The following is a 144,179-nucleotide window of genomic DNA, read 5'->3' on the forward strand; positions in this document are numbered from 1 at the left end:
ATCTCAAAAAATTGTCAAAACATGTTTTCGCTTTGTCATTAGGGGGTATTGTGTGTAGATTGCTGAAAAAAAAATATTTTATCAATTTTAGAATAAGGCTGTAGCCTAACAAAATGTGGAAAAAGTAAAGGGGTCTGAATATTTTCCAAAGGCACTGTATATGTGCATGCGCATGGAAGCCATTGTGACCTAGAGGGTGGTGTGTCAGTGCATACCGATTCAAGGGCTTGTGGCTGATAAGATGTGTCAGTGACTTAAATCACTGGTACATCAGAAGTTAGGAAGAAGGCTTCTTCCCTATGCATGCTAAGCAAACACCCCTATCCATGGCTTACTCACTGCAATGCAGATGTGAATCTACCCACAATCTACATTTAATCCAAAGTGGCACAATTTCTCTCATATTATCTAGGCCTCTTATTTTAAATTCAACCTACCATAGTCTAAAGACAATTTAGGCTGTTCAAGAAATAACCCTCAATGTGTCTTTCAAATCGGTGTGCTTATACAGCCTTCCTATGCTAGTGAGTCTACAAAAACCGGCCAACCTACCACACAGATATTTTTTCACTGAAACAGTATATTATTATTTTGACCTCTAACACCACAAGTGAATTCCACTGTATCAAAAATAATAGATTAGGTTACATATCCTATATTAATGCAATTGACAAATTAATACACTTTGCTTTTAGCAATCATTACAGAATTCAAATGTAATTTCACCTTTGTAAAGATTTTAATATAGCTAATACATGTTTAATGAATGATATTTTAATAAAATGCCATGGTGTTGTAGCGAACGGAGGGCGCAGGAAGCGAACTGGGTCTCTGGAAAGGCACACCACGTATGCATCGTACCAATAGGGTTAACTCACTTTGTGGAATTGTAATGTGGCTCATATAACGAGGGCTACACTGCCCCATCCGAGGAGGAAGGTACGTCCCCATGCTTCGACTAACTTAAGTCTCACGATGCAATCCGATGGCCCCACGGCCCCCATCCCACTTCTGACACCGATATAGCTAACGAGGGGCGTGGGAAGCGAACCCGGGCCTCTGTGAAAGGCATACAACCTACGCATCGTGCCAATATGTTAACTCGATTGGAATTGTAACTTGGCTCATATAGCGTGGGTCGCTACAGTATATTACTTATAATTACCTAAGCCAATTAGAAGTTAGGGTAGTTCAACTAGGCTATTTGTTTTGGATGTATCTGATTCCTCTGTCTGTAACCGCATGCATTCCAAACGGCTGTTGTCTATGACGTCCGTAAGCAGGTTTGAGAACCTGTCTGAATTGAATCCAAATGGTAACACATTGATACTCAATATTTTGGCGAATATACAAGTGTTGGGCCGACATGTCATGTCGTCGTGTATGTCAACCGAATACTTTATTTAGTATAGTATCACGAACTTTGTGCTGATGGAGACAATAGTAAATAGTTCATTTAATGCGGGAGAGACCATCCACAGCACTGAAAGGTGATTCTGTGAAACGATCGAGGCGCAAACGTCTTGGTTTTGCTCATAATGTAACACAGTCCAGGAAATAGGCTATACTTAGGAGTTAAAGAAGCAATTGGAGGCTTTGCTTATCGTCATTGCTCGAGAGGAATCAAGCTCTTAGTGCATTGAATGCTTGGAGACCGATGACTATCCCTATGTCACAGTGGTTTCGACTCACTCAATCATATGCACTTCAACATACAGCGCATGCTTTCACCTTTGCTTTCGCCTATTCTTTGGGAGTGCTTCCAGGATATTTTTTTGGATCACACACTTGCACACAGGTACGTAACTATATTAGATTACATTGATGTTTCGCTTCCGTGTGTTTGCTGAGGGTTTTGAATGGCAGCCGAGTCGAGGAGTTTGAGTAGGAATATGAGCAAATACGAACCTATTAACCTACTCGAGACTATATCAAACAAACATAATAAACGTTCCATTATCAATAGTCTGTATCAATAACGACATTAGTACGTGGTTATATCGTATGGGTTTGATAGAGCTGCCCTAATACAGGCTACCTCTGCTTTGTCATATTCTTGAAAATGTGAAGTTGAAAAGGTTGCTCTGTTATCATGCAACATCAAAACCCACGGGATTAATCCGTTTGGAGGAACGATATTGGAAGAGCTTGGTTGACTAGATTCATGATTGTTGTTTTATAATCATAGGCAATTATTAAATGGCTATTTAATAGACTTTGATGTTTGTTTCTTAAAACAGGCAGAGACAGAGGAAAGCACATCCATATTAGGAAGTCAAATGTCCCACATATAGGCCTAATAGACATGCCATAGCTGTCATTTAGTTAGAAGAACATGGCACAAATGTCATGCGTTCATAAGAGCTGATTTTGAGATCGCTGACTCAAAAGTCCCCAACAACTTAAATAGCCTACCATCAAAATTAGTTGGAGCTCATTAACATGTGGCGGGGGTGGGGAGTCGAAAGATGCGGGCTGGGTGGGGGTGTCGGAGTCAGCACAACTTTTGAACCACATGGTATTCATGTTTTATTGTCCTTCATAAACTTCAATAAACTATTGTGGACGTATGTCCTATGCTCTACATGGGGAAGCCTAAATCTCCTATACATGGAGATGTGTGTGACATTGTGGAAGGAAGAAAAGCAGGAGGGCTGTGCCTTAACAATCACAAAGTAGTGTCCACGTAGCGCAAGGGAGCATATCACAAGTCTGCGCACATATTTCCGGCAATTAGGCTACGCGTAGCCTATTCAAACCTATTCAAACCTACTGTGCCTATAGCCTTTACCGAATTCTGCCAGTAAATAAAACCAGTCAAATATGTAAATCCATGTTTAATTTTTTTTGTATATATATATATATATATATATATATACTATTTTTTTAAACATGGATTTACATATTTGACTGGTTTTATTTACTGGCAGAATTCGGTAAAGGCTATAGGCACAGTACCCAAATCTATTGCCGTATAGGCTAACAATGAAACATGAAGGCCTCAACAATTTAAGCCAGCTGTGGGTTAGTATGCAATGCATCATTTTGATACAACTTTTCTGTTTCCCTTTTTTCAATCGAGCTGCCTGTCCTCGGTTCTAGTTGCAGGGACGTCACCCGCGGGTGCTCTACATTCTTAGCGCAAGTGACACGAGAGAGAGAGAGAGAGAGAGAGCGGGTGACAGACAGGGCGACAGACAGACAGGGAGAGAGAGAGAGAGAGAGAGAGCGGGTGACAGACAGGGAGACAGACAGACAGGGAGAGAGAGAGGGAGAGAGAGAGAGAGAGAGAGAGCGGGTGACAGACAGACAGGGAGAGAGAGAGAGAGAGAGAGAGAGAGAGCATGGAACCTGTACAGTCCTACGGCAACAAAAGAGCAGCGCGAGGAAAGTACGCGAGAAACGTGTCATGCAATGGAACTAATAATTCATAGAATAAAAATATGATAGCGGAACCGGCACTCTCGAAATAGTGCCCCAAGTAGTCTAGGCTAGGCCTATCTGGAGTAATTCTCTCATATTGCATAACCATACCTCTCCTAAGGGAAAACGGTTGTCCACTGTCTTACTGGGAAGGAAGTCGCTAAATACATATTATTGTTCCTGGTTGCAGGTCGGAATGGTATTATAGCCTCAGACAGACTTCTTCGACTGGCCAAAGACTCAAAGCATTCATTTCCTTGCCCCGTGAATACAGTGTTACTTGATGAGGAATGGTCATTAAATTAGGCTACTATTTAGTTTTATTTGCTTGTGCCCTGATTTGAAGAATGTCATAACATCAAAACATGGCTGTTTTGTTTCGAGGACATTGCGACAATGTATCAGTATAGCAGTGTACTTGTCTGGCTACATTTCGGCAACAATGTAGTGTACAATCAGTAAGTGTTTTGAATGACCCTGCACGCTGAAAAAAGTTATGATGTAGTCCTACAACAAGACAAAACTTGAAAGATGGAAAATAACTTGACATGTTTGATACAAAGCAGACTTTAGCAGGCTAATAGCAATGCAGTGGTCAGCGTTGGGGGCAGTTTCCTTAGCCTTGCACACCTGTTTTACAGGATGTAGTTGTCATCTCTGGCGGAGTCAGGTTTCAGACGTATAGGACAATTGTATTCACCTTTCAAAAATCCGCTGATGAAAACAGTTTTTTGAGATCCACAATCTCTTCCGTGACATTTGGACATGATGGTAACACATGACGTAGCCTAATTTCATTCTTCAGAATTGAGTAGCCAATGAAATTAGAATGATCATCCACTGGAGCGCCACCTGACGTAATAGGACTACATATTATCTTCAAATACATTACAGTAAAAAGGTATCCATCCAACCTTTTTATCGGAGTAAATTACATGTCGCATAAAAAAATGTCATGACAGGCCTGATGGAAACATCATATTTGTTGGTAAACTTTCCAAATGTCAACTAAACAAATACTCTAGGCAAGGTGGGATCTTTTTGTGTTGGTAAAAATGTTTGTGCGTAAAACCCTTTTGTGCGCAAATATTGATATAATAACCTGTATATCGAAGTCAATTTGGAGTCACGAAATGAGATGTTATTTAGTCCTCCCACTACGACTCGGGAAAGCATGCAGTTTAGTAAAATACAGATGAAATAACAGGTTGGTGAAAGTGCAAGGTGGCAAGCAACATCCAACAACAACAACATCCACCTTTTCAATAAATATTGAGCGTCTTATTCCGGTGACATGATGATCAATGCTTGGCTGCAGTTTGACAAATAAACATAATCTCGCTCTTTTGTCCGTAATAATCTCATCATGTAGGCTATACCTGCACTGTATACGCAATCTGTTGGCTAGAGCGCATGTGCATGTGCACGTGCTAATACCGGAGTGGACACATTAGCTAAATAAATCAACACATTTTTCTTTTGTGACAAAACCATTAGTAGAGTTGAAAATGCGATGGAAACCCTTTTCATTTGCATTTTTTATTAGGTACATGGGAATTTAACCTTCTATGGCATGATTTTTTTTGAGGGGAGGGGGGAACAATGTGCTACGAGGGTACTGAAACACCAAGGTTTTCTATAATACATATAAGTGGAATAAGGAAAACAAGCAATATATGCATTAGAAAAAGTTTTATTTTGACAAACATAAATCCACAAATGGTTCCAACCAATCACAATTAGAAGCTTTAAAGTCAAAACATCAAACAATCAAATGAACAAACTACTACTAATTACAACTAACACCTCATGTATAAATGATTCTCACATTTCATATGAACATATAAACCAACATCCAAATGACTGTGTGTGTTTGTGATGTGTGGAGGGGTTAGCCTGTGTGTGCGGGTATATGTGCGAGTGTGTGCGTGTGTTTCAGTGTGTCTGTGATACGTGGGTTATTGTTTGAATCAGTGTTACTCTTTTTGACAAAGCATACTTTGATTTCCTATTCTGTGTGGAACCTCAGGAAGCAGTTGCTGGTGGATGTGAAACAGAGGTGGACATCTCATTTCCTCCACTTGGCTTTTGGTGTACATGTGCGCCCTGGTACCTTGCATCTCCCCTTCTTTTCAGCTATAATCATCCAGTAGGCTGTGGCATCCAGGCACACATCAGGGACTGGAATTGGAGCAGCGGGTCCTTTTCTCCTCTTCTCCCCATACTCACCAGCAATTGTGGAACCTCGACGACCTTTCTTGCGCTCCCGACTCTTTCCACTTTTGCATAGGCCTTCAGCGATGTATGGCTTGAAGGTATGCAGCTTAATTTGTTCCTTCTTTCTCATGCCAGTGCCTTCACAATCTCTTCGGTAGAGCAGCCAGGTGGTCACGATGATCATATCCAGGAAGTGGAACACCATGCCGGTGGTACCACTTCTTTGATCTGATTTTGTTCCGGTACAGTGCAATCACTGAGTCAAGCTGATCCACCCCACCCATATTCTCGTTGTATTCTTTCACCACAGCGGGGCAGGGGACTTTGGTGATCATCTTTCGCTTGCGATCCCACCTGTCAACCTCGGTGACTGGGTGGGCTCCAGTGTAATCACTCAGAAGGGTCACTGAGGGGTTATCGTACCACTTCACAACGGGCAAGGTGGTTTCTCCAACCATGGCCATCTTCTGTTCAAAAGATCCACGTCCTGCTCTCTTCAGCTCAGCATCGCACATCAAGTCGATGCCTGGTAGTCTGTTGCCATGAACAGTACCAGTGCAGTGGATTCCCTGCTGAGCCAGTGTGAGCACGAGGGACACTCGTAAACCAGTTGTCGAAGAAGAGCTTGTAGTTCTCTTGCTTGGGTATAGGCTGGGCCAGGCAGAGGACAACGTTGCCACTTGCTCCCACATCTGCTAGCTCGGGGTTGTACAACTCTCCCTTAGATTTCTAAGTTGTGTGGGACACCATCAGAGCCAGCCAAGATGAGTATCTTGTAGCTTCAATCTATTTCTTCCCTTGAATGGGACCATCTGCTCATCAACAGCCAGCTTCTCACCCATTGGGGTTGACGTCAGTTTTGAGGTTAGATGAGTGACCAGTGGTTGGTTCTTGTGGAGTGGATCATCATTTTCCTCCTGTCTCTCTTAATTGTTACTGAATTGCAGGGATTTTTTGATGGCCTCCCATCTATTCATTATCATGGTGCCAGCTACTTGGGACACTGGGCAGGCTTTGTTCCAAAACACGCGGGTGCCTGGTAAACCAAACACTGACATGTACACCACAATACCCAGAAACTGCTCCAATTATTATGTTGTGAGGTTAAGGGGCTTGTTTGCGTTACATTATATCACATTTGACTGCCCTACAATAACTTCCAGTATGTCTTCAGAGAAAAACTGCTTGATGTACATATATCATCAGATCTTGAAAGCAGTTCCTGCCATTCTGAGTAATCATTGAAGTATGCATTGTGGGGTGTTCTCCACCAGGATAGTCGTGGAAGATCAACCTCTGCTACATCTTCATCCTCAGACTCAGTCTCATTGTCAACAGACATATACCCATCTTCATCCACTGGCATGCGCGCACACACACACACACACACACACACACACACACACACACACACACACACACACACACACACACACACACACACACACACACACACACACACACACACACACACACACACACACACACACACACACGTTACTTTGCTGACTGACCCCTAACTGACCCCTGACCTCCTAACTGTCTCTCAAACCTGATTCGGGGATCCACTCTTCCTGACTCTCCTCAAGCTCACTGTCCTCACTGTCAGAGGGAATGACCTTAACTGCTTGATCATGTTCCTTCCGCCTATAAAATGTTCTTGTGTCCATTTCCTGTAAGTATCAGTAGATAGTAAAGTAAATACATTGACTATGGTCATAATTATGCATTCAAGCACATCTCCACACTTTAGCATGATATTGCCCGAACAAAAGTGGTCTAACTGCACAATGATGCCCAGAGGCAACGAACCAAAAAACAGTTTTGGTATATAAATAAAAATGAAATAAGTCTTTAAACAATCAAATATACTTCTTTACATACTCATGCACATGTATATATATATTTTATATAATGTTATTTCAATTTAAACACGTTAAAAAGTGATTTTATCTTACCAATTGGTGGCTCTGTGTCCCATGCGGCTTTGCTTCCTGAAAGGACTGCTCCACCCCCAGACAAAAGGCCACACCCACTTCAGCCCCTTATTTCGTTGGACACAGACATGTCAGGTGATATATATATATACACATATACATATATGTAGATTTTAGAATATAAACTGTAGCGAATTGGATGGAAACCTAGCTACTAACCACGCTTCCATCCACAGTTGTTTTTCAAGTAAAGTCATACCATATGAACAAAAAAAATATTGACAGCTGTGATTTCCTAAATGTCGACAGATCATTTTTCGTTTCAAATTGGTGGTGGAAAAGCCTTTATGCGAAATTTTGATATGATAACCATCATATTCGATGTAAACTTGAAGTCACGTGATGATATGGTGTCTGGTCCTCCCACTATGATTTGAGAAACCATTCAGTTTATTAGGCTACAGATTAAATAAGTTATTATGCACTTCACAGGGTGGTGAAAGTGCACAGTGATTTTGATGCTTTCCTATAAATATCGAGGGTCTTATTCTGGTGACATGATGATTGAGGCTTGACTGCCATTTGACAAATACAAATATTCTCGCTCTTATCCATAATAATCTCAACATGTAGACTAGCCTACCCGCACAAACCACCCACATTGTATCTGCGAGCTGTCTGCTAAAGTGCATGTGCCAAGACCACACACATTTGCTATTTAACTCAACAGCTTTTGTGACAAAACTCTCAGTAGAGTTGAAAATGCAATGGAAACACATTGAACTTTCAATTTGTTTTCGGTACATGAAAACGTAAGTGAAAAAGTACATTTTGTGTGCACTATGTCATCATTGACTGACTATTTTCTGCAACAAGTCCGTTTGGTAGAAACACGTCAATGGTGTTCTTTATGTGGAATTTAGAATATTCACATGAAAATCTGTCACCAATTGAATGGAAATCGAGCTTGTGACTCAATGCGATAGATTTTTGTATGGCTTTGTGAGAATGACACTTGACAGGCACATTTACTAGTCTTTCTGTAAGTTTACAATTTTACAAGAGTAGGGGATGTTATTGTTGTTGTTTCAGTTGAATTAAAGTCTGACATGAATTTAAATATTATTATCTTAATAGTCTAAAGCTAAAGTACAGTACCAGTCAGAAGTTTGGACACACCTACTCATTCAAGGGTTTTTCTTCATTTTTACTATTTTCTACATTGTAGAATATTAGTGAAAACATCAAAACTATGAAATAACACGTGATGGTGCTTTGCTGGTGACACTGTCTTTGATTTATTTAGAATTCAAGGCACACTTAACCAGCATGGCTACCACAGCATTCTGCAGCGATACGCCATCCCATCTGATTTGTGCTTTCATTTGTTTTTTTATTTCCCCTTTATTTAACCACGTAGGCTAGTTGAGAACAAGTTCTCATTTAAAACTGAGACCTGGCCAAGATAAAGCAAAGCAGTGTGACACAAACAACAACACAGAGTTACACAAGGAATAAACAAACATACAGTCAATAATACAATAGAAAAAGTCTATATACAGTGTGTGCAAATGAGGTAGGATAAAAGAGGTAAGGCAATACATAGGCTATAGTGGTGAAATAGTTACCATATAGCAATTAAACACTGGAGTGATAGATGTGCAGAAGATGAGTGTGCAAGTAGAGATACTGGGGTACAAAGGAGCAAAATAAATAAAATAAATAATAAAGTATGGGGATGAGGTAGTTAGATGGGCTATTTACAGATGGGCTATGTACAGATGCAGTGGTCTGTGAGCTGCTCTGACAGCTGGTGCTTAAAGTTAGTGAGGGAGCTATGAGTCTCCAACTTCAGTGATTTTTGCAGTTCGTTCCAGTCATTGGCAGCAGAGAACTGGAAGAAAAGGCGGCCAAAGGAGGAATTGGCTTTGGGGGTAACGAGTGAAATATACCTGTTGGAGCGCGTGCTACGGGTGGGTGCTGCTATGGTGACCAGTGAGCTGAGATAAGGCGGGGCTTTACCTAGCAAAGACTTATAGATGACCTGGAGCCAGTGGGTTTGGTGACGACTATGAAGCGAGGGCCAGCCAACGAGAGCACACAGGTCGCAGTGGTGGGTAGTATATGGGGCTTTGGTGACAAAACGGATGGCACTCTGATAGACTGCATCCAATTTGCTGAGTAGAGTGTTGGAGGCTATTTTGTAAATGAAGAGTGTTGGAGGCAACGTAAGGAGAGTTGTATAGCATTGAAACTTATCTGGAGGTTAGTTAACACAGTGTCCAAAGAAGGGCCAGAAGTATACAGAATGGTGTCTTCTGCGTAGAGGTGGATCAGAGAATCACCAGCAGCAGGAGCGACATCATTGATGTATACAGAGAAGAGAGTCGGCCCGAGAATTAAACCATGTGGCACCCCCATAGAGACTGCCAGAGGTCCGGATAACAGGCCCTCCGATTTGACACCCTGAACTCTGTCTGAGAAGTAGTTGGTGAACCAGGCGAGGCAGTCATTTGGAAACCAAGGCTGTTGAGTCTGCCGATAAGAATGTGGTGTCGAAGAGTGTTGACTGAGTCGAAAGCCTTGGCCAGGTTGATGAATACAGCTGCACAGTATTGTCTCTTATTGATGGCGGTTATGATATCGTTTAGGACCTTGAGCGTGGCTGAGGTGCACCCATGACCAGCTTGGAAACCAGATTGCATAGCAGCGAAGGTACGGTGGGATTTGAAATGGTCGGTGATCTGTTTGTTAACTTGGCTTTCAAATACCTTAGGTCTTTGAAAGGGTAGGATGGATATAGGTCTGTAGCAGTTTGGGTCTAGATTGTCTCCCCCTTTGAAGAGATGGATGACCGTGGCAGCTTTGCAATCTTTGGGGATCTCAGACGATACGAAAGAGAGGTTGAACATGCTAGTAATAGGGGTTGCAACAATTTCGGCAGATCATTTTAGGAAGAGAGGGTCCAGATTGTCTAGCCCGGCTGATTTGTAGGGGTCCAGATTTTGCTGCTCTTTCAGAACATCAGCTATCTGGATTTGGGTGAAGGAGAAATGGGGGAGGCATGGGCAAGTTGCTGTGGGAGGTGCAGGGCTGTTGACCGGGGTTGGGGTAGCCAGGTGGAAAGCATGGCCAGCCATAGAAAAATGCTTATTGAAATTCTCAATTATCGTGGATTTATCGGTGGTGACAGTGTTTCCTAGCCTCAGTGCAGTGGGCAGCTGGGAGGAGGTGCTGTTATTCTCCATGGACTTTACAGTGTCCCAGAACTTTTTTGAGTTTGTGCTACAGGATGCAAATTTCTGTTTGAAAAAGCTAGTCTTTGCTTTCCTAACTGCCTGTGTATATTCGTTCCTAACTTCCCAGAATAAGTTGTATACTGCTTGGGCTATTCGATGCCAATGCAGTACGCCACAGGATGTTTTTGTGCTGGTCACGGGCAGTCAGGTCTGGAGTGAACCAAGGGCTATATCTGTTCCTGGTTCTACATTTTTTGAATGGGGCATGCTTATTTAAGATGGTGAGGAAAGCACTTTTAAAGAATAACCAGGCATCCTCTACTGACGGAATGAGGTCAATATCCTCCCAGGTCGATTAGAAATGCCTGCTCGCTGAAGTGTTTTAGGGAGCGTTTGACAGTGATGAGGGGTGGTTGTTTGACCGCAGACCCATTACAGACGCAGGCAATGAGGCAGTGATCGCTGAGATCCTGGTTGAAGACAGCAGAGGTGTATTTGGAGCGAAGGTTGGTTAGGATGATATCTATGAGGGTGCCCGTGTTTACGGATTTGGGGTTGTACCTGGTAGGTTCATTGATCATTTGTGTGAGATTGAGGGCATCAAGCTTAGATTGTAGGATGGCCGAGTTGTTAAGCATGTCCCAGTTTAGGTCACCTAACAGCACGAGCTCTGAAGATAGATGTGGGGCAATCAATTCACATATGGTGTCCAGGGCACAGCTGGGGGCAGAAGGTGGTCTATAGGAAGCGGCAATGGTGAGAGACTTGTTTCTGGAAAGGTGGATTTTTAAAAGTAGAAGGTCATTGTTTGGGCACAGACCTGGATAGTAAGACAGAACTCTGCAGGCTATCTCTGCTGTAGATTGCAACTCCGCCCCCTTTGGCAGTTCTATCTTGTCGGACAATGTTATATTTAGGGATGGATATTTCAGGGTTTTTGGTGGTCTTCCTAAGCCAGGATTCAGACACGGCTAGGACATCCAGGTTGGCAGAGTGTGCTAAAGCAGTGAATAAAACAAACTTAGGGCGGAGGCTTCTAATGTTAACATGCATGAAACCAAGGCTTTTACGGTTACAGAAGTCAACAAATGAGAGCGCCTGGGGAATGGGAGTGGAGCTAGGCACTGCAGGGCCTGGATTAACCTCTACATCACCAGATGAGCAGAGGAGGAGTAGGATAAGGGTGTGGCTAAAGGCTATAAGAACTGGTCGTCTAGTACGTTCGGAACAGAGAGTAAAAGGAGCAGGTTTCTGGGAACGGTAGAATAGATTCAAGGCATAATGTACAGACAAATGTATGATAGGATGTGAATACAGTGGAGGTTAACCTATGCATTGAGTGACGATGAGAGAGATATTGTCTCTAGAAACATCATATTAAACAGGTGAGGTCCCCGCATGTGTTGGAGGTGGAACTAAAGGGTTAGCTAAGACATATTGAGCAGGGCTAGAGGCTCTACAGTGAAATAAGGCAATAATCACTAACCAAAACAGCATTGGACAAGGCATATTGACATTAGGGAGAGGCATGCGTAGCCGAGTGATCATACTATACCTATTTTGCCAATTGGCCTGGACCCTTTTACTACACAGAGTCCTGCTGATCCATAACGACTGGTCTGCCGACGTAACCACACGAGGGGGCTACAACAGACTTCTTCCGTTGCGACGTCCCCCTAAGGCCCTTCTGCTAGCTTGCTTTCCCCGGCCCGCTAGCTGTCTAAATCGCTACTCACTGGCCCAAGAAATTGGCCGATGGGCCTCTTCAGCTAACAGTCCGATATGCTCTAGACAGCTAGCGGGCCGCGGCTAGCAGGCTAAAAGATGGGCATTCAGGGGACGTCACGACGGAGGAGTCTGTTGAAAAACCCCCTTGGGCAGATTACGTCGGTAGTCCAGTCATGATGGATTGTCGGGGCTCCGTATCGGCAGTAAAAGGGGTCAAGGCCAATTGGCAAAATAGGTATTGCAGCCCAAGGAGTGGCTGATGGACCTCTTCAGCTAGCCGGGGGATGGGCCTAGCATAGGCTAGCTCCAGGCTAATTGGTGCTTGCTTCGGGACAGAGATGTTAGCCAGGAGTGGCCACTCGGATATCAGCTAGCTAGCAGCAATGATCCATGTGAAAAGGTTCAGAGCTTGCGATAGGAATCCAGAGATATGGAGAAAAATAAGTCCGATATGCTCTGGTTGGAATCGCGCTGTGCAGACTGGCAAGAGTTTTCCGGGCTAAAGTTTAGCTGATGACCGCTAGCTGTGGCTAGCTGACTACTAGTTAGTAGCTAGTTAGCTGGCTAGCTTCTGTTTGGGGTTCCGGTTATAAAGTAAAGAAAATAGCAGATCCATACCACATTGGGTTAGGCGGATTGCAGGAGAGTATGTTGAAGTTGAGGTTAAGAGAAATATAAAAAAATATATACACGGGACACGACAAGATGAAGACAAAGACGTCTGACTGCTACGCCATCTTGGAAATCCAAATCCATTTAAGGATCAACTTTGTAGCAACATACCACGATCCACAGCTGATCCTGTTGGAGCTCCAACAATGCAGAGCTTCACAAAAGAATGCCACTGGTGGAAAAGCCTGTTGCAATGTTTTATATTCATGAATTCACACAGTGGCTCATACAGTACATGACCGAACAGAGATTTTATTTGATTGGGAAAGGGGGATACCTAGTCAGTTGCTCAACTGAATGCATTCAACCAAAATGTGTCTTCCGCGTTTAACCCAACCCCTCTGAATCAGAGATATGCGGGGGGCTGCCTTAATAAACATCCAAGTCATCGGCACCCAGGAAGCAGTTGTTGTTTGGGGTCAATTGCCTTGCTCAAGGGCGGAATGGCCGATTTTTCCACCTTGCTGGCTCAGAGATTCGAACCAGCGACCGTTCAGTTACTGGCCCAACGCTTTTAACCACCAGGCTACCTGCCTTTTACCATCATGCATTTTTTGACTCCAAATGAATGATGAATAAAATAAATAAATTGAAACATTCATTTTTCTGTACAACTTTACTTTCCATCTCTTGGCTTATCACACTTAAACTTTACACACTGTACCATGAAATGTCTTTCAAAGACGTTTTGTCATAGTTCCCCCTCCCTTTCTCTATCTGTAGGAGTCAAATTAGCGATTTCATTTTTTTTTGACCCGAACGTGTTTTATCGGCCTATGTGAAACAATGAGGACAAGGGAGGCCTTTGTGGTGGCTGCAATGCATTTTTAACTCATGTGAATGGTGCCTCACATTCCACAGCAGCAGGCCCTAGCTGAATGGCACCAGTAACTCCCTCTGCTGTTTTCATTACTGATTACTCTGTTGGGCTTTTTGAACAACACACACACACCACACACCACACACACACCACACACACACACACACACACACACACACACACACACACACACACACACACACACACACACACACACACACACACAGGAGCCATACACATCTTAATATATCTTATATCATGTCATTATGGAAAATCCATAGAACCATATTTGGAGATACTGGTTATGCATCTTAATTTCCTGTGTATCCAGTCTCTTTGTCCGGATAAAGACACAGAGTTGTGTGTCTTTTGTTTCCTCAATTTGTGTCTACCATGGCGACACCTTTATGGGCTAGTCTGATGTGGTTAACACACCACACCTCTACTACAGTCTAGGATATATAAGATACGTAATGTTGTTGCATAACCTGTATCCAGAGTAGAAAATACTTCCTATAGTCTTTTATCCATACACACAGTGTTGACTCATTTCTTTGTGGCTCACTTGGCTTGGGTAAAACAGCTAAAACAGCTATTTGTTTTTATGAAATGAATTTACTGTAATGGAATCTCTACCTGATGCCTATCTACAGACAATCCCATAATTAGTTTATCGTCAGACTGACAGGAAGTGGTACCGGGCTGTGTTAGTTTGTGGCCATGGCATTGATTTCAGCTGCACAGTGGGACTCCTCCTGTGAAAGGGCAGTCTCTCTCTGCCAGCTCGGAAAGACTGTGGCTCCTGGATTAAATTATAAATGAGCCCCTCCATAGGAAACTCATTGCTTATGTCCTCAGTATAATCAAAAGGAATGTATTTGGCAAAAGACTGACTGCAGTCCCTTTAAGGCACTGCTGTATCTCCTCTCATCATCACTCCACACAAAAACACACACACACACACACGTGTGTTTTCTCCACATTCTGAGCAGGGGGTAACAGCTGGGTGTGTAATCCCCATATTTGGGTCACACCTGTAACCCCATGGCTGGATCAATAAAATGCCATGCTACGTAAGCATGGGCTTGATAGTAAGCTATCTAGCAAGATATCTGGCCAAATTAGACCCGAAGAAAATGATTTAGACATCGGGGGATTAGGGGTTAGAGGAGAGGGGTTGGAATGAGGTTGGGGGGAGGCTGTGGCCGAGGGATTTAACATGGCACATTTGAGACTGCATGGTTAGGTAGTGAGGCTGTGCTGTTGTGATGGGAGCACATGTTGTGATGGGGGCACATTTAATATGGTGTATTGGTCACACTCGATAACACACATTCATGAATAAGCATTAAAAATAAAAATGTCATTATTTGTGAACATTAGAAGCATTATAAAAAAAAAAGTGTTACTGTTGTTTTTCAGGGACTGTTGTAGTGAGACTGATTTTGGAATGCTGAATCTGAGATTGAATGAGGAGTTTCAATGGAAGATTTGATTGGGGGATTTCGAGACTGCCTGGTGTGTGTTCGATTTTATTTTCTTACACATATAAATGCTTCCTTTCCAATTAACACATCATGCCTATTATTGGCCATTCATCTCACACGAGAGAGCGAGAGAGAATGATTGGACAACACCATGTTGATTATGCATCTGTCCCACTCCCGGTGAGTCAATATCTTACCCCCACAGCAGATCACAAATACATTCTCAAAACACTACTTTGATTAATACTTACAGTAATTATTTGAGTCCCCGTCGGTTGTGGTATGCTATAATAAAATAACATATATCTAATAGATTTTTGCCTGCTCTGTGAACCAATGGTGGCATTGTTGCTCTGATTGCTAAGGGATTAAAGAAGAGAAATAAGATTAGGGAGAAGTAGCCCTGAGCCACGTGGATGCAATCAGGGATTGGAAAGAGACTCTGTGTGTGTGTGTGTGTGTGTGTGCTCGCGGGCTCTGGGGCGAGCTCATTGTCCAGCCCAGATGTCACTAGCGACTAGCTCACTGGTATTATTGATCCCCTTTTTATAGACCCACTGCTCAATAGAATAATGACATTATAAGCAGACCATGTGTTGAATAAGGCCAACATGATACAGTAAAAATGACTGGTAAAACGCTCGCTAATATAATCATATTTTGCCTTTTGATCAGTTACCTTCTTCTGTTGCCTTTTTATTCAAATGACAAAGGTCATCAAATGAAATTGATTCAATTAGGTCTTTCGCTTTTTGAACGTGACTTTTCCATAAACAAAGGAAACCTTTTGGTGAAATGTACCAGTCGATCAAATGATGATCATTAAATCAATAAAAAGTGGGACTTGAAGCTATTCTGTTGCGCTTTCCATCCTTGTCCACGACAGCTCCATTCAGATTAACAACAGCCTACCTGATGGTTGCTCATTGAAGCCTACTCCTTCTCATTTAACTTAATTCTGTCATTTTAACTCCATTTTGCATTGATTAGAGATCTCTCACGTTGGTTGTTACACATGGAGCCACTGACAGTGCCACATTGATTTGCCAACAATAGCAACAAGCGCGTGAAACCTGTGGTAGGTTTCGCAAGTATTGAAACACTAACATCCGTTCGGGTATTCGAATAACCGTGCCCATCCCTACCTAACACTACTGGTGCCCTAACACTATTCCCCTCAACACTGTGCCTTCTACTGGCCATGCCTCTGTGTCTGTCTCTGCTGTGTGACTGAGGCTGTGGCCTCCCTCACGACCTTGTTCATATTTGATGAGCCACCGCGAGTCGCTAAGCCCCAGCGAGCTCTAAACACCCACCGTAAGGCCTGAAGAGAGGTGAGGTGGAGGGTGGGAGGGGTGCAGGGGTAGAGAGGTGGAGGGATTGGGGTGAAGGGGTGGAGAGATGACGACACTTACAAACTTAATCCAAACTCTGTGTTCTAAAGAGCAACAAAGTGGGGTGGGGGTTGGGGCAACGATTCTCAAAGGAGACTCCTCTGTCCATGGCTTTGGCCTATATCTCATTTAAATCTCGAGAGGTGACCACATTTTTAATGACAATGCTGGTTTAAAAATACATACTACTGTTTTTCTGCCACGAAAGTGGTGCTTCGAATTCCTTTCAATCCCAGGCGGATACAGAGCTCTTATACTTGTAAACAAACACGTCATTTAGCTGAAATTTATGTACAGTGAGACAACTAGCTGGCATGTTATTTTTACTGGTCCATGAAATGAACAACAGGAGATGTGGTCCTGCTGTGAGTGAGGCTGCTTCATGGTGGTTAGTGAATGTTCTTATTAGATGAGATTAGCACAACATCGTAGGCTGGACAGGCTCACACAAAGACCACACCCAACAGTCACAGTCATACATACAAATAGCACAGCAGACTCATTGAAGCACATTTAAAGTGGCTATACAGAACTTTTGCCTCTGGGTTGCTCTTGAGCCAAAAGGGGTCCCATAAATTAGACTGAAATATTGTCAAGAAAATACCTAATTGGAAAGAAAGGGGCATATATTTCCACACCCGTGAGCCAAAACATATATTGTTTACCCAAAACAAAGGATCTGCTTGTCATCCCTAATATTTGTGGATGACAAATGTATTTCATTTATTTTATTTAAATTTTATTTAACTAGGCAAGTCAGTTAAGAACAAATTCTTATTTACAATGACGGCCTACCAAAAAGCAAAAGGCCTCCTGCGGGGACGGGGGCCTGGGATTAAAAATAAAAAGTAAATACAATATAAATATAGGACAAAACACACATCACCACAAGAGAGACAACACTACATAAAGAGAGACCTATGACAACAACATAGCAAGGCAGCAACACATGGCAACACAGCATGGTAGCAACACAACACAACAACAACATGGTAGCAACACAACATGGTAGCAGCGCAAAACATGGTACAAACATTATTGGGCACAGACAACAGCACAAAGAGCAAGAAGGTAGAGACAACAATACATCACATAAAGCAGCCACAAATGTCAGTAAGAGTGTCCATGATTGAGTCTTTGAATGAAGAGATTGAGATAAAACTGACCAGTTTGAGTGTTTTGTTGCAGCTCGTTCCAGTCGCTAGCTGCAGCGAACTGAAAAGAGGAGCGACCCAGGGATGTGTGTGCTTTGGGGACCTTTAACAGAATGTGACTGGCAGAACGGGTGTTGTATGTGGAGGATGAGGGCTGCAGTACATCTCAGATAGGGGGGAGTGAGGCCTAAGAAGGTTTTATAAATAAGCATCAACCAGTGGGTCTTGCGACGGGTATACATAGATGACCAGTTTACAGAGGAGTATGGAGTGCAGTAATGTGTCCTATTAGGAGCATTGGTGGCAAATCTGATGGCCGAATGGTAAAGAACATCTAGCCGCTCGAGAGCACCCTTACCTGCCGATCTATAAATGACGTCTCCGTAATCTAGCATGGGTAGGATGGTCATCTGAATCAGGGTTAGTTTGGCAGCTGTGGTGAAAGAGGAGCGATTACGATAGAGGAAACCAAGTCTCGATGTAACTTTAGCCTGCAGCTTTGATATGTGCTGAGAGAAGGACAGTGCACCGTCTAGCCATACTCCCAAGTACTTGTATGAGGTGACTACCTGTAATAACACCTGTGGTAAGAGGGGCATTTTTCTTACCAAACCACATGACCTTTGCTTTGGAGGTGTTCAGAACAAGGTTAAGGGCAGAGAAAGTTTGTTGGACACAAAAAAGCTTTGTTGTAGAGCATTTAACACAAAATCCGGGGAGGGGCCAGCTGAGTATAAGACTGTATCATCTGCATATAAATGGATGAGAGAGCTTCCCACTGCCTGATCTATGTTGTTGATGTACATTGAGAAGAGGATAGGATCGAGCCTTGGGGTACGCCCTTGGTGACAGACAGTGGCTGAGAGCAGATTTTCTGACTTTATACACTGCACTCTTTGAGAGAGGTAATTAGCAAACCAGGCCAAAGACCCCTCAGAGACACCAATACTCCTTAGCCGGCCCACAAGAATGGAATTGTCTACCATATCAAAAGCTTTGGCCAAGTCAATAAAAATAGCAGAACAACATTGCTTAGAATCAAGGGCAATGGTGACATCATTGAGGACCTTTAAGGTTGCAGTGACACATCCATAACCTGAGCGGAAACCAGATTGCATACCAGAGAGAATACTACAGACATCAAGAAAGCCAGTCAGTTGATTATTGATAAGTTTTTCCAACGCTTTCGATAAACAGGGCAAAATAGAAATAGGCCTATAACAGTTAGGATCAGCTTGATCTCCCCCTTTAAATAAAGGATGGACCGTGGCTGCCTTCCAAGCAATGGGAACCTCCCCAGAAAGGAGAGACAGGTTAAAACAGTTGGAGATAGGCTTGGCGATGATAGGGGGCAGCAACCTTAAAGAAGAAAGGGTCTAAACCATCTGACCCAGATGTTTTTCTGGGGTTAAGTTTAAGGAGCTCCTTTAGCACCTCGGACTCAGTGGACTGCCTGCAGGGAGAAACTTTGTAGAATAACTCGAAAACAAAATAGAACAGAAGTTATGTTTCTGCTTTCCACTTAACTTGAATTCTATGACGATGATCTTGTTTCTAGATAAGGACACTGAGTAGATGTGGGCTTTGAGAGTGGAACAGGATGGATGTAGGCCTAGTTATTGTGCTCTTTGAAGCCTGGTGATGTTAGATGTCTGAATGACTTAGGGAAACAAGCTGGAAATGTCTCTGGGCTAGAGCTAATCATTCACCACAGAGGAACTGATCGTTAGCCACTGATGCAAACCTAACCTTGCCATGATGGAGGGGGATATTTCTGTTCCTATTTGTATGGGTGCGTATTGGGTTGTGTGTGTGTAAATGCGCGTGTGTGTGTGTGTGTGTGTGTGCATTCGTGCTTGCGTGTGTGTGCGTGTGTGGGTGTGTGAGGGAGGGGCCCCCCCAGTAGCCAGGCCCAGCTGTTGTTAAACACACTACTTCACTAGAAGTGTGTTTCTGTGTGTGAGTGTGCCTACGCACGTACATGTGTGTCCCAGTAGTACAGAACAGTAGTTCTGCTTTTACTTGTCCTGTAATAAAGCGCTTTCATGCACATTATAGTATTCCCCCCCCCCCCCAAAAAAAACCTGAAATGTTTATTGTGGTTGTGTTCTCTCTTAGTTAGCATCTCTCTCACAAAGCTACTCATGTGGAAAGCCAGACGGAGGGAGAGATAGTCTAGGATGGTTATTTGATTCTTCTGTTTCTGTCAGTAGCTGTGTCTGCATTCTCAGAATGAGGGAGAGAGATGGAGACAGAGAAAGGGAGAAGGAGGGAGTGGGAGTGAGAGAGGGAGAGAGAGAATCCATATTTATGTTTACTTAGGTTGTACTTTGAACTTTTTCTACATCGTTACAACACTGTATATAGACATAATATGACATTTGAACATATGTTTCCCATGCCAATAAAGCCCCTTAAATTGAAATTCAGAGAGAGAGAGAGAGAGAGAGAGCTGTGGAAAAGGGAGACAGCGGCAGACTGGCTTTGAGGTCACTGAGGATGGGGGTGAGGATGATGACTGCCAGGGGCTAATGAACTTGCCCCATAGCCACGTGTGGAGCTGAATGTAAAGCTGGACAGAGGTAGCTACCACATTATCCACTGACTATGCTGGCCTCTCTCCGCTACATCAGCCAAGGCAATGAAACATCACTGCTTCCTGAGTGGCATTTCTCTCTTTCACCCACCCCCCATCCTCGCTCTTTGCTGAAAGGCTCCACTTTTTTAAATTTAATTTTCATATTTTTTTTACAATTTAACTAGGCAAGTCAGTTAAGAACAAATTCTTATTTACAATGATGGCCTACCGGGGAACTGTGAGTTAACTGCCTTGTTCAGGGGCAGAACAACAGATTGTTACCTTGTCAGCTCGGGGATTCAATCCAGCAACCTTAGTTACTGGCCCAACGCTCTAACCACTAGGCTACCTGCCGCCCCTGCTGCTACCTACCGCACTAGGCTTAATCTGAGTCTGGGAACCCGACTCTCTATGTTTTCCACCTTCCTCTAGTCCAGATTCTGTTTTCTACCTTCTGTCTTCCATGGGCTACTGCTGCCAGCGACCAGTGTTTTCCACTGGGGTCGCACGTTTCCCAGCTGCCTCTGTACCTCTCTGTGGCTTGGTGGTGTAGTAGCGGTTCAGAGAGGGGAAACCAAAGTCAGAGAGCTCTTAGCAATGACCCCCGACCCCCCACTCGCCCCTCCTCATTGGTCCATTGGTATTTTTTAAAGACCTAGATCTCCTTACACTCCCCCGTACCCTCCCCTACCCCGCTGACCTCGGTGTCCCGTTCCCACATTATATCCAGATGTGTGTGTGTGTGTGTGTCCTGTATATGTATGTGTGTGTGTGAGGGAGGGGCCCCCCAGTAGCCAGGCCCAGACTCAGATTATCTGAAGCTGCTGTTGAACACACTCATTCACTAGACTCTGTTTACCCTACTACTGAGAGAAAGGAAGTCAGATTTCATCATGATGAACTGACTACCATGCCCTCTTACAACTCTTTCAATTTACATGTATTTCCACATAAATGTGTATCCTGTACATACGACTACTATTTTTCTTTAAAAAGCATGCTTCCTTCCTCCCTTCATTGAAGCAATCACTTATCTGGCATGACAATAGGTGAATGGAACTCTTGCTGTCACAATTAATGTCAGAACACTGATAACTTCAAGGATGGTAGAAAGGGTATCTTTTTTAAAGTTTTCAAACAAGGCCCTGGAGATATCTAAACTAGCTTCTCTTAGCTCTACTGGGTTATAACACTTTAGGAATCACAATAAACTCTTTGTCGTGATCTTGTTTTGTTTCCGTGATTCACTGTAACTCAACTAATTTCAAATAACATTTTATTTGTCACATGCCTTGTAAACAGCAAGTGTAGACTAACAGTGAAATGCTTACTTACGACCATTCCCAACAATGCAAAAAAGAATAAAAACAATAAAATAATATAATGTTTAAAAAATATATTTTATAAACGAGGTATAAATAGAAGTATAATAACACAAGGAATAAATACAATGAGTAACGATAACTTGGCTCCTTTGTCTTACTGATGTTGAAAGAGAGGTTGTTGTCCTGGCACCACACTGCCGGGTATCTGACGTCCGCCCTGTAGAGTGTCTCCTCGCAGTTGGTGATCAGGCCTACCACCGTTGTGTCTTCTGCGATCTTAATGATAAGAATAGTTTGCAAGCCCTGTCACATTCGACGAGTGTTGGAGTCGGTGTAGTATGACTCAATCTTTGTCCTGTATTGACACTTTGCCTTTTTGATGGTTTGTTGGAGGGCGTAGCGGGATTTATTCTAAGTGTCCGGATTAGTATCGCCCTCATTGAAAGCGGCAGCTCTAGCCTTTAGCTCAGTGCGGATGTTGCCTGTAATCCATGGCTTCTGGTTGGGATATGTTCTATATCTACGGTCACTGTGGGGACAACGTCGTCAATGCAGTTATTAATGAAGCCGGTGACTGATGTGGTAAACTCCTTAATGCTATCGGATGAATCCCGGAACATGTTCCAGTCTGTGCTAGCGAAACAGTCCTGTAGTTTAGCATCCGCTTCATCAGACCACTTCCGTATTGAGCGGGTCACTGGTACTTCATGAATCAGGAGGATAGAGTTATGATCATATTTGCCAAAAGGGAGGGCGAGGGAGAGCTTGTGTGTGTCTTTGTGTGTACAGTAAAGGTGATCTAGAGTTTTTTCGCCTGTAGTTGCACATGTCACGTGCTGGATGAAAATTATGTAAAACAGATTTCAGTTTTCCTGCATTAAAGTCACCGGCCACTTGGAGCGCCGCCTCTGGGTGAGGATTTTCTTGTTTGCTTATGGCCCTATACAGCTCGTTGAGTGCGGTCTTAGTGCCAGCATTGGTTTGTGGTGGTAAATAGACAGGTGCGCAAAATATTTCCATGAGAATTGTGGAAATTCAGTTGTTTGGTCTCTAGCATTGCTTCAAGTTTGACCTGTGTCACCATAGGAAAACCTTGCCATTAAAAAAACGACACTTGTTTTTGCTGAGCCCACATATGAATGGTAATCGAATAGACCTCGGAGATTCAGAGCTCATTGTCAGAATATTATTGATTAGAGGTGACACACACACGGAGACTCTCTCGAATACCATTATCTTGCTCGGAATGATTGTTGTCATGGTATTCCCATAACAAAGTCAGCGAGACAGAGGCTCTTTTGATCTTGAGGCTCCTGGCCGTGATAATCTAATCTATTTAAAGAGCAAACTAATCTCATTAGATTATACCTGGCCGACTACCACAAAATTACCCAATTCGTGCCCCATGGCCATGGGTGGAAAATTCTGTCCGCCGCTGTAACCAATGGAATATACAGGAGGGCCGTGTTCATTTGAGCATGACACATAAAATGTTTTAAAACATTTAGTAACAGAAAACAAAAATGTCTGTTCCTTATTGGGCAAGTCGAGGTAGTCCCTCCATGGTTCAGTCTGTTTTCTCCTGTTTGGTGCCTAATGAACACGACCCTTGCTATTAAGGCAGAAAGGGAGTCAGTTTACAGGGGGCTGCAGGCAGGTGTCATTGGCCCAGATAATGCTAGCGGACAATTGTGAAGTGAACACTTGTGTTGTCTGCAGCCTGTTCTGTTGTGCTGCTATGTTACAGTGGTCCTTTGTCTCTGTGGCTCTTTACAGTCAGTGTATCACCACTACCTTATACTGTATGTCTTCAACTGTCTTCAGCTGTGCCAATATGTTATTCTCTCCTCTCCTCGGTGCTCGTCTATTCTGGTCTAAATCACTCATTCTGTGCAGTGCAGACATCACTGACATGAGTCCTATGTAGGCTAGTGTATTGCTCTGTGCAGGGCGCTGTAGCACTGAGCTGCTGTGTGTGTTTGTGTTCCACTGTGCTGTTCCATGCTGCTGATTTACACAGAATACACACCCATATCTATGTCTGCTATTATATGCTGCTCTCTACAGTCATGACGCCCTTCTCTGTGCTTATAGACACATACGTGTACATAAGACAAACAGATGTCGTATCTTAATTTGACCAGTTTCTCACAGCAGAAAAATAATCCTGCAGCAACAGGCAATGTGAATTATTGTGTGGATTATAATAAATTGCCATTTTTGTAGGGGTTAATACATTTTTTGTTAGGGGAAATCAAATCTGACATTATATATCTTTTATTTTGTATATATATATATATATATATATTTCTGTATCTTACACCCTTTTTTCCTTCCCAATTCATGATATCCAATTGCGATCCAATTACAATCTTGTCTCATAACTGCAACTCCCCAACGGGCTCAGGAGAGGCGCAGGTCGAGTCATACGTCCTCCATGCCGCCATACCGTGCTCTAGCGACAAGGAGTTGCCAAGTAAAGCTACCCTGGCCAAACCCTCCCCTAACCCGGATGACGCAGGGCCAATTGTGCACTGCCCTATGGGACTCCGGTCACGGCCGGTTGTGGAAATTGCAAACTTTAGAAACTTTTTTAAACCTTGCATAAACCTACACCCTTCAAATGCAAATATGGACGTCGAAGCCAGTGCCATTGCGTTTTTTCATTATTCCATTGTAATCAGGGATTGATTTAGACCTGAGACACCAGGTGGATGCAATTAATTATCAGATACAACAGAAAACCAGAATTCTCCGGACCTCATAGGGTAAGAGTTGAATACCCCTGCACTAAATGGTTGCATTTCCTGCAACAACCGGGGGATCAAATTAAGAACGTACACCTGTACAGGTCTTGTTGATGTTTCCATCAGTAATGCATCCTCACACAGCTACAGTATATACAAGAAACCATCTAGCCTAAATGCTGCAAAAGCACACTCACACACACATATACACACAGACAAAGTGTGTTGTGTAAGGAAGGGCAGTAGCTCGGCCTGATGTGAAAAAAACAAAATGAGTAGTAATCCTTTGCTTATTTGTTGTGTAACAGGGCTGAGGGTTTAGCATCGCTTGGGCAGACAGAGAGAGACGCGCACAGCCCACGTCTCTGTCGTCACGGCAACCTGGCGGCCCGCCTGGCAGGTGAATCCCGTTGGAATCATTGAGCTCCGTCACTGACTGTCCTGAGTTCTGCAGAGACCTGTAGACGTGCTGTAATCCCTACTGTTTACAGTATGGTTATGTTCATCTGTATGTGTTCAGCTTAGCTGTGCATATTAGTCCGCTCAACCCTCTGATGACATCATTGTCTAGGTTACCTTACCTTACTCGTCGTTTACCACACATTACCGTACTATCTAAAACCAGTGCAGAAATCTCATTATCTCACCCCAGGTTAATATACACCACCAGGACACTAACATTCTGTTATAGGTGACTGGTACACTGTTAAAATTAAGTGTTTTGTAACACTAAAACTAGTAGCAACTAAGCTGCCACCATCGTTAAGGAGACGAAACCTTAACTTTCCTCGAGTTTTAAAACACATGGGTGTAAGGGGTTATGATACAGATTGAAGGTGTACTGAAACATTCATCCTGAGGTGTTCTGTAACATGAAATAGTGTGTTGTAACACCACTTAATCAAGAGTTGGGCAACACCTTGCAAGAGACTGGGAGTGCTAACCCGGAAAAGGTTGAGTACGCTATTATGGCATTTCGAGTCCTGTCTAGTGCAGAATTTGACCTCTTATTTTTTGGTGCCGTTTCCTCTCTCTTAAGCTCCTAAACACTGTTATGGTGTGTCGAACCCTGTCTAGTGCAAAAAAAGATTCCTTCTTCTGGAGTTTCCAAATACTACTGTAAATGGGAGTCCCTCCTCGTGTTGTATATTCCTTGCTCTTATATGGTGTGCTGATAAACGCCTCATTGGTCATTCCCAAATGTCAAATATACAGTATTATGCTCAAACAAAGGGTAAAAGAAAATATCATTTTGTTTAAGTACAAATGAATACGTTTGTCCAGGATAATAATTCATGATTTTGAAGCTTCAAATGCTTTCTTTTCTTTGCAAATGTATTTGTTCTGTTACCTCATTTTACCTCTGCTGCTATAACTTACATAGCCCTAAATATTTTGATTGTAACAATTTATAATCTCACAATGGGCTTGGCAACTGTAGCCTGTAATTAGTGCCATTGCCTACCCTAGGAAAGTATTCAATTCCCACTGTCTTCTGTAAAATGTTAATCAATATGTACACTACAAAGCATTGGCATTTCAAAACCATTTGATTGTATGAGAGGCACAGTTTGCCAAAATCAGCTTTTTGTGTTTTGATGTTGCCTTTTACATGCACTGAAACACCAACAATGGTTTTCACAAGACTCTCTTAAAAACATGAATATTTCTGTGTTTCTGTAACGGAGTGGACCAAAATGCAGCGGAGTTAGTGTTCATCATATATTTAATGATCAAACGGACACTATACAATACAATACAAAACAAGAAACCGACAACCACAACAGTCCTGTCACGTTTAACACAGTAACAAAAATTACCCACAAAACCCAAAGGAAAAACATGCTCCTTATGTGTGACTCCCAATCAGCAACAACGAGCTTCAGCTGTGCCTGATTGGGAGCCACACACGGCCCAAAACAAAGAAATACAAAAACATAGAAAAAGGAACATAGAACGCCCACCCAATGTAACACCCTGGCCTAACCAAAATAAAGAACAAAAAACCCCTCTCTATGGCCAGGGCGTTACAGTTTCAGAGTACTTCCATTCTGTTTTTTAAATACATTCAGTGTATTATAACACTTACATTGGGTTTACATTCAAACACCGCCCATAGATTTACAGCCATGTGCCTTATCTCAAATCGACCCCTTGCACCTACGTCAGCGTTTCGCAAACTCGGTCCTGGGGTCCCCAAGGGGTACACGTTTAATTTTTTGCCCTAGCACTACGCAGCCGATTCCTTTAATTAACTAATCATCAAGCTTGGATTATTTGAATAGTGCTAGAGCAAAAAACCAAAACGTGCTTCTCTTGGGGTCCCCAGGACCCAAGTTTGGGAAATGCTGACGTATGTCTAAGCAATGTAGTGAACGTTTCACCTAGCTTATCAAAGGGCAAGATAGATTTAGAACCATATCACTCACGTCAATCAAATTCTCTCCGATCGTCACAGTTAATTGTACCTTTAATTCTACAGGGAGTCCCATTGAGTCCAAGGTCTTTTTCACAAGGGAGCCCAACATTTTACAATTTCACACATTTGACAAAATAAAAAAGAATAAAAAAAATACAAGTGCATAGGGCATAGGACATAAGGTCTAGGGGTCAATTTTGGATTGGGCGACGGTATTTCAGAGGCACTGGTAGTCATTGTAGGAGATGCTATGGCTGTAGTGTTCTCTGACGCTGGCAGGTTGTGGCTCCCGACTCAAGTCAATCCTGGTCAACAGTAACTAATAAACAGACCAGCCCAGGTTCCTCTCTCTCTCAGAGAACAAAGCAGAGTGGAGACCTCGAGGAACTTGAGGCAGACCAACGTATTGTGCTGGTCCTTCTGGATAAGACACGTCCATTGAAACCACCTGTGACAGACAGACTTCACTACGTTCTTACTTCTACTTGTTTTTAACCTCATGTATCTGAACTTTGACCTTTTAGCATTTCAAATGGAAGGGGACTCTAAATCAGACCATTTGAATGTATCTGTATTAACAAATCCCATGCAACATGAGGAAACATTTCGGTAGATGCAGTATGAATCTATGTCGAGTCATGATGCTATGCTAACACACAGTGACTGTGGCGTTATACTGTGTTGCCTTTGGGATGCAGAAAGAGACTCCTGTCTTCAACATGGATGTAGCATCCATAAGCCATAAACTGACAGAAAGAGGAAGCCTCTGAAATACTAATCCTATCAGATTTTCCCCCATAGGAGCTTTCTTGGCTAGGAGTGTTTGGAGATTGGAGAGCATGTAGCATTTCCTTGCTGTGGTTTGTGCCTGCGGTTTACCCTCTCTCTCTCTGTATCTCTCTCTCAATCATTCACACAATCTCTTTTGTTTTCTCTTTATCTTGCTTTCTCATACTCTATCTCTCTCTCTCTCTCGCTCTCTCTCTCAACCCTCCACCCCTCTCCCTCCGCCATGCTCTTTTCAGAGGGAGCTTTCACTACTTTATACTTTCCACTTGGTGAGATAACAAGCAAGGCTGATGTTCACCAGCGGGAATCAGTCAGCCCTGTAAAGACATGACCCAGATGTCCATGGTTCTTCTATCAATCACATCATTATGCTCATTGTAATGTCTAGGAGGCAGTTTGAAGGAACTATTTTACATGTAGCTTCCTTGTAAACAGACCTGGGTTCAAATACTATTTTAAATCATGTCAAATACTTTATCTGAGATTGATTGATCTTGCCTGGCTCAATAAACCAATATAATAGATCCAAAACACCAAACCTTGCCATTCTGGCACTCCTGGCTGGCTAGAGCAAACTCTCATGGTATTCGAAAGTTTTCAAGTACTATTTGAACCCAGGTCTGCTTGTGAACTCCTTGTAAAGTCCTGTGTGAAACTGTGAAATATCAAACACCTAAAGTAGTGGTTTTCCTGTGTGCTGGTTCTGACTTATTGTTGTTGGCTCCGAGGCCTCGAGCAGATGTTTCTTTCTGTTCCCAGTCCAATAGTGAAGTGGACTCCGTGACACAATAACAAAGTGTTTGTGGCGAAGAAATTGGATTTCACCCACTGGTTATTTTATTTAGGTTGCACCTTTGTGTTATTGTATTTGTTTTGAACGGTTTGAGCCAAGTTAGTGTTTGAGCATCCACAGTCTCCATTGAGCCGAGGAGTTCTCTGTGAAAACACATATCCTTGAGAGAGAGAGAGAGGGAGAGAGAGATATTTTCTCTGTATCAATTCCTCCATTCTCTCCATCCCTGTTTGTCGTATCTCTTCATCTCATCCTCCTATGCACTTCATTTTCTATAATGTACACATGCTATGTTATCATTAGTTTATACCTCAAGTTAGACGGCAAGATTAAAAACGATTAAAATGGAATAGACACAGAAGAAAAGACAGAGGAGAAACCCTGGCACAGCTATACATTGATAATGTCCTTCTTTCATCCATTATTTTTGTTCCTGATTTGTTTGTGGCCACGTGTGTGTGTGTTGCTGTGGGGCTGGCTGGAAGTGTCTCTCGTGGGCCTGCTCTGCAGAGGGGGAATGCACGGGGAGTTCAGTGGCCTAATTGCATTCCAGAGAGGCTCATTTACGTTGCTGTTCCAGGGGTTATTCTGGGCTGCCTACACAGGTGGGCTTAGCGAGAGAAGACCCTGGGACAGACCCTGGGATGGAGGTTCCATATGGGAGTCTCATCGCAGCCTACTACTCTCTCCCTCGCCTCAGTCACAGCCAGTCCATAAGAAACCTGTTAGAACTGGTTTGGTAAAGAACTCAACATGAAATGACCAAAACAAACAAATGCATCTTATCACTGTCCAAGTGTGTTTATAGTTCCAACATCCACTATTTTTGTTTTAATTTTTCTGTGAAACCAGATGTCTTGTCTTGGGAGCTTTAACCGGATTTCTTATTCTATTAGTAAGACAAATCCTACATTCACACTAGCTCTTTAGCGGTCTCTCATTTAGGGCTGGGAATTGCCAGGGACCTCACAATATGATATTATCACGATACATAGGTGCTGATATGATATGAATTGCTAGTCTCACGATTGAGACTCGATATTGTGATTTTATTGCGATCCGATGTTGCGAACATATTGTTCACTCTATCTGCTGCATAGAGACGAGATAGAATGATAACTAGTTTTGATCAATCAGGGAAATAGAAGTGCTGAAAACATGTTGGCTCACTATTTATAAGGAAGATGGAGAACAAGCTGTAGGATGGATCAGAGTTTGGTGCAAGTGCAGTCGACTAGCGCTAGCTAACAATAGCAAAAACTAAAAAAATGGCCGCAGTCTCCATACTAACCATGCGATTAGCAAAAAAAAAAAATGTTTCTCCTGACTGCATGTGCTGCCATTCAAGTCCATGATGGCGTAATGGGTGGACTGGCGGCCATTGTGAGTGTATCCATAGGGGCAAAGCAGGAAATAAAAGCAGGAAGTGTACCCATCAATATTTGCTGTGATTTGTTAATTCAACTAAACTGACATTACAAAAAATACATTCCATTGCGTGAGCCACATCAGTTTACGGGCGCATTCGTAAATTTGCTCTGGCTATCTACTCCGATTTCAGAGCACTCTCATCTGAGTGAGGTGTTCTCTCATTTGTGTCTGGAAGTAGCTAGCAAGCTAGCCAACGTTAGCCAGTTAGCTGGGGTGCTTGACTACCATTGTGAGGTCAGAACACTCTGATCAACCCTACTCCTCGACCAGTGTCCAGTGTGCGCTCTTAACGCTCTGAGATCTGACAACTCTGAATTTACAAACACCCAGAGCGCACTCTGGTACTCCAGAGTGAGAGAGCGTGAGAGAGAGAACGCACCCTACATCATTTGAATGAACATTCTAAATTATTGCACCACAATACCAGGCAGCTATTGCAAGTGTACCCATGGGTTTACCATTCTAGATTACCATGGAAATTATTGCATCACGATACCAGACAGCTATAGTGAGTGTACCCATGGTTTTACCATTAAAATGTCCACAGTTATGGGTTCCAAGTCTGTTCTATTTATTCTAATTCTATATGTGCTGCTGCTGCATTGTGGATGTCGTTGCCTAGGCAACCAAAGACTTGTTTGCTCCAGCGCCTTGCTTGTTTCAGCAAGGAACAACTAAGTTTTATCACATTGCTAAGAGTCCATGTTACTGCAAAAACTGACTAAATTGCCCCGCCGTCCTTTTTTCAGTCAGCTGTTAGTTGATGCACTAATTTCCATGGTAATGTAGAAGTTTCATTCAAAGGATGTGAACTGATGTGGCCATACCAAGTGCCAAACAAATCAACTTAAAACAACAGTAGTGTATACTTGTTTTCTGTATGTTGGTCTGTCGAATCCAAATGTGAGAAGGACATGAAAAAAAGGGAAGCATACTAAGGCAGTCCGCTTATGAAAGACACTCTTAACTGGCCCTCACATCTGCAGGGTTAACTCCAGAGGGCCTTGTTTGTGTGTCTGTGTGTGCTTTCCTCTCCCTCCCTCCCTCTCTCCCTCCCCCCACCACCCCTGTCTGTTTTTCTCACACCACTCGTTAACCCCGAGATGCTCTCAAAAAAAATAATATATATATATATGTGTATATATATATATATATACAGTTGAAGTCGGAAGTTTACATACACCTGAGCCAAATACATTTAAACTCAGTTTTTCACAATTCCTGACATTTAATCCTAGAAAAAATTCCCTGTCTTAGGTCAGTTAGGATCACCACTTTATTTTAAGAATGTGAAATGTCAGAATAATAGCAGAGAGAATGTTTTATTTCAGCTTTTATTTTTTTCATCACATTCCCAGTGGGATTAAAGTTTATATACACTTAATTAGTATTTGGTAGCATTGCCTTTAGCCTTCCACAAGCTTCCCACAATAAGGTGGGTCAATTTTGGGCCTTTCCTCCTGACAGAGCTGTAAGTGAGTCAGGTTTGTAGGCCTCCTTGCTCGCACACACTTTTTCAGTTCTGCCCACAAATTGTCTATAGGATTGAGGTCAGGGCTTTGTGATGGCCACTCCAATACCTTGACTTTCTTGTCCTTAAGCCATTTTGCCACAACTTTGGAAGTATGCTTGGAGTCATTGTCCACTTGGAAGACCCATTTGCGACCAAGCTTTAACTTCCTGACTGATGTCTTGAGATGTTGCTTCATTACAGTGGGGGAAAAAAGTATTGGATCCCCTGCTGATTTTGTACGTTTTCCCACTTACAAAGAAATGATCAGTCTATAATTTTAATGGTAGGTTTATTTGAACAGTGAGAGACAGAATAAAAAAATCCAGAAAAACGCACGTGAAAAATGTTATAAAATGATTTGCATTTTAATGAGGGAAATAAGTATCAGTCTATTCTTGTTCAAGAGAAATGAAGGCTAACACATGCGAGAAATTACCAAGAAACTGAAGATCTCGTACAACGCTGTGTACTACTCCCTTCACAGAACAGCGCAAACTGGCCCTAACTAGAATAGAAATAGGAGTGGGAGGCCCCCACTCAGCAGTAAAGAGGCAACTCCGAGATGCTGGCATTCTAGGCAGAGTTGCAAAGAAAAAGCCATATCTCAGCCCGGCCAATAAAAAGAAAAGATTAAGATGGGCAAAAGAACACAGACACTGGACAGAGGAACTCTGCCTAGAAGGCCAGCATCCCGGAGTCGCCTCTTCACTGTTGATGTTGAGACTGGTGTTTTGCGGGTACTATTTAATGAAGCTGCCTGTTGAGGACTTGTGACTTTCTCAAACTAGACACGCTAATGTACTTGTCCTCTGGCTTAATTGTGCACCGGGGCCTCCCACTCCTATTTCCATTCTGGTTAGAGCCATTAATAATGTCTACACTGTATTTCTGATCAATTTTATGTTTTTTAATGGACATTAATATGTGATTTTCTTTCTAAAACAAGGACATTTCTAAGTGACCCCAAACTTTTGAACTGTAGTGTGTGTATATATGTATATATATATTATATGTATGTATGTATGTATGTATGTATGTATGTATGTATGTATATGTTGTTTTTTATCTAACAGCTGACTGAAGAAGGGACGGCCGGGTGTTCATGTGATTTAGGTAGTTTATGCGGACTCTTCACGTGATAAAACTTTGCTGATCCTTGTTACAACAAGCAAGGTGTTGTAGCAAACTAGTCTTCAGTTGCCTAGGCAATGCCCCCCACAATGCAGCAGCATACATTAAAATATAATTATTACAACAGACTTGGAACCTCTAACCCTGGAAATTTCAATTTTATTTTCATCCATAACTGTCAGTTACGCGGTTATATGTTAATTGTGCCATCCCTAATCACTACTTTCAATGTAAAGCCACTGCTGTATCTCTCAATCTCTTTGGGTGGTTTAGCTCAGTAGAAGTTAGTCACTGGTTAAGTTGAGTGGCCAACTCTGCATCTTTGTGTGGAATGCTATCATGAGTAGAAGAGGTCATTCAGATTCATGCAAACAGGGCGTTCCTGTGGGAGCAGCTAAGGGTTAACGAGTGGTGTGAGAAAAACAGACCGGGGTGGTGGGGGGAGGGAGACTGAAGCATACACACAAACGGCCCTCTGGAGTTAACCCTGCAGATGTGAGGGCCAGTTGGTGGGACAGCCTCAGTGTGTTTCCCTTTTTTTCAGATCTTTCTCACATTTGGATTAGACAGCTCAACATACAGGCAACAAGTATACAGTACACTACACTCTTAGGAAAAAAAGGGTTATTCAGCTGTCCCCATAGGAGAACCCTTTTACGTTCCAGGTAGAACCCTTTTTGGTTCCAGGTAGAACCCTTTGGGGTTCCATGTAGAACCTTCTGTGGAAAGGGTTCTACATCAAACCCAAAAGAGTTCTACCTGGAACCAAAAAGGGTTCTTCAAAGGGTTCTCCTTTAGGTTCTAGATTGTACCTTTATTTCTAAGAGTGTACTGTTGTTTTAAGTTGGTTTGTTTGGTAATTGGTATGGTTTCTTACAAGAATTGAGTAAGATGCTGCCAGTAAGGCACATAGAATAAAGAATTAAGGATATTTTTTATCAATTAGCAAAGTCGACAATGTGAGAACATTTACATTTTACATTTAAGTCATTTAGCAGACGCTCTTATCCAGAGCGACTTACAAATTGTAAATCAAACAGATTCCAAAGTGTCCAGAACAATTCAATTCAATTTAAGGAGCTCTATTGGCATGGGAAACATATGTTTGCATTGCCAAAGCAAGTGAAATAGATAATAAACAAAAGTGAATGCAAACATTACTCACAAAAGTTCCAAAATAATAAAGACATTTCAAATGTCATATTATGTCTATATACAGTGTCGCAATGATGTGCAAATAGTTAAAGTACAAAAGGGAAAATAAATAAACTTAAATGTAGGTTGTATTTACAATGGTGTTTGTTCTTCACTGGTTGCCCTTTTCTTGTGGCAACAGGTCACACATCTTGCTGCTGTGATTGCATACTGTGGTATTTCACCCAATAGATATGGGAGTTTATCAAAATTGGATTTATTTTCAATCTCTTTGTGGGTCTCTGTAATCTGAGGGAAATATGTGTCTCTAATATGGTCATACATTTGGCAGGAGGTTAGGAAGTGCAGCTCAGTTTCCACCTCATTGTGTGGGCAGTGTGCATATAGCCTGTCTTTTGATAGCCAGGTCTGTCTTTGGCGGCCTTTCTCAATAGCAAGGCTATGCTCACTGAGTCTGTGCATAGTCAAAGATTTCCTTAATTTTGGGTCAGTCACAGTGGTCAGGTATTCTGCCACTGTGTACTCTCTGTTAGGGCCAAATAGCATTCTAGTTTGCTCTGTTTTTTTGTCAATTCTTTCCAATGTGTCAAGTAATTATATATATTTTTCTCATGATTTGGTTGGGTCTAATTGTGTTGCTGTCCTGGGGCTCTGTGGGGTCTGTTTGTGTTTGTGAACAGAGCCCCAGGACCAGCTTGCTTAGGGGGGTCTTCTCCAGGTTTATTTCTCTGTAGGTGATGGATTTGTTATGGAAGGTTTGGGAATTGCTTCCTTTTAGGTGGTTGTAGAATTGAACATCTATTTTCTTGACTGGGACTGTCAAAGTAAGTCGCTCTGGAAAAGAGCGTCTGCTAAATGACTAAAATGTCAAATGTAAATGTTGATTTTGATAATTAGCGGGTATCGGCCTAATTCTGCTCTGCATGCCTTATTTGGTGTTTTATGTTGTACACAGGATATTTTTGCAGAGTTCTGCATGCAGAGTCTCAATTTGGTGTTTGTCCCATTTTGTGGATTCTTGGTTGGTGAGCGGACCCCAGACCTCACAACCATAAAGGGCAATGGGTTCTATAACGGATTCAAGTATTTTTTTGCCAGATCCTAACTGGTATGTCGAATTTTATATTCCTTTTGATGGCATAGAAGGCCCTTCTTGCCTTGTCTCTTAGATCGTTCACAGCTTTGTGGAAGTTACCTGTGGCACTGATGTTTAGGCCGAGGTATGTATTGTTTTTTGTGTGCTCTAGGGCAACGGTGTCTAGATGGAATTTGTATTCGTCGTCCTGGGAACTGGACCTTTTTTGCAACACCATTATTTTTGTCTTACTGAGATTTACTGTCAGGGCCCAGGTCTGACAGAATCTGTGCAGAAGATCTAGGTGCTGCTGTAGGCCCTTCTTGGTTGGGGACAAAAGCACCAGATCATCAGCAAACAGTAGACATTTGACTTCAGATTCTAGTGGTGGGAGGCCGGGTGCTGCAGAACAACAGTTTTTTGTTGTTGAAAACTCCTCCCTCCTTTCCTTGACCATGCAGTAAATCCAGCAGCACGGCCCACTCTCCGAAATCTAACATGACATTGTTGACCCAAACACCTGCTCTGGCCCCTGTTCCCTCCTACAGCCCTGCTATATACACCCAAGCAGGGACCCAGTGGGTGCTTTTCATTTGTAAGACCCTTCTCACGTAAATAGAGAGACCCCCACCCTCCTCTTCCACCCACCACCCTCCTCCCATCCCACTTATCAAAGGTCTGGAGACAACCAGAGACAGAAAGAGAGAGAGGGAGAGAGAGGATCCCTCCATTGTTTTGTCTATGCCGACACATTAATGGAGGGTTTCTGTTGCGGTTGTGGCTGGGGTTGGGTGGGGGGTATGATTGGTATGGGTATAGGGGACGGAGAATGGGGGGGTGGGGGGAGACAATGGACGCCGTGAGCCCCCCCGCTGGTCTCCCTGTCTGTGAGCTTGACCTGCTTTGACAGTCCCAGACCCAGACCTTGGCCCAGGCAGTCCACAGGGTGCTGGGCTATGGGACTCTGCTGCCCTCCACCCAAACACTACATGAGCCTGTCCCACGCACACACCACAGTGCTCATGCACAAATGCATGCTTACGCACACACACACACACACACACACACACACACACACACACGACACGCACACACACACACACACACACACACACACACACACACACACACACACACACACACACACACACACACAGCAGGACTGGGACTACACTAGAACGCAAAGCCTCATTATTGTCATTGAAGCTAATACATTCAGCTATATGAACAGGGAGCATGACAAGAAGAGTTAAACAACAAAGTAAGCTACAGAGAATCAAATTGATTTGATTTTTATTTGTATGCTACAGGCGACACCAATTGGTGATACGTACATGTACATTAACATGCATTACATACGTACAAAAGTCATTAGATAACATAACTCCACAGTGTCTAAAAAGTTGTATGCAGAAGTAGTAGCCTATGCTTTTCCAAACTGGGCATGCCATGGGTCGTCTATTGCCCTGTCCTCCTGTCGTTGTTTATCCCTCTCTTCTTCTCGTTCTCTGGTTCTCTCCATCACACGGTTTACAGCAGGGCTCTTTGTCTGCCTGCCGGGAGTGGGGAGGCGAAGCACAGTTTGTTCATAATGGATTATTGATTGGTCTGAGAATCCGCTGGCTTGGGGTTGATAGAGGGAGAGGCGAGGGGACGGGGGCTCTGTCCACACCACTGCTGTCCCGCTCTGAGCACTGAATGTCCACTTTATGAGCCCCTGTCGCTATACTGTGTGTGTGTGTGTGTGTGTGTGATTTTAAAGAGTTCTCTGTGTCTAATGCCCAAAGCACACATGTGACTGACTGCAGCTCTCAGTATGTACCAGTCACTTTCAAAGCTTACTCTCTCTTTCTCTCTCTCTCTCTCTCTCTCTCTCTGTATGGAGCAGTGTTAGAAGCTCACAGTGTGCGTGGACCTCATCGAAATCTGGGTGGATAATTTTGTAAAGCACCCCTCTGTTTGGCAATTTCGTTTCTGTGTGCGCGTTTCTGTGTGCGTGTGCAGGCGTGTGTATGTGCGTGTTTGTGCATTTGTTCAAGCATGTGTGTGGGAATAAGCAGTCCACTTTTCATTTTCTATCCGTATAGGTTCCTCTTACATTTTTTTATTTCACCTTTATTTAACCAGATAGGCCAGTTGAGAACAAGTTCTCATTTACAACTGCGACCTGGCCAAGATAAAGCAAAGCAGTGTGACAAAAACAACAACGCAGAGTTACACATAAACAAGGTAGGCAATAAAAAGGCCCTAGTGGCAAAAATAATTACAATTTAGCGTTAATACTGGAGTGATAGATGTGCAGATGATGATGTGTAAATAGAGATACTTTGGTGCAAAAGAGCAAGAGGGTAAGTAATAATATGGGGATGAGGAAGTCGGGTGTGCTATTTACAGATTGGCTGTGTACAGGTACAGTGATCGGTAAGCTGCTCTGACAGCTGATGCTTAAAGTTAGAGAGGGAGATATAAGACTCCAGCTTCAGAGATTTTTGCAATTCGTTCCAGTCATTGGCAGCAGAGAACTGGAAGGAAAGGCGGCCAAAGGAAGTGTTGGCTTTGGGGATGACCAGTGCAATATACCTACTGGAGCACGTGCTACGGGTGGGTGTTGCTATGGTGACAAGTGAGCTGAGATAAGGCGGGGCATTACCTAGCAAAGACTTATAGATGACCTGGAGCCAGTGAGTTTGGCGACGGATATGTATTGAGGGCCAGCCAACGAGAGCATACAATGCTGTGCTCTCTGTAACCAATGAGGCTACAACAGACAGCAGGGCTGACGATACCCAACACTGAAATGGCCCTGAGCCATTTGCTTTAATAAAGCGTATAGAGAGTGAGAAGGAGAGAGAGAGAGTGTGTTTTTAAAGGCCAAATCACTCCACCCCCCTCCTCTGTGTTTGGAGATGTGTGCTGCATCTCCGTCTCTCTTTGCGCTGTTTGTTGTGATTGAGAGCCCTCCCTCTGGCTGACAGTGTCGTCCATCACAGCGATGAGAGTAAAGCTATGGCTCTCCGCTCTCCTCACCCTCTTGCCCTCCTTCCTTGTCTCTCTCCCTGCCTAACACACAGATGAATGTGCTGCAAGACCAGCTCCAGATGTCCCAAGAACCTCCTTGAGATCTGAGATGGAAATAGGCCCCCTTCTTTGAAGGGTTCTGGACCGATGGGAAAAATAAGAGCGGATTTCCTCGTTTCACACAGCAGCTAGACCTTCAGCTGCCTGAGTTCAACATTTTGTGGGGGGAAGTGTGTTTTTGTCTTCCTCTCCACTAACACCCCCCTTATCTCAGCTGATAAGGGTTATTTGGGTTTTAAACTCATGGTACGATACATTTATAGAGCTACAGTATAATAGACTTAGCCCTTCTCAAACCATGCATCTGCATCAGGGTTGGGATCAACGCTACATGACAGCCAAGGCAGTCATTTCAAGGTTGGGCTTATCATAGTATATGAGGAGGTTTTTGGATCAGTGGGGTGGGGAGAATGGGGGTGGACATGTTGAAATCAAGTCTTTGAGAAGAAACCCTTGGTGGGTGTAGTTTTTGCATTAGTGTAGCGCTCATCACAGAAGTCCTAATAATGAATGGTAACGTTGTCCCTCTGGACACACACACACACACATACACACACACACACAAAAAGTATTGTACAGCTAACCTTGTGGAGACACACAATTTAGTCCCATTCAAAATCCTATTTTCCCTAACCCCTAAACCTAACCCGTACTCTTACCTAACCTTAACCCTAACCTTAACCCTAAAACTAACCCTAGCTCCTAACCCTGGCCCTAAACCTAATACTGAACCCTAACACTAATTCTAATCTTAACCGTAAACCCGCTAGAAATAGCATTTGACCTTGTGGGGGATGAACAAAATTACATCAGTTGGTCAAATTTTTGTTTGTTTACTATTCTTGTGGGGACTTCTGGTCCCCACAAGAATAGTTAAACACATCAACAGAGACACACATACACTATTAGCCAATTTGTCCTTTTTTTCTTACTTTGTGTTGAGAGGGGAACACATTGTTTCTCCTTTAGCTAGGCTAATCTCATTACAGTTTAATTTGGACATGTGATCGTCTGGTGGATGACAGGCTTAATGCTCGCTGAATACTTATCCAATCAGCAAACCCCATTTAATAACAAATAAGATCATTATCCTCTTTTTTACGCTTAAACAGGAAGAAATAAACCAGGAAGTATTTATTAAAGGGGCAGTCTGCAGTTCAAACAATAACGAAGTGAACTCCCCGCCACTGATTTGATAAACAGCTGAGGAATGGGGCTGGAGAAATGTAACCACTCTCAGACTAAAGGAGGTAAGAGACAGATGGGAGGGATATTAAGGAAGAAAAAGGGGGAGAATGAAGATCTAGGTGTTTACTTGTCAGTCCTTTCCAGCAATGTGAATTCCTTATGGGCGATTCCAAGGTATTTAAGCTTTGACTTTAAAATGGATGCCAAACAAAAATCATTGATTTCAAAGTACAACTCTATGCACAAGGAATAGTTTTTAACAATTTGTACAGAAAAGTTTACAAAAACTAATTTATTTGAAGAACTGTGCAGATGCAAACTTTGTTCACAGAGTTATGGTAAAATATCCCTCAGGTTTTTATGCGACCACGTTTTCCAAAAGCTCTGTTAAATATATACTCCGAATTATGATTCAAAGATGTCTGCAGAAGAATGGGGTGTCAGCTATGACATGGTACCTTGAATTTGAAAAAAATCTCTTGGTTATTGAACTACAGTAACTGAAGTGGATTTACACCCGGTAACGGAATTACGGTATCGGAATTACATGATCTGTACTACACAGAAATGCATAATTATGGATCTGAATCTCATTCTCCTCATGTTTCACAAGTTTGAACAGCACAGCAGAGTACAGTGCAGTACAAAACAGCACAGCAGGACAGGGCGGAGTAGAATAGAGTAGGGCCGAGTAATGCAGGGTAGAGTACAGTGCAGTAGAGCACAGCAGAGTTCAGTACATTACAGTAAAGTAGAGTATAGTTCAGTACAGTAAAAAAAATCTCTACTGTACTGTACTATCCAAACTTGTGAATCATACGTCTATGATAGGTTCAGATTTGTCCCAGTCCAGCCTGTCTGTGGACTTTAACATCAACGCCAGTGTGGACTGACCAAATTTCAACTACTTTTCAACGTCCATGAACGTCCAGTGCTTAGTGGGTGAAAATGCTGGTTACAGTAAATGGAAAGAGAGGGTGCTTATGGGTAGGTGTCTGTAAGAGCTGGGAGAGGTGACCTGGAGAGGGAGAGAGATAGAGGGAGGGGTTGTCTAGACTCAAACTGTAACACTCTTGGTTTGGCCACAAAAGAAAGACAAAGGAAACAGTTATCAACTGAATGTAAGTGTGCCAGTGGAAGGGAGGACAGCAGCAGATGACCCAACTGTGGTTTGTGACTACTCTGATTTCCCATTGTGGCCAATTCAGTTGCAGTAATTCCGTTACTGATTTTGGGGTAATTTCGTTACCAATTTGGTAATGCAATTATGAGTTTGAATCACTTAATAATTCATAAACCAAATTGATATAAGTAAAATAACTGTAGCTAATTGATGGGTCTACCTTTACTTGTTACTTCTGTGAACTTTCATTATCCTCCTTCCTGATGAGGGAGAGACATTTGAAAATATCTTAAAGATATGTGGGTTTTTGGTTACGGAATTACAAGGCATAAGGCCATATTGCTTAAACCTACAGAAGGTCAACAATTTCTCCAAAAATTAAATATAAGTGTTGATATTAGTTGGCAGGGTCTGTACGTCAACATTATTGTGTTTGATGTATTTTTGATACCTTTTAAGACTTTTTCTGATAGGTCCTTTTACATGGAAATGCCCATATGTAATTTGCTTAAGGCTTGTTTTAGTGTGATTCAATGAAGTTTAGTCTCTTTTAGTTTTTTTTGTGATGACTAATATCTGTTCTTTGAGGCTCAATGCTCTGCCAGTAAAATCATTCTTACACTTTACTTTGATCAAATCAAATCATGGATTTGTAGATCTTATCGCAGGTGCAGCGAAATTCTTATGTTTCTAGCTCCAGCAGTGCACTAATATCTAGCAATACAATAACAATCCACACATAATCCAAAAAGTAGAAAAAGAATAAGAAGAAGTTAAGAAATATCAGAACGAGCTATGTCAGAGACCGGAATACAAAACATTAGGAACACTTGCTCTTTCCATAACATAGGCTGACCAGGTGAATTCAGGTGAAAGCTATGATCCCTTATTGATGTCACCTTTTAAATTCACTTCAATCAGTGTAGATGAAGATTAAATAAGGATTGTTAAGACTTGAGACAATTGAGACATGGGTTGTGTATGTGTGCCATTCAGAGGGTGAATAGGCAAGACAACATATTTAAGTATCTTTGAACAGGGTCTGGTAGAAGGTGCCAGTCGCATCGGTTTGAGTGTGTCAAGAACTCCAACGCTGCTGGGTTTTTCACGCTCAACAGTTTCCCGTGTGCATCAAGAATGGTCCACCTACCCAAAGGACATCCAGCCAACTTGACACAACTGTGGGAACACTTCCGGCACCTTGTAGAGTTCACGCTCCAACGAATTTAGGGTGTTCTGTGGGCAAAAGGGGTGCAACACAATATTAGGAATGTGTTCCTAATGTATTGTACACTCAGTGTATATAAATGGTGTGTATAGACAGTGTGGACAGTATATGAATAGAAAAGTTGTGTACAGCACTAGTTATATAGGATAAGCCATGACTAGAATACAGTATATACATATAAAGTTAGTAAAAACAGTATGTAAACGTTATTAAAGTGACCAGTGTTCAGTGACTTTATGTACATAGGTCAGCAGTCTCTTAAGGTGCAGGGTAGAGTACTTTGATGCACCTGTACTGTCTCACTTATTTAACGGTGACTGTTTAGCATTTAGGTTGTGGCTAGCGCTTAGTTCTTTTGGGGAGGATGTGGAATAGAGGCGAAACCAAAGTGTTCCAACTGGTTTTAACTTTAAGCGGCTTAGATTGTAACATGTGGACCAGTGAAATCTTAACGTCTGAGATATTCACTCTCTCTGATACAGTACAATGGGCTTCTGTCGTAGGCATTAGGCAGTGTCATGCTCCCACAAATGTAGGCATGGCGCAATACCTATTGCGTTTATGCTTGACTTGCTGTTGACATATTGCTCAATCCATATGATGTCCATGTATAGCAGATGATAACTGCTTTGTGATAACTTACATAGGCACAGTTAAACTTACATATAGTGCTATACTCTCCTCATGTAAAAGCAACACCATTTACTCACCGTGATGGCAGTGTGTGTGTGTGTGTGTATCTGCGCGCTTGTGTGTGTTTTGATAGCCCCTCATTTCCCACCTCATCCTCTTATGATCAAGGTCAATTATCCACTTATAACGATAGTCAGTCACTCAGCCTGGTGAGCTATGAGCTGTGAGTTATGTAATAACCTGTAATTGTGCTGTCAATCATCCTTCCTCATAACTCCAACTCACTGCTCTATTATTCTCCCATTCTATATATTTATTATTCCTTTTAGTCTCTTCTGGCATCTTGTCAAATTAAAATGAATCTGAATACAGTAAGGGGCTTTTCGAGGTAAAAAGTTCACATTAGTTGGTGCCTTTGTCCTTTGTTGGTATGTGTCCTGCACTTCAATTGGGCTTTTGTTGAGCCCACATTCAGAATTGTGGAACTTGCAACAGTGAGAATGAGACATGAGAGAGAGTGTAAAGCAACTCATAAATGATCTCTCTCTCTCTCTCTCTCTCTCTCTCTCTCTCTCTCTCTTTACTCTGGAAGAGTAAAAAGAGCCACTTCCTGTTGTGTGCTTAAGATCCCTGCCATGTGATAGTGTCAGTTGAAGCGGGCGTGGGGAATAGGGTGGCTAGGCTCAGGCTGCTGGTGCTGATCTTGCTGATGTGAGTGAACGTTGCTCTGCGGTGCGATTGTGTTCAAAGTGTCGACTCAGCTGGAGTGGCGTCAGTGGCAGCGCCATGCACAATCACACACAGTGGCCCTTTCTGTCTGACATTTCAACAGACTTACATATGATATCACCCCATACACACACCGAGGTGCTTACTTACATAGAAACATACACACATGCTGCATGCTCTGACACATACCTGGAGATATGATATGCAAATGTGTAACGGATCACTGTAGGTGAAGTGGCATGCTTTGGCTATGCTAACGCTGTCTCTTTGTTCTGTCTCGGTCTTTCTCTCTCTCTCTCTCTCTCTCTCTCTCTCTCTCTCTTTCCATTTCTATATTGCCAAAATAAGGATGTTGAACAATTCAATAAGATATAAAAGACATTTAGAAACATTTATCAGAATTAGTGAGTTACTCGATTTCATTTGATCTCTCTCTCTCTCTCTCTCTCTCTCTCTCTCTCAGGGTGAGGACCTGCACCGGCTGTGCAGAGAGCTCACAGAGAGTGATGCAACCTGGAAGCTGCTGATGTGCTGAAAAATAAAGCCAAAGACAAGCCAGCCAGTGAACTGAACAGGAGAGGGGACATGGAGTAACAGTGTCTGACTATACACAGCCGCAGACAGATAGAGCTTGTTAATGTGTTGCCATATACCATGACGGATTCTGTCTGACACAGTGCAAGGTACCCAGAGATGTACGATTCCAGATAGCGCTGTGTAAGCTATTTCACAAAGGGCCCTATAGCAGGTGCAGAGACATCGACAGTGTTGGATTCACTGACTGTCAGTGCATGGATGAAGACTGATAGATGGCATTGGATTCATTAAGAAAAGAGTGTTAGATGAACGCGGCCTAAATAGCACTGGATGCACCCTTACAGTTGGCAGTGGATGAGCACGGACAGATAGCATTGGGATTGGCTGATACAGACGGAGAACGCTAGAGCTAGATGAGCTACTGCAGATAGCAGTGTAGATCCACTGTTAGCGAGCTAGCGCAGGCAGGGAGTTGGAGTGGGAGGCATAGCACCATGAACCCCAGAGAGAGCGGAGGAGGAGGAGTGGAGGCCATGGAGACCCAGGCGGGAGGGCTGGCGTTGGGGGAGGAGGGTGGCAAGGCCAGCCATGGAGGAGATGGAGAAGAGGGGGAAGAAGACAAGGCCTCAGCCTACGACTGCAACGTGTGTGGCCGCAGCTTCCCCTTCCAGAGCTCTCTGTCGCAGCACATGCGGCGCCACACAGGCGCACGCCCCTACAAGTGTCCCTACTGCGACCACCGCGCCTCCCAGAAGGGCAACCTCAAGGTCCACATCCGCAGCCACAAGCTGCGCACACTCACTAGCCACCACCCCGAGGAGGAGGAGGTGGGGCCAGAGGAGGAAGAGGAGGGGTCAGGTGAAGTGGGTGTGTCCGAGGGCCTGGACGGTGGAACCAGTCCGACGAAGAGCAGCTCGGCCTGTAACAGGGTTGTCAACGGAGACGCTAACACAGAAGAGGGCATAGGGAAGACAGCGGTGAGGAGCGTCAAAAGGGAGAAGTCGAGCTCTGAGCAGCGGCCATATTGCTGCCGTCTGTGCGGGTACCAGACCCAGCGCGAGGACCAACTCCTCAGTCACATCGAGAAGGTCCACATCACAGCCGATATGGAGGACGAGACTAACCCAGTGAGTCAGGAGGCAGTGGCAACGGAGGGAGAAGCAGGGACTCAGGTCACTGATGGGGCCTTCCCCTGTGAGACGTGTGGCCAGGTGTTCACACAGGCCTGGTTCCTAAAGTCCCACATGAAGAAACACGCAGGCCTCCTTGAGCACTGTTGTCGGGTGTGCGGCCGCCGCTTCAGGGAAGCCTGGTTCCTCAAGAGCCACATGAAGACCCACACTGGCTCCAAGGCCTCCGGCCGGGGGAAACCCAAGGCAGACTCCCAAGAGGCCGCAGCCACCATCAACGACGTGGCCCAAGACCCAGAGACCAATGTGACCTCCACAAGCCTTTACCAGGTTTGCTCCAAGTGTGGCAACCTGTTCCATGACAGAGAGAGCCTGAGGGCCCACGAGAAGGTCCACAACCAGGCTAAGCAGCCGACACAGGGCCAGAGACGACCTAGTGATGACGGGGACTCTCCCAGTGCCAAAAGGCGCCTCCTGGACTACCTCAGCCTCCACCCAGCTGCTGAAGAAAAGCCCCAGGAAGAGAAGAGGCGCTTGGGCCAGAGAATCCCCGAGCTGGACCCAGTTTGTAGCTACCAGGCCTGGCAGCTGGCTACTCGGGGAAGGGTTCTGGAGCCTGTGGAGGCATACAGTATAAAGGCTACGGCAGGTGGAGAAGGGGATGAGGTCCTGGCTGGAGGGACCGTGGTGTACGAGAAGGAGAGCAGCCGCTACATCCTGGAGGGCCAGCAGAGGGAGAGACGCTCAGGGAGACGCAGCAGCACCAGCGGGGGAGGGGGTAGTAGCCACTACACCTCCCCAGGGGAGCGCACCCCCGAGAGCCTGAGCGACTCGGAGTACCGTCCCTCCTCCCGCCAGGGCCGACGTCCCTCGTCCTTCCAGCAGAGCCAGGCCAAGTCCACCGAGTGCTTCGAGTGCGGAAAGGTGTTCCGCAGCCGCCACCAGATGATTGTGCACCAGCGGGTCCACCAGAGGCGAGACGGGGGCAGGGGTTCCGGGTCCGGAGGGGACAACAGGGCAGGGCAAGGAGTGGACCGCTGGGGATCCACCAGTGACCCCGAATCAGGCTCCCCCAGCAGGCCCAGCACCCCAGGGTACGGGAACTCACCACCAGCCTCCACCCTGGGAGAGGACGCCCCTGAGATGGGCACCGCCAATGCAGTCCAACTGGCAGGTTAGTGAACATACCTCGACTGTTAGTCCCTAACCCTAATATAAGCCTTCTGTCGGGTGACCTTAGTTGGAGTAGTGATGGGGGAATTGGGCAACATTTGAGAGGAAATAGAATGTAAACAAAACCCTTTCTCTGACAACAGCAAGTTAATTAGCTCTGTCCTCAACGCGCAGCCAAGAGATAAGCTTCAATGTAAGGAATATGTTAAGCATGCTGTAGGAGCTCATTCCTTTTCAAGCTCTTGCAAGGCCCCTGATCTTGACACTCTCACTAGCAAACATCTGTTGGTGAGATCCCTATCATTGTGATTCCATCTCATCAAGTCAGCCCCATATGGAGTGGGGACATGAGCCACCCTGTGGCGATAGTCGGAACTGCTCGGGATCTGTTTTTGAGTGTGCTTCACAAAAACAACATGATAGACTGCATCATGTCAGGTCATTATATTCTCTTTTGTGTTCAAGCCACTGTTGAAAACAACAAGACTGTTGACAAAAGCAGACCAAGATGAAAAGTCAATGGGTGGTTTGATGAAAGCTTATGCTTTGAAAGTGGCATTACAATGGAGTTGGAATTTTTGGAATGCCTATCATTTCTTCACTCCTTTGAGCAATAAACACTGTGAAAAAAAATCTTGAGCTATAAACACTGGGGGAAAAATCATGATAAACATATACATCTGGGTTGATTTAACATTCAAGATTGCTTGGTATGTATGTTTTGTTCTTCAGTAGGCTACAGACAGGTATTTGAGTGGGTGTCAGTGTTAGCACTGACTTGTTGAAAATATGTCTCTGCTTATCATGTTTTCATACACAGTTAAGAATCAGAGCTTAGTCTTTCAGTCTCTTCCCTGGCAGTTTAGAATGTCAGAAATAGAAGTAGCTTTTCTTCGGGCTCGAGCAGTGTGCTATTTCAGCTTTTCCTGTCTCAGGAAACCCCCCCTTTTATCTGTGTGAATATGTTTTTGTTCTCCTTTTTTTATTATTTACAGTGAAAAATCTGTATTTTTTTCTCCCCCTCAGCTTTCAACATGAGAAGGTTTGAAAATTGAGCAGAGAGAAATAGAGAAATAGCATGAGAACACCCAACCATAAAGGTTCAGTAGACTAAAGAAAGAAAAGAACACTTGTTGCTTTTTTAGTCGACATAGTGTCACACACAAGAAAAAAAGAAAACACTTTTCTGTTGTGAACTTCCTGTTTTGTCATTCATGTACTAAATCCTCAGACAGAAACATGTATTTATTCAGTTAGTATGCAGAGAATGGATCTTACTTATGATATCCCTTAGGATGTTATGTGCAGTAGCCTAAGTATGAGAACATTAAGAATATTAACTCGTGCAGTCAGAGCCATGAGTGAGTAGCCTGGTTCCAGAACTGTTAGTGCAGTATAGACAACTCAACATGTTTGTCATCACAATGACCATAGGAGTCCGTCCAAACAGATCTGGGACCAGGCTAATGAGAGATTGAGGAGATTTTAAGATCACAGCAATGGATTCTGAGTGATGAGTGAGCATTGGTTTTTTCCTCATGGCAGTCGGTTTAAAACATAACTCAGGGTCATGTCCATTAGGTTACACAATGAAATACATTTTTAAATGTTCTACAACTGAAAATGAAAATAATAATTTCTTATTGGACAAGGACAGGTTTTTCATTGTTTTTCATTTTTTCCCCCATTTGATGCCAAATGAACAGGACGCAGGCCGTGGCAGTGATGGCCACATTTTACATTTACATTTGAGTAATTTATCAGACGCGACTTACAGTTAGTGCATTCATCTTAAGATAGCTTGGTGGGACAAACATATATCACAGTCATAGCAAGTACATTTTCCCTCAATAAAGTAGCTATTAGTAAAGTCAGAGCTAGTAAGGCGGCGAAAAAAGTGAAGTGTGTGTTAGTTCACAAAACCTTTTCTGGGGGGGGGGGTGCTGTGGAATTACTTAAGATACTCTTTGTAGAGGTAGAGTTTCAGATGTTTACGGAAGATGGGCAGGGACTCTGCTGTCCTAGTGGGAGGGTCAAGAGACCAGAGGTAGCAGAATGGAGTGCTCGGGTTGCGGGTGTAGGGTTTGAGTACAGCCTGAAGGTAGGGAGGGGCAGTTCCTCTTGCTGCTCTGTAGGCAAGTACCATGGTCTTGTCGTGGATCCAAGCTTCGACTGGAAACCAGTGGAGTGTGCAGAGGAGCGGAGTGACATGGGAAAACTTGGGAAGGTTGAACACCAGGCGGGCTGCAACATTATGGATAAGTTGCAGGGGTTTGATGGCACAAGCGGGGTCCCAGCCAACAGCGTAGTGCAGACAGGAGACGACAAGTGCCTGGATTAGGACCTGTGCCACTTCCTGTTTGGGGTAGGGTCATACTCTACAGATGTTGTAGAGTATGAACCTGCAGGAGCAAGTCACTACTTTGACGTCTGCAGAGAACGACAGGGTGTTGTCCAGGGTCTCGTCAAGGTTCTTTGCACTCTCGTAGGGGGACACCGTGGAGTTGTCAACTGTGATGGAGAGGTCTTGGAGCGGGAAGGCCTTCCCCGGGAGGAAGAGCAGCTGCGTCTTGTCTATGTTGAGCTTGAGGTGGTGGGCCAACTTCTAAGTTAAGATATCTGCCTGGCACGCAGACATGCGTTTTGCCACCTGGGCATCAGAAGGGGGGAATGATAAAAGTAGTTGAGTGTCATCCGCATAGCAATGATAGGAAAAATCATGTGAGGTTATTTTGGACCCGAGTGACTTGGTGTATTGAGAGAAGAGGAGAGGGCCTAGAACTGATCCCTGGGGTACACCAGTAGAGAGAGTACGTGGTGCAGATACAGATCCTCTGCACGTCACCTGGTAGGTGCGGCTTGCCAGGTAAGATGCAATCCAAGAGTGTGCAGAGCCTGAGACGCCCAGCCCTGAGAGGGTGAAGAGGAGGATCTGATGGTTCATGGTGTCGAAGGCAGCGGATAGATCTAGGAGGATGAGAACAGAGGAGAGAGAGTCAGCTTTGGCAATGCGGAGAGCCTCTGTGACACAGAGAAGAGCGGTCTCGGTTGAGTGAACCGTCGTGAAGCCTGACTGGTTGGTGTCAAGGAGATCGTTAGTGAGAGAGTTGATCAGAGACAGCACGCTGAAGCGTTTTGGAAAGAAAAGAAGGGATACAGGTCTGTAGTTTTTGACGTCAGAGGAGTTGAGTGTTGGTTTCTTGAGGAGGGGAGTGACTTCGGGCCATTATGAAGTCAGAGGGGACACAGCCAGTGGTCAGGGATGAGTTGATGAGGGTTGTGAGGAATGGGAGAAGGCCTCCAGAGATGGTCTAGAGAAGGGAGGAGGGGATGGGGTCGAGCGGGCAGGTTGTTGGGCAGCCGGGCCTCACTAGCCGCAGGATTTCATCTGGAGAGAGAGGGGAGGAAGCGGTCAAGGTGTAGGGTAGTTCTGTGGGACCACGGGACTCAATAGGCTGAGCGAATGAGAAGCAGATGTCGTCAGCCTTCTTTTCAAAGTGGTTGACAAAGTCGTCTGCAGAGAGGGAGGAGGGAGGCGGAGAGGGTGGAAGATTAAGTAGGGAGGAGAAAGTGGAAAGAGCCATCTCAGATCCCCTGTCAGACAGTCAGGTAACAGGGCCTGGTAGGGCGTCCTCTGCCCTACCTATACCCTCTACGTTCCACTGGCTGGTTACCTAATCCCCGCTGACGCCATCCAGTCACCCTGATCCCTCTCCTGCTCCCCACGTCTCAGGGATTTGTTATTTATAGAGACACTCCTAATGGACACACATACTCTCAGAGGACACACACACACCTAGCATGCACCAGCTGCATACCTCCCTGCGTCCCACTGCTGGCTTGCCTCTGAAGCTAAACAGGATTGGTCCTGGGTGGGAGACCAGATGCTGCTGGAAGTGGTGTTGGAGGGCCAGAAGGAGGCACTCTTTCCTGTGGTCTAAAAAAAAGATCCCAATGCCCCAGGGCAGTGATTGGGGACATTGCCCTGTGTAGGGTACCATCTTTCAGATGGGACATTAAACGGGTGCCCTGACTCTCTGTGGTCACTAAAGATTCCATGGCACTTATTATAAGAGTAGGGGTGTTAACCCTGGTGTACTGGCTAAATTCCCAATCTGGCCCTCATACCATCATGGCCACCTAATCTTCCCCAGTTTCTAATATTGGCTCATTCATCCCCCCCTCCTCGTCTCTGTAACTATTCCCCGGTCGTTGCTGTAAATGAGAATGTATTGTGAGTCAACATACCTGGTAAAATAAGGGTAAAATACAAATGAATGCATGCGCACACTCAGTTATACACACAAACACACACACACACACACATACTCACTCCCAGACTTCACTCGAGCGTGAGTGAGGTTGGCAGGTGGGCAGACTAAGGCCTAGATTCAATCAGATCAAGCGTTGAACGGCGATAGCCGGCAACCGCATAGCTGATGTTCTGGCGGTGTCGGAGGTGGAACTGCGTTGGAGCTGTCAAATGTGATCGTTGTCACGAAGCCATACCGGTCCCACTCGCGTTAGAAGTTCAGAGAGAGAAAGTCTAGGCTATATAAAAAAATCGATACTCCAAATTAAAATCATTAAACAAAATAATAAGGATTTATATCAGCCTAATCAGGTTGTAGATTACATCTCACGTTCCAGTAAACAAGGCTGCATTGGCTGCAAGATTTCTCTTAATGCGACTCCGTGCAGCCAATGGTAATGCCTGCTTTAGGTATACCGTGAGCCTCTTGTGGATTTGACAGCTCTTACGCCGTTCCACCTCCGACACGTCAAATCATCAGCTGTGCGGATGTTGGTTAAAGCGGATTTGATCGAATCGGTCCCCAAGTCATTCAAATCAGGGGTTCATTCAAGGTTTGCGCTGTTGACAATGTTGTTTATAGTTTGGAAATGCCAATGAACATGACTGGATGGCTACAGGAGTGTGCTGCTCAGGTGATATCCTATCAGGTGACCAGGTCTATGGAGGTGAGGTGATACACTGCTGTGGAGTTGGCAGGTTGCCACCCTGTCCACTCTTATCATCCCCAGACAGAGACAGTATTTAAAGTCCTTTTTTTTTACCTATTTACTATTTACAGTACATACTGTACAGGAGAACATGATCATTTTCAGGCCATTACTTATGAAGTGTGGATAGGCTTTCTAAATGGCTGAGTAATGTACGTTTAGAACGTTTGTATGGTTACTGTAGGCACTGGAAATGGCGAGCGCAAAGCAAGATCTGGTTCTGGGTTCCAGGATTACCTGCATGTCTGCACTACACGTGGAGGAGAAGAGCGTCGCCATGGTGTCAGTCTCCATTGCCTTGACTCCCACAGAGTGCTGAGTGGGAGAGGCGAGGGAGGGAGGGAGGGAGGGAGCAAGCGAAGGAGGGAGGGAGGGAGGGCTGCAGTTAATGGCGGACATCCCACCCAGTGTTTGTTTATGTCAGAAGGATGTTATTCCCCCCCCCTCGTGGTTTCCCCTTGGCAGCAAGGCAGGTTATGGCACTGACAGCTCTATGGGAACCAGGGCTTTCCCCTCCTCGAACACAGACATGCAGGCATGCACCGCCTACTAGCACTGACTTTTCTGATAGTACCTTTTGACTCAATAAAGTAGCTATGTATGACTAAGAGATGTGGTCGTCTCACCTAGCTATCTTAAGATGAATGCATTAACTATAAGTAGCTCTGGATAAGAGCTAAATGACTAAAATGTCAAATGTAAAACACACTCGCACATGCACACACACACGTGCACGCGCGCACACACACACACACACACACACACACACACACACACACACACAGATTAGCCTCCAGCTCAACCCTGGCTGGGTGTTAGCCATTGCAGTATGTGGATAATAGGGAAGCCAAAATGAAAAGCAGATGGCAGTGGCATGTTCTAATTGAGAAGTGGAAACACAGTGGTGTGTGTGTGTGTGTGTGTGTGTGTGTGTGTGTGTGTGTGTGTGTGTGTGTGTGTGTGTGTGTGTGTGTGTGTGTGTGTGTGTGTGTGTGTGTGTGTGTGTGTGTCCATTTGTTTCAGTGGGCAAGGGAGGTCTTGTACATCACAAGGCACTGAGTGTGTGGACACATATCCTTCTTAATTAAAGGGGCAATCTGGAGTTGCTACATCCATTTTTGTAATGATAAATGAAGGATATGTACCTATTTGATTCTTGAAGAATATAACTTAGGAATGCCACATGAGCTTAGTTCAACTCCGGTGCCCCAGCTTGTTTGACCCTGATGTTTGTAAACAAAGTAAACATCCATCTATGTCTATGAATTTGAGAGTGGTTGCATATCGCCAGTCCCATCTCCAGGGGCATATCTCCAGGGGCGAGGAGCATGCTTTGCTATTGTTTCAACTGCTGATTGCCGCCTTTAGGGGCCTCAAGAAGTGTTACTGGACATTTGTGTGTGTTTTGTGTTTCTTCCTGTATGAGGGAGAGAGAGTGAGAGGTGGGTGATCAATGCTCTGGAGTAGTGTGGGTGTGTGAGTGTTTTTGTATTCATGTTTATGTGTGAAAGATTGCGTGGGGTTCTGTTTATGTGTGTGTGCAGGGGGGAACTCAGTATATATGCCACCATGTGGCGAACATTGACAACTGCACTCTACAACCAGTAGAAATATACACTGAACAAAAATATAAGCGCAACATGCAACAATTTCAAAGATTTGACTGAGTTACAGTTCAGATAAGGAAGTCAGTCAATTGAAATCAATTCATTAGGCCCTGATCTATGTATTTTACATGACTGAGAATACAGACACGCATCTGTTGATCACAAATACCTTTAAAAAAAGGCGGGGCGTGGATCAGAAAACCAGTCGGTATCTGGTGTGGCCACCATTTGCCTCATGCCGCGCGACCTCTCCAGCGTGCCAGAGCCATCGAAGGTGAGCATTTGTCCACTGAAGTCGGTTACGACGCCGAACTGCAGTCAGGTCAAGACCCTGGTAAGGATGACGAGCATGCAGATGAGCTTCCCTGAGATGGTTTCTGGCAGTTTGTGAAGAAATTCTTCGGTTGTGCAAACCCTCAGTTTCATCAGCTGTTCGGGTGGCTGGTCTCAGATGATTCCGCAGGTGAAGAAGCCAGATGCAGATGTCCTGAGCTGGTGTGGTTACACGTGGTCTGCGCTTGTGAGGCCGGTTGGATGTATTGCCAAATTCTTTAAAACGACTTTGGAGGCGGCTTTTGGTAGAGAAATGAAAATTCAATTTTCTGCCAACAGCTCTGGTGGACATTCCTGCAGTCAACATGCCAATTGCATGCGCCCTTAAAACGTGAGACATCTGTGGCAATGTGTTGTGTGAGAAAACTACACATTTTAGAGTGGGATTTTGCCTCCAGCACAAGGTGCACCTGTGTAATGATCATGCTTTTTAATCAGCTTCTTGTTATGCCACACCTGTCAGGTGGATGGATTATCTTGGCAAAGGAGAAATGCTCACTAACAGGGATCTAAACAAATTTGTGCACAACATTTAAGAGAGTTAAGCATTTTGTGAATATGGAACATTTTGGTGATCTTTTATTTCAGTTCATGAAACATGGGACAAACACTTGACATGTTGTGTTTGTATTTTTGTTCAGTGTAGTAATGCAGCCAATTAAATACATTAATCAGGGTATCAAAAGGCAGGAAGACTATTTTCCCTTCAGTTATTCTTATCGTGAGATCAGAAACCATGATCATACTCATCATTAGGCCTACAATTTCTACATGTTGTTAATTTCCTAATAAAAGACACTGTTTACTCTCATATGTCGGAATAATCTGGAATGACACTCTTTTGTGACATGTACAGATGCACTGAATCAGATGCGAATGCCATACATTTTAGCCTATGGGAGAATCTCAATTGCATTTCCTTGACTCTTGTCCTCTCTCCTGGCTTCCTTCTCAAAACCCATTGTATAAGAAAATCAGAATTCCCACCCCTCTGACCTTATGCTCCTATTGGTTTTAGGAAGTAGGCAATGAGAGGGGACATGAGGTATCAATTCAGATTCCCTCCATATATTCTTATGGTTTGGTATTTAGGCCAACACTGTCACCAAGTGGTCATGAGGAAGCACAACACCCCCTTTTTCATGGAACATGACTCAATTAAACTTGTCAGCTACTATTTCAAGCATATCTCTAGGCAGATCAATGTTTTGTAGAATGTTTCATAGACGTTAGTAAGACGGAATGTTCATATAATGTTTGTAGAATGCAGTGGTGTAAATTAACTAAAAATACAGAAAGTTCAGAAAGGAAACACCAAGTATAAATATGTTTAACCATTTATTAAAGAATGGATAATGCCAGTCTTGCCGATAGAGGCTCTGCTCCTTCAGGGTTGCTCACTGCCCAAAGCAAAGCATCAAAATATAAAATGAGCAGTGAGCGCGGTAAGCTATAAATATCCCCCAGCAGGAAAACAGAACCTAACAGGTGGAGGCAAAAGAAGCAAAAGCATAGTAGCAGTAGCAGCAAGTGGTAGCAGGATATGTGAGCAGAACCGGTCACTTAAATAGACTACCAAATAAGGCAGGTGTGATTGTTACTAGCATCTAATTGGTGCAATCTCAGCTGATGCGTCCGCTGTGGCAGGGACTCAGGTTCTGTTTCTGAACTGGCTTCTCTATTTGTTTTTTGGGTATCGGTACTTTACTTTCTTACTTACTTTTTTGACAACTTTTACTTTTACTTTTACTCCACTACATTCCTGAAGAAAATATGTACTTTCTACTCATACCATACATTTTCCCTGACATCCAAAAGTGCTCGTTACATTTTGAATGCTCAGGCAGGAGAGCGATATGGTCCAATTCACGCACCTATCTATATAACGTGTTGTCATCCCTACTATCTCTGATCTGGCGGACTCACTAATCACAAATACTGGATTTGTATTTTGTATTTTATTAGGATTCCCATTGGCTGCTGCCAAGGCAGCCTCTACTCTTCCTGGGGTCCAAGCAGGAATAAAACAACAGATCGCAACAAAAACATTGTCTACATCATTAATAAAACAATACATCACACAAGACATTGTGTGCTATAAAAATGTACACTGCTCCACAATCACAAATGTACAATGTACTAGTTTGTGTCTCTTTGTGCCATGAGGTGTTGTTTTATCTGTTTTTAAAAATCAGATTTGAATGCTAGCTTGAGCTACCTGATGTGAAAGAGACTTCCATGTAGTCATGGCTCTATTTGCTACTGTTTGCAATAATGTCTGAGTGTTGGAGTGTGCCCTTGGCTGTCCATAAAAAAATACAAATAAAATATATTTGTGCCACCTAGTTTGCTTAATATAATATAAAGAATTTGATGCAATTACCTTTTACTCGAGTATGAAAATGTTGTACTTTTCACACCAGATACTTTTAAACTTTTACTCAAGTAGTATTTTACTGGGTGACTTTCACTTTTACTTGAGTCATTGTGTATTAATTACTTTCACTCAAGTATGACAATTGAGTACTTTTCCCACCGCTGGTCGAATGTTTCAGAGAAGTGACCAAACCATCTCTGTTCTGTTTTGCCTTCCACAGATGAGAAGCCTTACGTCTGCAGCCTGTGTGACTTTGTCAGCACAGAGTCCTCTGCCTTCCTGTCCCATCTACGTCTCCAGCACACCTGTGACGGCCGAACCATTCCCAACCCCATCTCCAGCTCTGAGAGAGGCACCCCCAGTAGCTTCCCCAAGCTGAAGAGAGCCCTCCTCGACGGGCTTGCTCAATCCTCTGCCCCCCACCCTTACCTCTCTGCCCGGCCGCCGAGAGACAAATGCACCGCCGAGAGCAGTTCACCCACTGACCCTCACCATGTTGCTCCTCTGGACCTGTGTGTGAGAGCCGAGGGCCACAGGGGCCCGGCCTCCTCAGCCCTTCAGCAGAAGGGCCTGCCCAGTCATAAGTGCTCCTACTGCTCCCACTCCACCCACTACCTGGAGGTGCTGTGGATGCACCAGACTGTCGCCCACCGCATCAACAGCAGCGCCCTGGCCCCCAAATGGGCCCTCCTGAAGAATGGCTTCAAGGGTCCCCGAGAGGGCTCGTCCTCCAGGAGACGCACGGGCCCTCCTCCCGCTCTGGATGGGAGGGAGTGTCCCCCGTTGCCCCCTGTGGTGCGCACCCACCGCACACGCCCCCCATCGTTGGATTTGGGCCAGAAGAAAGACGGCAGGGACAGGGCAGCCAGTCAACGCAGCACCTCTTCCTCCTCCACACAAGGATCCTCCTCCTCTGCCTCAGGCTCCCAGAGTGTGCGGCCTCCCAGGGCAGGCAGCAGACAGAGAGGCGAGGCTGTGCCGGATCAGGGCCAGCTCTCTCGCTCCAACTCCAGGCCCAGGGTGGAAATCTACCCACGGGGAGGCTCCTCGACCAGCTCCCTGGAGAAGAGCACTGCGGCCGGGGCTCCCCAGCGACCCTCAGCCCCTAGCCCTAGTGTTGGAGGAACCACCAGGCTGGCGGATAGGTACATGTTGCCTCAGGAAGGCCTTGGATTCATGCTGTCCAGCAAACATGGCCTGGCAGAGTACAGCAGAGCCAGGAGCTCGCCCCAGCCCAAGTCCAGCAGCTCCCAGTCCCACACCCAGTCTCACCCCCAGTCCCAGGGCAGACCCCGGGCAGAGCGCCCAGCCCACAACACCACCACGGCAGGCCAGGGCTATGGAGCTTCCCACTCCCAGACACTTGGGAGCGCCGTCCAGGGATCTTCCACCTCTTCCTCCTACTCCTCCTCAGCCCAGCATGCGGAGGTGAAACAGGAGGAGGCACGGGGGGTGGAGACACCAGAGCTGCCCATGGACATCTTGAGCTTCCTGAAGAACTGCAACTCCAATGACCTGGCGACACTCTACCACCGCTGGGGCGTCGCCAACCCCCTACTGGACCCCACAGGTAAGAGCCAGGGCAGAGCTATGAAACAACCGTAGGTCCTTAAATCGATAGGAAAATATGTTTAGCGAACTTGGCACATGACGTGGACACAAAATAACATCAAGAAAATAGAGGGAACTCACTGTTTGCCACTCTCACAAGATATCTTTAATGACGGTAAAGTCACCCTCTGGCACAAAAGTCACCCTTCTCACAAACAGTGAGAAAAAAATTCAATTTTTTCTACATTTAGGCCTACTCTAATACTCAGATCCTCAGACATGTTTTTCATCTATATTATGTGAGCAGCCTGTCAGTGCCGTGATGAGAAGGGGAGACATTGAGAAGGGTAGTAGGGATGATGATAAACACGCCTTAGGATCATGTGTTTAGAGGAAAGGCCAAACGTCAGGAGAGCAGACCTTTTTTGGCTCGCTGATTGACAGCTCATGTCACATGTGGCGGGGAGCTTCACTGGACTGGATCTGCCAGCTGGACTGGCCCCTGAGGTGGTCAACACAAACAGATAGGCTCAGTTGTGTACACGCACACATGTATGCAGGCATGCCCACACACCACGCACGCACGCACACAAACACACACGCACGCCTACACACACACACCATCTGGCAGAAGATGATTGATAGACAGGCCGACTGGCCAGTCTGACAGGAGCATAAATAATGAAAGGGAGATGCATTAAAGTAGCTGTGTGTGTGTGCGTGTGCTGACCGTGTCAGAATACATGTGTGTGTGTGTGTGTGTGTAGGAGCACACAAGGTACTGTATATTGTAAAAAGTCTGTATCTGGGGCAGTGTGTGTTCTATATGTAGGGAGCAATGGCGGCTGGTGGAGCTACAGGAGGACGGGCTCATTGTAACGGCGGCAATGGGATACATGGAATGGTATGAAACACGTCAAACATATGGGAACTGCACATTTCAATCCGTTCCATTGACTCCACTCCAGCCGTTACAATGATCCCGTCCTCCTATAACTCCTCCCACCAGCCTCCACTGGTAGAGAGTGATGTTATAACAGTGAAAGATGTGGCAGGACCTTCGTGGGTCTCTGTTCTGCAAGGCATATCTCTCCGCTCTCCCGGTGACCTGTCGCCGACTGTTTGGTTCAGGGCTCCGTCTGAGGATGCTTTCACAGACGGAGGGGGCAGAGACATAATAATTAACCCAGCAGCAGCTGCTTTAGAAATGGTGATTACCAAAACATCCTGAATTTCCCCCCGTATTCTGCTGCTGCTTTCCTAAGGTCAAGTGGGCCTCTGCTTAAGACGCCCAGCTGGCAGGCTTCTATTCCTCCCCATGTTCCAGAGAGAGAAAACAGCCTGGGAGGCAGACGTATGACATCGCTGTCACCCGTCCAGGCAGATACCGTCACGCTCCGCCTTAGCCCTTTGAGTCAGATGCTATAAAGTGACCTTTTTTGAGAAAGCCAGGATGTGTGTTGTTTGTGTGTGTGTGTGGCAGGGGGGTGGGTTGTGTGTGTGTGTGTGTGTGTGTGTGTGTGTGTGTGTGTGTGTGTGTGTGCGTGTGCATTAGTGTGTTTAGTCCAGCTCACTTGTCTTTCATTGGTGCCTCAGAGGTAGAGAGAGAGAGGCTTGTGGGTCTGGCCGGATGTTTCCTGGGGCCAGGCAGGGTCAGATCTGCCAGAGACACTCTCAGTCACCTCCCCTCCCCTGACACCCATACCACCAGCGGGTACCACGAGCCCAGGTACATGCCAAGGCAGGGCTGGGAACTCACCCCCTCATTCATTGCACACACCCCAAGGGCTTTTTGGCTGGCAGGGGAAGAGGTCATCGGAGGGGTTGGTAGTGGCGGTGGTGGGGAGGACAGGGGATATGTGACGATGGATGGACCAAGTTGTTCTCTCTCGTCTTCCTGCTGCCTCCCTGCATCCTGCATCACCGGGATGACACGCCGGCGATCTTTTATATTCCCCTTCTGCACATGTACACACACGTACAAATAAACAGAACACACTCTCTCTCTCTCTTTCTCTCTCTCTCTCTCAAACACACACACACACCTGACATGTGACACGCGGGCTGGGCAGCGGAGCGGGCACATCACAGCCGGGGCGTTTTAATTGGCTGTAATTTATGCGGCGGCCGTGTGGCTGTGTGTGTCTGCCTGTCAGAGCCTGAGATGATGCTGTGTGACAGCTGCAGTCCAGCCCCTGGAGCTAGCCTCCCATAATGACACATTAGACATACTAATGATGCTTCCCTCTCTACACTCTACTCTTCTCTACTAGAGTTGAGGCTAGCTCTCTCCAGCCAGAGACTGGAGACTAGTCTGACCATGTCTGTCGGTGTCTGCTCCTTCATGGTCCTGTGTTCCATTCATACACTTCCAATCAATCAATTACATGTGATTATAAAGTCATTTTTTACATCAGCTAGATGTCACAAAGTGCTTATACAGAAACCCAGCCTAAAACACCAAACAGCAAGCCATGTAGATGTAGGAGCACGGTTGCTAAGAAAAACTCCTTAGAAAGGCAGGAACCTAGGAAGAAACCTAGAGAAGAACCAGGCTCTGAGGGGGGGGGGGGGGGGGGGGGGGCAGTCCTCTTCTGGCTGTGCTGGTGGAGATTATAAGAGTACATAGTTTACGTCATTTTATGTATTGTTTGTCATATTAAATCCCTCCCAAATGAAATCGCTCAAGGGGAGAGTTCTGCCACCACCTGTCCTCTCTGGAAGGTCATGCCGTCTCTGCCTTGACCTGTGCCGGTGGATATTATAAGAGTACAAGGCCATTAAGGCCAGATCGTTCTTCAAGATGTTCAAACAGTCATAGATGACCAGCCAGGTCAAATAATAATAATCACAGTGGTTGTAGAGGGTGCAACAGGTCAGCACCTCAGGAGTAAATGCCAGTTGGCTTTTCATAGCCGAGCATCCAGAGGTCGAGGCAGCAGGTGCGACCCGTGTGCCCTTCATTTAGTCCTTCCTCTCTATCTCTCCTTTTTTCCTTTCCATCCTCCCATCCATCTCTACATCTTCATTTTGGTCATCAGGTCTTTTGTGTGGATTTTAATTTATTTGTCTCAATTCCCCATTCCCCTTACTCTTCCTTTATCACCCGTTCCCTGTTACCTCTCTTTCTCTCTTCCCATATCCCTCTCTCTGTGTCGTCACAGAGGATGTGTGTTTTAAGATGACGTTTTAACCCATGTTCCTCTCTCTCTGTGTTGTAGGGATGCTGAGGTCTCTGGTTCGACAAGGGGAATACGGCTGCCAAGAGTGTGGGAAGAGCTTCAGTCAGCCCAGTCACCTCCGCACACACATGAGATCCCACACAGGTAAATGGGGATTAACACACACACACACACACACACACACACACACACACACACACACACACACACACACACACACGCACACACGCACACACGCACACACAAGCACATACATACGCAGGTGTGTGAATACACATGCACAAGTACACATGTATTTGTGCACAAACACATATGCCTGTACACACACACACACACACACACACACACTCACATCCACACACACACACACACTCACATCCACACACACACGTACACACACAGACACACACACAGACACACACACACACACACACATATCCAATACTGAACATCAGTAACATTCAACTAGATTATTTGTTCATTTGCGCTCCTCGGCCCTGTGGGTCCATTCTTTGGCCTCGACCAGAATAGCTGTCTGTAGGTTTTAAACTAATATGATTTGCTGACCTGTGACAAATATTATACATTATTAATCACCTGTCAGTTAGAGAGAAGGAATTGTGCATGCTAGTGAACCATAGAATTTATCCATCATACCGACATATGTCTCCATTATCACTCATCCTTATTCAGCAGCCAAACCAGTTATTGTGCCTCCGTTCTTATCTTTTCCTCTCCTCTGCTCCTCCTCTCCTTTGTCCTCTTTCTCCTCTCTGGTCATGTCCATCAGTGGGGGCCGGCTGTAATAGTGGTAGACAGTGAGATAAGTAACTTCTTTATGGAGAGTGTGAATGATTTGTGGCACAGCCAGTGATGCTAAGTGACAGGAGCCAAACGGTAAGTGATGCAGAGGGAGTCCTCTTACCCCCCAGCATCCACTGTAAACACACACGAGCGTGTGCAGGCATGCACACACACACACACACACAGAGAGTGAGCTGTAATTAATGTTGTCACCGATGGTTTTATTCAGCATGGACGTCATCCTCACGCGAAAGGCCAGTCACCCCGAGGCCTCCCATTAGCATGTCTGTGTCATATTAAATCACTGGCTTCACTCCACCAGGTCTCATCATCATCATCATCATCATCATCTAGCTCCACTCCGCTCTGCTGTTGTTGTGTTGTCTCTCTCTAACTAACTGGTTGTTGCTGTGGTGATGCTGGCGAATGGAGACTATGAGCTTTTTTTTAACAAGTACCCCCCCCACCACCCCCCCACCCTCCTTCTTCCCCACAGTCGTGTTTGATTATAACGGACTCCGAGGTGCTGACGCTCAAACCAACCCCTCGGAAGCTCCCAAACAAGTATGTTGTTCCCATCGATTCACGTTGGGTTGCTGCTTCCCATTGCTTATGCCCGTGTTTGTCTGTGTATGTTTGCGTGCATGCATGTTTGCCGGTGCTCATGTCCTATCCGTTTTATATTCATTCTGTCTTTTCCACCTATGAGTTATGTGTCCTTCTGGAATCATCCGCTTTCAGACGTAACATATTTCTTGTTGTCACTATGTCACCAAGCGACTAGAACCATAGACAGCAACAATAGAGTTCCGGCAGTCTGTCCCTGTATGAAGGATTGGCCCTGAGAACACACAAAATGTATCTTTTCTCTCTGCATCAGATGAAAGTTTTCTGAGAGAGAGAGAGCGAGAGGGGGGGAGAGAGAGAGTGGGTTAGGCGAGGTAAATCTCCTCTGCTTTGACATTCGGAAAGAGCCAGGTCTGCAAGCCGCACCTCCATCTTAATGAATCACCCATCCGCAAATTTATCGCAACGCTATGAATGATGGGAGCAGAAACAGCGTCGGGGTCCAATTAGATGTAGTGTTGGCGGTGCTTTACAGTGACGATAACCTTTAGTGTAATTTAGTGCACCACTCCCATCCAGCCTCCCTCCCCGCCTCTCTTCCTAACAGGACGACGGTGTCCTAGAGGTGCTCGCTTTCCGCTCACGTCTCAACCTGCCCGCCTGATCGCCTGGCTCTGCTTTTAGATTCCGCGTGATTAATTGTGTATTTCTGTGGTTTTATTTCCCCCACCGCAATATAATGATGTATGATAACACATATTTTTCTGTTTCTTCTTCAGGTAAGAGAGAGGGAAGAGAGTTTGAGGGCAGAAGGAGTCATTTGTTTCCCCCCCCATTTATATTCTTCCATTTATCATAATGATAATTAGGCGCAATTAAATGGCACTGTCATTTGTTTAGTTATGGTGTGCTGTTGCTTGTTTATGTGATGGCGTCAGAGCCGTTGTAGGTCAGTCTAATTAGCAAAGCGAGTGGGTGGGGCCGGCTGATTGAGGGAAAGAGAGAGAGAGAGAAGTGAAGTAGGACTTCACTGACATCAGGGTTGTGTGGCCCTTTTACGCACATGTCAGGCTTCTCTCACAGGAGACGAGGACAGGTTCATGTCGGTTAGAAAAGAGGAAAGTGAACTTGTTGTTTTTGGAATCAGGTGCAGTATATTTTAATGGCTAGAAGTCTGTTGCCATGAGGTTTCATGATTTCGGGTTAAATTTGTTTTTGTGCCTGTTTTGTGTTATAACTGTGTGTATGTATTCATGTCTTATTCATTGTACTGTTTAACTACAGTCAGTCTCAGCATGGTTTACGTCATTTTATGTATTGTTCCTCGTATTAGATCCCTCGCAAATGAAACCGTTCCAGGGGAGATTTCTGCCGCCGCCTGTACTCTCTGAAAGGTTATGCCATGTCTGCCCTCTGTGTGACCTTTGAACTCTATGTGTGACCTCTGTGTGTGTTGTTGTGTGTGTCCCAAAGGGGAGAGACCGTTCCGGTGCCGCCTCTGCCCGTACCGAGCCTCTCAGAAAGGGAACCTAAAGACCCATGTTCAGAGTGTCCACCACGTGCATTTCGACAACGCCCAGTACCCTGATTACAGACCACCAGGACTGGGCCGTGAGCAGGAGGAGGAGCAGGGGGACTGGTTCTCACCCACCACCACCAACCCACCCCGACCTAATAACAGACCCACCAACGTGACATCCCCAGGGCCTAAGATAGCGATAGAGACTCCATCCATATTCCCAGCCCCTCCCCAAAGACAGCAGAGAGACCTGAGAGATGTGTCAGAGACACCACCTGACAGAGTGACATCAGAATGAGCTCACCCCTATTGCCCTTTTAGATGAAATATTACCAGGACTATTTGAAATGTGTTTAAAGACAAGAAATAAAAGGATTTCTTGGAAAGAGAAGAAAAATTGGACACTGTGCAACCAAATGCTGTTTTTTTTCTCTGTGGACCCATGGGCAAGGATGGCATGGTGGCATAGCGACATCCCTATAGCTTTCTGTTTTCCTATTTTTCCCCATTTGATTTAGATTGTGATGAAATGGTTTTGTGCATTCCTCAGGACACTGATCCCTTAATAACACACGGCAGAATGGAGCAGCCATGTTGGTGATGTTCACGCTGACTGAACTGAACTCACTTAGCTAACCCTTTGATTGCAGCTAACTTGACAAGCTTAAGACTGTGTGTGTGCGTGTGTGTGTGTGTGTGTGTGTGTGTGTGTGTGTGTGTGTGTGTGTGTGTGTGTGTGTGTGTGTGTGTGTGTGTGTGTGTGTGTGTGTGTGTGTGTGTGTGCGTGCGTTCTATCCTCTCGAGCACCACCATGATGAGTCCAGTATGAGGGGTTGTAGTGAAGTGACCACTACACGATCTGACTCCGAGGCTGTTTGGCCGGTCATTAAAGAGAGAGAACGAGAGAGAGAGAGAGAGAGAGAGAGAGAGGGCTAATGACAGTGTGAGAGGAGGTGCCTGCTTTACTGCTCATTAAAAAGAGTCTGCGCTTTTAATGGGGGGTATAAACGAGCGTGCGGTTTTAACGGTCATTCAATTATTGGGAGGAGAAGAAGAGGCCGTTTTCTGATCCCTCTGATCCGAGCGTAGTCCTCCTCCCACACCCACACCTCCAACCTCAAATTAGACCCACTTACTGAAACCTCTTAGCAGGAATAAAGTGGTCGGACTGGTTGGTTTAAGTTGCCCTTACTCTCTTTTCTACTTGAATAAGAGTACACTCCTAAAAGCTAGTCCTCTCAACAGTGGCTTTTTTGGGGGGGAAGGTTGAGAGGTCAGGTGACTAGTGACAGTGTTTTGTTTCTGTTGGCTGCGGAGCCGTCACAGGGTTGGCGTGCGTGTGCGGCTTGTGTGTGTGTGTGTGCGTGTGTGTGTTTTGCCCCTCCTTGGTTACCTCTGCGTATTAGACTCCCTTTAGACGCTTTGCATACTACCTCCTTTGCAATAAAAGCTTGTTTTGGTTTTTGTACGGCCAGGTATGAAGTGAGGACCAAAGCCATGCTTGTATACTGTATATACGATATAATGAGAGGCTTCACTGTAACCATATGTGTAATGTTTTTCTCAAAGTTGCATTCACCCTCATAAAACGCCTCCTGGATTCATAGCCATGCCTATGACTATTGGATTACCTGTCGTTAGGGCAGACACCAAAAAAACATTTTGCAACGGAAAACAAAAATGAGCATTTCCGATTGGACAAATCCAGAAGGGCCCTCCCTGTTTCAGTCCACTTTCTTCTGTTGGGTGCCTAATGAACACAACCCAGGTGAGGTGAAGCTCTAATAAGTTAGCAATTCTTGTTTTGGTGCATGGATGTCAACACGTTCGTTCAGACAAGCAGACTATTGGTCAGACAGTCTTTTTGAGCAAACGTTGTATACACGCAAGGCCACATGCACTGTACAAGACACCGCAAATGTCAAAGTGTGAGACAGATAGAAGTGAATAATTATCAGCTGTTTAGATTTAAAACAAAAAATTGGGGGGGATTCAAAGATATGGAATTATTGTCATGGGATATAATACTGTCTACTTTGAGACCTCGGTAGTAGTTTTTACATGAACACAAGATGAAACGATTTCTGTGTCAGTTACTTTGTATGGTTGGTTGAATACGTATACAACAGTGTGTTTGTGTATACCTACACATACTGTATGTGTATATTAAACATGAGGATAGTCAAATACTTGAAACGGATAATATAGCCTATCAAGTAGTGTCCTTAATAAATTAGTGCCCTTAAATACTGTTGTACAGAATGACCCTTTAAGATGAACTCCTAAAATACACATTTGTACCCTTTAAGATGAACTCCTAAAATACACATTTGTACTCCTAAGTGTGACTAAGCAGATATGAACAGACCACGCGGGAGTGAGAGAGTGAGTTTTTGAGCGTGTGTGTATGTAAGTGTGTGTGTCTGTATTTTTAATCTTACCAAACCCGTTACAGCGTTAGATACCAAATGGCATTTCCGGTGCACTTAGACTAGGTTACTGCTTTAACCCGTTTAACTGTCTTCATTTCATTCAGTCTTTGATTGGTAAAGGTAGTCCAGTTCAATGTCACCTCTGGTTTTTAATCATTATTTTTCTATTATTATAGATATCCATGATTTATTTAATATAATTTGCTATGTGTTTTTTTTTTAGGCGTTTGGTTTGTTTTACACTGCTTAGTTCAGTTTTCGAATGGAAAATGATAGGCGCATAAATCTTTTTCATAAAGAGTGTGTTTTTAGTCTCTCTCTCTTTGCTAAAAAGTAGGACTTCTTCAGTAGATAGCCATGGTTACCATCCCAAAGAACGTGGTGGAAGTCATTATTTCTATTTGGTTGTGGTTTTAACAATGCCTCCAAGTTGTGTGTGTGTGTGTGTGTGTCTGTTGGCTTTTTATTTGTAATTAACTACATTGTAATTTTTCCGTAGATAACATTATTTGGAATGTATTTGGTTGACATCTGTATTTATTAGTTACAATGATCAGAGCAGAAGCAGACAGGAGTTGTTTTATTTGATTATTTTCAGATTTGTTTTTATACTTGGTTTTCACTGTCCCCGATGTGAAAGCTCTACCTCGTCTGAGACCTTCTCAGTTCTGTTAAAGTTTTGTACATCGTTGCAGAAAATGTAAAGTCATCATGTCCACATTAAATACACAAATATGGCACCGTGCAACCGGTTTCATCAGTCTCCCTTGCTTGCATGTGATAGAATGAGCAGCGTCCTGTTTGGATCTGCAGATGAAATAATGTAGGCTCCTGATGCAGTAGGGGAGAGTGGGGTAAGTTGTGCCATTTTTTTTTTTACATTCAGGATCACTCCGTCAAAGGAAATATAGTATTCTTTCTAACAAAGATATCTACATATATTTCAGGATGTTGTGTATCTCTGGAAATAATCTGAATTCATGTTACCGTTACAGTTTTGAAAACATAGCTTGTCCAATAAAGTGATCTCTTGGCACAGTTTACTTAAATTAAGGTACCTATACATTTTTTAGACTGAATTAAATATTCCCACTACCTTAAACCATGTCTATGTTTATTTCCCAAATTCAATTCAACATCACTTTTTTGTCTTTTAATCATTTTAAGCATATTTTAACATAGGCTTAACACCTAACAAACACTTTTTTTAAACACTTTGAACATCGTTCCAGCGATAAAGCCTTGCATTACACTTGGGAAAAAAACACTTACATTTGCTCAACTTGCCATTGGCTCAACTTAGCCAATGGCCATTGGCTCAACTTACCCCAAGGCAAACATTTTGGGGCGGCAGGTAGCCTAGTGATTAGAGCATTGGGCCAGTAACCGAAAGGTTGCTAGATTGAATCCCAGAGCTGACAAGGTAAGAATCTGTCATTCTGCCCCTGAACAAGGCAGTTTACCCACTGTTCCTAGGCCGTCATTGTAAATAAGAATTTGTTCTTAACTGACTTGCCTAGTTAAATAAAGGTTAAGAAATAAAAACATTTTGACTATATTAGCCCACACAGCTACAGGAATGCACTTTCATGCTAGATTTAGGACCTCATTTTGAAGCTTTTAGAGACTCCAACGGATGTATTAAACAATATAAAACCGATCTACTTTGGTTTAGATACAAGCATCATGAAACTTCTAACACAATAAATTAATTAGACTTGGTGAAAATAGTTTTTTTGGACCTAACTTGCTTATCACTTTTTCCATGTGGTTGCTTCCTTTACCAATTCCATGAAATGATTACCTCTAACCAAAATGGTTGGTCAAATCATAAATTTTTTTGTATGGTTTCTTCGAAACAAGGGCTACTCAACTTACCCCTTTAGCTCAATTTATCCCTCCCCCTACAGGTCCAGAGAAGTACTGGGTCATGTTCATTTGGCACCAAATGGAAGAAAATAGGGAAGGACTAACTGAACTTGTCCAATAACAAACACTTGTTTGTGTTTACTGTTACATAAGGTTCTAAAATGTTTTTTGTTGTTGTTTAGTGCCTTAATGAACACGACCTTGTTCTACACTATTCTACTATTCTTATAATTCAGAGAACTGACTTTCAACTTGTAGTAACATGCTATTTTCATTAGGCATTAACCATTTTCAGATGCAAGTATGGTAGACCAGGAGGGACAAAAATACATTTTTAGGGGTTGACCATAATTTTTTTATGAACCACATGTGACACTTGAAATTAGATGCTTACTGACACCTATGATTATTTTTACTTATTTATTTTATTTTACATTTATTTAACCAGGCAAGTTGAGAACAAGTTCTCATTTACAATTGCGACCTGGCCAAGATAAAGCAAAGCAGTTTGACACATACAACAACACAGAGTTACACATGGAGTAAAACAAACATACAGTCAATAATACAGTAGAAAAATAAGTCTATATACAATGTGAGCAAATGAGGTGAGATAAGGGAGGTAACAGCAAAAAAAGGCCATGGTGGCAAAGTAAATACAAGTAAAACACTGGAATGGTAGATTTATAGTGGAAGAAAGTGCAAAGTAGAAATAGAAATAATGGGGTGCAAAGGAGCTAAATAAATAAATAAATACAGTAGCGGAAGAGGTAGTTGTTTGGGCTAAATTATAGATGGGCTATGTACAGGTGCAGTAATCTGTGAGCTGCTCTGACAGCTGGTGCTTAAAGCTAGTGAGGGAGATAAGTGCTTCCAGTTTCAGATTTTTTTGTAGTTCGTTCCAGTCATTGGCAGCAGAGAACTGGAAGGAGAGATGGCCAACGGAGGAATTGGCTTTGTGGGTGACCAGAGAGATATACCTGCTGGAGCGCGTGCTACAGGTGGGTGCTGCTATGGTGACCAGTGAGCTGAGATAAGGGGGGACTTTACCTAGCAGGGTCTTGTAGATGACCTGGAGCCAGTGGATTTGGCGACGAGTATGAAGCGAGGGCCAGCCAACGAGAGCGTACAGGTCGCAGTGGTGGGTAGTATATGGGGCTTTGGTGACAAAACAGATGGCACTGTGATAGACTGCATCCAGTTTATTGAGTAGGGTATTGGAGGCTATTTTGTAAATGACATCGCCGAAGTCGAGGATTGGTAGGATGGTCAGTTTTACGAGGGTATGTTTGGCAGCATGAGTGAAGGAGGCTTTGTTGCGAAATAGGAAGCCAATTTTAGATTTAACTTTGGATTGGAGATGTTTGATGTGAGTCTGGAAGGAGAGCTTACAGTCTAACCAGACACCTAGGTATTTGTAGTTTCCACATATTCTAAGTAAGAACCGTCCAGAGTAGTGATGCTGGACGGGCGGGCAGGTACGGGCAGCAATCGGTTGAAGAGAATGCATTTAGTTTTACTTGTATTTAAGAGCAGTTGGAGGCCACGGAAGGAGAGTTGTATGGCATTGAAGCTCGTCTGGAGGGTTGTTAATACAGTGTCCAAAGAAGGGCCAGAAGTATACAGAATGGTGTCGTCTGCGTAGAGGTGGATCAGAGACACACCAGCAGCAAGAGCGACATCATTGATGTATACAGAGAAAAGAGTTGGCCCAAGAATTGAACCCTGTGGCACCCCCATAGAGACTACCAGAGGCCCGGACAACAGGTCATCCAATTTGACACATTGAACTCTATCAGAGAAGTAGTTGGTGAACCAGGTGAGGCAATCATTTGAGAAACCAAGGCTATTGAGTCTGCCGATGAGGATGTGGTGATTGACAGAGTCGAAAGCCTTGGCCAGGTCAATGAATACGGCAGCACAGTATTGTTTCTTATCGATGGCGGTTACGATATCGTTTAGGACCTTGAGCGTGGCTGAGGTGCACCCATGACCAGCTCTGAAACCAGATTGCATAGCGGAGAAGGTGCGGTGGGATTCGAAATGGTCGGTAATCTGTTTGTTCACTTGGCTTTCGAAAGACCTTAGAAAGGCAGGGTAGGATAGATATAGGTCTGTAGCAGTTTGGGTCAAGAGTGTCCCCTCCTTTGAAGAGTGGGATGACAGCAGCTGCTTTCCAATCTTTTGGAATCTCAGACGACACGAAAGAGAGGTTGAACAGGCTAGTAATAGGGGTTGCAACATTTTCGGCAGATAATTTTAGAAAGAAAGGGTCCAGATTATCTATCCCGGCTGATTTGTAGGGGTCCAGATTTTGCAGCTCTTTCAGAACATCAGCTGACTGGATTTGGGAGAAGGGGAAATGGGGAAGGCTTGGGCGAGTAGCTGTGGGGGGTGCAGTGCTGTTGACCGCGGTAGGGGTAGCCAGGTGGAAAGCATGGCCAGCTGTAGAAAAATACTTATTGAATTCTCAATTATAGTGGATTTATCGGAGGTGACAAGAGTTTCCTATCCTCAGCGCAGTGGGTAGCTGGGAGGTGTTCTTATTCTCCATGGACTTTACAGTGTCCCAGAACTTTTTTGAGTTTGCAGGAAGCAAATTTCTGCTTGAAAAAGCTAGCCTTGGCTTTTCTAACTGCCTGTGTATATTGGTTTCTAACTTCCCTAAAAAGTAGCATTTCACGGGGGCTGTTCGATGCTAATGCAGAACGCCACAGGATGTTTTTGTGTTGGTTAAGGGCAGTCAGGTCTGGAGAGAACCAAGGGCTATATCTGTTCCTGGTTCTAAATTTCTTGAATGGGGCATGCTTATTTAAGATGGTGAGGAAGGCATTTAAAAAATAAATAATAAATAAAAAATAAATAAAAATAACCAGGCATCCTCTACTGACGGGATGAGGTCAATATCCTTCCAGGATACCCGGGCCCGGTCGATTAGAAAGGCTTGCTCGCTGAAATGTTTCAGAGAGTGTTTGACAGTGATGAGTGGAGGTCGTTTGACCGCTGACCCATTACGGATGCAGGCAATGAGGCAGTGATCGCTGAGATCTTGGTTGAAAACAGCAGAGGTGTATTTAGAGGACAAGTTGGTTAGGATGATATCTATGAGGGTGCTCGTGTTTACGGCTTTGGGGTGGTACCTGGTAGGTTCATTGATCATTTGTGTGAGATTGAGGGCATCAAGCTTAGATTGTAGGATGGCTGGGGTGTTAAGCATGTCCCAGTTTAGGTCACCTAGCAGCACGAGCTCTGAAGATAATTGGGGGGCAATCAGTTCACATATGGTGTCCAGAGCACAGCTGGGGGCAGAGGGTGGTCTATAGCAGGCGGCAACGGTGAGAGACTTGTTTTTAGAGAGATGGATTTTTAAAAGTAGAAGTTCGAATTGTTTGTGTACATACCTGGATAGTAGGACAGAACTCTGCAGGCTATCTCTGCAGTAGATTGCAACACCGCCCCCTTTGGCAGTTCTATCTTGTCTGAAAATGTTGTAGTTAGGGATGAAGATTTCAGAGTTTTTGGTGGACTTCCTAAGCCAGGATTCAGACACGGCTAGGACATCCAGGTTGGCAGAGTGTGCTAAAGCAGTGAATAAAACAAACTTAGGGAGAAGGCTTCTAATGTTAACATGCATGAAACCAAGGCTATTACGGTTACAGAAGTCATCAAAAGAGAGCGCCTGGGGAATAGGAGTGGAGCTAGGCACTGCAGGGCCTGGATTCACCTCTACATCACCAGAGGAACAGATGAGGAGTAGGATAAGGGTACGGCTAAAAGCTATGAGAATTGGTCGTCTATGACGCCCAGAATAGAGAGTAAAAGGAGAAGGTTTCTGGGGGCGATAAAATAGCTTCAAGTTATAATGTACAGACAAAGGTATGGTAGGATGTGAATACAGTGGAGGTAAACCTAGGCATTGAGTGATGATGAGAGAGATATTGTCTCTAGAAACATCATTGAAACCAGAAGATGTCATAGCATGTGTGGGTGGTGGAACTGAAAAGTTGCATAAGGTATAATGAGCAGGGCTAGAGGCTCTACAGTGAAATAAGCCAATAAACACTAACCAGAACAGCAATGGACAAGGCATATTGACATTAAGGAGAGGCATGCTTAGCCGAGTGATCATAAGGGTCCCATGGGATTCAGACAGCTAGCCGGGCCATAGGTAGCAAGCTTGCAGAAGATGAAAGAAGGTCTGTTTTTAGCCACCTCGTGTGTTTCCGTCTGTAGATTAGTGGGGTTCCGTGTGGTGGGGGGACCAGTCCAATTGGCAAAATAGTTATAGTTATAGTGGCCCAAGAAAATTGTTCGATAGACCTATTCAGATAGCAGCCGATAAGACAGCTAACGATAAGCAGCCGCAGATGGGTGTTCAGGTTACGTCGCGACGGAGTGGCCAGTTGGATAACTCCCTCGGGCAGATAACGTCTGTAGTCCAGTCGTGAAGGCCCGATGGGGCTCCGCATCGGCAATAAAACGGGTCCGGATAGGTGATTGTTGCCCAGGAGTGGCTGATGGAACTCTTCAGCTGGCTAGCTCCGGAATAATAGATGTTAGCTCCGGGACCAATGTGAGCCAATAGTCACTCGGGTAGCAGCTAGCTAGCTGCAAGATCCAGGTGTAAATGTCCAGAGCCTGCGGTAGAAATCCGGGGATATGGAGAGAAAATAGGTTCGGTATGCTCTGGTCTGAGTCGCGCTGTACAAAACTGCCGATAGCTTTTCGAGCTAAGGGATAGCTGATGACCGCCAACCGTGGCTAGCTGAACTCCAACGTTAGCCAGTGAACTGGCCAACCTCTGGCTAGCTTCTATTGTAGGTTTCAGATTTGAGGTAAATAATACTTCTTTTTTTTAAATTGGTGAGGCGGGTTGCAGGAGAGTGTTTTGAGGTTGAGTTTTTAGAAAAAAATATATAACAAGATATGCGAAGAAAAGATGTAAATATATACATGGGACACGACAAGACGAAGGACAAAGACGTCTGACTGCTACGCCATCTTGGCTTTTTTTTTAAAGGCCCAGTCCAGTCAAAATTCATTTCCCTGTGTTTTGTATCGTATTGTATAACAGCTGATGAAACTAACTAAAAGTGTGAAAAATGTTGATCAGTGTTATTTCCTGATAGTTGCTGTTTGAAAATACAATCTACTCAGGACCTTCTAATCAGCAGGTTTGCTTGGGCGGAAGTTTCAGCTTGCCTGGGGACATCACCAGATGGTAAATTGGTGTTTCAAACTTCTCTACCAGTAACAGCTAGTTTTCCCCTGCCCACTCAGACCACTCCCAGAATTGTTTTTTGCTAAAAAGCTATTTTTGTCCATTTTAATCAAAAACGAATACAGTAGAGGTACTTAATACCCCAAAATGATTTGATTAAAAAATAATGTGGAAAAATAGCTTGAGCTTGTTTCTATTTCTGATGTTCTGCCTAGTTAAGGCAAAGGCCACTTGAGGCAATGTTCAAAAATGGACTCCCAGTTTCCCACCCACATATTGCAGAGACACACTGACTGCCTAGGACTTGACAGTACTGCTGCTCACTTTACCAGTCCTTTTCATGTACTAGCCTGTGACTGTGTGCTTTGAGACCTGACTGACTGAAGGACTGACTGGCTGAGTGGTGAGTGACAGGTTTTCCCGGAGAACATGGCACATGACGTTAATGCCAGCGAGGCCTGCAGGCCGGTGGAAAGACAGAGAGACAGCAGCTGCCTGTCACTCTCCCCCTCATCAGTCACTGAGAGCGGCCGCCCAACATGACGGCCATGCAGGCAGCACTCACTGAGAAACCTGTTCCCTGACATCTCTGCTTTCTGTCTTACTGACGGGAGAGAGAGAGAGAGAGAGAGAGAGAGAGGAAAGAGGATCAACCTTCATGCAGCAGACTCCATTTTGATGACGGATATGATATGTGCCTTCTGAATAGATTTATCCATTTGAACTTGAATAAACTTGTGAAATGCAGTTTTGCAGTTTAGAGTACTCCAGGGATCATCAGCTAGATTCAGCCGCTGGGAGATTTTCTCTTGAGTGGATAGTCGGGGGGCCGAAACATCATTACAAATAATTTGTAGACTGAAAATTGATCTCAAGAAGCCCAAACATATAATATTTGACAAAAACATAATACTTTCAAACCTTGCTTACATTTTTTGCGATCACATGTCTATATTATGTGTTAAAAATGTAAGGTCTTTTATGTCCAACCATGAAAAAAAAAAAAAAACTTGAGGGGCCAAATAAAACCACCTGTGGATAAAACTCATTAGGCCTATATTTTATAAATGTTTGTGATCATACATCTGCTTTCACCCCACAGAGAGACACAAAATATCACGCGTCCCTTTACAATACACAGCTCAGACCTTAGTGGTAGTATTACTGTATGTATAGTATACCTCACACTCACACTCACAGCCACAGGACACATCTTCAGTGCTCTTTGCTGTTGTTCTACTGCGTAAACATGTCTGTATCTATCGTCTCCTCAGACTAGCTCTCCTATGTGTCTCTTGTCTCTGTACGGCCCTCTGTTGTGTCTGTGTCAGGGGGCATGATCTGAGCCTGCCACCAGAGTGCAGCATTCTGCTCTAATAGTCACTAAACTACCATCTTCGGGAGGACAAGGGCCACATCAAACACCAACCCTGACCAAATGGCACTTGTACCGTGTGAGGGTGTGTGAGTGGGGGAGGGGGTCGAAATAAACTTAAAAAACACACACACACTCGCGTACACAGAACAGTAGAACTCTGCTCGGCAAATCCAGGCAAAAGGCCAAACACATTTACAACACTTCAAGTGTCAGCGACACGAGAATGCCCTCTCCGCCGAGAAATATGTAAATATTGCGCTAATCAAAGGGTTCCGGAATCGCCAAATGCCACAGAAAAGGTTATGACCTGGAGCCTGTGGTAATAGGAGAGTGAAGGCGGGTTGGGGGGAGGTCGAGAAGGAGAGGGTGTCGGAGTGACAGCTTCCACAGGCATTCCTCCTGCCTGAGGAGGACCTTCACATGGTGACCTCTGCCTCCTGTGCCTCACCGCGCCTCCTGCACTCCACCAACGCTGACAGTAATGAATAGAAAGGGGCTGTATATGAACCACAAGAAGAAAGGGAAAGAAATAGAGAGAGAGAGGGATGTAGAGCCCTCTGTGCACAATGCATAGGAGGACTGTGTGGACTTTGCTTTGAGTGGAGGTCATCTGTCACTCATTTAAAATAACATGTCATGTTTGTTGTTTTATTTTTCATGGATGGATGTTTAAGGGTTCATTCATCAAGCACACAAATATGGAATTGTGAATAGAGATGATAATTAATTATTTCTTAAAGGTATATCAGTCTGTTTAATAGTTTTACCCCAAACCAAAGCCACATATAAGCAACAACTATATACGGCCCTGCCGTAAAACTCTGCAGGGTACTAAATTCTGAGACAGAATCAGGAAATACATACATTCCAGTCATGTAATTTCCTCTTAGGTGGGATTAATTCTTTTTTACGTTGACGTGATTGGTCTTAAATACCCCTGGAACCTTAAAGCCAAAAAGGAAGAGAAGCCTGAGTGGAATTATTTAAGGGAATGATATTCTCGTGATGACACGCTCAAGAAAATAACCTTGAGCCAGCGAACAATGAGCAATCAGCCGCCAAAAAACCGTATGTGTTTTTTAACACTACGTGTCAACATCAACGGTTTACCGCTCTGGTTCGTTTTATATCACTCCTTGCAAGAATTAAGTTGGATCTTAAGTATGCAAATGAGAACCTATTCTGTGCTCCCCCACCACCCTCTGTATGATTCCCTGGACAGACCATGGCATTTAACATCTCCTTCACTAATTTGTGCTTAATAGCCAAAAAAGTGATTAGAATTAACATTAATGACATTTCATATGTCTTCCCCTCCACATTCATGTCCCCCTATTCTGCTGATACTTAACCAGCTAATGCTTGTGGCTGCTTCTTCTTACAGCTTAAATTTAATGGAACACTTTTGGCAGAAATCCTTCAGTCGCTTTTACTTTTTCTCTCTCTCTCCCTAACAGCCACCCTGCTTCTTTTGAGGAGTAACAACAAGAAAGGAGAAGAGAAAGACTTAAAGCGAGAGATTGTGGATTGTAGTAAACCCCTTCAAGTTTAGAATCTATTCTATAGGTCACAAACTCTTTACCAATTGACATCAGCATCACCAGAGATTAAGGGGGGGGGGGGTCGCTTTCTCTTGTCTCTTCTGGGCACAGCTCTAATTTTAGCTCCCACTCCCCCTCTTTAAACAAATGCTGTCCGATACCCTTCATCTTCAAACTCCAACCCTGTGGCATGCCTATAGTCTTCCTCTCAACGCCAAATCACAGAAAGGACAACGTGGATATAATATCAGAGGAGCAATGCTACCATGTGTTCCTACTCATTCTGAGGACTGCACAGAAAGAAGAAAAACATGGACATTGAGCACTGAACAGCCAGTCCCTTCCTGTGGCTTGGCAGTCCCATGTGTTCTTTGTGTGTAAACCAAACGTGCAGATAAACACATCAGCATTGGCTCGGTGACTGAGTGTCAGAGAAGGAGACAGCGAGGACAGCAGCTGAGCTCATCTCCTCTTGTTCCATCTAATCGCTCTAACTGGTCACTCTCCCCTGGGGGAGGGAGAAGAGGAGAGGTGGAGGGGTGATACGGGGGGACGGGGGAGAGGTGGTGGTGGGTGCTCATGGGTAATGGCAGGGGCACTGGCGCTGATGGACAGCCCAATCTCCCGCCTGGACAGGCTCAAGAGAGACGTGTCACTCTCCTTAGGCACCCCAGGCCGGCCGAACGGCTACAGTGCTAAATGCATATTGGCAAACTGTCCGTGCCAATGCCATTAGCCAGCAGACTTAAATTCCCCTGTAATTTTCCATGGGCCCCTCGTTATTGGCACCTGTGACGGGTTAAGTATTTCAGTCCAGGTTCAGCTTTAATGGATGACTGCATGGTGGTGGGGAGCAGGGGAGCGGCTCACGATTTCACCCCCCAACCACTCTCTGTCTGCACGTCCCAATGAGACAATCACTGACGCTACCTAGCATCTTTCATTACACCAACAGGAGAGATCTAATGGAGGAAACCATAGGAGAAACAGAGGAGATCCGGACTGGACAACCCCCTGTTTCTTCTTTACTCTCTGGAACCAACTGTCTCCTCTCAACACTGAACAAAAATAGCAACGAAAAATGTAAAGTGAGCTAAAATATAAGATCCCAGAAATGTTCCATAAGCACAAAATGCTTATTTCTCTCAAATGGTGTGCACAAATTTGTTTACATCTCTGTTAGTGGATATTTCTCCTTTGCCAAGATAATCAATCCACCTGACAGGTGTGGCATATCAAGAAGCTGATTAAACAGTCTGATCATTACACAGGTGCACCTTGTGCTGTGGACAATAAAAGGCTACTCTAAAATGTGAATTTTTTTCAAACAACACAACGCCACAGATGTCTCAAGTTTTGAGGGAGTGTGCAATTAGCATGCTGACTGCAGAAATATCCATCAGAGCTGTTGCCAGAGAATTGAATGTTCATTTCTTTACCATAAGCCACCTCCAACATTGTTTTAGAGAATTTGGCAATATGTCCAACCGACCTCACAACCACAGAGCACGTGTATGGTGTCGTGTGGGTGAGCAGTTTGCTGATGTCAACGTTGTGAACAGAGTGCCCCATTGTGGCAGTGGGGTTATGGAATGGGCAGGCATAAGCTACGGACACTGAACACAATTGCATTTTATCGATGGCAATTTCAATGCAGAGATACTGTGAGATACCCATTGTCGTGCCATTCATCTGCCATGACCTCATGTTTCAGCATGATAAAGGACGGCCCCGGGTTGTAAGGATCTGTACACAATTCCTGGAGGCTGAAATGTCCCAGTTCATCCATGGCCTGCATACTCACCAGACATGTCACCCATTGAGTATGTTTGGGATGCTCTGGATCGATGTGTACGACAGCGCGCTCCAGTTCCCGACAATATCCAGAAACTTCGCACAACCATTGAAGAGGAATGGACAACATTCCACAGGCCACAATCAACAGCCTGATTAACTCTATGTGAAGCGCTGCATGAGGCAAATGGTGTTCACACCAGATACTGACTGGTTTTCTGATCCACGCCCCTACCTTTTTGTGAGATCCATAGATTAGGGCCTAATGAATTCACTTCAGTTGACTGATTTCCTTATATGAACTGTAACTCAGTCAAATCTTTGAAATTCTTGCATGTTGCGTTTTTATTTTTGTTCAGTATATTACCAATACCAAGTAGGCAAAACTGGTTGCAAAGCATCAATTTGGTGTCTTTTATGACGTTATGGCCAAGCTGTATACTATCATCACATCCTAAGCAAAACTTCATCACTGTCAGATAAACTTGTCTGTTTCTGGTCTGCTTGTGTTGATGTCCTGCAGTATCTAGCTTGCTAAATCAGCCCTTGCCTAAGCCATGGATGGAGATGTGCATTTGGATTTGTGGTTTTGACTTAGTTCTCTGTACAGGCCAATGATTACGACTGCGATTCTGATTTAACCATAAATTCATATGTTGTGCCACTGGCCTGAGACGATTGAAGTTCAATATGTAGCCTAGATGTTGCCTAGATGTAGTCAAAACAATTGTTTTACTTTCACAAGCACGCACACACATGCTGGCATGTGGCAAACACACACACAGATAGACAAAGACACACACCCACACACATACAGAGAGAGAGAAATCAGTACCATGGACAGCCACATGCTACTTTGCAACATTGATTGGACTAAATTGTTTTTGGTACTTTTAAATTCAGTGTATTAAACTAAGCATACTATATAGCCTTGTTGATTTGATGATGTTCAAATGTTTAAACTGAAATGGTGCTGGAATTTCGGAGGATTACTCCTGATGTCTTTGTGCTGACTTGTGGTTACTACATGGTTCTAAATCAGTAGTTGTTTAGTAAAATGTCGAAAACATTAACTCCTTGACCATGCTGCAGGTCATATAACTGTTTGTTACTTGGAATATTTGCTTTGTGGACTTTGCTCTCCGGTTTTGTGATGAAACAAATGTATGTGCGGTTGAATTTATTCCGCCACTGTGTGACTGTTATCTCTTTGTTGTCACGGCCTTATTGTACAGTGGCTTGCAAAAGTATTCACCCCCCTTGGCATTTTTACTATTTTGTTGCCTTACAACCTGGAATTAAAATACATTTTTGGGAGGTTTGTATCATTTGATTTACACAACATGCCTACCACTTTGAAGATGCAAACTATGTTTTATTGTGAAACAAACAAGAAATAAGACAAAAAAAATAGAAAACTTGAGCGTGCATAACTATTCACCCCCCCCAAAGTCAATACTTTGTAGAGCCACCTTTTGCAGAAATTACAGCTGCAAGTCTCTTGGGGTATGCCTCTATAAGCTTGGCACATCTAGCCACTGGGATTTTTGCCCATTCTTCAAGGCAAAACTGCTCCAGCTCCTTCAAGTTGGATGGGTTCCGCTGGTGTACAGCAATCTTTAAGTCATACAACAGATTCTCAATTGGATTGAGGTCTGGGCTTTGACTAGGCCACTCCAAGACATTTAAATGTTTCCCCTTAAACCACTCGAGTGTTGCTTTAGCAGTATGCTTAGGGTCATTGTCCTGCTGGAAGGTGAACCTCCGTCCCAGTCTAAAATCTCTGGAAGACTGAAACAGGTTTCCCTCAAGAATATCCCTGTATTTAGCGCCATCCATCATTCCTTCAATTCTGACCAGTTTCCCAGTCCCTGTCGATGAAAGACATCCCCATAGCATGATGCTACCACCACCATGCTTCACTGTGGGAATGGTGTTCTCGGGGTGATGAGAGGTGTTGGGTTTGTGCCAGACATAGTGTTTTCCTTGATGGCCAAAAAGCTTAATTTTAGTCTCATCTGACCAGAGTACCTTCTTCCATATGTTTGGAGAGTCTCCCACAGGCCTTTTTGCAAACACCAAATGTGTTTGCTTATTTTTGTCAAGGGTGTGTACGGGAGGCGAAGTCAGGTGCAGGAAAGCAGAGTGTAGTGAACAGGCGCACTTTAATTCTGTTCCACAAAATACAGCACATAAAAACAATAACGTGCCAAAAACACAGAGCATGGCAAAAGTAAAGTGCCCGACAATAATCCACATCACAAACAAACAATTACATAGAAAGACATGGAGGGGAACAGAGGACTATATACATGCAGTAATTATGGAATGAAATCCAGGTGTGTAATGGAACAAGACAAAACCAATGGAATATGAGAAATGGAGCGGCGATCGCCGAACGCCGCCCGAACAAGGAGAGGAGCCAACTTTGGTGGAATTCGTGACAGTGCCCTTGACGCGCGGCTCCAGCAGCAGTTCGGGGTCCAAGACATCCTCCGGACCGTACCCCTCCCACTCCACGAGGTACTGACGGCCCCCTGCCCGACGCCTCGAATCCAGGATGGAACGAACGGAGTACACCGGAGCCCCCTCGATGTCCAGAGGGGGCGGAAAGACCTCCCGCACCTCAGATTCCTGGAGCGGACCAGCCACTACAGGCCTGAGGAGAGACACATGGAACAAGGCGTTAATACGGTAATCAGAGGGAAGCTGTAATCTGTAACACACCTCATTCACCCTCCTCAGGATTTTGAATGGCCCCACAAACCGTGGACCCAGCTTCCGGCAGGGCAGGCGGAGGGGCAGGCGGAGGGTCGAGAGCCAGACCCGGTCCCCCGGTGCGAACACCGGGGTCTCACGGCGGTGACGGTCCGCGCTGTTCTTCTGGCGAAGCGCAGCTCGCTGGAGGTGAACATGGGCGGCCTCCCATGTCTCCTCCGCGCGCCCGAACCAGTCGTCAACCGCAAGAGCCTCGGTCTGACCCTGATGCCATGGCGCCAGAACCGGCTGGTACCCCAATATGCACTGAAAGGGGGAGAGGTTAGTAGAGGAGTGGCAAAGCGAGTTCTGTGCCATCTTGGCCCATGGCACGAACGCCGCCCACTCCCCCGGCCGGTCCTGGCAATAGGACCGCATGAACCTGCCCACATCCTGTTTGACTCTCTCTACCTGCCCGTTACTCTCGGGGTGAAAACCCGAGGTAAGGCTGATCGAGACCCCCAGACGTTCCATGAACGCCTTCCAAACGCTCGATGTGAATTGGGGACCCCGACCACTGCAACCGTACGGGACCCCCCTTCAGCAGCGAGGTAATGGGAGCAGCCACCTGGCCAAAACCACAGATAAATCTCCGGTAGTAATTGGCAAAACCTAAAAATCGCTGCACCTCCTTTACCATGGTGGGAGTCGGCCAATTACACACGGCTACAATGCGGTCACTCTCCATCTCCACCCATGATGTGGAAATATGATACCCTAGGAAGGAGACAACCTGCTGAAAGAACAGGCATTTCTCGGCCTTGGCGTACAGGTCATGCTCCAACAGTCGTCCAAGTACCTTGCTTACCAAGGACATATGCTCGGCGCGTGTAGCGGAGTATATCAGAATGTCATTGATATACACCACTACACCCTGCCCGTGCAGGTCCCTGAAAATCTAATCTACAAAGGATTGGAAAACTGATGGAGCATTCATCAACCCGTACGGCATGACTAAGTACTCATAATGCCCTGAGGTGGTACTAAACGCTGTCTTCCACTCATCCCCCTCCCGGATACGCACCAGGTTATACGCACTCCTGAGATCCAGTTTCGTGAGGAAGCGCGCCCCAATCATTGATTCAATCGACCGTGGCGATAAGAGGTAGCGGGTAACTGTACCTCACTGTGATTTGATTTAGACCTCTATAATCAATGCACGGGCGTAGACCTCCATCCTTCTTCTTCACAAATAATAAACTCGAGGAGGCAGGTGAAGTGGATGACCGAATGTACCCCTGACGCAGGGATTCAGAGACATATGTCTCCATAGCCACCATCTCCGCTTGCGACAGGGGATACACGTGACTCCTGAGAAGAGCAGCGTCTACCAGGAGATTTATCGCACAATCCCCCCGTTGATTGAGTCGCCTTCTTTTTACAGAAGGCGAGAGCCAAATCGGCATATTCTGGGGGGATGCTCACGGTGGAGACCTGGTCTAGACTTTCCACCGTCGTAGCACCAACAGAAACCCCTACACACCTCCCTGAGCACTCTCGCGACCACCCCGTGAGAGCCCTCTGTTGCCAGGAGATAGTGGGGTTATGCTGAGCTAACCAGGGAAGGCCTAGTACCACGGGAAACGCAGGAGAGTCAATGAGGAAGAGACTGATTCTCTCCTTGTGACCCCCCTGCGTCTCCATGCCCAAGGAGATTGTGACTTCCCTGATTAGCCCGGACCCTAATGGTCGACTATCTAGAGCGTGAACCGGGAAAGGTCTAACTACAGGAATAATGGGGATCCCTAAACTAAGGGCTAACGCTCTGTCGATAAAATTCCCAACTGTGCCTGAATCGACAAGCGCCTTATGCTGGGAATGCGGGGAAAAAAATCAGGAAAACAAACAGGTACAAACAGGTGGTCAACAGAGGACTCTGGATGAGTGTGGTGCAGACTCACCTGGGGTGACACCAGAGTGCCCTGCCTGTTGCCTCTACTCCCAGAGGAACCGACACGGCACCGACCAGCAGTGTGCCTTCTGCTGCCACAGATGGTGCACGTGATGGCTCCTCCTCCAGTTTCCCTACGTGCAGCCCCTCCCAACTCCATGGGCACCGGAGTGGGGGTGCTGGAAGATGGCACCGACAGAGCCCCCTCTGGACGTCCGTGGGTGACCAGCAAGTTATCCAACCGGATGGACAAATCCACCAGTTGGTCAAAGGAGATGGTGGCATCCCTGCAGGCCAGCTCACGTCGGACGTCCTCGCTTAGGCTGCACCAATAGTGGTCGATGAGGGCCTTGTCGTTCCAGCCTGCTCCGGCGGCCAAGGTCCAGAATTCCAGGGCGAATACCATGGCGCTCCTCGTCCCCTGCCTCAAATGAAAGAGCCGTTCCTCCGCCGCTCTACCTTCGGGTGGATGGTCGAAGACGGCCCGGAAGCGACGGGTGAACTCCCCGAAGTGGTCCAATGCCGTGTCTTCTTCTCCCCACACGGCGTTTGCCCACCCCAGAGCTCTCCCCGAGAGGCATGAGACGAGGGCAGACACTCTCTCCCTTTCCGAGGGAGCTGGGTGCACAGTGGCCAGGTAGAGGTCCAGTTGTAACAGGAATACCTGGCACTGTGCTGCCGTCCCATCATATTCCCTGGGAAGGGAGAGACGCATCCCACTGGGACTGGGTCCGGACGGGACAGGTAGAGGTAACCCCGGTTGCGCTGGTCGACGCACTGAGGAGACTTCCTGTCTCTCCCAGCGGTCCATAGTCTGGACAACGCGATCCATCATGGTACCAAGATGATGTAACATAGCAGAATGTTCCTGGACTCGCACCTCGACTCCTCTAACAGGGGTCCCTTCTCCTGCTGACTCCATAGTTTGGTGTGTAATTCTGTCAAGGGTGTGTACGGGAGGCGAAGTCAAGTGCAGGAGAGCAAAGTGTAGTGAACAGGCGCACTTTAAATCCGTTCCACAAAATACAGCACTTAAAAACAATAACGTGCCAAAAACACAGAACATGGCAAAAGTAAAGCGCCCGACAATAATCCACATCACAAACAAACAATTACACACAAAGATATGGAGGGGAACAGAGGACTATATACATGCAGTAATTATGGAATGAAAACCAGGTGTGTAATGGAACAAGACAAAACCAATGGAATATGAGAAATGGATCGGCGATGGCTAGAAAGCCGGTGACGTCGATCGCCGAACGCCGCCCAAACAAGGAGAGGAGCCGACTTCGGTGGAATTCGTGACAATTTTTTTCTTTAAGCAATGGCTTTTTTTCTGGCCACTCCGACGTAAAGCCCAACTCTGTGGAGTGCACAGCTTAAAGTGGTCCTATGGAAAGATACTCCAAGCTGTGGAGGTTTGCAGCTCCTTCAAGGTTATCTTTGGTCTCTTTGTTGCCTCTCTGATTAATATCCTCTTTGCCTGGTCCGTGAGTTTTGGTGGGCTTCCCTCTCTTGGCAGGTTTTTTGTGGTGCCATATTCTTTCAATTTTTTTATAATGGATTTAATGGCTGTTCAAAATGTCTAATATTTTTTTTATAACCTAACCCTCATCTGTACTTCTCCACAACTTTGTCTCTGACCTGTTTGGGGAGCTCCTTGGTCTTCATGGTGCTGCTTGCTTGGTGGTGTCCCTTGCTTAGTGGTGTTGCAGACTCTGGGGCAGGGTGTATATATACTGAGATCATATGAGAGATCATGTGACACTTAGATTGCACACAGGTGGACTTTATTTAACAAATTATGTGACTTCTGAAGGTAATTGGTTGCACCAGATCTTATTCAGGGACTTCAAAGCAAAGGGGGTGAATACATATGCATGCACCACTTTTCCATTTTATTTCCATTTTTTGAAACTAGTTATTTTTTAAATTTCACTTCACCAATTTGGACTATTTTGTGTATGTCCATTACATGAAATCCAAATAAAAATACATTTAAATTACAGGTTGTAATGCAACAAAATAGGAAAAACGCCAAGTGGGATGAATACTTTTGCAAGGCACTGTATATCACGGTGGCGTATGAACAAATGGGTTATAGAGCAACATAAGTTGTAATCTGGCTCTTTTACTGGCTTGGCTTCACCGGTGATTTGACAAAATGCAATGTCTTTCCTATGAGTTGTCTTTATCTGCTTAACAGATACCAATTGGTTATAATCTGGTTACAAGATGTCTTCATAACCTGAAATCCAATTTACATCCATGTTGCCTGCTGTGTAGGGACTAGGAATAGAACTGTCCCTGGGTTAGTGATTAGTGAAAGATCAAATACACTCCCACCAATGATTGCCTGGCAATAGAGACAATATGACATCATTATTTACAGAGTCTTATCAAAGGCTAAAATACATTTTGAATGGCATATCATCAACTATAAGGCAGGTCTATTGGGAGTTGTGGTTCTATAGACGTTTGAAACTAAACAGATTTATCTTTCTCCCCCCCACTCTCTCTCTCTGCCTCGTTCCTATGACATTGCCCACAGTGTGCTGCTTTGCGCCAGGGGAGTAGGCTTTGTCAGGGCTAAGATAAACAAACCACAGAGGTAAATAAATATATAAATAAACAAGAGCAATTTAGGTCTATTGTAATTTGTATAGCATTTGACAACCTTGCTGGAAAGTTTCACCCCAGAAATGCTAAGTACTCCCAGCAGGAGTCAGTCAGGGAGAAGGGGCTCTTTGGTTTTTAATGTATTCCTAGGCTGCCGAGAGGCCTCCAAAACGGCAGAGATGTGGAGACGACATACACACGCATATCTAAAGCTAGGCACTGAAGGAGTGTTGCTAATGGGCCTGTTTTTAATGAGCCAAGGAAGAGGAAGGGAGGAGTGACCCGACGAAGGTGTGAATCTCTCTCTCTCTCACACACACACACACACACACGCGTGCACACAGACACACACACACACACACGCTTATGCTCACACATACACACACACACGTGCACACAGACACACACACACGCTTATGCTCACACATACACACACACACACACGCGCGTGCACACGCGTGCACACAGACACACACACGCTGTATACATAGATCTATCTCTGCACTGAAAATGATACTTTGCTAGTATGCATATTTTATATGTATCTGACGCTTATGCTCACACATACACACACACACACACACACACGCATGCACACAGACACACACACACACACGCGTGCACACAGACACACACACGCTGTATACATAGATCTATCTCTGCACTGAAAATGATACTTTGCTAGGGTGCATATTTTATATGTATCTGGTCGGCAACAAAACTGTGTATGTCATATTCACATGTTTTTTTCCCCCGGACTGTGTCAATGACTGTAAGGTTCATTGAAGGCCTATCTGTTAAATATCCATTCTGTGAGAAAACAGAAAAGAGAAACATTACAAACTACTCCAAAATACATTGTGGTACTGTATTTCAAAAATATGCCACCTTCATCATCATCAGCCAACAAGATCTCATAGTTTCCCTTTGAAACTCAACGTGTTATGAAAGAACGTCTATTTCTGCCGCATTAATTCCACGTGGTTGCAGGGTTAAAACCTAAACAACCCAAAGGTTTACCATTTAGGCATTCATTCCGAGTGGTTAAGGTTATAGTTTGGGGAAGGCTTAAAACAAAATAATAAAAAATGATATGCTATTACCATCAAGTATCATCAAGTATTCTGACAGCTTGCTAGAGCACTGTAAAATGTGGTGGCGCAGTGTTCTAAGCAGCACGTTCTGGTGCTGAGCATCACGAGTTCGCCCCCAGTGCTGGGTGATGGTTTTTCTTTTTTTTTGTGAGAGCCGAGAAAATATATATTTTCAAACGTCTGAAATCGAAGTGTATTTCTGGTGATCAGGCTGCACTGTTGGCACAGCACTGCCATTCAAGCTACAAGTTGCAGAAGATGCTTCTATTTCTTTCAACTTACCATTCCCATTAGTCCAACACATATCCCAAGACGATGACACCCATTTCACTGGTGTTCAGTCATTTTAGCTCCATTCATTATCCAGGTATGAGAGAGATGAGCTCAACAAGTTGCAGTTCCTCAGATGACCAAAAGATGGCACACTATGGTAAGCGAGTAGCCTGTAGCCTACAGTATACTACTGGTAGGACTGAGCCATGTGCTACTGTTGCTGTTACCGCTCTATAGTTACAACAGAGGGACTGGAAAAAAACCTTCTCTGTTTCCTCGGGAGATTACTGGGGTCTGTTCAGAACGGTGCAACACTACAGCACGTTCAGATAGAAATGTAATACGTAGAACCAACGCGATTGTCTGCCATGTTAGCTCTATTCATTCCATTTCTATCTGCAACATTCTGACAGAACTTTCGGATGGACGTGTATTGTGTTGAACAAAACCGATTGTCTGCCATGTAGAATAGGGGGATCATGTCAGTTCTATTCGTTCCGTTTCTATCTGAAAATTTCTGAACGTTTCACCTTTTTGAACACACCGCTGGTTAGGTTTCATAGAGGAAGAGCAAGAGAAGCACTTGATGTGAATAGATGTAATGTGTACATGTAATATCCTTGCCCCTGTTGTTTAACAAGCTTGGCCGTTTACACAGTGATGGACTGGAGGATATACTACCACGGCATTTAGGGTACTCTTCATCTAGAGATAATATAGTGTCATGTTAGGGGAGTATAAACATTTTAATTTTGAGTGCACACATTTTTTGTTTTTTTTACCTTTATTTAACTAGGAAAGTCAGTTAAGAACAAATTCTTATTTTCAATGATGGCCTAGGAACAGTGGGTTAACTGCCTTGTTCATGGGCAGAACGACAGATTTGTACCTTGTCAGCTCAGGGATTCCAAACTTGCAACCTTTTGGTTACTAGTCCAACGCTCTAACCACTAGGCTACGCTGCCGCCCCAAATGTCACTGTCTTATTCATCATTCATTGAAGTGAATTGTCAGTGTCTCTAATTGAGTTATTCTTATCCACCCCAAACAGAAGAAAATGTAATTCTTTAATTTAAGGTAATATTGTACAGTGCTAGTATCTTGTAATTCTGATGTACTGTTCGTATCACATGATAAATAACATTGTTTTATTATTATACATGTATCAAAAAGCACATTCTCCTTTTAAATGGGTTTTTCTTCCATTGTCCAATTTATTTTGTTGTCTAAGCATGGCTTCTGTTGATTGCAGTTGATTCTTTTTTCCTTTTTAGACAGCCACTTGTATTTGCAGATAGGGATGATTGGAATGTCCCCATTAAGTTGGGTTAATTGCATACGGACTTGGGATTTGGGAATCATTACATTATCACTGACAGAAATATAATCTGTGGAACGTGAGCTCCTTTTGCTGTGTCGGTACGTCCACTGTAAAGCTTTACAACAGTGGTGCTATCTTCTTAACATATCAGTTAGCAATAAAACCAATGCAAAAACATCTCATTTCTATTATATTCCTATAATTCAATCTAATTTCATAATTTGAACGAACCTTCGTTTTTAGAATTAACTATAAATATACAGTACTATCCTTTATAAACCTTCGTAAATGAAGACTCTCTTATTTTGTGTTTTTGAATGCTGCCACAGTGTATCTAAGCAATGGGTTTGAGATGGGTACACTGATTGTTTCCCACAGCCTGACTACAGCTATTCTGTCCCCAGTACACCTCCATAGCTCAGGTCCCTGCCTTAACTTACTCTACTCAAATACACAGCTCTCCTTTCCAGACTGACACACACGCAAGCACGCACTCACACACACACAAACATGAGACTGCTGAAAATCAATGTGACAGGTTTCAGTCTTCCCTCAGCATCTCCCAGATTCTCTTCTGACATCTGATCCATTACCTCCCCCCTCCACACACGCACATGCACTGAAACACACAAGCGTACACGCACACTCACACACACATACACGCATGCATGCGCACATACACAAACACAAATGCACACGTATAAACACACACACAGGGACACACACACACCCTCCCCCTGGTCGTTCTAAGCCCCTATGAGCCATATGAAATGTACTCTGTGCAGGAGAAACCAGATACTGCTCGCTGTGTCACATTGCGTTTGCCAGAAAGCGTCAGGGCCAGGCCTGTTTGACTGCCAGGCATTCTGACAGTGTCAGTCATCTGCTCAGAGAACCCAGTGTGTACCCACAAGCAGTACAGAGACAGAGAGACAGGGAGCTGAGAGCCCTCCACTAGTTACATGGACTGTGTGTGTGTGTGTGTGTGCGTGTGCAGTACTAGTCAAAAGTTTTTATTATTTTTACTATTTTTTACACTGTAAAATAAAAGTGGAGACATCGAAACTATGAAATAACACATATGGAATCATGTAGTAACCAAAAAATGTTAAACAAATCAAAGTAGCCACCCTTTACCTTGATGACAGCTTTGCACACTCTTGGCATTCTCTCAACCAGCTTCACCTGGAATACTTTTCCAACAGTCTTGAAGGAGTTCCCACATATGCTGAGCACTTGTTGGCAGCTTTTCCTTCACTCTGCGGTCCAACTCATCCCAAACCATCTCAATTGGGTTGTGGTCAGGTGATTGTGGAGGCCAGGTCATCTGATGCAGCACTCCATCACTCTCCTTCTTTGTAAAATATCCCTTACACAGCGTGGAGGTGTTTTGGGTCATTGTCCTGTTGAATAACAAATGATAGTCCCACTAAGTGTAAAATTGATGGGATGGCGTATCGCTGCAGAATTCTGTGGTAGCCATGCTGGTTAAGTGTGCCTTGAATTCTACATAAATCACTGACAGTGTCACCAGCAAAGCACCCCCACACCATCACACCTCCTCCTCCATGCTTCACGGTGGGGAACACACATGCGGAGATCATCTGTTCACCTACTCTGCATTTCACAAAGACACGGCGGTTGGAACCAAAAATCTCAAATTTGGACTCATCAGACCAAAGGACAGATTTCCACCAGTCTAATGTCCATTGCTCATGTTTCTTGGCCCAAGCAAGTCTCTTCTTCTTATTGGTGTCCTTCAGTAATGGTTTCTTTGTAGCAATTCGATCATGAAGGCCTGATTCACGCAGTCTCCTCTGAACAGTTGATATCGAGATGTGTCTGTTACTTGAACTCTGTGAAGCATGTATTTGGGCTGTAATCTGAGGTGCAGTTAACTCTAATGAACTTAACCTCTGCAGCAGAGGCAACTCTGGGTCTTCCATTCCTGTGGCGGTCCTCATGAGAGCCAGTTTCATCATAGCGCTTGATGGTTTTTGCACTTGCACTTGAACAAACTTTCAAAGCTCTTGAAGTGTTCCGTATTGACTGACCTTCATGTCTTAAAGTAATGATGGACTGTTGTTTCCCTTTGCTTATTTAAGCTGTTCTTGCCATAATATGGAGTTGGCATTTCACCAAATAGGGCTATCTTCTTTATACCACCCCGACCTTGTCACAACACAACTGATTGGCTGAAAAGCATTAAGGCATACCTGTTAATTGAAATGCATTCCAGGTGACTACCTCATGAAGCTGGTTGAAAGAATGCCAAGAGTGTGCAAAGCTGTCATCAAAGCAAAGGGTGGCTACTTTGAAGAATCTCAAATGTATAATATATTTAAATTTGTTTAACACTTTTTTTGGTTACTACATGATTCCATATGTGTTATTTCATGGTTTTGATGTCTTCACTATTATTCTACAATGTAGAAAAATATAAAAAATATAGAAAACCCCTTGAATGACTAGCTGTGTTTACACTTTTGACTGGTACTGTAAGTGTGTGTGTACATATTTATTTGTATGCGTGAGTGTGTGTGTGTATGCAGTCGAGTCCTTACTGCTGTGATAGTCTGTATGTGTGTGTGTGTGCTTGTGTGCGTGTGTGTGTGTGTGTGTGTGTTTGTGCGTGTGTGTGTGTTTGTGCGTGTGTGTGTGTGTGTGCGTGTGTGCGCGCGTGTGCGTGTTTGTGCGTGTGTGTGTTTGTGCGTGTGTGCGTGCGTGTGTGCGTGTGTGCGCGCGTGTGCGGGCGCGCGTGCGTGTGTGTGTTTGTGCGTGTGTGTGTGTTAGGGGTGGGGACTTTTACAGATTGAGGCTGATTGAGGTGCTTGTCCCGTCAAGTTTGATGGGTAGACGCTCATTTTTATTTCATTGTATGTTTATTTATTTCTGAAGCTCAGATGGAGAGCGTGTGCAATATGTTGGCCCAGAGGAGTAGAGAGTATGACACACACATGCACAAACACACACATGCGCACGCACACACACACACGTGCACACACCAAATGTGATGGCAACCTGGTTTGTCAGCCTTTCAGACAGCACTCAGCAAGGGGAGGTCCCACGTGGCCCTGCAGATATCTGAGACAGGGGGACAGGAGACCTGGATACCAACACCTCCTGTACCCTCACCCCATGCCTGCCTCTTACACGCAGAACAGCCAGCCTCTGAAGGGCCTGGCGGACTGAAGGTGATGGACAGAGAATCTCCACTGGGAACTCAAGAAGAGAAGTGTGACCCTACGATGTTCCTCTCTCTCTCTCTCTCTCTCTCTCTCTCTCTCTCTCTCTCTCTCTCTCTCTCTCTCTCTCTCTCTCTCTCTCTCTCTCTCTCTCTCTCTCTCTCTCTCTCTCTCTCTCTCTCTCTCTCTCTCTCTCTCTCTCTCTGGGAATCATTACATTATCACTGACAGAAATATAATCTGTGGAACGTGAGCTCCTTTTGCTGTGTCGGTACGTCCACTGTAAAGATTTACAACAGTGGTGCTATCTTCTTAACACATCAGTTAGCAATAAAACCAATGCAAAAACATCTCATTTTTATTGTATTCCTATAATTCAATCTAATTTCATAATTTGAATGAACCTTCATTTTTAGAATTAACTATAAATATACAGTACTATCCTTTTATAAACCTTTGTAAATGAAGACTCTCTTATTTTGTGTTTTTGAATGCTGCCACAGTGTATCTAAGCAATGGGTTTGAGATGGGTACACTGATTGTTTCCCACAGCCTGACTACAGCTATTCTGTCCCCAGTACACCTCCACGCACGCACGCACACACACACACACACACACACAAACATGAGACTGCTGAAAATCAACGTGACAGGTTTCAGTCTTCCCTCAGCATACACATCCTATCCCAGATGCTCTCTCTCTCTCTCTCTCTCTCTCTCTCTCTCTCTCTCTCTCTCTCTCTCTCTCAGGGCAAAGTCTGTCTGTCTGTCCGTCCGTCCGTCCGTCCGTCCGTCCGTCCGTCAAAGCGCCAAGAGGGGGGAGTTCTTCTATCTGTTGAAGAGATTTGATTAATAAACAAATCTATTAACATTGCAGCAGACATTTCACAGAAAAGGTTCATTTTAGGAATCACAATCTCCCTTTTGTTAATAATGTCCATTAATCACGGGAGGATGTCACTTAACGCAAGGTTAATGAAACATTGTTAATGCCTCGCTAATCTATTCCGAGTCAGAAAACCCTTAGAACTGTAATGCGTAACCCCTAAACTATTTCCTGGAGAATTTGAAGTGGCTGATTGATGGGTGTAGGACAAGGGGATGTCCATTATTTTTAAGTGGAAACACAAAGGCAGCATGTGGGGGTCAACCTGGGCAGAACTCAGAAAGCTTTACCTGTCCAAGGCCGTAATGAACCAACGCAAAGATATATGAGAAACACTTTGGAGAAGAATTTAAGTAGGACATAACAGCTTCGTAATGGATTTACTGTGGCGTTCACAACCATTCATTAACAATCAGCGATAATATCCACAGCCACCTTCCATAATGCTCTGCTTTGAGATGAGTAGACCTACAGTATATTCCATCATGCTGATAGTCTGTGATTTATACATGACTTACATGACTGAGGCCAGGATTCAATCCAGACAACGGAAGAACCATACGGTTGCATTGCCTTTAAATGGTGAATTACCGAAAAGGAGCAACAGGATCGAATCCCGGCCCAAGGGGAAGGATGTGATCGGGTTGGCATGTGATATAGTCTGTGTTTAGGTCTCAGAGATATGACAACAGTCATATTAACCTGTGTTTGAGGCATAAGCCCTTTACTCCAATAATTGTTCTTCTGCTCCCGAAGCCGGTATATATTCACAACGATTCTCAGAGTATTGCTGTTGTAGGATCAGTTTTGCCTTTTAGATCATATTGATTAGGATTATATGGATAGGGGGAACCTGATCCTAGATCAGCACTACTTTGAGATGCTCTGTGAATATAGGCCCTGAACTCAAACCCCTACTTCAACTTAGACAGAGTATTGTCACAGTTTGTGTGACATGGTGTTAGCATGTAGTGCTAACTGCTTAGTGTTACATTAGGGGGGACGTTTGTTGTAATCTGGCTTGCTGTCTAGTTGCAGCTCAGCTGCTCAGCTCCAAGGCGTTTGGAGAAGCGGATGACGTTTGTTTGATTGTTTGATGACAATGTGAGGCTTGCATCTCTATCCCTTTCGTCTGCGTCTCTGAAGAGCCATGACATTAGATGTTTGATGTAGGTGTGTCGGTCTGATGTACAAATACAAACCCTACCAGAGAGACCAGACAGCTTTTTTTTACACAGCGTTTGTTGTTTTTTCTGTTGTTTCGAGAATCTAGTCGAGTTTTCCCTTCCGTTCTTTGAAAGTTTGCATTGTTTTTTAATCATATATTTGCCCAAATTGAATTGTTTAAAAAATATGAATCATTTGGGGTGAATAACTTTTTTGTAATAAATGTTTTCCATTGGAAAACCTCTTGGTTTTCAATAAGATGTTGGTGTGTGATGTTGTGATGCAGTCTGTGCATGTGTGTGTGTGCGCGTGTGTGTGTGTGTGCGTGCGTGCGTGCGTGTGTGCGCGTGTGCGTGTGTGTGTGTGTGTGTGATACAGAGGGGACGAGGTAGAACTGATTCTGGTCAATAGGGCCTCTAATAAACCAGGAGTTCATTTCTACCCCGCTCTCCCCCTGGCCAGGGGCCACTCCATATACAAGTCAAATCGGCTTTTTGCCTCCCAAAGCTCTGTGATTTATGACCCGCTTCCATTGACCAGACCAGCTAGTTTTCATTTTTGTTAAATCATGCTGGCCTCTAAATGAAACTATCGATTTACAGTCAACTTACTGAGGATTTAATTTGTATTTGGAAAATTAAAGCAGGTAAAGCGTTATAATTTCACACTACAATGGAAATACCAGTATAATCCCCCACCAGCTTGGCATCCGCATACGCTGAAGCATCACACTGCTACACTGCCTCCCCCTCTCTCCTCTCTTGTTCTCTTTGTGTAGCCATTAATGAATTTTGGATTGGGAGACGAGGGATTTATTGGCCTGGGAGTCATAGTTGGACTCTCCCAGAGTTATTGGCCTCTGTCCAGACCTGTGGAGAGCTGTGGCGCATGAGCACTGGACCGTCGCCCTCTAAGGGTGCTTAGTCCCTCTTTGACCTTGACTTGCACTGCCGCCTCCACCGCCCCCCTCCTCGTCCCCGGGAATCCTCCCTGGAATCCCCACCTCTTCCCTGGGATGAGATGGACAGCGTGGCAGCCTCACCTCCCCTCATCCTGGCCCCGCTGAACACTCTCTTCACCAAGCCCTTCATTAACTCCCCACCCTCAACCCTCCTCTCACTGGCATTGAAAAGGCACTGTCTTTAAACCTGTCCTCATCCAGCGCCCTAGCGTTGAGGTTTCAATAGGGGCCCTGCGGGGGTGGGAGGGTGGATCGTTCTCTCGCCCCCTCGCTGGCGGTTTATATTATATTTAGTCATAATAATCACAGCTATCTGTGGCCCGGCTCCCCCCACTCCTCTCCCTTTTTTTTTTGTTTGAGTCTCCCACTCGCAGGCTGGTAGGATGGGAGGGCTGTCTCCGTCGCCTCCACACCTCAGCAGGGCTGTGTGGTGTCGCTCACAGGCCCATAAAGGAGAGGGAGGAGCGGAAGGACGTGAAGCTCTAGGGTGTCATTAACTCCTTTCTCCTGCCCAGGAGGAAACAGCGGGTTGACTAGCATGAGCCTGACCCCCCCCCCCCTCCTCACCCTTTCTCACCCCTCACACAAGCCCCTCGTGACCCCCCCCCCCCCCCCAAGCTCCTCCATAAGTGTTTATTAACATGTCGTTGACTTCACCAGGGCCTTTTAGCTAAAGCTGCTGGTGCTACCCGCTCCACCCAGATACCCACCATCCTCACTCACACAGTTGACGCAGCATAGACCTGCAGAATATTGGACACTTCACCTTCCCCCCCGCTTCTTGCCTTTCTTTTTGTTTTCTTTTGTTCAGTGGTGATAACTCAGCTGACACCAGCAAATTTAAACGGCTAACGTAAAGGCAAATGTCACTGTGCACTATTTAAAAGACCTGTCTCGCTTACCCTTTTTGAAAAAATGTATCTAGAAAGAGGTTCACCAAACATTTCTGTGAGGAAAACATTTAAAAAAATAAATGGCTTTTTTTTTGTGACATCAAAAGCTGCAGCAGCCTCATCCCAAAAATAGAGTGGAGGGCTCCGGTCAGCGTCTTGAGAAGTGGGGGAAGGTTTTCTGAGAGATTCTGTAAGTGCAGTGGGGACAAGAGGCAGCTGGCGGCGAGGGAAGGGTGGATGGATTCTAGATGGTCCGGGACAGTTCAGTTCTTGACTGTGTGGAGGTCCCTGAGGGAGGGGCGGAAAGGGTTGGGGGTGGGGGGGGCCGTGGAGCACCATGTCTTTCTCCTCCCATAAACATCATGAGGGGTGATGGCTTTAAAAGGCGCTGAATGACATCTGTGAATGGAGGAACGCTAGTGATTAATCACCACGGTGATTCTCATGGAAATCAACCCTGTCGAGAGAGAGAGAGAAGGGAGGGAGAGAGGGGGGAGGGGGGGGAGGGGGGGGGGAGGGGGGGGGTTCACAACCGTGTGAAACCCATCTCTGGCAAATACTGGGGAGCCTGATTGCTCACAAGGGGATTTTTATGTTATTCAAAAAATAAGTTCTGTGAGCACAATGGGCTCCTCCCCTGCAAATGCATTACAATGTATTTTCAATCTATAGCTTATAGATTAGAGAGACAATTCTGATCGTTCCGTATATTAATGTCACACTCAGAGCGTGAGCAAATTATGTGGTTTGGCTCAGTTACTAATCGTATGCCATTCATGGAGCCAACACTATAGAATTAGAAAAGCAGAGAAAATGAGTCACAGGCTCATATACTGGTATCATGCTGTGGTCCTTTGTGGCTCAGATAGTTAGCACGTGGGGCCAGCAACGTGAAGGCAGTGGGTTTGATTCCTGCAGGGATCACATGCTTACACAAAACAGTTATCATTTACTGTAAGTGCAAATGCATATTTCACTATACTGTAACTGCCTTTGGATTAAAGTATCCGCTAAAGCATATGTTTACTAAATATATATTCAGTATATATTTAGTATAGGCAGAAATATGGAACACTTGGGACCCTTACTGTCACTCCATGTTCCCATCAGGTGAATTAGCTGATGTGTTGTTGCGGTTAGGGGGGGATACAGGCTGCAAGTGGGATGATAGGGCTGGATGTAGTGTCACTGCCTCAGATTTCCCTGTGGGGCGGTTCTGCCTGCTATGCTTCTGGTTCCGTATTGTCCTCTAACAGGTCATTCAGATAGACTGATCTCAATGACAAATATTGTTTTTCCACAGACAGAGATGGATCTGTGAGCAGAATTCTTCAAATATATCTCCGGCTGCCATTCCTGAGCAATGTAGGAATTCATACCGGTACCTCTTCGTGACAATGCCTCCAAAAGTTACGGCTGACACAGGGAAATGAATGAAAGTTAAATAGAATTTGGAGTGTTTGTCAGAGGTTGAGTTTATGCAGTTCCGCGTTACGACCTTCCTGAACCAATAAGTCTACGCCAGCATTAAAAGCAAATAGCCAAACAGAAAAATATGGTTGGAGGAAATTTGCAAAAGTGAGAAATTGATTTTGTCTGGCTCTGGAGAGTACTTCATTCTTGGTCACAGCAGTAGGAGGGTTTAGAGACATGTTTTACTAACGGGAAGTGCAAAGGCACCGAAGCAAAACTATTTTTTAACGGTGCCTGGAAAAATCGATTTCTCCTGTACTTCAATATTTTGCGCGGGTGCGCAGATGACACAATACTTTTCAGTCGCACGTCACCTACCTCATGGCCACCTTTCTGATTTAAAGCTACAGCAGAGCATCATGCTACCCATGTCATTATCAAAGTAGTATGGGCCACAGAGAGAGATGGTTTACGGGATGTTGGATTGGCTGGTACTGTCGTACTTTTACCAAAATAATTCTAACCATTATTGAAGTGTCAACAACGCACAGGTCCTTAATCCCTAACTATAAACCTAATCATTTGTTAACATGTCCGAACATCAACTTACCCTACCCAAACTTACCCTACCAATACTCTTAATCAGAGGATGATGATGATGATGCGGGTGATGACGATGATGTGGAGGAGCAGGAGGAGGAGGAGGAAGAGGAGGAGGAAGATTATGATAACAATGACATATGCAATGATGAAGGAGAGGATCATGAAAACGATGAGGATGGTGGTGATACCAATCATAATGATCATAATTATTCTGATTAGTATAAGGATGTTATCATTTGAGACATTATCATAACATGCTGAAAACGATACTGCTTTCACTTGAGCTGTCACAGTTTCTGTCCACCTCAGCAACAACCTCGGTTTTATGAGGGAATAAGGAGAGGAAAATGTGAATAAGCGAATTTGGAAAGTCTGACTCCTCGGCTGTACTAATTTAGTGTGTGAGCTAAGTGGCTGCTTTTTATGTGAACACCATTGTGTTCCTAACTATGCAGCAAACAATCGCTGTTCGGAGGCAAAGAATGACACAATGTGAACAATAGAACAATGAACGCCTTTTTTCTCTGTTGCTGCCTGGAGGAAAAGATCCTAACAAAACAAAACTGGGCTGGTATAATTGTTTTCTAAAGCTTTTGATTCAGGGATGTTAAATATGGCTGAAAAAACAGACGAGACAAGATGCTAGAACATACAAAAGAATGGTCTATTTGCCTGTGAAAAGCATACTCTCTGAAAACAGGCTTCTTAAACCTCAAACAGAGGTGGAATGAATCTGAGTTCACATAGATACGCACAAACACAAACATACACACAAACACATACATACATACACACACCGACATGCACACAATGCATGCATACACACACAAACATGCATGTGCACACACACATGCACGCGTATGCACACACACACACACACACACACACACACACACACACACACACACACACACACACACACACAGACACACAGACAGACACACACACACACACACATGGTTCCACACATTTCAGACATTCCTGGGTGATGCCATGTGTGTTAGTGTGTATGTTGACAGGGATCAGTGATGTGTGGGAAACCTTTCAGCCCTCCTCCCCATCCACAGCCATGCCATTGACAGTGTGAGACCTGCCACTGTGCTCCCTAACCACTATCTATCACTGGGAGCATGCAAAAGTCAATGCTACAGTGGACACACACATGCGCAAACACACACGCATGCACAGACACACACACACACACACACTCACACACGTGTGCGTAAACGTACACACACATGTGCATCGTAAACATACACACACTCACACAGACACACACTCACACACACAGCCATAGATAACAGACACACCTTTTACAATTAAACAAGCAACTTGCTATTTATGCAGATCATGTGATGTTAATACAAACCAGTGAGCACACCTTAAATCTCACCCATCATACAGTGACTTCAGTAAGCATCCATACCCCTTGACTTATTCCACATTTTGTTGTGAACTCAAAATTGATTAAATATATTTTTTGGTAAGCAACTCCAGTATAGATTTGGCCTTGTGTTTTAGGTTGTTGTTCTGCTGAAAGGTGAATTCATCTCACAGTGTCTGGTGGAAAGAAGACTGAACCAGGTTTTCCTCTACGGTTTTGCTCCATTCCAATTTTAGCCCTATTCCATAAATTGTTTATCCTGAAAAACTCCCCAGTCCTTAATCTGTAAATGAACCTATGATATCAAGCCACACCCGGCCATGATTACAGACACCTGTGTGTCCTTTGAAACTATATAAACTAGTGACCCGCACTGCTTGTCATTATACCCTGATGAAGAAAGCTTGTCTGTCGAAACGTTGGTTATCAAATGATTGCATCTGAGCTCCTTGAGCGTGTGGCTCTCCTTTTCTTTTTTAAGTGTTGTACTCCGCTAGCTAGCACCTCGTCTAAACAGGTGTGCTTTTCTTTTTGACTCCAGATACAACCACACCCATAACATGATGCAGCCACCACTATGCTTGAAAATATGGAGAGTAGTACTCAGTAATGTATTGGATTGGATTTGCCCTGAACATAACACTTTGTATTCAGGACAAAAAGTTAATTGTTTTGCCACATTTTTTGCAGTATCGCTATAGTGCCTTACTGCAAACAGGATGCATGTTTTGGAATATTTTTATTCTGTACAGGCTTTCTTCTTTTCACTCTATCATTTAAGTTAATATTGTGGAGTAACTACAACGTTGTTCATCCATCCTCAGATTTCTCTTATCACAGCCATTAAACTCTGCACAGTAACTGTTTTAAAGTCACCATTGGCCTCGTGGTGAAATCCCTGAGCAGTTTCCTTCCTCTCTGGCAACTGAGTAAGGAAGGACACCTGTATATCTTTGCAGTGACAGAGTCCATGCAACTTATTATGTGACTTGTTTAGCAAATTGTTACTCCTGAACTTAATTTAGGCTTGTCATAACAAAGGGGTTGAAAACTTATTGACTTAAGCTTTTAATTTGTATTAATTTGACAAAATAAAATTCCACTTTGACATTATGAGGTATTGTGTGTTGGCCAGTGAAACACAATCTCAATTTAATACATTTTAAATTCAGGCTGTAAAACAACAACATTTGGAAAAAGGCACCCTATATCCTCCATCACGTGTTCATGGTAGATCAAACACAGTTCCTCCGTAGTGTCTGCCCACTGGGTACATACTGGTTGAATCAACGTTGTTTCCACGTCAATTCAACAGAATTACGTTGAATTGGCATCTGTGCCCAGTGGGTGGGCCTGGTATCCACCTACTAGCATGTCTGTCTCTCTCTCTCGCTCACTCTCTTGGATGATCATACAATCGCTCTCTCAGCCAATCATAAACAGCGAGCACTCTAGGGTGTTGTTACACATACACATAATATACTTAACACACACACACACACACACACACACACACACACACAATCGCTTTCAAACACTATTTCAAAAACATCCTTTAGTTGCTCTTGTCATGTCTATTTGTGATATACAGTACAATACAACACAATATCTGAGACACACACCCTGACATCCTATACAATAACAGTACACAAAGTAATTCACACCCTGTACTTTTCCATTAGGGTCTTGCTCTAAATGGCCCCACTACCCATTTCAACCCTTATAACACATACAGCTGATAATAGCAGACATGAATCTGTGTCTCTCTGCACTAAACAGATGCTGGCTGTCCATAAATCAAATCACCTCCATTTTGTTTGAGAACAAAAAAGCAGTGTGTTTCAGCGGGCCTGGTAGTAATCCCATTGCCTCGCGTTGTGTTTTGTTCCTTTGCTCTTTCCTCTTCTCTCTTTCCTCTCTTCTCTCTGTCACGCTCCCGCTACTCCAGACGCAGTACAATAGGGGCAGCGAGGTGATGAATATTTGTGTCCGGCCTGGCGTTAAGATTTCATTAATCACGCAAAAGACTACTGAGAAGCAGCATACCTGGTCCTAGCTAGCAGGCCTTGCACCAAGCTCTGGGTATACAAAAGCCTTACAGACCATTTGCAGACCAACCATATGCTTTTATGTTGTCGTTGTCTTCTCCTCTCGTTCTCTCTCTCACCCCCTTTCTATCTGTCCTTCTCTGTCGTGGCATGATGGAGTGACAGATGAAAAGAGACAGAAAGGAGGGGATGATAAGGAGGTAAAATGTGTAACATTTACTCATTCTTTTCATTATTGTCTTTCGCCCTGGGAGAAAAAGGGAAGGAAGGAAGGAAGGAGGAAGAGAGGGAAGGAGTGAAAACAAACGGGTGGAGTACAAGGACACCTGGGCCGCCAGGGCCTCGTTCACAAACCACTCAGCCTTGATAGGATTCACCAGCTGCCGTGGATACACACCAGTCGTTCACTCTCTCTCTCCCTCCCTCTCCCTCTCTCTCTCTCTCTCTCCCTCTCTCTCTCCCGCCCTTACTCTCCCTCACACTCGCTTTCTGTCTGTCACTCAATTCCATCTCTGTTTCTCTGTCTGTGTGTACCCTCCCTCCCTCTCTTTCTTCCTATCTGTAGCCCAGAGCGGTGATGGATAGACATGTGCTGGCATGCAGAAGAACCTATTTGGACTGGTGTGTCAGCCCATCTTTATCAAATGTTGTACAGGTATATTCTCTTGTTATGCTTCATTACCTGGAATGGCGTGCCTGAAATGTTTGACTGCTCTGTCTTCTTCTCAAACCCCTCTGCCTCACCACTCCCTCTTTCTCTCTCTCTCTCGCTCTCTGTGCTCCTCCTCGCTTGCCCCGTTCTCATTTAGCTGCTGTGGTTCCCTATGTGTGAGCTATGCTGGAGCTACGTTGCCCTCTCTCCGTGGTTAGGGGAACATGGCACTGCCTGGGGGACAGATATTGATTCCACTGCCTGGCTAACGATGCTAACAATGCTAACAATGCCCCGCCCTCCCCTGCCAAACAGCTGCCATGCCACTCTGTCATTGGCTGCTGATCAATGTAGGCCCTGCCAATCAGAACTCCTGAGAGGGCCTTGTTCCCTGATAATGACCTCAGGATGACACACAACAGAGAGACATGTCAGGGCATATTGTAGGACAAAAATATGTGTCACCTTACAAGACAGATTCAATGACCATTCAGCATATAATCGATCAAGTGAGCTAGGTATTTCTTTTTTTAACCATGTGTAGTTCCAAGATTGTAGAATGTTGCATATATTATTTTTCACCCAAGATTGAACCTTTGGTCACCTTTTATGAAGTGTGTCTCAGAAAACAACTCTGTGTCTGTCCAGTTTCATTTTACAGTATATCTGGGCTGCACACCTTGACTGCAAAGCCCCAGTGTGTATGTGTGGCTGAATGTATCAAGCCAGAGGAAGTGGAGATCAATAGTAAATCCTCTTGAGCTGGTGGGTATTTCTACAGACAGGAGGGGAGTAGAGGGGATGGTCTTAACCAATCAATGGGGAGTACAGACACACATCCCTTGGACTTGATGGAAGTTTGGACTGGTATGAGATATGACTCAGGCCGGTGCTATACACCAACTGGAGTAAGTAGGAGTGTAGACAATAACTTAAATATGGAATAAACAAACATAAAACAAATGTACACGGGTGTCACTGTAGCCTACTCTACATGGGTCATCACATACTGTGGAATGAGTCATCGTTTTTTTCAGCCTCTATTAAAGACGTACTCCGGAACTTTGGCAACTAGTAAGTATTTTTAAAACCTCCCGCTTTGGGATGGATGTGTCAATGATTAGTTCATACATGTCTTATCTATGAGAAGAATGATTGTGTTACCTCAATTAGCCACAAAATCCCTAGTTTGAAAGTGAATGTTTACTGGAAGCTGTGAAGTGCCATTTTCCCTACATTTTCCCTCACGTGGGCCAGTCCTCCATCAATTCCAGTTCCAGGCAATTAGCTTCCCTACAGGACTCCAATAGGACTGGTTCCAAAATCGGATATTGTTTTTCTTTTGGATTCTTGTATTGGAATCCCATAGGAGTCCAACGCGTTTCTTTTTCCATTTTTGGCGACCTCCAAATCAAAATGCATCACTCCAAAATGTAGCTGGTTGTCCTCTAATGAGTGATGTAACAATATTTCCAGTTTCCATGTGGTTTTTGAGATGTCCCTAGTCAAAATAATCCTATAGGATTGTGATAAGAACAATCCTATTAGAAACTCTTGGAACCTATCCTATATGATTGTCTCCTATTTGATCTATATGAGTGGTTCCCTATAGGTTAGAATCCTGTAGGAGTCCAAATAGAACTGGTTCCAAAATCTGATAGGGTTTTTCTATTGGATTCTTGTATTGGAATCCTACAGGATCCTATAGGATACAATCCTATAAGTTAGAAACCCATAGGAGTCCAGCAGGACTGGTTCCAAAGTCTGATAACATGGTAAAATGGCACCGGAGAAGAAGGCAGACGTTTTACGTGCCCCCGACTGATTGTGTTTTTTGTTTGTTTATTTGCGTTATTTCGTACATAATGTTGCTGCTACCGTCTATTATGACTGAAAATAACTTCTGGACATCAGGACTGCGATTACTCACCACGGACTGGCAGAATCCTTTTTTTCCTTTAACGAGTTTGACGAGATCGACACGAACAATATACTCCTTTCTCGGGAACAGGCCCAGATCACCATGATTTGCGTGAAGAGGAGGCGGAGAAAAAGGGGCCGGAGGGCGGGCTGCCTTCTGAGAATTCGTAGGCCATCGAATAAACCCCCACTTCCTTCCATTCCACTAGCAAACATGCAATCTTTGGACAATAAAATAGATGACCTACGCGGAATATTAAACTACAAATGGGACATTCAAAACTGTAATATCTTATGCTTCACGGAGACTAGGCTGAACAACAACACTATCAACATACAGCTGGCTGGTTATACGCTGCACCGGCAGGATAGAACAGCGGTTTCTGGTAAGACAAGGGGCGGCGGACAATGTATTTTTGTAAACAACAGCTGGTGCACGATATCTAAGGAAGTCTCGAGCTATTGCTCGCCTGAGGTAGAGTATCTTATGATAAACTGTAGACCACACTACCTACCTAGAGAGTTTTCATCTGTATTTTTTGTAGCTGTTCACATACCACCACAGTCAGAGGCTGGCACTAACACAGCATTGAATGAGCTGTAATCCACCATAAGCAAACAAGAAAACGCCCACCCCTAGAGGCGGCGCTCCTAGTAGCCGGGGACTTTAACTTAAATCCGTTTTACCAAATTTCTATCAGCATGTTAAAGGTGCAACCAGAGGGAAAAAAACTATGGACAACCTTTACTCCACACACAGAGACACATACAAAGCTCTCCCTCACCATCCATTTGGCAAATCTGACCATAATTATATCCTCCTGATTCCTGCTTACAAGCCAAAAATTAAAGCAGGAAGCAACAGTGACTAGATCAATAAAATTGTGCTCAGATGAAGCAGATGCTAAGCCACAGGACTGTTTTACTAGCACAGACTGGAATATGTTCCGGGATTCATCCGATGGCAAACTATTACGGTCTACAAGGGGAAGCACAGTCAAGAGCTGCCCAGTGACACGAGCCTACCAGATGAGCTAAACTAATTCTATACTCGCTTCGAAGCAAATAACACTGAAACATGCATGAGAGCACCAGCTGTTCTAGAAGACTGTATGATCAAGCTCTCCGCAGCCGATGTGAGTAAGACTATTAAACAGATCAACATTCACAAGGCCACAGGGACAGACGGATTACCAGGGAGCATGTGATCATGAGCGCTGACCAACTGGCAAGTGTCTTCACTGACATTTTTAACCTCTTTGTGACCGAGTGCGTAATATCTACATGTTTCAAGCAGACCACCACAGTCCGTGTGCCTAAGAATGCGAAGGTAACCTGCCTAAATGTAACCAATCTCAATCGCACTCCACACTGCCCTTTCCCACCCGGACAAAAGGAACACCTATGTGAGAATGCTGTTCATTGACTACAGCTCAGCATTCAACACCATAGAGCCCACAAAGCTTATCACTAAGCTAAGGACCCTGGGCCAGCCCCAGGTGGTAAGGGTAGGCAGCAACACATCTGCCACGCTGATCGTCAACACTGGGGCCCCTCAGGGGTGCGTGATTAGTCTCCTCCTGTACTCCCTGTTCACCCTCGACTGCATGGCCAAGCACGACTCCAACACCAACATTAAGTTTGCTGACGACACAACAGTGGTAGGCCTGACCACCGACAACAATGAGAAAACCTATAGGGAGGAGGTCAGAGACTTGGCAGTGTGGTGCCAGGACAACAAACTCTCCCTCAATGTGAGCAATACAAAGGAGATGATCGTGGACTACAGGAAAAGCAGGGCCGAACAGCGGGTCGAGAGTTTCACGAAAACACCTTTTCCCCCTCAGTGATATATTGGGCCGTACGTATTACCCTCTGAAAGGACCTTAAGGTTAGATGCCAAGTAGTTGCCATACCAGACGGTGATGCAACCGGTCAGGATGCTCTCGATGGTGCAGCTGTAGAACTGTTTGAGGATCTGGGGACACATGCCAAATCTTTTCAGTCTCCTGTGGCCAAGCTTCCTGCCATCCAGGACCTATATACTAGGCAGTGTCAGAGGAAGGCCCAAAAAATTGTTCAAGACTCCAGTCTTCTCTGCTTCAGCACGGCACGTGGTACCAGAGCACCAAGTCTAGGTCCAAAAGGCTCCTTAACAACTTCAACCCCATGGTATAAGACTGCTGAACAATTAATCAAATGGCCACCAGGACTATTTACATTGACCCTCCCGCACTGTTTATTATCTGTTCATAGTCACTTTACCCCTACCTGTATGTACAAATTACCTCAACTTACCTGTACCCCTGCACATTGACTCAGTACCGGTACCCCCTGTATAAAGCCTCTTTATTGTTTTATAATTTTATAGTGTTATTTCTTTTTTTTACATTAGTTATTTAGTAAATATTTTCTTAACTCTATTTCTTGAACTGCATTGTTGGTTAAGGGCTTGTAAGTAAGCATTTCACGGTAAGGTCTACACCTTTTGTATTCTGCGCATGTGAAAAATAACATTTGATTTTATTTTATTTTGACTAGGGTTCAGCCCCTTGCCATTTGTGATAGCTAGTAAGATGCACACACAGCAGAGCAAGCGAGAGAGCAATGACTTGTGCACATAGAGTATATTTGGAAAGGATTCACACCCCTTCCCTTTTTCCTACATTTTGAAACGTTACAGCCTTATTTTAAAATGGATTAAATAAAATCAAATCCTCAACAATTTACACAAGATACCCCATAATAACAAAGTGACAACTGTTTTTTAGAAATGTTTGCTAGTTGAACAATAAAACAGAAATACCTGATTTACATAATTCAGACCATTTGCTATGAGACTCGAAATTGAGCTCAGGTGCATCCTGTTTCCGTTGATCATCCTTGAGATGTTTCTACAACGTGATTGGAGTCCACCTGTGGTAAATTCAATTGATTGGACATGATTTGGAAAAGCACACCTGTTTATATAATGTCCCACAGTAGACAGTGCATGTCAGTGCAAAGACCAAGCCATGAGGTCAAAGGAATTGTCCGAAGAGCACCGAGACTGGATTGTGTCGAGGCACAGATCTTGGCAATCGGGGGAGAAGGGCCTTGGTCAGGTAGGTGACCAAGAACCTGATGGCTACTCTGACAGAGCTCCAGAGTTCCTCTGTGGAGATGGGAGAACCTTTCAGAAGGACAACCATCTCTGCAGCACTCCACCAAGCAGGCCTTTATGGTAGAGTGGTCAGACGAAAGCCACTCCTCAGTAAAAGGCACATGATAGCCCGCTTAGAGTTTGCCAAAAGGCTCCTAAATGACTCTCAGACCATGAGAGACAAGATTCTCAGGTCTGATGAAAACAAGATTGAACTCTTTGGCCTGAATGCCAAGCATCACGTCTGGAGGAATCCTGGCACCATCTCTACGGTGGAGCATGGTGGTGGCAGCATCATGCTGTGGGGATGTTGTTCAGCAGCAGAGACAGGGAGTCTAGTCAGGATTGAGGAAAAGATGAATGGAGCACAGAGAGATCCTTGATGAAAACCTGCTCCTGAGAACTCAGGAACTCAGACTGGGTCGAAGGTTCACCTTCCAACAGGACAACGACCCTAAGCACACAGCCAAGACAATGCAGGAATGGCTTCGGAACAAGTCTCTGAATGTCCTTGAAGTGGCCCAGTCAGAGCCCGGACTTGAAGCGATCGAAAATCTCTGGAGAGACGTGAAAAAAGCTGTGTAGCAACACTCCCCGTGCAACCTGACAGAGCTTGAGAGAATCTGCAGAGACGAACAGGAGAAACTCCCCAAATACAGGTGTGCCAAGCTTGTTGCGTCATACCCAAGATGACTCGAGGCTGTAATCACTGCCAAAGGTGCTTCAACAAAGTACTGAGTAAAAGGTCTGAATACTTATGTAAATGTAATATTTCTGTATTTTTGTTTACATTTGCAAACATTTCTTAACCTGTTTTTGCTTTGTCATTATGGGGTATATTGTGTAGATTGATGAGGGAAAATAACAAGTTCATCAATTTTAGAATAAGGCTGTAACGTAACAAAATGTGAAATAAGTCAAAGGGTCTAAATACTTTCCCGAATGCACTGTATTTGACGTAGTAAGCAAGACATCCCTGGGAGAATCTCAATTTCATTTCCTTGACTCCTTGCGTCCACTCTCCTCACCTCCTTCTCAAAACTCATTGGAGGAGAAGGTCAGAGGGGAGGGACCTCTAACTTTTTTTATCCAATGGTTTTTGAGAAGGAAGCGAGGAGAGAGGATGTGAGGAGTCTGGGAAATGGAATTGAGATTCTCCCACTTGTATGTTCCTATTCCGCTCCATTTGGATCTGTATGTATGGTTACGTCATGGGCAGTGCCTTTTCAAAGGAGCCAGAATGGCCCTATAATCTATGACAGAAGGGGGCACTATGGGATTCAAAGCGAAACTATGGAAAACATAGCAGCCATAACTTTCTGGGTTAATTATGTTTGGAGTAAATGTCAGTGCACCCCAGACGTCTGGGACTCAACGGCCTCCTCGTAATACCAGCTTTTGTCATTCTATCAAACAAAATCACATTTGGACCAAAATATTTAGAGAACGAGCATGTTGGGGATTCGCTCCATGCTGTGCAGTAAATTAGCAGGGAAATGTAAACTAGGAACCCCTTTGTGACATGCGCAGTAAACATGCTGTAAATTGGATTGTCAGTGGTTGAATTCTTTTTCATGGTTGAGACGTTCTAGAGATGAGCGCAGGGCGTTTTAAAGGGAGTGGTTGAGTTGACGGTTGTGGTAGAAGAGTTTCTGAATTGAAGTGAAACAAAAAGGATGGTCCATGCGTCTGTGATAATTATGATTCCGCTCTGTTTTGCATAATCACCATAAAGATAAAAAATCGGAAGAATAAGGACAGCGCTTTATCAAAATGATGCGATCTTCAAGAGAGGATGTTATCAATATATCTGTTTCACATCCAGATTTCCTTTTCATGTTTAGCACATTTAACCTTCTTTGTCTGTTTCTCAAATGAAATTGCAGTATGAAAAAACAGACTCATATTAGCATGAAAAGATGGCTATTTTCTGGAACAAATAGCAATCCTTGAACTCGACATCATTAAAGGGAACGCCATCATTTCCTTTTATTAGGATGGACTGTGTGCAGACACATATTGCAGCTGTAAGGTGTAGCAGCAGCAGCGTCAACAGCAGCAGGAGACTCATTTAAAACCTCCCTAATCTACAAGATGATAGCTGTAGCATTTAGAGAGTTTAGACTGACTCCCTCTCTCTGAAAATGCATGTTAGGAGGTTTTGTCATTCAGCGATGAGAACAATATATGATTTCCCCCAATTTCCCGCAGAATCTAGCTATTTGGCAACATAACACCTGAGACATGTCCTGTTCTTTCATACATCCTCTATTACCTCAACAGGTCTGAAAATGGTCTTGCTATTTTGTAATGTGTATCGGCCTACTGTATGGAGAGAATATATCTATTCTCTGCTCTCCTGTATCCATGGTCCATGGGCAGGAGTCTGAAAGACTATTTGTAGGAAGAACGGACATGGACATAAAATCCTCACAAGGTGCTTTGTAATAAAAAATAACAATGTTATGAAACGCAGTGAAACATAGAGAAAGGGCTGGGAAATATCCATCAAATGAACACGTCAGTGGCTTTGATTGTAATCTTTTCCGGCCCTGCCGCGTCTCTCTCTGCCACACGGAGAAGCAGGCAAACGCGATTTATCAATGCAAACCTAATAGCATCAATATGAATCTAACTAAAAATCAATATTTCATTACCAAATTGTTAGCGAGAATGAAGAAAAATGGCCACCGTCAGTGCGTTCTCCAGCGTAGGAGCATCTGGAGTTCAATGTGACAAGATGAGCAATGCGTGACTCGGGGCTCCAGGAAGGACACCACGAGGACAGGACTCAGTCTGTGCACACTTTGAACTCTCTTTTTCTCTCTTCTTCCTCCCTCTCGCTCTCTCTATTCCTCCTCCTCTCTCTCTCTCTCTGCCCCTTTTCTGTTTCTCGCTCTCCCACAGTTTCAGTTATCACATTATTCTCTGACAATTTCATTGTTTTCAATGCAATTTTCCATCCTTTCATATCTCACTCTCTCGCCATTTCCTCTGTCAATCTGTGTGTGTGTGTCAGTTTGGTTTCAGTCTAGGACCACACAGTTTTTCAACACTCTTCTTCACTTAATGGAAAACTCAAACATGGAGGCACTCAATCTCCCACCACCTATTTCAATTATTTTTTTCTTCTTTGAAGACAAGTCAGTAGATTTTTATTAAAATCTCTACCTCTCTCTCTCTCTCTCCCAGTATATATTTCTCCCAAGGCTCATCATGCTTTCCCCTAAGCAGCTCAGCATGGCTTCCTCGGTAATGAGAGAGAGATGGGTTGCTGTGGTGAGGATATCTCTACCTGGACTAGATCACACCTCCCACAGACCTTCACTTTATTTGTATTCGCTGTGTATTTATTAGCAGGAGTTGTGATTGTGGCACTTTTTCAGGTAAGTAATGATGTACCCCTCTTGCTTGTGCAGCAGCCCCATTTCGCAATTAAGAACAAACACTTTTTCCCCTTCTCTGCATCAATATACACTCCAGCACCTAGCTACCTTTTCCTTACGAATTCCAATTTGTTGTAGCTAATGTTAGCTAGGTGGCTAATGTTAGCTCGGCTAGGGGTTAGGGGTTAAGGTTAGGGTTAATGGAAGGGTTAGCTAACATGCTAAGTAGGTGCAAATTAGTTTAAAAGTAGTAAGTAGTGGCTAATTAGCTAAAATGCTAAAGTTGTCCGGGATGAGATTCGAACACGCAACAGGAGCATGTTATACGCCCCCCCATCCACCCCGATCAACCACCCTACTTTCATTTTTGCCTTATGTAAACTTGTGTCTTATGTAACCCACCAAACTGAACATATCATACTAATGTTACGTCTAGTCTATGAGACCGGGCTGCCCACTGGACATTTGGTCTCCTCAATGTCACTCTCTCATTTACGCCTCCCCTGGCATGCGGTGGTCATTTCTGAGAAGCTAATTTCTCGGGCTAGAGTGGACAGGTCCACTCCTCAGAATGAAAAGGAGAAGGGATGATTGTAAAACGTGTCATTACGGTGTCAAAACAGCACACCACACAATGACTCCATCCTTTAATGATGTTTTGGGGAGAAGGGATTCATCCTGTAATTTATGACTAGTGAGATAAGTATGCTGAGAAGTGTTTTGTGTGCTTCGAACCGCAATGAAGGATATCATACATGGGGAGAAGAGAAGCACTAATGTGAATGCTAATATCACTTGTGACTTACAGCAAATCAACCCCGTGTGTGAAACATGCCGCTCTGGATAAAATGTGCCTGTTTCCTTTGCTTGAAGATTAACCCGTGATGTTCTTTTATTGATATTTACTTATTCCCGAGCGTGAGTGTGGGAACGAACGAGGGTGGGGGAGATGTTCTCACACAAACACATTGTACGTGACAAAACGATACACTATCTACTCGTGTCGGGTACACCTTTTCACAGTTCCCAAACACAATGCAGATAAAAAGTTTGTCTCTGTATTCAGCGGAAGCAAAAACCGGGTCTGGAAAATGAGGCTAACAAGACTTCAGTTTTCTCTTAATGAATCAATTAGACCAGGTAATGCATAATACATAGGTAATCCTGCGTTGGATGGAGTGATAGATAATACATATCATTCATTATTTATTTCATGACATTAACTTGGTTGCAGGTTTTGGAGCCAGGAGTCCAGTTTTAAAGAGCATGATGAGAATAGCGATTATCTGGTTGATTCTGTCCAATACGACCGGTACACTGCCAATTAAAAAAATATGGGAGAATTGGTGCAAAACTGCACTTTCGAGATATAATGTACGTCAAAAAACTACTGCCTGCAGAGAACAGGCAATCTTATCCAATTCATGTGTAGTGAAAATGTCTGGGGCTGTGGGTCTACTTGAAAAGAGTGAAATATCTTTAGCATCCAGCTAGCATGTACATACCTACTATGTTCTGGTCATAACACCCTCTCAGGTTGGGTGATCAGACCATAGAAATCTACATAGCTACTCAGTAAAAATATTATGGTCCAAATCTGGCCCACATCTACAAGGTTACTGCTTTCCACTTGGTCCAATTACCACTTTTGGTACACTATACAGGTCATTCGTACTGTATTCAGACCCCTTGACTTATTCTAAAATGGATTAAATCATTTTCTCCCTCATCAATCTACACACAATACCCCATTATGACAAAGCAAAAACACGTTTTTAGAAACAATATTTTTTTTATTGAAATATAACATTTCCATAGGTATTCAGGCTCTTTACTCAGTACCTTTGAAAGCGATTACAGCCTCGAGTCTTCTTGGCACTATTGTATTTGGGGAGTTTCTTCTATTCTTCTCTGCAGATCCTCTCAAGCTCTGTCAGGTTGGATGGGGAGCGTAGCTGCACAGCTATTTTCAGGTCTCTCCAGAGATGTTAGATTGGGCTCAAGTCCAAGCTCTGCTTGGGCCACTCAAGGACATTCAGAGACTTGTCCCCAAGCCACTCCTGTGTTGTCTTGGCTGTGTGTTTAGGGTCGTTGTCCTGTTGAAAGGTAAACCATTACCCCAGTCTGAGGTCCTGAGCACTCTGGAGCAGGTTTTCATCAAGGATCTCTCTGTACTTTGCTCCGTTCATCTTTCCCTCGATCCTGACTAGTCTCCCAGCCCATGCTGCTGAAAAACATCCCCACAGCAGGATGCTACTGTATTTATATTTGTCACATGCGTCGAATACAACAGGTGTAGACCTTACAGTGAAATGTTTACTTACAAGCCCTTAACATACAATGCAGTTTTAAGAAAATACCTAAAATAAGTAAGAGATAAGAATAACAAATAATGAAAGAGCAGCAGTAAATAACAATAGCGAGGCTATATACAGAGGGTACCGGTACAGAGTCAATGTGCGGGGCCACCAGTGTCAAGGTAATTGAGGTAATATGTACATGTAGGTAGAGTTATTAAAGTGACTATGCATAGATAATAACAGGGAGTAGCAGCAGCATAGAAGGGGGGGGGGGGGGGTCAATGCAAAAAGTCTGGGTAGCAATTTGATTAGATGTTCAGGAGTCTTATGGCTTGGGGGTAGAAGCTGTTTAGAAGCCTCTTGGACCTAGACTTGGAGCTCCGGTACCGCTTGCCATGCAGTAGCAGAGAGAACAGTCTATGACTAGGTTGGCTGGAGTCTTTGACAATTTTTAGTGCCTTCCTCTGACACCGCCTGGATAGAGGTCCTGGATGGCAGGAAGCTAGGCCCGGTGATGTACTGGGCCGTATGCATTACCCTCTGTAGTGCCACGCAGTCGGAGGCCGAGCAGTTGCCATACCAGGCCGTGATGCAACCCGTCAGGATGCTCTCGATGGTGCAGCAGTAAAACCTTTTGAGGATCTGAGGACCCATATCAAATCTTTTCAGTCTTCTGAAGGGGAATAGGTTTTGTCGTGCCCTCTTCACGACTGTCTTGGTGTGCTTGGACCATTTTAGTTTGTTGGTGATATGGATGCCAAGGAACTTGAAGCTCTCAACCTGCTCCACTACAGCCCCGTCGATGAGAATGGGAGCATGGTCGGTCCTCCTTTTCCTGTAGTCCACAATCATCTCCTTTGTCTTGATCACGTTGAGGGAGAGGTTGTTGTCCTTGCACCACACGATCAGGTCTCTGACCTCCTCCCTATAGACTGTCTCATCGTTGTCGGTGATCAGGCCTACCACTATTGTGTAAACAGCAAACTTAATGATGGTGTTCGAGTCATGCCTGGCCGTGCAGTCTTGAGTGAACAGGGAGTGCAGGAGGGGACTGAGCATGCACCCATGAGGGGTCCCCGTGTTGAGGATCAGCGTGGCGGATGTGTTGTTACCTACCCTTACAACCTGGGGGCAGCCCATCAGGAGGTCTAGGATTCAGTTGCAGAGGGATGTGTTTAGTCCCAGGGTCCTTAGCTTAATGATGAGCTTTGAGGACACTATGGTGTTGAATGCTGAGATGTAGTCAATAAATAGCATTCTCTCATAGGTATTCCTTTTTGGCCAGGTGTGAAAGGACATTGTTGAGTGCAATAGAGATTGCATCATCTGTGGATCTGTTAGGGTGGTATGCAAATTGGAGTGGGTCTATGGTTTCTGGGATAATGGTGTTGATGTGAGCCATGACCAGCCTATCAAAGCATTTCATGGCTACCGGCTTGAGTGCTACGGGTCGGTAGTCATTTAGGCAGGTTACCTTAGTGTTCTTGGGCACAGGGCCAATGGTGGTCTGCTTGAAACATGTTGGTATTACAGACTCAGACAGGGAGAGGTTGAAAATGTCAGTGAAGACACTTGCCAGTTGGTCAGTCCTGGTAATCCATCTGGCCCTGCGGCCTTGTGAATTTTAACCTGTTTACAGGTCTTACATCGGCTGCGGAGAGTGTGATCACACAGTCGCCCTAAACAGCTGATGCTCTCATCCATGTTTCAGTGTTACTTGCCTCGAAGCGAACATAGAAGTAGTTTAGCTCATCTGGTATGCTTGTGTCACTGGGCAGCTCTCGGGTGTGCTTCCCTTTGTAGTCTGTAATAGTTTGCAAGCCCTGCCACACCTACGTGCGTCGAAACCGGTGTAGTACGATTCGATCTTAGTCCTGTATTGATGCTTTGCCTGTTTGATGGTTCGTCGGAGGGCATAGCGGGATTTCTTATATGCTTCCGGGTTAAAGTCCCGCTCCTTGAAAGCAGCGGCTCTACCATTTAGCTCAGTGCGAATGTTGCCTGTAATCCATGGCTTCTGGTTGGGGTATGTACGTACAGTCACTGTGGGGAAGACGTCATTGATGCACTTATTGATGTAGCCAATGACTGATGTACTGCTCAATGCCATCGGAAGAATCCCAGAACATATTCAAATCTGTGTAAGTAAAACAGTCCGGCAGCTTAGCATCTGCTTCATCTGACCACTTTTTTTATAGACCGAGTCCCTGGTGCTTCCTGCTTTCATTTTTCCTTGTTAGCAGTAATCAGAAGGATAGAATTATGATCAGATTTGCCAAATGGAGGGCGAGGGAGAGCTTTGTACGCGTCTCTGTGTGTGGAGTAAAGGTGGTCTAGAGTTTTTTCCTTCTGGTTGCACATTTAACAAGCTGATAGAAATTAGGTAAAACTGATTTAAGTTTCCCTGCATTAACGTCCCCGGCCACTAGGAGCGCCGCCTCTGGATGAGCGGTTTCCTGTTTGCTTATGGCGGTATACAGATCATTGAGTGCGGGTTTAGTGCCAGCATCGGTCTGTGGTGGTATGTAGACATCTTCGAAAAATACAGATGAAAACTCTCCAGGTAGATAGAGTATCTCATGATAAGCTGTAGACCACACTATCTCAGGCGAGCAAAACCTTGAGACTTCCTTAGATATCGTGCACCAGCTGTAAATATGTAACAGAAATACTTACAAATCCATTATGACTGATACTCTAAACTGTTCTCTACTAAACTGTTCTCTACTAAATTGTTCTCTACTAAACTGTTCTCTACTAAAATCTATGCAACATGGAAGCAGTGTAACCTCACTGGACATGGAACATCTAATTGAGTCATTCCACTAGCAGCAGTATCCCCAGCCCCTTTTCTCATTTTATTTCCCATGTAACCGATTTACAGGTTTTAATCAGGCGTACAGCAAGAGACCAATTAATCGTGGAATAAATTAGCGAACATAGTCAGGACCTGAACACTCAACAATGGAAATACCGGCTCAGATCTGGGGACTGATGGCGGATGGTGTGACATGGGCAATGTACTGTAAGTACTGTACGTGGCTGGAGGGTCCTTTAAATCAAATGGTATTGGTCGCATACACATATTTAGCAGATGTTATTGTGGGTGTAGCGAAATGCTTTGTTCCTAGCTCCATTAGTGCAATAATATCTAACAATTCACAACAATACACAGAGATCTAAAAATAAAAGATGAGCCCATACAAAGATCCATACATAGGCATTGATCGGTGAAAAGTAAAGACAATTTGACTTGATTGAAATCCTGGCTCTTTTACATGGGTACAATAAATCAAACTACCTCCTACTGTATGTGAAAGACAAATCATGTTCCTTTTCAAGTAATCATAGAATATTTGGATATTTTGGTATTTAGTTGCTTCATCTCATTGTAACAATATTCAAACAAATCCATGTCTTTATTGGCATTTCCCAGTTTCAAGACAGAGCTGTCAACCACCATATCAGCATAAAATGAATTTTAAAATCTCACCATTTACCTGCGGTGTCCAACCAGTCAAGCACTGGTGTGCCTATACACTTTAGGGCCCGAGGGGGTTGGGGGTCTCTTGGGTCTTTATCACCAGCACATCCGAAGGGTCTTTGGGGAAAAAGGCAGGCCGTTTGATGGGCGAGGCAGAATTTAGCATACACTAAGGTAGTATGACTAATGTGGGGAATGGGCCATTTCCATAGTAAAGAGAGGAGAGGCTGACTGCGGTCCCTCCCAAAGGTATGTTTGCCTGACGAAGGGATCTGTCGGCTGGCTGTCCTCAGGGCTCTCTCTCTCTCTCTCTCGCTCTCTCGTTCTCTCGCTCTCTCGCTCTCTCTCTCCCTCTCTCTCTCTCTCTCTCTCTCTCTCTCTCTCTCTCCATTTCCATGCTCCATTTTAGATCAAGGCCTTTCTAATATTTCCACATTATCCTAGAAGGCAATCTGAGATTGGAATTTGATACACTTTGAGGGACACAACGCTGTACGTATATAGCCATCCCCACCCCCATGTAAATTGTTTGTGCTTTATTGTTACAAGTCAACTAAACAATTCAATGAATATGAATCTATGAAATGATTAAGTAACTGTATTTCAAGACTGTATAATTTGTATGGTTCAGTCACGTCATACTATGTTGATTGATATTTTTTTGTCAATGGTGTCAAACTATAGCAAGCCTATTAAAGGGATAGTTCAGCTAAATGGCATGCATAGATATTTGTATCCTGAAACCTTGAAAGCAGTCACTCCTTGTCCATAGACTCCTTTCAAGGTTAAGGAAACAAATCAGTATTTGGAAACAAATGAATTTTTCTATTGATTCATTCCATAATCTTCTGCGTTCCGTTCCACTCTTCCGACCAGCAAAATAAAGTTCTGAGCCGCTTCAAACCCTAAAAAGTAACGGTTTATATCGTTCCTTTCTGTTCCCTTTAAAACCTCGGAAATCTGCATTTTTGTTACATTTTGCCTGACATTAATTTACTTCACCAATCAGTGCAATAGAGCAACTTCCTATGGAGCAGGCAAGCTATTTACGTACATTGGACAGGCAAGTGTAGGGCGCAAGATACTACTGAAATTTTACGAGTGGGGAGAGAGGGTGGAGGAGGAGGCTTGGTTTGAAGTGCCCACAGAATTATACTTAGGAGGAGCGGCATCTATGAAGGAACATTGAATGTCTTTGAACTTCAGAGAGTTGGTTTTAACGTTGGACCGGAGCTTGCTAGCTAGCTAACTAACTTGTATGTGCATACAAATAAAAACACATCTTACCTTTTTGTAGTTAATACATTCATAACTATAACATCCTTAACTAGCATTGAAAAAGTTAATCCATTAAAAATATCTGAATCACGCTTGTAATGTCAGTAGGATACAGTAGACTATGCTTCGGAGGGGGAGGGGCAGGTAGCTTACACGCACACATTGGCAAAGATCTTCAGCTGGCAGGCAGGCAGACACTGGAACTCTGAGTGACAGAGTGAGGGCTTTGCATATTTGCTTTGTTGAGTTTTTTGTGGGACTGGAAAAATATGCCTGGAATATAAAAGAACGTTGTTGCCAGTTCACATGCTTTCTTTACTGTTCTGGAACAGAATAGATCACTTTCGTTCCCGGTTCTGATTCTGTTCCTCTAAATGTTTTGTTATTTTCCGGTTTTCGGTTCCAACCCCTGAAACAAATATGTAATTTCGCTGAACTGGTCCTTTAATAGATCAAAGAACAATGTAATGATAAAGACTTAAACAGAGGGAGTGGACAATCCATTGCAAGGACCCAAAAAAATTAACAAGAAGAACAGTACGTATTTTGAACAACTTAGAACAAGAGAGAGAGATAATTGGAAAACAAGAGGAAGGGACAGCAACAAGACAATAAAACTCAGCATTTTCCTCCCATTGGACCTCCACTCTTTGGTGCCATTCTGCTGTTGTTTTAATTAGATGTGGGTATGGGAGGAAGGGTACAGGTGAGATGGATGAGGAGTGAGATGTACTGTAGGTATGATAGGGCCCCCCTGTATGTCTGTGGCAGACAGTAGCTGCAAGCAGACGGCAGATTGAGAAGCTTATACAGATCCTTGTGAGTTTGTCAAGCCACACCGAGAGAGAAGTGTCGGAAGCCATCTCAATCTGACCAAACTGCACCGCTTTATCACAGCTAGAGGTTGAATGGGAACAGGAAGATGTCTTCACATGAGCTATCCTTGCAGATTATGACACAAGACTAGAAAAGTCAACACAATACCATGTAAAAGGCAGGGGAATGGGGGTAAAGGAGAGTATGAACAATCTATGGAATGACATATAGATCTCTATGTGTATTATAGGATCTCTATGGTACAATCCACCACTGAAGTGTACTTCCTGTATGGTGAGAAGGCTAGGGCTGGCAGACTGTGTGGGGTAGAGGGGTGGGTTGTTGAGAGGCAGGCAGGGGCTATGTGGCGACAGGAGGCTATGTTTGGCAGAGAGGAAATGGAAGCGCGGGTGAAGCCTCCTTGACCTGCCACGCTGAGTACGTAAGTGTAAGGGCGGCCCTGGCTGGGCTTGGGGGCTCTCTCCTTGTCCAGACATGGCAGCTCAATTGGCAGGGGCCTCACCCCAGGGTTGGAGGGCCCCCACTCTACACTGGCACTGGAGTTCTAGGGTACATCCTGATTTGCAGAGTGTGCATGCCTGTGAGTCTGTGTGTGTGTGTGTGTGTGTGTGTATATGTTTATGTGCTTCTGTGTGTGTTTGCACACTTCTGTGTGTGTTTGTTTAGTGCTCAAATGACGAACACGGTACTAATGCCTGTTGGCAGATGGAGACCTCCACCACCCCTCCCTAACAGTGGAGAAACATGGAGACGAGTGTTTCAGGAGAGGCTCAACACACTGACCCTACTGCCATATCCCAGAGGCCCTCTCACCCCACTGTCGTATCAGAGGGGCCTTACCAACCCTCTGGGGTGGCCTCCACTAGTAGAAAGACCATGAGGGGCCCCTCTCTTCTGCCCCCAAGGGACACCTCTCTTTTACCTGGCATGTGTGTGACAAAGGGGGGCACCTGGAGTCACCAGAAAGCAGAGTGTGGCTGGACAGGACGGAAGAGTGAACAGGCTAGGCTACATGCTCATGTTCCCCAAATTGACATGAAAAACGCTGTTCCTGAGAGCTTCTTTGACCTCTTTTCACTGAAAGCAAGAAATCCCTACATCCAGTAACATGTTTGACGTTTTAATGTGCGCATTTAACGACCCACCGCGCCACATTTAAAAATGAATGACCTTGTCTTTAGAAGAACTACAGCGAAGCAATTTGTACCTCTGATTTCCTTCTTCTATTTTCCCAAAACCCTGTACATTTCCGTTTGCCTCTCGGTACACACGACGTCCATGACACGTTTATAATTGTAACTCTAAATCAGTATTTTTCTGTGGAGGCAGAGGAGGGTACAGAATTGGCATTCCTCACCTCTGTGTGCCAGCGAGCTTTCCTCTCCTCTGTCAAGTGAGAGTTTGACAAAAGCAGGAGAGTAGAGCCAAGTGTTCTTTTTTCCAATCCCACAATCCCTCACTTAGCCCTGGTCTCTGATGAGGAGGAGAAGGCGTGATGTGTGTTTTGGATTAGTGTGCCACGGCACAATACATCTTTGCTGAACCAATGCAAAGCAGATGGCACCGTGTGTCTCTGCGAGGAGACGGAGAGAAAGAAAAACACGCCTACTCCAACGTTCTCATCCTCCGGCATGCACGCTCACTCACGAAGGGAGCGTACATTACATGACATGCACTGTAGTGTGTTGAGTGGAAAGGTGTCTGGAATGACGAACCTCACTCACGTAAGGCAGGAGAATAGCAGGAGAAAAAGTGACAAGAAAATATTGATGGAAAGTCAATTCAATTCCACGCTTGAGAGAGAGAGAAAGAGAGAGAGAGAGAAATGCCTGTAATGTGTATTTGATGATTTAGTGGCATGCCCGACATTCTTTTGCTCAAGCACATCAAAAAGAGGGGCCACGGTAGGAGTACAGGGAGGTGAAAGGATTATATTCTGCCTCTACCTTTTCATGTCTAACTGGCCTCTCTCTGTAAGGCCAGCCTGCTCTGGCCCTCCCTGTCTTGGGTAGTTATGGATCCTTTTCAAAAGCTTGCGTGTTTTCCACCATGAAGAACAAGAATAGCCAGGGGCTAGCTATTCTGCACAGCACAACATTACCAAGATGGCCGGAGACGATCCCGCGGTGAGACTGATTTGATCTTCAGGAAGAGACGTGTAGAGATCCACAGTGACCATCGTGGAGATCAGACAACTCTTTGAGACAGCAGGGGTCTAGCTATTGGATTCAGGGCAAATACACACAATTCTGTTTCTATTTCTCGATGAGTTATTTTTTGCTCATTATAATATTCAACCTGACATCATGTCCAGTCGGCCTTGCGTAACCCAAGTGAGGAATCATGGGATACACGTTTAAAAATAACAAGAAGAGAGGCCGCATCCATAATTATGATGATAGGTGACAGTGGTAGCGAGCCAGACGTCATTGCAAATGACAGTGGCCTGTGTGTTTATATTTGTATACAGCAGCAAAATACTGCGGGAAGTAAAAAGTGCTCCTTTAAAGCACAATAAATATTTCCCAGAGACATAAATCTTCCCTGACACTAACTAGTTCCCTTTACATCTAATACATTTTCCGCTCATTTGACTGTGTCTTGTGATTAATGAACTTAAAGTCTCTTATAATCCCGAGACTTGATTACTCGCAGCATCTCGGGAAGCCGAGATTCCGTTATGAAGAGCCTTTACCGGCGATAATATCAACATCAAGTCGCACTTCTCTTATCACCGTACCTCCAAACGTTTCAGTCCCACTGCGCTACATTGAGAATCTACAACACAACTGATTGCGAGGCCGAGTTGAACCACACGCACTTCAGCACTCGCTCCCTTCTCCTTTCATCTTGCCTGCAAATGGAGGGAAAGCATCACTTAACATTGCAGCTCACCAGACAATTACCTGAGTACCTGTTCGCACTGCAATTACAGGCCCAAGACAAATAATTAGTCTGACAAATGACTGCCGGGCACGTCGCCCTTTTTGTGGTTGAGCCGTGTAATTTGGAGCCAGAGCAGAGGATGCTGGCACTGTGGCGTTAATTAGCGATTGGCGCACTGTAACTTTACACCTGCAGTGTGTAAAGTGGAGTGTGTGTGTTTGTGAGACTGTGCACATGTTTGTCTGTGCCTGTGTGTGTTCTTGTGAGAATATACGCTGAGTGTACAAAACATTAAGAACACATCAAGAAAGCTACGATCCCTTATTGATGTCACCTGTTAAATCCACTTCAATCAGTGTAGCGGAAGGGGAGGAGACAGGTTAAAGAAGGATTTTTAAGCCTTCAGACATTTGAGACATGGATTGTGTGTGCCATTCAGAGGGTGAATGGGCTAAACAAAATATTGAAGTGTCTTTGAACGGGGTATGGTAGTGGCGCACCAGTTTGTATCAAGAACTGCTCAACAACGTATGTATCAAGAATGGTCCACCACCCAAAGGACATCCAGCCAACTTGACACAACTGTGGCAAACACTGGAGTCAACATGGGCCAGCATCCCTGTGGAACGCTTTCGACAGCTTGTAGAGTCCACGCCTGGACGAGTTGAGGCTGTTCTAAGGGGAACAGGAGGTGCAACTCAATATTAGGAAAGTGTTCTTAATGTTTTGTACACTCAGTGTACATGTAAATGGAAGTGGGAGTCTGTGTGTGTGTGTGTGTGTGCGTGCGTGCGTGCGTGCGTGTGTGTGGGTGTGTGTGTGCGGGTGTGTGTGTGTGTGTGTGTAGGGGCGGGAGTGTGGGCATGTGTCAGGGTAAGGTGGTCTCCCACACACACCCTACCTGGTTTCAGGAACTCCAGGGCCAGTGGAAGCCCACCAGGCACTGACAACATATCGGAACTATCCTTCACTCATTTCGGATTGCCAGTGCTGACAGTAGATTGTCAAATGGGGCCATACCTTCAGGTACATCCATCATTAAACAGGTGCCATAACTGGAGAGGAGAACTAGCTTAGTACTAGCTTGTACTGAGCATTATTTGCTCTTTTCTCTGACTTACCGTAGCAGAGTAATGCAGCCTGACATAAAATATAAGGGAGGATTTAGACTAACAGAACAGGTACAGATGATATACAATATAGTCTAGACCATGGCAATGTTAACTAGTATCTCATGAAACATACTGTACCCACAGCATTCCTCCTAACTAAACATGATTTATTTAATTGTCTTTCATTGACATTCACACGCACGCACTCACTCAAACACACTCAAACACACACACACACACACACACACACACACACACACACACACACACACACACACACACACACACACACTGAAACACACACACGGCTCAGCATTCATATTATGTATACACATAAAGACAGTAAACAAACAGTTTCTCCACATGTTTTGGGGGGTTCCCCTGGGGCCTCTTTAAGAACATTGGCTCTCTGTAGTAAATCAAGCGCAGGTGTTCCTCCTCCACCAGGGAGAATGGATTTTCTCCAGGAGCAGAGAAGAGACCTGACCTCTGTTGGGGATTAAGTGCAGGTAAAGCGTGTGTGTGTGTGTGTGTGTGTGTGTGTGTGTGTGTGTGTGTGTGTGCGCACGCGTGCACACGTGTGTGTGTCCTCCCTGTGGGTTCCCCAGTTTGGGAGGCTGTGTCTGACTCCCCACAGTGAGTCACCGAGGGCCTGCGGCCCTAGAGCACAGACCACCAACCTCTACCTCAGGGAGCAACACACAGCAGCATACAGCAGCAGCAACAGCTCCAGACGACAAGCCTTCCCTCCCTCCCTGAGACTGTTACACAGATGTGGAACCAAGCAAAACAACAATATTCCTTAATTAGGTTACTTTTTTATCTCTCAATCTATGGAGAAATGATCTCATTATCTGAGGTGTAAATACAGTGGTTGCATATGTTCTGATTATAATGAGATCATGTTATGTTCTGTAATAAGGTAAAATAGTGATGGAGATAATGGCGAAATATGAATTTATTCAATCAAATGGACAGAATTCTGTTCAATGAAAGCTTTTCAGTCATTTATTTATTTACCAATGCGAGGACATGTAAGGACACACATTAGGGAATAATAATAACAAAAATAATATAATAATACCCTGGGTAACACTTTATAATAACTTTCATGAATAGACATTATAAATACTTATAAATGTTTACAAACAATTACATACTTATTTATTACTAGTTTATTTAAGCAATAAGGCACAAGGAGATGTGGTATAAGGCCAATATACCACGGCTAAGGGCTGTTCTTATGCACAACGCAACACAGAGTGCCTGGATACCAGCCTTAGCCGTGGTATATTGGTCATATACCACAAATCCCAGAGGTGCCTTATTGCTATTATAAACTGGTTGTAAAATTATTATAAACTGGCTGTAAAAATACATGTTTTGTCCTACCCGTGGTATACGGTCTGATATACCACAGCTGTCAGCCAATCAGCACTCAGGGCTCGAACCACCCAGTTTATAATAGTATTTAATGAATTCTTATATATGAAAGTTGTTATAGATAATATTTGAAGTGCATAACAGTTATTGCTTACTCATTAAGATGTTTTTATAGTGTTACCAGACCCTTTTATTGGATATTAGTACCTTGTTATCAGATCAGTCTATTTCTGTCTCTCAACAGCTATGATCTCACACTTCAAAGTTGTGCAAATGAAACGTTTTGGACGTCTGACAAAATCACACCGGTTTCTCATCAACTCCTCTACTTTTGTTTCACACAACAGAAAATAACACACCCACATGTGAAAAAGTCCACCCACATCCATCAAAACTCGCTCCAATCTACCAACAGTATTGTGTAATAGAAGTGAGTCTCCTATTGGAGTGTGGGCAAGATAGCATCGATCATTTCACACAAGGTTAAACAATGAGTGAGTTTGGAAGCATATAGAAAAAAGTTATCAGTTAAGTTTACTTTTACATTACTATAGTAGGTTTCCCTACCAGTTACCAATCTTAATATCTTCATAAAACGTATATATGTGACACCACTATTGATAAATGCATTGGCGATGTCTACAATATTAAAAACACTGACAGATTTTGTACATTGAACGCAATGTATTGACTTAGGCATCAACAATGGTGATGCCATCGATTGCTTAAACCTCAAAATGTGACGCATATAAGCTGATACCAGGCTGGACAGCCCTTAAACAACCCACATAGAGTAGAGACCTAGTGGTCTTCAGCATGACATTATTGAACGTCTGGCATGATAAAATACAACCTCATACTGCCGTGACCAGTCTCTATCGTAATGGTGCTCTCTCGTTGCACACAGGAGGATGAGAAAATGCTGTGGTCAACCCTAAAACAACCTCAAATAAACATTCTGGTCAGCTTCAGGTAGATGTAGAGAGAGGAGTTATATTAGAAACCCAAGTCAACCAATTCACCTCCATCACCTTTTCCTAAGCAGGAGTATTTTTATAAACATTTCACACCATTAGATGCATCTGGGTGAGATTCAGGTGATCAAGGGGAAGAAACAAAGGCACTAATAATCCAATGAGAGGGGAAGGTAAAAACACATGACGGAAGAGAGAGGAAGAGGAAATAAAGGTCAAGGTAAAATGGAGGAGAGATTTAAAATGGTCATCCAATCAGGTATTGCCATCAGCTATTAAGCGTCCTGCAGTGGACATCCACACAAATCCAGGTCGGACGGAGTCTCACAAAACCTCCTTATCGCACCTGTCCACCTGTCCCATCTTCCGGCTGGCGTGGCGGGTGATTACATCTTAAGTGTTACTGCCCAACCGACAGCACTGGTGCAAAAGCAACATAAAGTCAGCCATTAAAAAGTATATTTATTGTTTGTGAAACGGAAGACGACAGCAAAGAGGATTGCTACTTCCTTGAACCTGAATGGATATGGGAGCTCAAGTGAGCGATGTAGGGGAGGTGAGAGAAGGTTACTGATTCAGGTTGGAACAGATTCCAAAGAGAGATCCTGAATGATATGTCAATATGGATAGAGTCAATCAAAACAAACACGTACACCCTTATGCACACTGATGCACAAACACGTACACCCTTATGCACACTGATGCACAAACACTTACACCCTTATGCACACTGATGCACTCTAATGCCTGAGCAATTCTTCGCTGTTCAGTATCGATGTTGTCTTTAGAATGCAAAGGTATGTAAGAACGACATTCATGTTTTTCACATCATCCAAGTGAATGGATTTTTTTTTCCAACATATAATTGGATAACTTTAGAGGTGTAAACATATAGTATAATGGACAGATTATTTGCAGCAACATAAAGATGTTCCCGCTCCACTGTTTTATTTTCCATTGCATACAACCACAGCACACTATTCTGAGGCCACACAATATTGCTCTTCCTTTCTTGCGTCCCTCAAAGTGTCTGTACGGGCCTCGCCTTGCTTAGCGCCGTGGGCGTAAAGGGCGCTGAAGTCAACGGGTGTCGTGCTACTTTAACCACCCGTCCCTGAGCCCTCGCACGACCCTCTCACGCTTTACACAACTTATCGACGGGGGAAGTAGTTCCACGTGTTTCACCAGACAAGCCTCGTCCTCCTCCTCCCCTCTCCTCTACAGTGGTGGAATCCATGGGAGCAGAACAAGGTCAAGCCTACATAATGACCCTAACGAGTCAAGATGCGCTGGATTGGATTATTTCAAACAGTTTGCAGAGCTTCCGTTTTGACAAAAAATATCCCCGAGCAAGAGAGTGATGGTCATTCCGTGGCTGCTTCTGACATGGCAAAAACAATGTGTTGATTTGGATTTCACGTTCAGCCGCTCGCCACGTCCACACGGCTTACTCAGAGAGATATGTCATTCCGGGGGTTAGGCTAATTTCATCCGGGCCATTTTAGATGATGTCAGGGGAAGTGGGAGAAAATGGAGCTGACCTCCCATGCCCTGAGCTGCTACAGTGCGTTAGAGATGCACCGCACCAAATCAGAGTCAATCTGCCACGGATTATTGGCCCAACGTCCACTTCATTACGAGGCGTCTTAGAATCCGGTTGCACCGTCCCATGACACATCACCAGCAGCCCCTTCTCTATCCACCAGCAGCTAACTCTGCTGGATTCCCCCTAATGCAAGGCGATGGGAAGCAATGTGAGCGTTTGGTTCAAAAATAAAACAAATCTCTTCCACTGTCACTCCTGTCTTCAGGAACCATTTGGTTAGAATGCAGACCTAATCTGCCTTGTCTTTCCCTCTAATTATCAGCTGTGTAAGAAAACCACGTCTCTTTCTCCTCACATTGGGTCTCTTTTGTCTTTCGGTTTTGCTCCTCTGTTTTTTGTTCTCTCCACTGTCTTTTGATTTCACCGGATTGAAGAAGAACAGCCCTGATTGTCTCGCCTGAGGTAAGATTTCATAGGTGTACATATCAAAGTCTATAAATAGATAAGAGCTTATGAAAGGGGAAAGTGAGAGGTGTGTGTGTGTGTGTGTGTGTGTGTGTGTGTGTGTGTGTGTGTGTGTGTGTGTGTGTGTGTGTGTGTGTGTGTGTGTGTGTGTGTGTGTGTGCGTGTGTGCATATGCGTGTGCGTGTGTGTGTGCGCGTGCATATGTGTGCGTGTGTGCGTGTGCGTGTGTGTGCGTGCGTGCGTGCGTGTGTGTGTGTGCATGTGTGCGTGCATGCGTGTGTGTGTGTGTGTGTGCAGGAAGAGAGAGGCTTTCCTTCTTGCATACATAGAGAGAAAGCAACCTCCATCAAAACAAAAGGGATTATGGCATTTCAAGGGTGTTGTGTTGTGTTTGACTTATTTATTAACATAGCTCATGGGCCTGTGTTGTACCTGTTCTGAATGTCAATACCAGGGAAGGAACACGCTGCAATGAAAGATAAGTAAGAGGAACAATGAAACTACATTCAGACTTGGATATGGTGTTCTACTGAATCCTCTCTCACGACATCAAATAACTGCTGACGTGGTCGTGCTGAAAATGTGAGGCTGTTGCCAGGTATAGCCGAGGCCTCCTCCGGTGCATGTACTGTGGTATATAGTGGCACTATCAGGAAGACTTTGTATGGTACACTGGGGTTTTTATCAACGAGAATTACAATCCAGGTCCTGTTCCAAAGCCTGGTACAACCTATTTACAGTGAGTAAACCGTCAAAACAATGATGACAGTGTGCCCAGGCTAACATGCGGACCAGACCGCACGTGAGCGTGCGTCTGCGTGCGCCATTGATTTTGTCCCCCCACACCAGATGTGATCAGGACATGCAAGTTGAAATATCAAAACGAACTCTGAACCAATTATATTAATTTGGGGACAGGTCGAAAAGCATTAAACATTTATGCCAATTTAGATAGCTAGCTTGCTGTTGCTAGGTCATTTTTCATGGGATATGAACATTGGATTGTTATTTTTTCCTGAAATGCACAAGGTCCTCTACTCTGACAATGAATCCACAGATAAAAGGGTAAACATTTATTTTCTAGTAATCTCTCCTCCTTCAGGTGTCTTCTTCTTCTTTGTACATAATATGGCGGTAGCCACCAACTTTAAAAGCTGCATTACCACAACTGACTGGAGTGTGGACCTCAGTTCCTCTTTCAATCCAATGATTGAATAACATGCATGTGTACATTTATTTTGCAACGCTCGCGCACGCGACGTGTCCGGTCTGGTCAGCATGTAAGACGAAAACAGAGAAGAATTGTCAATGATTAAAGACGGAGTTGATTTGAATAAAGTCATTATCTCAGAGACAGAGCAGGTGCAGTGTGTACTTTTCCCGTGATGCACGTGCTGTGATTCCGGGAGAACCTACGCAATCACACTCATGCCTACTCTATCTGTGAGTAGATCAAATCAGCATATACATACAGTCGTATACAAGACCAGCGTAGATTATCATTATTGTTTCCTATTTGAAAAAGACAGCTTCAAAAAAATATTCCAATTCTGAGACACGCTATATCAACGCTATCCAACGTCTTAGTTAACCACAGCATCTTTAACTTTAGGTTAACCAATAGTTTTTTTTCCTTTTTCTGTCATTTTTTGGGGGATTTCCACATTCCTAATTACACTTTCATTCATCAATGTTGATTAACAGGTCCTGTTGCACGCCTGCCTCATTTGACTCTCAATTAAGCTGCTTGATGCATGTTCTCATCAGGCAAGAGGCACTGGCCTGGTTTACTTGAGGCGCTATGAGTGGACACAGTAATTAGTATCCCCACCACACAGACCTGCCACCACCTCCTTCCTCCCCTCCCCTCTCCTCTCCTTCCTTCCCTCTCCTCTCCTTCCTTCCTCCCCTCCCCTCTCCTCTCCTTCCTTCCTCCCCTCTCCTCTCCTTCCTCCCCAGCCATTTCCTCTTTTAAAGTCTCCAAAATAATGAAGATAGCCAAATAAATGAAGGAAGAGAAGGAAGAACTGACGTTAATCACCTTCCATCTTGGATTTTTTTTCAGTTTGAATTATGGCGTGTAAAACAAAATCAAGACCTAGCCAATGTCTTGACAGACCTCTATTGTGTGGTGGTGGTACAGCCACTCCAGCTCCTCCCCGCGTTTCCTTATCAGCCCCAGATATGTGTCGTTATCGCATTTCACACTCAAAAGAGAAAAGACAGCCCGATATATTTGCCTAGCTAAATGTGGGGCTTTATCAAAATATCAGTCTAAGTTGCCAGCATTAGCCTCGTTGCTCTTTGAGGAGACACTTTAAAGCGGGCTGATTTCACGCTTGTTGCTGTCGTTGATACCAGGCTCCAGCATATCATTGGAGCCTCGCTCTCTCTCTCTCTCTCTCTCTCTCTCTCTCTCTCTCTCTCTCTCTCTCTCTCTCTCTCTCTCTCTCTCTCTCTCTCTCTCTCTCTCTCTCTCTCTCTCTCTCTCTCTCTCTCTCTCTCTCTCTCTCTCTGAGGTTTACCAGAGTGCATCCCCAACACGGACTCCATCCCTCCATACACTTCACAAGGAGTCTCAGAGGAGGGCTCTGGGGTCCAGAGCAAAGACACTCATGCCTCAGACAGAAAGGAAAGAGTGGATAGTGTAATAAAGTAAGAAGAGGCAGAAGACAGAAAGAAAGAAAGCAGCCATGAACAGTCTTTGTGCTGCTTGTATGCGAGAGGGAGACGGAGAGCGAGCTGCAGCCATGTCTGGTCCACATGTCTGCGTGGAGGACTCCCATGGGCCTCTGCGCAGAGCTTGTAAATGCTAATTGGTCCTGTTAGGGTCAGCAATTAGCCGGCTGCTATTGAGGGATCGTGACAGCTCAGCCTTTCATAGGGCTGTCATTCTTTTAAGGCAGGGAGAGAGAAAGAAAGAATAGACTAGCAACAGTACAGAGCTGAAAAGCCTGATGCTGCTCAAGCCAACAGACAATGAAGAGGAGGAAGTGTACTCTACAGTAGGCCTTTCTCCCAGAATGCAATGCACTGATGAGCGACCGGGGTGTGTGACAGGAGAAATGTGTGTGTGTATGTGTGTGTGAGAGGCAACATGGATCCCACAGTTCAGTCAAAGCTGAGATGACTGACTAGGTCTAATGGCGGTGTGGCAAATGATGCAACACTCTCCTGGTATAAATAGTATGGCTCACTCAGCACTTTGTTTCACAGTGAACTCTATGAAATGGTATGAAATATATCAGAAAACTCTCCCTAAGTGGTGCATGATGAAGTGCATTGTTGAATGTGGCTGTGTATGTTGTATTAGAGAATGTGTCGGTGTGTTTTCTTGTGCTGTTTGTGTAGTGTGACATACACACACTTCTCTCTGTCTCCAGGCTATGTATGTGTGTGTGAGCGTGCAATTCTGTGTTTTTTTTTTGACACGTCTGTCTGTCTCCAGGCCGTGTGTATGTGCGTGTGCGTGTGTGTCTGTGCATGCGTGCGTTTGTGTCTGTGTGTTTTCTGACACACACGTCTGTCTGTCTCCAGGCTGTGTGTATGTACGTGTGTCAGGTGTGAAGACGATTCTGTGCTTAGACATCCGGCACAGGTGCACAGAGCTGTCAGGTGTCAACGACAGGCAACAGCAGCCCCGTCACCATGACTACCTGCACAGATGTTGACGAGGCGCTCTAATTAATGTAACTCTGGGTCATTAGGAGATTTACCCCACACAACCACAGCTGTCTATTAGCATAAGCCCTTTCCAAGGGGTTTCTATATCATAAGGTTTAGTTTAGTCTATTGGAGGTTAGGTGGCATTTCACTGAACCATGGGCCCCTGTGCAACCCAGACTAGCGCTGCATTTCTCAACCCTTAAAATGCAATATTCATAGAAATAGAATTCATAGATTGATATCAGTTGTACTGAGCAGCATTTAACTAAATGAATAGCTACAATTCAGAATGAACTGGTATTAACGGGTATACTGTACACACAATACAATAACCGGGTAAAAGGGATTCGACACAAACCATATTGTTCCTGAAGCCCATTCTGTCACGACACAGAGAGAGAGTTGTGAACGAGAGTGGCTCAACGCGGCGAGCCCTTATGGTCATGGTGGTGCAGCGTGGTTGACTGGTTGACTCGCCTCTGATAACAAGCCCAAAGGGAGAGCCACTGTGTTTCCTATTACCAGGGAGGCTATAGTTCTCAACCAGTCCATTCCCTCTACACAGACAGAGGAAAGAAACAGGAGGACGAGAACGAGAGAAATTAAATGAAGAGGGGGAAAGGACGGAGAAGGTAAAGAGATGGAAGAGTAGGAAAATGGAAGATAATTGTCCTGTAGTTGTCGTAGCAACAAGGACTTCTTTTGGTTGATGTTTTGCTCTTTTAATTAAGTAAAGGCTGCAGTGTTTGTGCATCACGTGTGCACCTCTGGCTGATGTGTGGGGAGTTGTGAGAGTTAGCTACAGACAGGTGAGACATGGTGACAGGTTGGCAGAGGGGCAAGTCAGGATTATAACTACACATCCCTGGAACTAGGGAGCTGTGTCAGTCTACCAACCACTAGAGCGGAAACAAAGAGAAACACTAAGAGAAGGTGATTCAAATAGGAGCAGTATTGCAGTTTAGTGCAGACATATCGCTTTTTTTTTACTGAAACTGGGAGCAAAGAAAAGCTAGAATGTAGATAGTGGTGCTGAATGACACTGAATGACACTGAAAACTGGTGAGGCGAGACTTCAGATATATTTTGGGTTTATTATTCAAGCAACCGTTGTAAAACAACAAAAGATTATTGGTTCAATTACATTTTGAATCCTTTATTTGCAATGTTAAAATCAGGGTCGTGGTCAATGCGAATTGAAGGCAGTCAATTTACGAAGTGCTTTGAACTCAACAATGGAAAAGCATTTGAAATAAATAACTTCTAATTCTCCGTTTATTGAGAATTCATTGAAAATAAATGTCATTTTTAAAATGACTGAATTGGAATTTCAGTTCCTCCTGAATTGATTGCCTTCAATTTCAACCCTGGTTCAAATGCCTTTAAAAAAATGGAAATGATCAGATATGGTATCCAAGTAGAGGGAGAGTACAGACCGATTCGAATGCATGACTGATCAATCTGTGTTGTCCACTTCCACCATCATTAATTATTACGTCTCCATTGCCCAACGTCCATTTTTCACATTCAAGTTACATTGGAGTTAACCAGAGGCACTCCCTCCATCCTAAGAAAGGCAGCAACTTCACAAAAATTTAATCTTTCACATGGACCAAGGGAAAATGTATCAAAGTTGAAAAGCATTTTTTTTTTTACGCAGCTTCCTCTGAGAATAAACATCAATAAACATTACTTAATACCCTTACAACACAACCCCGCAGGGTTCGATTTAATTTAATTCATGGAGAACGCCTAAAGTGGTACTGTTTTACACCAAATTACATACTGTGAAACTTTGAGGAGGCAGATATTTTCTCCCCTTGAGAGCGAAAATGAATTAGCCCAACTTAGACTGTTTAATACGGAAAAAGACCAACGCAAGGGCAGTATTTCTTGTTTTACAGTTCAAGTAGACATGTGACCCATGGTAGGTAGAGACGCAGACTCTCAGACCATAAGGAAGTTAATGCTATTAAGAAGATGGACCTGCAAGTTAGGTTGCAATTACAGAGGAAATGGATAACACAATTTCATAGTTTAGACGTATAACTGGTGGCCAGTTTCAATATTTCTGCCCTGTTCTGTTCACGTCTTTGAGATGCCTGCAGACTTTCAACACACACCGATCCTAATCAACACCCTTCACATTTCACGACATACTTAAAGATGAAGAACAGTATGATATAGGCCTACTGATAGAAAGATGATACAAAGAATAATTTAATTACTTTTGCGACTTACTTTGTTAATACAACCCTGTCTCATTTTGGCACAAAATTGCAACATTTCATTCTCTGACTGAATGAGTTGCTTCCAATGATGTATATAAACCCTGGATTGCTGATGCTACAGTATGTATTGCCATGTGTAACTACAAACTATTCTTCTTTGTATCTGTAAAAGTGCAATTTCATTGGAATGAATGGAATTCTACAGTATTTCAATGACAAAATCTATTTAATTACATGTATGTAGTGGGGAAAGTAACGTTAGTCATCAAAAAATATATACTTTAAGGAAAACATTCATATATATTTACTTTTTTTATATTTAGGTCACATAATATAATTTAAAGTATGCATTAAGGTGTCTGTAATAGAATACAAGTGGCAAAAATGAATGTAGACATTAATAAATGCATTTCTATAGCTTCCAACATATTTTGGTGGGGGAGTGCCAAAATGGCGGCACAGTGGCTTCAACACAGCGGCCCCTATTAGTCATCTAGTATACTGTATATATAAATGATTGTTTGCTTCCAGGTGGGCAGGGTAATGGTCGGTGACTGTGATTAGTTTTGCCTTGCCTGCTGGGGGATGCTGAGGGACAAAGTTGGTGGCTGATTCACTACTCTACGACCTCTGATTAGTGGCATTCCATTGATCTTAGAATAAGACATTCATGTCCCATTAATTTCCATGTCCGTTGAAATCATATTGTAAATAAACTACGGTGAAAATAAACTACTGTTATACAATGTGTCATCTAATATTTCGCTGAGGACTGGTCTCTAATACAGCGTTAATTGAAAAACAACACGGTCTCATTAGAATATGTCAAATTAGGGATATTTAACCTGTTGTAGTTACATGTCACCTTAACTGACATACAGGTTATATGTCACCAGTAAGGACATATTACCTTAATGTCTAATCAATAAAAGCAAGTAATTGTGTATTGTGAAAAGCAAAGCAGCACACATTGTCACATGAGCAATGTAGTTGTAGAAGGCTGCCCTCACATATCTTTGTTGTGCTCCATGTCATGTTTATAAATGGTCAAAGAGGTTTTAAAATTCTATAAATATGTCACTGGGAGAAAACATCCTGACATTTCATTAATCGTAGCTTTCCCGGTACTGTTCACCTGTGGGAAGACTGCCACTGAGCGACAAGGAAGCTACAATAAATTCCTGGTTGTCAAATCCATCATCACTATCATCTGCTATTGCCAGTTAGGCCTAATCTTAGCAGTGTGGTCATTTTTATGGTTTTCGTCAAGGAAGCCTCAAGTGTCGTCGCCGGTGCGAATCCTAAGGCTGACAGAGAAAATCTGAAGGCAATGGAATGGTATGTAAACATTATGGCAGCAGAGCTTTTGACATCAACTGTATGCCTAAGACAAGGTATGTACACGGAACAAAAATATAAACGTAACATGTAAAGTGTTGATCTCATGTTTCATGATTTGAAATAAAAGAAGCACAAAAAGCTTTTTGTGCACAATTTGTTTACATCCTTGTTAGTGAGCCTTTCTCCTTTGCCAAGATAATCCATCCACCTGACAGGTGTGGCATATCAAGAAACTGATTAAACAGCATGATCATTACACAGCTGCACCTTGTGCTGGGGACAATAAAAGGCTACTTTAAAATGTGCAGCTCTATCACACAACACAACCGTATAACCACGCCAGCCCAGGACCTCCACATCCGGCTTCTTCACTTGGGGGATCGTCTGAGACCAGCCACCCAGGCAGCTGATGAAACTGGGTTTTCTGTCAGAAACCGTCTCAGGGAAGCTCATCTGTGTGCTCGTCGTCCTCACCAGGGTCTTGACCTGACTGTAGTTTGTTGTCGTAACCGACTTCAGAGGGCAAATGCTCATATGGCCACTGGCATGCTGGAGAATTATGCTCTTCACGGCTGAATCCCGGTTTCAACTGTACCGGGCAGATGGCAGACAGCATGTATGGCGTCGAGTGGGCGAGCGGTTTGCTGATGTCAACGTTGTGAACAGAGGGCCCCATGGTGGCGGAGGAGTTATGGTATGGGCAGGCATAAGTTACGGACAGTGAACACAACTAACTTTTATCGATGGCAATTTGAATGCACAGAGATACCGTGAAGAGATACTGAGGTTCATTGTCGTGCCATTCATCCACCGCCATCACTTCATATTTCACCATGATAATGCACGGACCCATGTCGCAAGGATCGGGTACACAATTCCTGATAGCTGAAAATGTCCCAGCTCTTCCATGGCCTGGATACTCATCAGACATGTCACTCATTGAGCACGCTTGGGATGCTCTGGATCGACATGTTCCAGTTCCTGCCAATATCCAGCAACTTCGCACAGCCATTGAAGAGGAATGGAACAACATTCCACAGACCACAATCAACAGCCTGATCAACTCTATGTGAAAGAGATGTGTCACGCTGCATGAGGCAAATGGTGGTCACACCAGATACTGACTGGATTTCGGATCCATGCATAGTGCCATGCATAAGTATTCATCCCCCTTACCGTTTTTCCTATTTTGTTGCATTAAAACCTGTAATTTAAATTGATTTTTATTTGGATTTCATGTAATGGACATACAGAAAATAGTCCAAATTGGTGAAGTGAAATGAAAAAAATAACTTGTTTAAATTATTATTATTTTTTAAATCTGAAAACTTGCATATGTATTCACCCCCTTTGCTATGAAGTCCCTAAATTAGATCTGGTGCAACCACTTACCTTCAGAAGTCACATAATTAGTTAAATAAAGTCCACCTGTGTGCAATCTCACTGTCACATGATCTGTCACATGATCTCAGTATATATACGCCTGTTCTGAAATGCCCCAAAGTCTGCAACACCACTAAGCAAGGGGCACCACCAAGCAAGCGGCACCATGAAGACCAAGGAGCTCTCCAAACAAGTCAGCGACAAAGTTATGGAGAAGTACAGATCAGGGTTGGGTTATAAAAAAATATCCATAACTTTGAACATCCCACAGAGCACCATTAAATCCATTATTAAAAAATGGAAAGAATATGGCACCACAACAAACCTGCCAAGAGAGGGCCGCCCACCAAAACTCACGGACCAGGCAAGGAGGGCATTAATCAGAGAGACAACAAAGAGACCAAAGATAACCCTGAAGGAGCTGCAAAGCTCCACAATGGTGATTGGAGTATCTGTCCATAGGCCGTACACTCCACAGCCGTGCACTCCACAGAGCTGGGCTTTACGGAAGAGTGGCCAGAAAAAAGCCATTGCTTAAAGAACAAAATAAGCAAACACGTTTGGTGTTAGCCAAGAGCCATGTGGGAGACTCCCCAAACATATGGAAGAAGGTACTCTGGTCAGATGAGACTAAATTGGAGCTTTTAGCCATCAAGGAAAATTAAGAATGGGCAAAAACCTCAGTGACTAGATTTGTCAAGCTTATAGAGACATACCCCAAGAGACTTGCAGCTGTAATTTCTGCAAAAGGTGGCTCTACAAAGTATTGACTTTGGGGGGGTGAATAGTTATGCACGCTCAAGTTTTCAGTTTTTTTGTGTTATTTCTTGTTTGTGTCACAATAAAAAAAATATTTAGCATCTTCAAAGTGGTAGGCATGTTGTGTAAATCAAATGATACAAACCCCCCCAAAAAATATTTTTTAATTCCAGGTTGTAAGGCAACAAAATAGGAAAAATGCCAAGGGTGGTGAATACTTTCGCAAGCCACTGTATCTGTATTCCCAGTCATGTGAGATCCATAGGTTAGGGCCTAATTCATTTTTTTTTTAAATACAGATTTTCTTACATGAACTGTAACTTTGTTGCATGTTGGGTTCATATTTTTGTTCAGTGTAAAAACAAAATATGTGACAACAAAGTAACAAAACAAAATACCACGGTTCGCAAAAAAATGGATGACTGAAAGAAATGCAGACAACTACAGACTCTGTGATTGGCTTATGAGTAGCAATAAGCAATTTTGGATCACTGAGGACTCCGATTGGCTTTAGATCTGAGCAGCTGATTGGCGTTTGATTTGCTCAGAGGAGTAACACCTGTCCTCCCCAGCCTGCCTTCCCAGATGCCCCGGAGATGTGATGAACAAGCGGCGCTGGCTGCAGCCCAAAAGGCCCGCTATCTGAAACGCCTCCCACATCCCAGAACAGCCATAAGGACAACGAAAAACTAAATACAGTATGTCGCACACACACAAGCATGTACGAGTGCACAAGCATAGACATTTGCAGACAGGCGTGCACACACACAAACATGCATAAATACACACACGCACACGCACAATAACAAACACACAGGGACAGGTGGAGGGCAGCATTTTTTTGGGGGGCCCTACTAGAGCGGCATATCGGCCAAGACTGGGCCTGCACACGCACCCACACGCACCCCCCCAACCCCCCTCCACACACACACACAGAGATAGAGAGGGGGAGAGCAAGGATGAGAATCAAATCCCTCTGCTCACTCCCCCTTCTAAATTTACTGCCCCAGCCGCTCCACCAGAGAGAGATGAGGGACTGAGGGACAAAAACAACTAATGGGAAGTACAGTATATTCTACTATACAGTCTGTTCCGAAGATTGATACTGAGAATAATAGCCCTGTTCCTACTGGTAGTTACTTTGTTTTGTAACTGCTTCAGTTGAGATTCTAGCGACTGCCATTGACTTACTCAGCTTAACTAGGATACTAACTACATGTTCTATAACTTGATTCAAAATGGTTAAGCAACGCTATTTTCTAAGTGTACATTTTTGCCATGACATGATTTTAGTCACGTTACGTGAGCAGCTTGACTGGCAGGCCTGGTGTGTCTAATAGAAATCTGAAAGGGAAGTGATAAAGTCATCCTGGACTTAGAAACGGCCTCAAAAACAGCCCCAAATACACCCCCAGGTTCTCACACACACACACACACACACACACACACACACACACACACACACACACACACACACACACACACACACACACACACACACACTATCATCCACAAGTGGAGGCTCCGCAGAGGATGAAGGGAGAACCATCCTACTCAGTTAATTTCATAGTGAAACGTTCAAAAAGTTATCCTTTTTAGATTCAACTATACTACATATATATACACATATCATAAGCACACTGTCTTGCAATGCAATAAAGGTCTACAGTAGCCTCAACAGCACTCTCTAGGGTAGGACCATGGTGTAGCCGGAGGACAGCTATTTTCCGTCCTCCTCTGGGTACTAATGCTCTTGTGGCTGAATGGAAGCAAGTTCCCGCAGCAATGTTCCAACATCTAGTGCAAAGCCTTCCCAAATGAGTGGAGTCTGATGTAGCAGCAAAGGGGGATCAACTCCATATTAACGCCCATGATTTTGGAACGAAATGTTCGACGAGCAGGTGTCCACATACTGTTGGTCATGTAGTGTACTTTGCTTTGCTTCCACTTTCACGGGAATACAAACATGAAATACAATGTATTCCACAGCAAAGGCTATGATGCCGAAATGTGGCAGAGTTTAAAAATGTTAAATACTTACTTGGAATTTGCTTGAACTCTGGGGTATGTGCCACTATGCTCCACCCTCCGCTGTCTGTCTGTCTGTCTGTCTGTCTGTCTGTTTATCTCTCTCTCTCTCTCTCGCTACGTAATCTGCAGAACAATCACACATCACAGCTCCTCTCCACCTCTCCGTATCGATCTCCCATCCAATCTAAATGACCCCGTTAACCATGCCCCCCCCCCCCAATCTCACCGCTTTAAACCCCAGTTAGCAGTTCCACTACCCCCTACCTCACCCCCTCCCATTCACTTGAAAATGTCCTAGTGTGAAATAACTCACATCACTGCAAGAGCAATGAGGTCATTAAGACGTGACGCCCTCTTGAAACAGCGCTTTTCTCCCTTTTCTCCTCTCACTGTCTTTGTGTTTTTTCATGTTTTTTTTTCTTCTGGGTAACGTGCCCCCCCCCCATTTTCTCCCTCAGAGGAAGTATAGTGAAAAAAATGCACATCTATAACATGACACCATTGTACAGTAACATCTCATAGTGTTGTAAGGGCTTCTCAACAACAATTATCGGTAACAAAGAATACCCTACTAGATATAATAGCTTATTATCTATGCATGTACAGCATAGGAGTTAACTCATTGGAAGTGTTACCCAATTATCTTTTACCAGGGCTTGTTCTACCTTCAGAATACCTAGTTTGTGCAAAATATCTCAATGTCAGCAGAGGTAAAGAATAAGCCTCCACATATAGATGATGCTGTCGTAGTTCTCAATAATCATCGTTCTCTGCAATGTTTAAATCTAACCCAGATCTGATATGACTGCAGTCTGTTGGGGTTGTTACAGTTGCAGTACAGTAGCTGGAAGACATATGAGGTTTTGATCTTTTTAGTACATAGCTGCAGGTTCAAGCTTCATCGCTAACTCGCCTCGCATTTTCACCATCTATTAACCAGGAGTCGTTCTGAAGCATGCTCTTATTAAACGGCTCCTGTGTTCTTGTGGTTGAATATTTTCACGTTCAAAAACCCAAGGACACGGCCAGGAAGCCCACGGCGATAGCCGCAGCATGTTTTCCCCCCACCCTTCAACCTTGTTGGGTGCAGTGTAACTTTCATTAAAGAACGAGATTTAGTGCACTTGAAAAGACAGATGAAAGAGTTAGAGGCTAATTATCAGGAAATTGAAAAAAGATAGATGTACTGCAGCGACTACAATTAGTGAAGCACGAAATATCAAAGACTTATCAAGAGCAAGTGAAAGGCTGCACAATTAAGGCATCTCCAGCAGCTTGTGTGAAATGAGGGAGAAGTGAGAGTGAAGGAGGAATAAAAACATGCATTGTTTAATAGAGGTCCCTTTTTACATCTCTGAGTTTAGTAAGCAGGCATACAACGTTAAATCACACTCTCTGGTGAGGTTCACCTTCCATGGCAGAGCTCTACCAATGTCCCGCTCTCCTTTCCTCCCTCCCTACCTCCCTCCCTACAGTTCTTTCTCTCTCTCTCTCTCTCTCTCTCTCTCTCTCTCTCTCTCCTTCTCTCCTCTCTCTCTCTCCCTCTCTTTCCTCCGCTCTATCTCTCTCTCTCTCTCCCTCCCTCTCTCTCGCCCTCTCTCTCTCTCTCTCTCTCTCTCTCCTGCTCTCTCAATTCAATTCACTTCAAAGGGCTTTATCGGTATGGGAAACATGTTAGTAGAATGAATGAAATCAACAAAAGTGAAATAAACAATCAGAAATTAACAGTCTCTCACTCCCCCTCCCGTTCCCCCTATTCCCCCCCCCCTTTTCTACTGTGGGGTGTGTAATCTCCAAACTTCTTTGACAGGCATCTCCTGCACGCTTCATCACCTTACAAATGTGCACTGATGGGCAATCGCAGGTCACACACGCTCACAAATAGGTCAGTTTGGGGGCACTGTGTATGTGCATGCGTGTGTACGTGTGCGTGTGCATGACGCGTGTAAGCGTGCGTGTGTGTCGTCAGCAAGGTTAAGTAAACTACAACTGAAACTAATCATGAAAAAACTACAGTGGGGGAAAAAAGTATTTGATCCCCTGCTGAGTTTGTACGTTTGCCCACTGGCAAAGAAAGGATCAGTCTATAATTTTAATGGTAGGTTTATTTGAACAGTGAGAGACAGAATAACAACAAACATATCCAGAAAAACGCATGTCAGAAATGTTATAAATTGATTTGCATTTTTATGAGGGAAATAAGTATTTGACCCCCTATCAATTAGAAAGATTTCTGGCTCACAGGTGCCTTTTATACAGGTAACGAGCTGAGATTAGGAGCACACTCTTAAAGGGAGTGCTCCTAACCGCAGCTTGTTACCTGTAAATAAGACACCAGTCCACAGAAGCAATCAATCAATCAGATTACAAACTCTCCACCATGGCCAAGACTAAAGAGCTCTCCAATGATGTCAGGGACAAGATTGTAGACCTACACAAGGCTGGAATCGGCTACAAGACCATCACCAAGCAGCTTGGTGAGAAGGTGACAACATTTGGTGCGATTATTCGCAAATGGAAGAAACACAAAAGAACTGTCAATATCCGTCGGCCTGGGGCTCCATGCAAGATCTCACCTCGTGGAGTTGCAATGATCATGAGAACGGTGAGGAATCAGCCCAGAACTACACGGGAGGATCTTGTCAATGATCTCAAGGCAGCTGGGACCATAGTCACCAAGAAAACAATTGGTAACACACTATGCCGTGAAGGACTGAAATCCTGCAGCGCCCGCAAGGTCCCCCTGCTCAAGAATACATATACATGCCCGTCTGAAGTTTGCCAATGAACATCTGAATGACTCAGAGGACATACTGGTGAAAGTGTTGTGGTCAGATGAGACCAAAATGGAGCTCTTTGACATCAACTCAACTCCAGGCCGGCGTCGGCGCGCTGCTGGTGGCGCGGGTCAGGGGAGGGGTACTGTCACGGTATCCACAGAAGATGGCGCCCCTCCTCGGTCGGGCGGTGCTCGGCGGTCGTCGTCGCTGGTCTACTAGCTGCCACCGATCTATGTTTCTGTGTTCTTTGGTTTTTGTCTGTCTAGGTCCGCACCTGTTTCTTGTCTGTCATTAGTGGGGGGGGGGGGGGGTATTTAGTTTGTTCCTTTGTGTTCTGTATTCATGCGGGATTATTTGTATGTCGACGGGCAGTGAATTTGTGTACGCTGTTTTGTGTTTTCAGCGTGATGCATTCTATATTTTTATTGCTGGGCTGCGCCCTGTGCGTTATCATTTTTGGATAACCTTTTCCGTTTGAGCGGGCGGGTCAGTCAGAACCTACTCCACCTCAATGTCCCGCGGGTCTGAAGTTCGTTCCGCTTGGTGTTCGCGATCGCCTGATCCGATGGTCCCACACTCTACCCTCCTCGGGTCATCCTGGGGTGGAACGGACAGTGCGGGGCCTGAAGGAAAAGTACTGGTGGCCCACCTTGGTTGAGGATGTAAAACACTATGTCTCTTCCTGTTCAGTGTGCGCCCAGTGCAAGGCTCCTAGGCACCTGCCTCGAGGGAAACTACAGCCCCTCCCCGTTCCACAGTGACCTTGGTCTCACCTCTCGGTGGGTTTCCTCACGGATCTCCCGCCATCTCAGGGGAACACTATGATCCTGGTTTTTGTGGATCGGTTCTTGAAGTCCTGCTCCCTTTGCCCGGTCTTCCTACGGCCGAACAGACCGCGGAGGCCCTATTCACCCATGTCTTCCGGCACTACGGGGTGCCCGAGGACATCGTATCTGATCGGGGTCCCCAGTTCACTTCCAGAGTGTGGAGGTGGTTTATGGAGAGGCTCGGTCAGCCTGACCTCGGGTTTTCACCCCGAGAGTAATGGGCAGGTAGAACGCATTAACCAGGATGTGGGCACGTTTCTGCAGTCGTATTGCCAGGACCGGCCAGGGGAGTGGGCGAGGTTCGTGCCATGGGCCGAAATGGCCCAGAACTCTCAGCGCTACTCCTCTACTAACCTGTCACCTTTCCAGGTTGTATTAGGGTATCCGCCGGTCCTGGTACCATGGCAGCAGAACCAGTCGGAGGCACCTGCGGTGGAGGAATGGGTACAGCGCTCTAAGGAGACCTGGAGTGCTGTCCAGGAGTGTTTGAAGCGGGCGATAGAACGACAGAAGGAGAGCGCTGACCGCCGCCGCAGTGAGGCCCCCGTGTATAATCCGGGGGACAGAGTCTGGCTCTCGACCCGGAACCTGCCCCTCCGCCTGCCCTGCCGGAAGCTAGGTCCGCGATTTGTGGGGCCGTTCAAAGTCCTGAGGAGAATAAACGAGGTGTGTTATAGGTTAGAACTTCCTTCATATTACTGTATTAACCCCTCGTTTCATGTGTCTCTCCTCAGGCCGGTGGTAGCTGGTCCGCTACAGGACGCTGAGGTGCAGGAGGTCCCTCCGCCCCCCCTGGACATCCGGGGGCCCCGGCATACACAGTCCGGGCCATCCTGGACTCCCGACGTCGGGTAGGGGGCCTGCAGTACTTCGTGGACTGGGAGGGGTACGGCCCGGAGGAGAGGTGATGGGTTCCGGTGCTGGACATTTTGGATCCAGCTATGCTGCAGGAGTTCCACCATCTCCGTCCGGATCGGCCGGCGCCTCGCCCTCCGGGTCGTCCCCGAGGCCGGCGTCGGCACGCTGCTGGTGGCGCACGTCAGGGGAGGGGTACTGTCACAGTATCCACAGAAGATGGCGCCCCTCCTCGGTCGGGTGGCGCTCGGCGGTCGTCGTCGCCGGTCTACTAGCTGCCACCGATCTATGTTTCTGTGTTCTTTGGTTTTTGTCTGTCTAGGTCCGCACCTGTTTCTTGTCTGTCATTAGTGGGGGGGTATTTAGTTTGTTCCTTTGTGTTCTGTATTCGTGCGGGATTATTTGTATGTCGACGGGCAGTGATTTTGTGTACGCTGTTTTGTGTTTTCAGCGTTGTTTTTAGTGCCGGGCTGCGCCCCGTGCGTTATCATTTTTGGATAACCTTTTCCGTTTGGGTGTTGTGCGCACCCTGTGCCTTTTGATCACCTTTGTTTCGGTGGAAATAAACTTCGGCACTATTGGACCTCAGTCTCCTGCTCTTGACTCTGCCCCTTCTCCCTGCCCTTAAAGAAACGTGACAAATGCTGCCTATGACCCCAAGAACACCATCTCCACCGTCAAACATGGAGGTGGAAACATTATGCTTTGGGGGTGTTTTTCTGCTAAAGGGACAGGACAACTTCACCGCATCAAAGGGACGATGGACGGGGCCAGTCTCCAGACCTTAATCCCATAGAAAATCTGTGGAGGGAGCTGAACGTTCGAGTTGCCAAACGTCAGCCTCGAAACCTTAATGACTTGGAGAAGATCTGCAAAGAGGAGTGGGACAAAATTCCCCCTGAGATGTGTGCAAACCTGGTGGCCAACTACAAGAAACGTCTGACCTCTGTGATTGCCAACAGGGGTTTTGCCACCAAGTACTAAATCATGTTTTGCAGAGGGGTCAAATAATTATTTCCCTCATTAAAATGCTAATCATTTTATAACATTTTTGACATGCGTTTTTCTGGATATTTTTGTTGTTATTCTGTCTCTCACTGTTCAAATAAACCTACTATTAAAATTATAGACTGATCATTTCTTTGTAAGTGGGCAAACGTACAAAATCAGCAGGGGATCAAATACTTTTTTCCCCCACTGTATTTAGTAAACTTAAATACAATAATTAACAAACCCGATTGAAAAACAAAAACTATACTGAAAATATTATCATTGATTCCAAAACTAACAGACCTAAAATGAAAACCTAAACATTGGGTTTCCAAGCTTTTGGGGTGTTTACTGAATCTGGAGAGTAAATGCAGTCAGGAGATGGCTCTGTTTAAAATAGGCCTAGCTTGTGCATCACTTTAAATATCTATCACTAACTAACAGGGGAAAAACATCTAGGAAGCTAACTTCATTCTTCTTACATGTACTACTAAAGTTAAAAAACATTGGATTGGTGTAAACATGGGCGAGAGAGAGTTTCCTTCCACCATATCTTTTGTACCAGAGCTATTCCATTTCAATCCAAGTCACATTAAGATTTAGTTTTTAATTTAAACCTAATTTATGACCTGACACATGACCAGTGCCACCCAAGGGGCCAGGGCTCCAGTCTAGAAGCACGGTTTTGACTGCTCCTACAGTTTTGCTTCGGCACTGCAGTATAACTGACGCCGGCCCAGAAAGACAATTTTCATACACGGTCACATGGAGATGTCAGATTTGAAAATTGCTAATACTGTAAGACACTTTAGTCATACGTTTTGTCCACAAAAATCCACTGAATTAATAAAATACATTTTGCTGAAGCTGATTTATTTTCCAACACTCACAGCTGAAGACAAACATTTTTATGTTCATCCAATGTGTTTGACGTAATGACGATGTCACCGCTCGCGAGGCTCCCTTTGCGCACAGAGTGCTAGTGCATGATGCCGGTCCGTATAAACCCGGATGCAACTCAGATATAGACGATTCATGAGTCGGCGTTTGCGAAAGTGAGGAGATTACCTTGAAAACAACGGTAGGACATTTTAGACGCAGTCTCCAGTTCTTATTATTTTTCTGTGGTGCCACCGCAACAACTCTCCCCAAAAAAAGACTATACGACATGAATTGTTCATATCATCCCATGCATGCTTTCTGTCCCTAACACTAAAATTACAACTGGAAGTAAATAATACTAAAACAAAATTTACATATTTGAATTTCAACTAAAACTAAACAAAAACTAGCAAATCAGGTCTGAAAACTAACCGACTAGAACTAAAAACAAATACAAAAACACAAAACTATCATAACCTTGGTCGTCAGCGTGTCCTTTTTTCTGTGCCTGCACACGCGTTTTACACTGTTCCCCACCATAATGTTTTCATGGAAATAAAATCAGAAATCAATATGAGTGTCAAAAGGTAACATTCCAAAATGAAAACAATAGGTTTCCAGTATTGATCAGAGCCTCTCACTTTGCTTCTTAAGCTTGAAGTGACTATTCAATATGTGAGAGATGCTTCGGGGTCTGTACTCTCTCCAGACAGGCTTTACATAAACTGAATGACAGCGGCCTAGCCAAATCTACCATCTGGCTCATTTTTACACTCTTCTGTCCCTTTCTCTATCTTCTCTCCCTCTCGCTTTCTCCTCCGCTCTCCCTCTCATTCCCTCTTTCTCTTCAAATTCTACTAATATGCATCAACATGCTGTCATTCTGGGGTTGTTTGCAAAACAACTGCTTGCTGGTGAAAAAAAAACGATAGCAGTGGAAAGAAGAGCGAGCCATTGGTTGTGTTTGCGACACCAATCGTAACGAGAGCTCTTCGGGGAACAGTGTAGTCTTTAGTGAGAGGACCTACGTGGTGTTTATTATACCCTCCTTGGGACTGCTATGTAGGGCACGTGTGGAGCAGTGAGGGTTGAGGGCTAGGGGGCGCTCTAACACACACACACACACGCTCACACACACATACATCACAAGCACACACACACACACACACAGAACCCACAAGCACACACACATGCACACACACAGAGGAGATGAGATGAGAGGGGGTGGTCTCTCCTTTGACTGTGTTGTGTTGTGCCTCGGGCTGCAGCAGCACAAGGGATGGGGGTAAAAAAAAATGCAAATGTCTCTCAGCCAATGAGAAAGTGCACATGTCTAGCAGAATGCAGGAACAGATTGGCATATGTCTTTTCTTTTCTGCAAGGGATTTTGAATTTTGTATTTCGCTCGTTATTTCGGTGGCCTTACAAGCTCGCAAAGTGGAGTGCCAGGAATTAATTACTCTCTTCGGGAAAGTTTTGAACAGTTATAAGAGAATGTAAAAATGAAAGGTACAAGAGGAATTGGTAT

At 44.4% G+C, this 144,179-nt stretch overlaps 1 protein-coding gene across 3 annotated transcripts; it reads left to right on the forward strand.

Moving 5' to 3' along the window:
- The first annotated feature begins 1,243 nt into the window (after positions 1 to 1,243).
- Positions 1,244 to 66,342, forward strand: LOC115176206 (zinc finger protein 516). 3 transcript variants are annotated; one of them, XM_029736083.1, is made up of 6 exons: positions 1,245 to 1,798; positions 43,470 to 45,847; positions 55,406 to 56,755; positions 59,958 to 60,062; positions 61,219 to 61,286; positions 62,763 to 62,955. In XM_029736083.1, the coding sequence occupies exons 2-6, from the start codon at positions 44,038 to 44,040 to the stop codon at positions 62,820 to 62,822; spliced, it is 3,393 nt and encodes a 1,130-aa protein (XP_029591943.1). In that variant the 5' UTR covers positions 1,245 to 1,798; positions 43,470 to 44,037; the 3' UTR covers positions 62,823 to 62,955. The 3 variants fall into 3 exon arrangements, with proteins under 3 accessions (XP_029591947.1, XP_029591943.1, XP_029591939.1); XM_029736087.1 differs by lacking the exons at positions 61,219 to 61,286; positions 62,763 to 62,955 and adding an exon at positions 60,709 to 61,168 and having other exon boundaries at positions 1,244 to 1,798; XM_029736079.1 differs by lacking the exon at positions 61,219 to 61,286 and having other exon boundaries at positions 62,763 to 66,342.
- Positions 66,343 to 144,179: the final 77,837 nt, after the last annotated feature.

This window comes from Salmo trutta, chromosome 3, assembly GCF_901001165.1.
Source record: "Salmo trutta chromosome 3, fSalTru1.1, whole genome shotgun sequence".
NCBI classification, from domain to species: Eukaryota; Metazoa; Chordata; class Actinopteri; order Salmoniformes; family Salmonidae; genus Salmo; species Salmo trutta.

Coding starts and splice junctions, on each gene's coding strand:
- LOC115176206 (XM_029736079.1), top strand. CDS start 44,038: ATGAACCCCAGAGAGAGCGGAGGAGGAGGAGTGGAGGCCATGGAGACC. Junction 45,848..55,405: donor CAATGCAGTCCAACTGGCAG/GTTAGTGAACAT, acceptor TGCCTTCCACAG/ATGAGAAGCCTTACGTCTGC. Junction 60,063..62,762: donor ACACATGAGATCCCACACAG/GTAAATGGGGAT, acceptor TGTGTCCCAAAG/GGGAGAGACCGTTCCGGTGC.